Source organism: Anthonomus grandis, chromosome 13, assembly GCF_022605725.1.
Source record: "Anthonomus grandis grandis chromosome 13, icAntGran1.3, whole genome shotgun sequence".
NCBI lineage: Eukaryota > Metazoa > Arthropoda > Insecta > Coleoptera > Curculionidae > Anthonomus > Anthonomus grandis.
This window is the reverse complement of record NC_065558.1, coordinates 24,920,215-25,064,393: the sequence shown is the minus strand read 5'-3', so window position 1 is coordinate 25,064,393 and position 144,179 is coordinate 24,920,215. Positions and strand designations below refer to the sequence as shown.

Below are 144,179 nucleotides of genomic sequence, written 5' to 3'. Positions count from 1 at the left end.
GTCAATATATGGACCAAACGTTTCCAGGACAATGGATTGGAAGAAGAGGAGCTATTGAATGGCCTCCTCGTTCCCCGGACTTAAGCCCGTTAGATTTTTTTTATGGGGCCATTTAAAAACTAAAATTTATGCTAGTCAGCCAACATCGCTAGACCATTTGCGACAAAGAATAATTGATGAATGTCGTCAAATCACCCCAGAAATTTTGCAAAATGTACGGGAAAGGTTTGAACAAAGCCTGTATTATTGTATGGAAGTCGAAGGCCAACATTTTGAACATTTGATTGATTTTTTCTTTAAGCCCTTTATTTAAAATTATACTTTTTAACATTTTTTTGTAACTTTTATTAGCCCCTGTATCGACTAGGTAACTAGTAACGATTTAAAACTTTAGGGTTATAATCCATATAAAAATACCTTCAAAATAAGGTATCACTCGACCCCCCTGTTCCATATAAAATTTTGGGGGCCCTTGTCACCCCCGCTAGGGCTTTGCCCTCAGGGGGGCCAAACTAGCAAAAAAATGTTTCCCCCTTGAATCAAAAATTGACGGATCCGAGGATTTTTTCGCAAATGACAGATATGCTTTGGTTGGTTTCTGTTTGCTCTGTTTCGTTTTCAAATGGCCACCCTGTATATAAAACTAATATAGTATATTAGTTTAGCAGAAAATAAAATTTTAATTTAGGTTACAGCTAAACGGGTTGCTGTATTCAATATTCTTGTTGTTGAAAAAACTTAATGGCTGCAATTCTATAGAGCCCATTGCAAACATCACTTCTTAGACGTAGATTTTTTCCAAATATCATGAATGAGTAAAACATTATTGAAATCCGTTAACGAACAACTTTCTAGCTAACCTAGTTTGTTGGTTAGATACTAGTATGTAGGCCCTACATTAGAATGCATTGTTTTATCGATTAATTTTCATGGACGAAAAGGTATATTAACAATTTTAATTTAAATTAGCAAATTAGTTGAGTCAATTTTAAGCAGTTAAAGCACCCTGTATTTAAAGTCCTTTTAAAAGTTCCAGTTACACACAGAAACACGTCTGAAGAATGCCACCAGGACCACAAGCTAATAGTGAAATTTATTATACTTGATAAGCTTTGCCCCCTAAGCACCTTTTATCTATATGTTTATGGATCTCGGGAGTCAATCTGTAAAATTTATGATGATGATTTTCATAGACCATTGCCTCGATGATTCATGACGACGTATCTTTATTACGCATTATTATCAAATAAAAGTGTAAAATTCATAAATATGCAAATTATATTCAACATCGATGGCTGGTGTGAGAAAACATTTAAAAAAATTGATTTCATACTAATTTTAGAAGTGATTTGACTAAAAAATTATTGGATTTTATGACGATATCCAAACATAAAGACAAAAGAAAATATTTTTATTTATTATAATAATTAAAAATTGGCGATTTCAATATTCACACTTAAAATTAATTTCTTTACACAAATGATATCAAATATTTCTAAGCTTTTCGAGCTACGAATAATCAACCAAAGTTTTACGATCACCTTGGCGTATGACGAAAATAAAAGGAATCATCAAACTAACCTTGAGCTAAACAGGATATAATGAAGACGAACTTAGGCGCTTCACCGATTCTACATATTTTCATAGTAAGGCAGATTATTAGGAATTTATATTTGAAATTCGCTTTTTTGTATATTTGCTAGTTGTATGTGCGCAGCAATGTACTAATATACTGAATAGATCATTTAGTCAAAATATGATTACATCATCAATAAAAACTAATTGTAATAAAAGAAAACAAGTCTTGACTGTTTGCTCTTACAAAATTAAATTTTTTCTAAGGTGAAAAAACCCTTTCAAAGTAATATTTAAGGCAAAAAATCCATATAATTTCATGCGTAATTTTACTGCACTACTAGCAGTTGTTGTAATCTTTTATTATTCATTTATTTAACAAAATCCAGTAAATATCTGAAATAAAAGTAATTCGAGACCAGAAGTTTTACATATAAAATGTTTAATTAATACCGGTTGGGACATTTTGTATTTACATGTGTTGGCATCAAAAATTGCTTTGAAAATATTATTAAAAATTTAAATAAATAAGTTCTTTCCAGTCGTAATGTCTCTCTTTTTTATATTAAATTTTATAATTTGTACTGGCTCACTCAGAATATTTAAATCGATTTTAAAACATGGAAATTTTGCACCTCTATAAAGTACGATTATGAATGGCCTATAGCTTTACAACGCAGTTACTAAATATGGAGTTTTATTGTTATCACAAAACCAGGTCTATGGATTATTTATGATTTGCACAATAGGGTGATTTGTAATTAATAAGCATTCGAAAATTAGTTTAAGAGCTAATAGTTGCGTCTATAGATCTATCATAGATGCTTCCGGTAACACTCCCACCGTAGGAGTGGAGCCCAAATATATGCGTAAGCCTTCGTAAATCACCACACACAATCCATGAGAACTGTTCTTGCATATGTTTTAAAAAATGCCGATCCGAAATCGAGATGAGATTGTACCAAAGCAAAAAAGGCAGCCAAAAGGGTATTTGGATTTGCACTCTACAATACCCTACGGCCTACATACCGCTATTAGGAAGTTCAGTGACTGTTTAGCATTATATTTAATGTTTGAAATCCTGCAATATTATGCCCAAATATTTAGCATTTTGTTTAAATGAGATAACTGAATTATTAATTTTTATGGGAGATGGAACGACACTTTGCACTCTAGTGATCCACAAATGTATCCCTCCGTTTTAGGTCAAAATGATTCTTATATAAATATTGAATAGAAAGGTACTCAAGGGGGAGGATCCAAAATTCCATCCAACCCATTATTACTCCTACAATTGCAATAGTCGGTCTATAAATTACATTAAAGATATGATCACAGTATAACAATAAACCTATTGTTATAGTGTTAATAAAAAGTTTATTGTTATACTGTGATATGATCAGGCACTTCCATGTTTTGGAGCTTATTGTATATTTTGTTGATGTCAACATTATCATTTGGGGCTTGTATATCTAAAAATGCTGCGATGACTGATTAAGAGGATAAAAATGCATCATTAAAATGTGATAAATTAAATGCAATATTTTTGTATATGCCCTTTCTCTTATGGAAATCTGTCTGTCGATTTGAAAATTTCATATCATGTTTATTAAATCTGTATGCATCCAACAATAGGCAGTGCCTTATTCAAGCTATTTTGACCAAAATAAAAAGTAATTTACTAAAAAAAAGTGACTTTTATTAGCCGGTAGAAGGCCAAGGACGCAGTTGGTCATAAGCAGCAACAGTGCTCCGCCCTCCATCTTTATGTAGTGCATATCTGTCATTGGGTAGTACTGCACGAACAGTATATGGTATACTTTGACTTCAACTTCCCTCCGCCAGCTAGCTGTGAATCTTCCACGGTCACACGATCCCCAACAGTAACAATACGCATTAATGTCGCTCAACTTGACCATTGCCTCTTGGAGCAATGTGATGAATTTTCGCTCACTTAAAAAAGTTTCGAAACGTAATGGATGTAAATGCCGCTGCTCGGTCGGCAATTATTCTTTTCGGCGTTCCTAATTCTTTAAAAACAGATATTAGGGCACAATCAATCACCACTAAAATTTGAGTTGCTCCATTAAACTTAACTAGAGGGCCAGGATGCATGCAAGGCATCCAACATGGATGCTTTTATTATTTGGATTTATCTAATTAAAGTTTAAAATACTTTTTCTCAAACGGTCAAAAATTGATTTTAATCTTGAAATATGTTCTTCTAGAGAGGTGAAAAAATAATATCATTTAAATAAACTAAGCATATTTCATGCTAATGACCTCGAATTATATTAACCATTACGCCCTGGAAAGTTGCCGCTTTTTAACCTAAATGGCATACGTTTGAACTCGTAATGTCCACTTTCGGTACTAAAGGCTGTCGTAGAGATATCTGAACTACCGAGTTTGATTTAATGAATTCCATTCGCATGATCAAGGATAGTTAGTTATATAGTTGACTAGTATCTGGAATGTCGGTTATGTTAGGAAGAGGGTATTTATTGTCTATGGCTTTTTCATTTGGTTTTCTAAAATCGATTTCGTCTTTTCTTCTTAGAGTTTACCCATTTTTTTAAATCAGTATCGAATCAACTTGCAAGGGTAACTGTTCCGCTGCGCTTCACCCGATAAAACGTGTTCATTTTGGCTAGACAAATAATTAGCTACGTTTACAACGGGGATACCAAATATTTAATACTTGGATCAAATGACGTCACGAGGACTATTTTTTCGGTGTAAACGGCAGCGCACTAAAATTTGGTACGCGAGTTTGATGCTTCCCAAACAGGGTAGATTAAATTTAGTTTTTTTCGTTGTAAACACCTAGGACCTATTTTGAAGTACCAAAATGACAAGTTTGACATTTTATTGGATGTTACTGTTACCAAATATATTCAGAGCAATTTTATTTTAAAAGCTTAGGAGAGCGCCTTCGGCGTATGAGCCATCATCAGTGCTAACTAAAATGAGTTGGGTGTTATATGCGTAAAAAATATTATAGTTAAAGGTAAACGAATGGAATGTACTCACTTGTCAGTTAAGCCCAGAAGTTTACCATAGTGGGAACACATTTGATCTTATTAAAATTATACATAACATTTAGACACACTTAAGACTATACAAAACACTAAACAGGACGAACAGTATTTAAAAAGGGGAGAACGTTGATCTCCTTTGTATTTTAGAACAAAGGTAAAAACACAAAGTCACGGTCTCATCAAATCCATATAATCTTTTAAAAGCTACACGTGTTTCGCTCCTATCGGAGCATCATCAGACCTAGACCTACACAGATCACATTACAACTCAGTTGTAGTGTAGTGTTGTAGTTGTAGTCGGTTATAGTTTTTAGAGGTAACCTGTTGGAGAATTTTAGAATTAGACTTTGGACTGAATTTATGGTTATTAGATTTTATATGTTCACCAAATGCAGAAGAGGGTCTACAAGTTCGTCCCACATATGAACAATCACAAGAATCACACTGCAATCTTTAAATACCACTCTTTGATAATGTGTCAAGTTTATCCTTGGTACTGATCAAAATTGAACCCAAGTTGTTGTTAGTTTTATAAGAAATTTGTAACAATTAGAGGCAACCATTTTGTGTTGGTGAGGGTGATTGGAAACATTTGAAATTATGTGGTCTGTATGAGTGGGTATATTGAAAATTCTTTGATTTAAAATTAAAATTCTTTTTCTTTAGATTGTTTATGTATTGTTAAGTCTAAAACTAAAAAAAATTCAAATTATTATTTGTTTCTATTTCTAATGTGAAAGAAATCTTAGGATGTATTTGGTTTAGCTTGTTTAGGAGTAACTGAGCTCCTACTGTGTCACAATTCAAGAAACACAGACACATCATCAACAAATCTGTACTAATTGAAAATTTCTCTATTGTTATCAGTCATTATAAAAAATTAGTTCAAGTGATCCAATATGAAATCATTAAATATTTTAAAGTCAAGGTATAACAAAAAACTACCAATTATTAACCACCATACTAATGGTATTTTGAATTTGAGGATTAAGAAGACTTGAGGAATTTTTTGAGCCAAATAAAACAGCATATAAATCCACTTGAAGCTTTGAACATAATGGTTTATGATAATTGGGACTTATTATTAATTAATATTTTTTCTAATAAGGTTGATAGGAATTTAAGGGCAGATTTTGAATTATCATAGAATCAGGAAGTGTTGCCAAATTTAAAGGAATTCTTTAACTTTTTAGATAAAAGGGAAGATGCTTGCGAAGCTTCATCTCAAAATTATTTGAAGAAGGGTAGGTATTTCAGGTAAACATACAAGTTCATATGTGTCTACACAAGACATAAAAATTATTCAAATAATTATGACTGTTGTTTTTGTCATATTAAAAGTCATACTATTGTTCGATGCACTAAGTTTGCATCACAAAGTTTAGATCAAAAAGGGTATTTGTTCAGGAAAATGTTGTTTGTACAAGTAAAAAACTGTATAAGGAATAAATGTAAATTTTGTTCGGGAAGCATCATTATTTGTTGCACGAAAAGAAATATAAAAATAGAAAATTGTTAGGTAGATCCATAGGTCATGAACCAAATATTGTGTTGTCAAATTTAAGCGTTTTTCTTTTACTAATGTACATTCTGATATAAATGTAATTCTTCCAAAAGTTAGAAGAAATCTCAAATACTAGGACACTCGCTGGAAGATAAAATTGCTGAAAATATTTTTTCTAAAACTACCTATAGGGATACCGATGGGAAGTTTGTTTGACAAGGTGTTTCGTTCACTTGGCCAAGGACAATATCTCATTATTTAAATTGGCAGCAAAGTGTTTGATGGAACAAACATATGTGGATGATGTCCTGGGAGGGTCAAATTCTGAAAATTAGTTTTTGCATCTTCAAGTAGAATTGATTAATCTTCTAAAATCAGCATCTTTTGAATTACATAAGTGGGTTTTTGGTGCAAATTTCACATCAGTTGTCAAGGAAAGCTTAGTCCGAAACATGGAAATCCATGAGGATGAAAATGGTCTTGGGTATTTCATGGAAACCGATTTGTGACAGGTGTGGATTTTCTGTTAATTAAAATGTAGCTTCAACGAAACGAAATGTTTTGGCCAGTATAGCTAGTTTATTTGATCCTTTAGGATTTATTGGGCCAATCATAATTCTGGGAAAAATATTAATGCAAGATATCTGGAGAGCCAAGATTAACTGGGATAAGGTTTTACGCCCTAAATTAATAGATAAATGGGAGTCTTTTGTTAAAGATATTTCAAAATTAGTGGATCTTCAAATTCCAAGGTTATTATACGATTCAACCAAGGAGTTGGACTACGTTCGTAGCAAATAGGGTTTCGGAGATACAAGAGCTAAGTGGTTGTGCTGATTGGCAACATGTCTCTTCATCTGAAAATCCTGCAGATCACATTTCTCGGGGTTTGGAGCCCACTTTATTAAGGGAATGTACTTGTGGTGGAATGACTAATGTTCTTCTTGTATGAAAACTGGTTTTCTGTCTAAGCTTAAATCTAAATTTAATTTTGACGTAGGTAAAAATATTTTGGAACAAACGGTTGTTTCTTGTTGTTGAATGTTTAGATGTTGAACAAGATTTATTTCCTCGAAATTTTTAAGTTTTTCTAAACTTCAACGTTGCATATGTTTTAATATTCAAACATAATCTAAAGAATAGAGATGAGAAATTTAAAGGTTCAATAACTGTAGAGGACTTGGAATAATTCATTGGAATTTATCGTCAAGATCAATCAGATATTGTATTTTTTCGATGAAATGGCACAGATTAATTGTACTATTCCAATTAAGTCGACTAAATATCATTTAAAACGGGTTATAGGAACCATATGTTGACTTTTGAACAAATGAATACTTTGTTATGTCAAGTAGAAGCGAGATTAAATTCTCGACCACTTACTGCGCTGTACACTGATCCTAATGATTATTCATGTTTGACTCCAGGTCATTTTCTTATAGGCCCCCACTTACTTTTTTTACAGAAAAGGATTATGTAGGAATAGGTGACAATCGTCTTAAATGTTGGGAAATTCTTCAAAAATTAAGGGGATTATTTTGGAGTAGGTGGTCGGTGGAATATTTGAATAAATTGCAGCCAAGGCCTAAATGGATTCTAAGAAAAAAGAATATAAGTATAGGGGACTTAATTCTTTTAAAAGAGGATAATATACCTCTATTAAATTGTGGCACTAATTTGGAAGTGTATAAAGGAAAAGACAGTAATATTAGGTCTGCTAAAATTAAGACTCGACAATGTCCTCTACCCTTTTGTGGTAATCTTTCAGCCGGGGAAGAGGATGTTGGAGATTCCAAAACTTCTTGTTAACATTGGCAACCCTGCCGGTTAGATCGTGAAGATGCGCAAGCCGGTCGCGCTCGAAACGACTAGAAAACGTTTACAAATTCATATCGAATCAGCTTGCAAGGGTAAATGTTGCGCTAGGCTTCACCCGATAGAACCTATTCATTTTAGCTGAACAAATTAATGTAACTTTAAGTTTAAACCTAATTATTTTCCATAAATTAAATTATTTTATAAGATAACTGGTGGTGTGCCAAATAAATAGTTATTCAAGTAGCAAAAGGGTCTTTCACTAATATCAAATCGTCAAAATCGAAATACAAAATACAGTCTACGTCAAGGAAATCTCCACAATTCAAAGACCAGATAGAAGTGGGCGAAAAATTGGAGAAAAATTCAATCTTCGATTTTCCCGTTCATCTGTTATGTCGTATTTTGTTTGTAAAGGTGGACTCTATATTAAAAAACATAATTTTCTTAACGCGTCTTTAGCTCCTTTATTGAAATGGTCTAACCTGAAGTTCTTTACTGTTTAAAAATTGGATTAAGTCTACGTCCGTTTTTTCGATAAAATTTATATCAAAATTAAATTTAGTGGTCCTGTTTCAAAAGGTTCTTAAATTTTAATTTTAATTTTAATTGTAATTTTATTTAAATTCATTAGAGTGATTATAGCAAAGTTAACTTTAATATTGACTAAGGCTTTGGGCATTTCAAAATCTTATTGAAAAGAAAAATAGTTTAATATTTCTATATTAAACTATTTTTACTCAATTCAATATTATAACCATTTATAGATTATCTATAAGTGGATAGATAATCTATCCACTTATGCTTAATAGCATTCTAAATAATAACCCTTATAATTAAACTATTTTATATCATTATCGATACATAGATGATTGTATTTTACTGTGAAATGGTAGCAATCTCTAATTGATTTCATGTCTCACATAGGGTAGCCACCTTGAATAGCTATGTGAATAGACCTTTGGAGATTTCGATGTCGGCTGAAGGTAGAGAGAGGGAGTTGTCTATTATTAGACAAATAGCCGTTACACATAGCGTCAACCCTAAATTAGTGAATAAAATTAAAAATACAATTCTATTGCGTAATGCATCCAAAACCAATAACAATAAATGGTTTTAGAGAATCAACTGAAAACAAAAACTTTTATTTTTTTTTTAAATTACTATGGGTAAGAGACGACTAACATATATTTCTTTAAAATTTCCAAAATTTTAAAATACAAATACACTTTTAAAAGGTTTCTTTAAAAAACATACACTCGGCAACACAGTTAAAACAAAATGAACCTTCTCTATTTTATTTAAAATACAGGGGGTTGATGCCCCTGTTAATGTTGACATTGCTTTTAGAACTAAACATACCTTTGGTGGGCTTTTAGTTAATAATAAACATACAATAAGGAGTACAAAACCACGTCAACTGAGCTTTTAGATATACAAAGATGTTTTAACAAAGCAATCAACATCCAGATTGATTTCCCTGAAAACAATCTGATTCAAATATTAATTGACTAGTAATTGTCTAATGTTCTTTTAATCCTCTCACCTAATTTTTGCCTTTTGTTAAAATTTGCTTGCTTAAAATTCGTCAAACTTAAAATTGTGTCAAATTTGTTCCTATCTTTCCAACTGCTAGAGCCACCTGTTTTTTATTTATTGTAACAACAATCTCCAATTCAAATTATACTCGAGTACCGCTATCTGGCATTTCTGGGTCGCAATAAGAATTTAACTGTGAGTTTTTTAGAGATAAGATTTCTTTGATTGATTTTTATATAGTTTTATAAGTTTTAACTAGGTATCTCCACTTGTTCCTTTTGAAGGGAAATGACAATTTCTACGATTTTTAGATTGTTTTCATTAGACTGTGTTGTCGGGTGTATGTTTTTTAAAGAAACCTTTTGTATTTGTATGAAGTGTATTTGTATTTTAAAAAAAGAAATGTATGTTGTCTCTTAGCCATAGTATATATGGCAATTTTCGTTTTAACTAGTGTAAGTACCTAAGTTCTTGAATAATAATAAGTGAGCGTGCCTATTAGCACCTACTGCATTTACCCGATCCCTCTTTTTAAATTTTTATTCCTCGACCTGGTGATGCGATAAGTTGTGTAAGCGCGAAACAGGTCGGTACAAAAAATAAGAATTTTCTGCAGAAATAAGACTGTTTTTTACCTTCACCTTATAAACAAATCCCCAGAACATGGACATCACTCTACAAAATATTGATTCTCTCCATGTTAAGTTTTGTGATCAAAATTAAACCGGGAGTAGCTGACATAACTGCTCATACTTTTTTTCTTTGGGCAGCTTTGGGTAGTACAAGTCTGTTAGTAAGTTGTAAGTCGTACCTCCCATCAGACTGCACAAAGCTGCTATTTTTATAGCAGTGTCTGTAATTTGGTTTGCTGTGAAATACTGTTCCACCCTTTTGTGATATACAGTTCAATATTCAGCGGTTCCAAATTCTTCTATATGCCTAATGATAGGCGTCATTTTTCCTTTATCTGTTGCACACCGCTTGCCTGTTTTTAGAATTTTCTTTACCTCGTCGCCACTGCTATGTTTACCGCCAAATGAAACACATTCAGTTTTCTTATACGGTATCTATTACACAAAGTTTTGTACATTAGTTAAAGGTAATAAAAAGAGGAAGAAGAATTAATTGTACACATGAGATCGACAAGGACTTGCTCGCTCGTCACCGTCCGCCAGGTAAGAGAAAGAGAGAGAGACAGCGAGATAGAGAGAGAGAGAGAGAGAGAGAAAGAGATCCTCTCTTCTTGTCTTAACTTACGCGCAAATATAGTGGTGGGTGAGGCAATTTATATTTGAATACTAAGTGCATTGCGCATTCACCACAATGATATATACAGGGTGTTTTTTTTCATATTGCGGCAAAATTCAGAAGCGTGTGTGGCCAATTTTCTTTTCAAGAAATATTCAGGTCAAAGCCCGCAATGAATGTATGAAAATATAAAAATTTTTCATTGTGTATAAGAATTATTATTGCCGGTTTTGTTGGTTGGAATGATTAAATGTACCAAAATTATTATTGTGTGGCCGTAAAAATTGGTTATTATTGTGATATAATCTAATTTGTCGAGACTGATTATCTCTATAAAAATGATTTTGTGATTGAACATTTTGATAGGGGTTGTAGTTTGATTGATTGGGTTGTCTTACATGAGAAAACTTATTATCTTACGGATTGAAATATTGGTCGTTAAAGATTTTGTTGAGTATATATATTATTTCTTATTGGTGTGTCTCTTGATGTAAGTATACATTATCCTTGTGTATCTAAAGAGTTATTATAGTTATTGATCCATTAGAACAATATATAAAATTTTCTTCTTCTATTATGAATGTCATAGCTTGCTTTAAACTATTAAGTGTTCTTAATCGAATGGTAGTTTGTATAGAAGAAGGTAAACCTTTAATGAAAGGGCTAAATCTTAAAATTTGTTTTGCGTTGTGTTGCGCTGGTTTCCCAAAACCAAGTAATCAAGTAAAGACTTAACGATTTTTTTACTTGATTACTACAATCTATTTTTGTTCTAGAAACATTATTATTAAAGCTCTTTCAGAAAGCTTTCCCAAGATCGCTCTGAAAATGAAATTATTGAATTGATTCTCATTTCTACGGGCAAAATTTTTAATTAAGCTTTTGCAATTACGAATAAAGTGTAAATTAAAATCGATATTTAAAAACAATACAAATATAAATCACTTAAAAGTAATAGATAATTCAAATGGAAAAATAAACAATGTTACTCCCTTTATTATCATAATGATTTGCATTTTCTAAACTTTCTTCTTAAAAGAGCTTATGTCTAGCGCTCCTATGGGTTTTGACTCCCAGGATATGTATTCATTGCTTCTTCTTGACGAAACTGCCTCGATCGCTTAAATGTTGGTTTTTACAGCTTGTACAGGTAGCTTGTCCCAATTGACTGGTGAACTACGATACATACTGATCAGATGACCGCACTTGTAAAAACTGTTCGTTTTTTTTCCGTAAATCGCGCTGCGACAGAAACTTGGAAAAAATTCCACTATCGACTGCGCAAAATTTATAATTGATCACATAGTTATAAGTTCTTTAAAAAAAAAACTAAGTTTAATATAGAGGACGAATTTAATGTACAAAGGTTGATACAAGAAAGAGAAATAGTTTTAAAATTAGTTTAGGACATATTTATAATATTTAAAAGGCGATTAAATGTTTCAGAACCATGTAGAATCCTAATGTTTTACCAAATTTTTAAATTATATTATCATGTTAGCAATCTCTTGACACACAAGTAAGTGTTTCACACACAATAATTTTTGCTATACATTTCCCTATATTAAAACTTAAATAGTCAACCTTTCATCACCTACTTCTTATTATATGTATACAATCATTCCATCATTATTGCGAAATAGAAGTAGACGATATTCAGTTTGCAGACAGCATACGACTGGAAATCGAAAAACCTTCTACTGCCTAGAGAAATTTCTCCACCCTTAAGAAAGTTGTACAAGGGTGGCCAAATAAGAATGTAAAGTGATGTATTTTGGAAATTATTTTCAAACATCCAAAGGGGGCGTAACCTCTATCTGAAACATTTTAAGTGATTTTTAATTAAAATCTACCAAGTAAATGTTACGAGAAAATATATGCTTTTTAACGCTCAGCTTTACTCGAGTAATTTTTGCTTAACACTTTATGACGTATCTATTAAAATAAAGTGGTGGGGGTAATTAAATGTTTTTGTTTTAAATAAGCAGCTGTAACTCCTAAACGACTAAATGGATTTTAACAAACTTGGTCTCGTTGGGAAAAACATTTATTGCTCCATCAAATCCGTCTTATCTGTAATTTGTCTTGTTTTTAGTAATGCCGCTAAAGCGCGTTTTTTTATCTAATAACAGAAAATTGCACAACTTTTTAAAAAATTAAATGCAATATTACTTTTTTTTCATAAAAATTTAGTGAAATAATAGCTAAATAGGCCAGTGAAAAACCGTATCTCAAGATCTTATTCGTAGCCTGAAATATCGAAGAAAGAATCAAAACATAAAAATGATATTTTTTTATTTTTTTAAATATTTTATTTTCAAACAAATATATCAAAAACAATAATAACAAAGAAACCTTAAAGCACTTAAAAACACACGTTCTTAAGTGCTGTGAGGCAATTAAATATAAAATTATTTATTTAGAAAAAAATTACAATCCACTATATTAATTCGGGAGAATTCTATTTATTTTTTATATGACTAATATTTTATTCTATTACTATTACTAGTATACAGTAATTAATAAATACATAAATAAATAAATTAATAAATCTAATCATCTAAAACATTGTCAAATAAAAAATATCTCGTAATAAATTCTGTTGAACATCTTCCTACTGTCACTGCTTAAGACGTCAAATAATTTAGCTTAAACATTTTATAAAAATAAATCATTTACGGAAAAGAATCCAATACCTCCTCCAGTATCAACTCCTGCCCTTCCGGGTATTGCACCGGAACCATAGGAGCTTGCTGCCCATTTTTATTATCATTCTGAGTGACTCTATTGGTACTAATTACATTTCCAAAAATTGGTACCCTTTGCCCTAGCTGTTGCATCCATTGATTAAACCCATTCCCGACATTCTGAGTAAACTGATTAAATCCATTGCCCACGTTTTGTGTAAATTGCGAAACTCCACTGCCCACTTGTTGAGAAAGTTGCTGGATGTTGTTTGAAGCCTGTGATATGCTAGAGCCGATGGTCTGGAACATGTCTGGCACGTTAACCTGGATAGGAAGCCAAGGGGTCTGTTGGATCCATTGGCCTATGAAGTCGAATGGGCCTCTGGTTTGATATAGTGGGTTGCGTCTTAATTGTAAGGGGTAGTTTTGGGGATAGTAGAAGCTGGATGGTAGTGGAACTTGAATAGGCCTAAAAAGAAAAATGTACATATTACACACACATAAAAATGGTCTAGGAGACAAGGAAAAAAGCTGATTTATTTGTATACAAAACCATTTTTTTTTCGAAAAAAAGGTAAATTAAATTTATTATTTGTTGGACATTTATTTAAACATACGCTGGCGCTGTCTAAATAGTTTAAATTCTTTATGACATATTTGGTATAGTGAAAAAAAAATTCAATACAATGCTGCCAATAATTAAAATTTGCTGCCAGTGTCGTAAAATTTGGTTTAAATATACGTGAGTATATTTGGTTTAAATATATCTTCACACGTAAAATACAGTTATAAGCTGTTTGTATGATACAGGGTGGTATGAATATCCGCGGCGTCGCAGAAGCTGTAAATTCTATCAAGTCCACTATAAGAGGGTTGTGGCGGAGATTCGAAGAGACTGGTGATGTGAGAAAAAGTCATACTGGTCCAACAAGAGCAATTATATAATAACATAATAGCTTTATTCTCCTCCAGGCATTACAAAACCCCAATAATACTGCCAACCACCTAAGAAGTGAGCAAAATATTCATGGTATTAGTGTCAATGCTCTAATAAAAAAGATGTATATCATGTCAGACAGTCTTTGTGCCAGATGTCCCGTTAGAGTTCTAGTACTATCCCTGGAAATCGCGCAAGAAAATTAGAATGGACCGAAGAACTTCAAAATCAGCAAGGGTGAGATGAGCATGCATTGTTGTTACCATTTACTATTTTTTAAGGTTTGGTTTACGTCCTGATTTAGGAAGGTTAAGGGTGTGGCGAACATCTGGCAACGAGTCTCGCTTACAAAACATTTAAGAAGTTGACAGGTATCAAGGCTGTACTTTGATGATTTGTGATGGAGTTTTGATAGGTTTTCGGAAGATCTGGTTCCCATTGAATGTTTTTTAACCGCCGACGTATATTGCAACCAAATTCTGGAACTCACGCCATAGAGAAAATTTGGTGAAATCGTTAGAAACTTTTTGGAACAGCACAATATTCAAGTGTTGCCATGGCCTGCGCTATCCGCTGACTTAAATTCTGTCGAGCACGTTTGGGATATGTTGAAAAGGAGTGTTTTAAATTAAGCAAGTGTGTTCCAGACAAAGGAAGAGTTGCTGAACTGTATGTAAGAGCCAAAAGACATTGACAATAAAATAAGCATACTAAATAGATGACGAGCTGCTATTAACAACATAAGTGTTCATATACTTTATTAACTCGGAAATTTGTTTTGTATTTACTTTTGTTATTTTGAATTTTCGATATTTTACTTCTTTAAATTGATATATATTATTAATCCCCCGGTATACTAGGGCATGAATTTTTGTGTTTTTTATAAATTTAATTATAAAAATTATATTATCTAATTATATTATGTAATTTAAATTTATGTTCAGCAGTATCTTTAACTAGACCAGTTTGATATATACATCAAACTGGTCTAGTTAAAGATACTGCTGAACACAAATATATATTTATATACAATACAGTACTGACTTAGCAACGACGGGTCATACAATTTACATGTAGTTGCGCTTACAATAAACAAGTTACACCGGCAAAGGGGCGGCGGCTTGATTTTGTCTTTGTCGAGTCGGGATCTTTTTACTTTTTTTACTTCTACTTCTTTTTCTCAAATGCTGATGAGCTTGATATTCCGCCGCGAACTGTGTGAGGTATTTTAAAGTGAAATAAATTTAAGTGCCATAAATTGCAGACTACTTAAGCAATTTTTGATGAAGATCAGGTGAAATAGATAGAATTTTGCGAAGGAATGATGGAAAAAGCGAACATAAATCCTACGTTTATAGAAAATATTTTATTCACTGACGAGTCGTCTTTTCCTATTCATGATCGTTACAATCCATCTGTTACCGTCGGTTACTCAACAGAACATAAACTTGAGTATCACAAAAAGTACGCAATACCCTCAGAAGGTTAATGGGCGGTATGGACTAGTATTTTAAGGAAACCAAATTATAGAACCCTTTTTTATCGATGGCAATCTAAATACCTTATCCTTCTGAGGGACGAAATTATTCCTACACTTAGCAAACTGAATATTAATCTCAATAGAATTTGTTAAAGTCCAGTTCAGAGATCTATTAGAATCTTTGATGTGTCGCAGATGCCGCACTAACTAGTTCGTGCGCCTATATCATATTTATTGTCGCATGATATACATGTTTAAATGCCAAAATATTATATTGTTTATCTATGAAATCATTTTAAATATACGTAAAACCCCATGTTTTATACTATTTTTTATTTTTCTTTCGAAAATGCCAATTTTTAGAAAGAAAATAATACCACAAGAAAATAATATAAAAAAATTGACCGCGGACTAAAATCCAAATCAAATTTTACAAAATATTTTAAGCACTTCGAGCACTCACAGACTTGTTACCTCTTTTTAGCTAGTCTATTAAACAAAGATAAAACGCCTGCGTTCTGGCGATTCCTACTTTAGACTGTGCAAGTGATTGTGTATCTCTCTCTATCCCACTGATTTTGAGAATTACGGGGCCGTATCTAAATAAATTTTTGGGCTGTTTTTGTATTACTTTCGACGTGTTTTTAAAGCGATTTTTAAAGATGGGTCTATCGCCTTTAAAATAGTTGTTAGATGGGTCTATCACCTTTAATAGTTGGGAGAGGGGTCATGTGAGGTTATTATTATTTGATAGGTTTTGCCGGTTTTGCTTTTTCCGCGTTTGTGAAAGTGAGGAAAAGAAATTTAGAATTTGGCCTGTATTGGTCTAAATTTTTTGCAGTTTTTACTGTGAGGAAGTGTGTTTTTTTATTAGTGTTTGTGGATTTGTTTTGGTATTATACGTATACAACAGACCTTAAAATGTTTCGACCCTGGGAAAATAGGCAGGATAATTTGGCAAATGAACAGGAACGTGTTTGTGCGGGCTTATGGAGACCGTGGGTGCACAAGAAAGACAATAAGATTTGTGATGAAACCAATAGAGTGATCTGGACAGTGATTTAGACTTACATAGTTCTGATAGTTCATTTTCAAGTATTGAGGAAGCAAAAAGAATCAAGGGAAGTAGAAGCTACAGTAAAATCAAGCAATTTTAAAATGTAATTGTTTAAGTACAGACGCCAAACAAATTTATCTAAATTTCTATAACAATCTAACGAATTATTCTCACTTCACAAATGATTGTAGTGCTTTGCAAAAAACAGCGTTTTTAACAGGGGTTCCCTATAGTAAAATATGCCTGTAAAAAAAGGGATTAAAGACAGAATAAATAGGAAAGATGCAGGACAATCAAAGGGATTTGACACGGATATTGCCAAATTGCTAAGGAAAGGTGTGTATTCTAAATACAAAAACAATGAGGTTCTGACCATAGAGATGGTTAAGGACACCTTATCTTCAAGGAACAAACATTTCTCAGTCTCAACCTTGCGGAGATACCTGATAAAACTTGGATTTAAGCTTAAGATGGTTAACAAGAGAGCTGCTGTAATGGAATTATCAGGTGGTACAATATTTGAAGAAAATTAAAAAAATTTGAGAGGAAGAAAGATCCATATATTATTTAGCCAAAACATGGTATGATACATTTATGATTGATGTATGATTTCCATTCTCTGGGAAAAAGTCCCTTTTTTGCCATAGTAAGAAAACCATATTTTTATTAATTAAACAAGTTTAGTTTAGTCAGGTTTGTGGAGGAGAAGTTACGACTTCATCTCGACGCAGCGCGATCACTTCCCACCACTGATACGTCCATTTTGTACGGTATTGAATTGCCTATGACCGGTGCTTAGCCAGCCAGATCGGTATACAATAAACATGTATAAAATCTTGAAAAAGAAGAAATTAAACAAAAATTAAATATTTTTTTAACAAATTTTTTTAAGAATTTATTTTTCATTTTACGAATAAATGCAATTAATTATTTTATAGAATTAAAAAAAAATACATTATTTTTTTATTTAAAAAGCTAAATAGATTTTATTCTTATATTATATCATTTTCTTGATCTTGTCTCAGCCTATTTTGCAATTTTAAAATTCAAATATTAATATAGCAGTCCATCATGAAGTACATTGTGATGTACTTATACATTATGCTGTGAATTGTAAAGGCTGTCCAAATTATGACACTTGTACATTATCTCGGTTGCTATGGGAGATGAGCCTTGTCGTTTGCGATGTTACTTTCTTATAATCTTATATAAAGATGTCCTAGTTTTTAATTTACAGCGTAATTTTGAAAATCGATGATTTTAGGACTCTTTTTTTGTATCTCTGTTATTATTTAAAATTAAAAAAGTAAAAAACAGTTTTTATTGTTTTTTTTTCCACAGAACACGGATATGTTTTATTATTTATGTATGTGTTTTAGAATTTTTAGATAAGAAAATAAACTTTGAATTTCCTTTTGAGGTTTGTAACACACTTGCACATAAGGTAAGTGAGACCAGTATACTATCCCGGACCCACTTATCTGATGTGCAATATTTTCTAGTAGAATTATATAAGAGGAAAATAACCTCATTTACAAGGAGACCATCTCTCAAGTTCTTATGAGAAGTACACGAACCCCGGCCATATCTGGCAATCTATCATTATATGCTTGTGTGATATACCGTTAAACAAAGAATTAATTAGTCCACCAATTAGTGCTAAAATATACAGGGTTTTCTATTAAAAAAAAGTATAATATGTTATCACAAAATCCTTCATCTCTACAACAAAATAGATAACATAATCGTGTTCTACCAAAAAACCATATCAAGATAAGTTTTACTTTTTAAATATGTTTATAATAATAGAGTCACAATTAAATATAATAACAAGATAAAATATAAATAAGTAAAATCACTCTGTAGAATTAAAACTACGACCACTGTCAAATTTTTGACAAAAGCAAATTTCGTTTCATAAAAAAGTAGCCATGCAAAAACCGATAATTATTTTTAATATTAATAAAAAAAATTGTCAAATCATTCCACAATATTGTATATAAATGACCATTAATAATTGAAATAATTGAAAATAATAACACAACAATTTTGCCAACAAAATATACCACAAGAAAAAAGTACTAATAAAGTCAATGAAACAAAAAAAATTTCAACACAACACAAATATCGAAGCAGACAGTACCAAAAAATATAAATTATATTGTACCCCTATGATCAAAACTAGATTCAAATACGAATGCCACATCTGTTAAGAAATTCTCATAATAGGTGAAAAAAAATGGGGAAGCAAGACACCGTAATTAAATATTTGATTGCTGACCAATTAAAAAAATCGCGTATGCCGAGTGCTGGTAAGGTCCCACCCACTTTGACACCGAAATAGCGTCGTCTAGGCCATTGTTGCCACTTATTAGTTATTTAAAAACGTAATAAATTCCTTGGGTATTGTAATTAAAATTTTAATTTAACAAATAGACTATTGGTAGTATAAAATTATATGAAAATAAAAATAATAAAGTCTGACAATAGTGCAAATGCCATACATTTTTGTCTTCTGCATTTTTTAAATTCTTTCCGTTCACGTCTGTTCGCTGAGCGAACTATACAAGTATGTACCTACAAATAGAAATACAGGGAATGAGGAATGCGTACCAAAGTCATCCCCATTATAATCGGCCTTATCTCTAAGATCACATCACAAACAGTAAAAGAAGTACCAGAGGAAGTACAACTCCGACTTTCTACCAATGCAAATATAAATGTGTTTGGTACAGATCATATACTGTCCTGGCAAATTAATATTACCGATAGGAGATTAATGCATTAAAAAAGAGGTAGACTCATCTACTAAGGAATAAGAAACAAACGACTGTAGCCCCACCAAATATCGTCTCGACACTCGTACTATCCTACAGTCTTAGGCAAGGCGCAAATTGGGACACGTATAACACGTGTGAGGTGACATGACATGAGAGACACCACGTGGTGATCCGCATATTGGGACACGCGGGTTCAAGTATGTCAATGTATGTCATATTAATCAACGTATAAATATGTCAATGTCTGACTTTTGTGACAAACGAACGAAACAATTGTTTAATGAAATTAAGTTCTGAGTCGAAATGGGATGATGCTGAGGAGCAAATGTTGTGTTATTCTTTTATGAAGAAGACTAAATAAATTTATTCTATCAGGGAGAAAAAAATAGAGGACAATTTACAATTAGAACTATTAAATTTAAATCATTCATCCGATTCTTCAGTTTTGTCTTCATATAATTAGCATTTTTTCCCTTACCGACTCTATTAACTTTTTTTCTGTTATAACTGTTTTTCGCAAAAAAAATAAGGAAAACACTTGTTGTAAACAATAGTAACTAACATGCGGCACTATAAACTGTGTCTGAACTACAGCGGGACACGTCTTGCGCCTTGCCTTAGCGTGAGACATGCCCCGTAAAAGCTCCAGTTTGTGCAAGAGAAATCGATCTATTAATTACTAACTTTTGAAAGGAATAAAAATACCAAATAAATGGCTAAATCTTTACCTAGCTTTGCATATCCTTCTTAAAGGGCATTTCTTTTTTTAAATAAAATTAAAATTACTTTTCATTTCCTTGAGGAGTAATTATTAAATAGAACAATTAATATTGCACAAATTATACCTTCCCAAAACAATATTGGTTTTGCTGATTTGTCCCCCCTACATAAGTAGTAAAGTAGCTTAGACAAATGGTGGCGGGGACGCAACCTCCACTTTTAAACAAGTCACCCGCAATCTGGGATACAGTCTTTTCTTTGTCATACCTTAGCAGTTGGGTTGGGTTTCCTTTTCTAATGCATTAATTTTCTATCTGTAATATTAACTTGCCAGTATGGTAGTTCGAAAAATACTATGTACACAAAGCACAATATTATAATAAATTTATGCATTAACAGAAGTAATATCCTAGATAAGCCTCGTTATTACTCAAAAACAAGACCTAAAAGCTCTAAGTGGTATAAGGAACAAACATATTAATAGTGAAGTATATGTATATAGTACAAAATTAGTAAGATTTCATAGATTATATTGCTCCCAGAGATCCGAAATTTATATTGAAGTTACTCTTTCTCCTGCTGGTACTATAAACTATGTATAAATATTATTATTTGTAAAAACTGCACGAATTTAAGCAGTAACGGCTGGGTGAAGAAGCTTAATTTCATTGGGTTTTCAGTGAAGGACTTATGGGTGACTCCAGTGGGTGCAATAACTCTCAAGGAATTATTTTTACATTGTTCTGCTTACAGTTTCTTTATCTCTACCTGTGATGTTCATTAGATAAGCAGTTCTGTTATTCTTTGGGGTAAATATTATGCCTGGTCGATATGAAATGTGATATTTTAATATAATTTTGCTTCATCATTCTCTAGTATTATCATCGTGTGGTATTTAAAATAGGGTTGTTTTTCAGTTGTGAGTTGGTATTTCAGTGCAGGCTGTTGGTGGATGACTGGTAGTTTCCAAATAATAAAAAAGTGGACTGTATAAATAAAACGAAATTTAAAATTAAGTTTAGTGCCGACAAGCCTCGTAAACTCTACTACGTATTAGTTTCACTACTTGACGGTCTGCGGCTGTAGTGAGAATAATAGCAACGTTGTCACGTTGTAAAATGAATAATAATGTAAATTAAATTAATATGATGAACAAACAATGACTTTAGCTACTGTATTATGTCAAATTGTATATTTTGTCCGTGCATATAATTTACATCCGCTTAAACATTTTCTGAACGTATCTGTAAACTATATTATGTGTTTTTGTAGTTTGTTGTGGCGATGACCTGTCTCGTATTGACATAGTGAACTATTGGTATGTACCGTTTTCAACTGTCAGTACAGGATTCTACTGTGCTGATTTTACTGTAATTTGTCGTTCCGATTTTATACAGCGTGCTGTTTTGCTCCAAAAAAGGAACAGTTTTCAGCACTGTTTTCGCAACCACAACATAACCTATAAAACCAAATTACCTGTTTCTGTTTTGTTTTCCGGTACGGTGTTTTGCTTTATTAAAACCAGACCATATTTGTTGATAAAATAAATATGACTAAAAAAGCAAGATGATAAGAATAATAGACGCAGAAAATAATTTTGAATAGCACATTGAATTTACACCGGAAGAATACGAAAGAGCCCAAACACTCCAAACAGGCTAGTGCCAGTGCCTTGTATGAGAGCTTTTTAAGTTAAGACAACACTTCTGACAGTTTTGACATTCCCCCACTATTTTACTGTACCTACAGTAGCTTTTATCCTCAGTCAATCCAGTAAAGATTAATGACGTCACTGACGCATTTATGACGTCATTCAGTACTGAATCAGTAAACTGAAACAAATATCGGAACGACGTCCAGTAAATTCAGTACTGACAGTTGATTGAACGGTACATACCCATTATCAGGATGCAGGGGTTCTTTGGCTAGCAGCCATGGCTAAGTTTCTATCTATGTGCTATTGTGCAATATTATATTGTCTTTCGTGGGACTATTGTGAAAACTTGTGGGTTAATGCCGCTGCTTTTTTATTCCTCGTTTTCAGTTTTCTATTTTTTCATTCAGATTAAAACGGGTAAATTTCTTACATATCTGCTCTTACTACTGCTTGATGTAGTAAGCCGTTGTCTTTACTTTGGAATTAGTTCTGTAGGTTATTTATTCGTTTTTAATGTAGTTCTGTGATGTAAATGATTCATCTTCCATCCTGGTATCTCGGTATATGACTCTTTCTATACTGGATTTATGATGGTGCTTTTGGTCTTTTGTAAGCATTGTTTTATTTATCCGATTTGGTTTTCTGGGTCTGTCTTTATTTGTTTAAAAGTATGTTAAAAGTAGTATTACATATATATATGTACAGTGCATCTCAAAAGTTATGTCTAAATTCATATAAAATTCAGGGGTGTGTTCGAAAAAAAAACGCTCGGACCCGTCGATTTTTATTTAAAGTTGCGCATTTTTGTACGTGAAGTTTGTATATACAGGGTTGCTCAAAAATGAATTACGACCATCAACTTCATTTTTCAAATGAAAGCACCTTTTTTTATTTCATCTTTGAATTTCGCGTGGAACTCTCCCTATGTTTTATGCATCATGTCCTATACCTAAAGTCAACAGTTATCGAAAAAAAGATTACCAAACATTATTATTGAAGTTCACCTTACGAGTCACCTTATCTCTGAGAATTTTTATACAGAGCAAAATTCCATTCATTCGTGTTTTTTTATTGTTGGCTGGTGACCGTGTATTTTCATAGGAATGCACTGTATATGGCTTTTACTATATTCTTAGAGTTCTATGTAAAGCTATTTGTATTTATCGTGCTGTTGCATTATTTCTAAAAATACTATAACACGAAAAATAGGAAAAAAGATTTTTCTATTTTTTATAATTTATTTGATTATCCTATAGAGTGTAGAGAGACATGAAATTGGTAAATAGAGATTTTTGTATTCTTCCTGTACTTTTTGTATCCATGTTGTGTTCTTATTATGTTTTGCGGATTGGCTTGATAGGTTATCTGAAAGTTATTTCGTCTTTACATGGCTGAGTCATATCTATATTGTTAGGCAGTTATAAAATTTTCTTTTATTATTGTAGAACAGTGTTTTTGATGAAACGCAACATTTTATTTGGCATTTTATTTAATTTTTTCCGGTGATGTTGTTGGTTCGGAGTATCGGTGTTGTGGGTCGTTCTGTAACATTTGTACTGGTCCAACGTATACATCGCCTCTGATTTAGTGATTTGTAAGTAGAAGTCCATTATTTGTTATTTTTTACATTGTTATCATTATTATCTTGTATATGTATTTGCGGTTCTTCTGTTATAATTTCTTCTACTTTGTTTATACGTATTATTTCTTCAGATAATGAGCTGATAGTGATTAATTAAGGATTTCTTATTAGAGCGAGTTTTTTTGCTGCATCATCTTTCATATTTTAAATAATATTAGGCAGAATTCTGTTGTTCTTCAATATTACCTGTTTTTGATCTATTGGTCTTTGTTAAGGATATTATGATGTTGTCGGTATTTCTCAATGAAGAGAGCATATAAATCTTATCTAAATCTCATCTAAATTGACTCCAATTCTGTAGCGATATAGTAGCACAGTCAATGACAATAAAATGTTAAAATTTATTCATATTGACAGCGCACGTCATGCATTAATTGTATTTTTCTGCTTTGGTGGTTGCCGGCTTCTCCGACAAAACTCTTTTAGCTGTCCATTTATCATTTGTCGGTGGATATCATGCTCCAGTAAAGGGTTCTCGTTACTATGTTGATATTTTTTGAAACCCCTTTTTTACATATAGGTACCGAGCGATTGGCCTGATATATGGTCTATTTACTGTCGCGTCAGCCCTGCATCGTACTACTTTTCACGGGGTTGATAATCCATATCTCAACCAAGGCGCAGGGTTCGAAGTTCACCAATTAGTGGCTCGACCGATTTTTATTTTTGGTTTTAAGTGCTACAGGGTATATCAGAGACAGAAAAGAGCCTAAAGAGCATCTGATGCAGAAGTTGATATATTTTGAAGCATCACCTATCATTAATATTTCTTAATTCTTGTAAATATTCTCCAAACAGTCTCACCTATGTGCTTCTTACTACAGCTGCACGAAATATTATACAGGAAAAATATAACCCGGAAAATGTGGGAAATCTCTCGGATACAGGTAGAAAATAAAAAAATTATATGTAACTTTCCTACGGCCTCTTAAAGACACCTAGGGAAATCGTTTTTCTTGAATAACTTTTGAAGTATTTAATTAAAGGGGTAGTTAGAATTTAATAAAAATTTTACGTAATCAACACTACCTATGACCTCTTAAAACGAAGTTCTTAAAATACATTTACTTTGTTTATTTTACCAGGGGCGGACTAGGTTGTACATTATAATTTTGCTTGAATTTTTAACACCTTGTATGATAAAGACTCGGAAATATTAAATATGGATAGCTTAAACCTTAAACTAAAGATAATGCACTCCTCTTTATTATCGATAAAATGGACCGTTTTGGAGAAGAAAAAATTAAGGAACCACTGTTTCATTTTAATTAAAAGGAGCCATGATATGTTCTTTTTTTCAGCGATGCGACAGTTATTCAAACAACCGACAAGTTCCATTTTAAGTTGTTTAATCTAAAAAAATACAGGTTTTAAAAATGCAATGGTTCTTAAAAAAACAACCTAAAAAAGAATGTATGAATGTAATATATATCCTTTTTGGTTTTCTAAATATCTATCTTTCAAAACTTGCCATCGTACCAACGGTCCAATAAAAAAAATCAAACATATCCTAAATATTTATTGTTGTATAGATTTCCTTTCAATTTTAAAGTAATTTGAATCCACAATTTTTAGTGGCAAAAATTATTATTTCTTTTAACATTTTCAAAAAAGGGTGTTATTAATTTAACTTACTGAAAAATACAAATTAACTTATTGAAAAATACAAATTAATTAAAAGTATTACATTTACTAACCTACTATTCGCTATATCCACAGGGATCAACACAATATTCTTTTCTTCTCGTACTACCTGCGTATCTACACCTTTATTTAGCGGTGCTCCAGTTACGATTGATATAATAATTACTAGAGTACACACAACGGCACCACATACACTGCCGCCGCTCGATTGCATTTCTTTTGAACTTTAAACCGGTCGTCGGTACTCGAGACTATCAAACTAGGCGTTTAAAGAATGAAGAACGAGTCGTTGGGAAAGAAGAAAAAGTTTCTTTATTGACGGCTAAAAAGATTTTTTTCGGTTATTGGTGGGACATTTGTCCGAAGAAATTTGAAATTTGAATAGAGAGTTTTCGAAAGGCCTCACAGAAGAGTGAAAAAAAATAAAAAAATAAATAAATACATTTGAACTCTACCGGGTGGTGCGTCGCCGAGCGGAACACAGGAAAACCTATGTAAATTTTAAGGGGATAAATTATTGGCTTCCCTGTACATTTTATAAAAAAAATGTAAGATAACTTTTTGAAGAGACCAATCTGGCAAACCCTTGTGCAAAGTTTCAAAAAATTTTAATAAGCGAATCTTGAATTATTCAATTAAATGTAATTGCAAAATTAGCAATTTTTCGGTTCAGGTAAAACCAAACGGGCACCAGTAAAATGAATATTGTCATTGACGTGAAGAAAAGTGTCAATAAATCAGTGATAGTCAGTCGATATTAGAAAGCAAGTATGAATAATTATTCAATCGATGAAAAAATGAGATAAAAAAAATATTATAAACATTAAAAAATTATGTTCATACTTTTTTTTCATACAGAATTTTAAATAACAATTTGGTGAAACCAGCAAACATGCTGGTTTCACCTGAACCGAAAATTTGGTAATTTTTAAATTACATTTAATTAAATAATTTAAGATTCGCTTATTAAAATTTCATGAAACTTTGCGCGATGGTTTGCCAGATTGCTCTCTTCAAAAAGTTATCTTACATTTTCTCTGTAAAATGTACAGGGAAGCCAATAATTGACCCCTTAAAATTTACATGGGATTTCCTATGTTCCGGTGTTCTCGGCGACGCACCACCCCGGTATATATGATTAAAAATCTTAAGTTACACACATATATTATTTACAAATAGGATACTTTGTCAGCAATAAGCACTACCCAATCAACTTTTAACACAAAAGAATTGTGACTACATATGCATCTAGTAGATATTTATATTCCTCGCACTATTAAGTTTCGTGATAGCTTAAACTTTATCAACATTTTAAATAATATAATCCTGCAAAACATAAAGACTATGGCTGGTGTTGTCTTTAATGTATCAATATTAATGACCTTTCTTAAAAATGAGTGTGTCTGTTGTTGTTGTTGTTGATTTTTGTTATTTTTATAGATGCTTCCTTTGTGTTTCATAATTTTTTTTTTTATTTTGCCAAATAATTATTGCTTTAGTTTAGAATTGATAAGTAATTTTTATATATTTGGAACCTCTATTATAGAAGTTGTATTTCCACAAACAATATCAAATAAATAAAAAATTCAACAAAAAGGTGCATACCGTCTTTCAGAGACATAGTGATGATCTTACAGTCTTATGTAAAAAAAAACAATCTAGGCTTAGTTTTTGTTAACAAGGAGAACCAAAATGACAAAGTTAAATAATTATGATACGTGTAATTTCACATAAATGGGTCGCACTTACAGATAACTTTCTAGAGCGAAATATTCTCTATACATAATCAGATAAATATGTGATAATTCTCATTGCGCGAATATGCAAGTAAACTTAAAAGATCTTATGTTCGTATCATTTCCGTTTTTTCCCAGCAGATTCAACTTTTAACATCCATGGTTCTAACTATAAATGAGCTTAAATTGATTTTCCACACGTGGTTCGAGCTTTTGCAATTCCCACCTCATCTGTATAACTCAGCACGAGACATAGATATATCTCTTTCACAAACTTAAACTTAGGCCACCGTCCTTATAACAGTACCAAATTTTTAACTAACTTATTAGAAAAATTTTCCTCCTAGACATCTTCGCACTATAAAAGGTTTTTGGCATAAATCAAAAGTAAAATAGGCGGGGAAATAGAACGGATATTTAACCTTTGGCTCTCTTCAGATTTCCTATTTTAAACTTGTAGTTTAGGGTAAAGTGTTGGTTGTAGTTTTAATTTTCTTTCTAATTATAATAAACGAATATACTAACAAAGAAAACAAACAAGGATACTAACAAACATAATTATATTTGCTAGTATCTTTATGTCTTTGGATGGTTAGACGAAACATTGAGCACATTCCAATCTTAGCCTCAATATATTCAATTTTATTATATTAGTTGATGATTATTAAATTTATCTTTAATAGTTTGCCTATCCTTATCACATGTCATGGTCCAAATTATTGGTGGTGGTAAATAACGTAATTACCGATAAAAACGTTTATATTACAAAAAAAAATAGAAAGAACAAAAAAGATAGTAAGAACTTAAAAATAAAAATTGAGCAAGTGTTTTTGTAATTTAACTAATTTAATCACAATAGTGTCGAGTTTATTTATAATATACTTATTAAAGGATACATTGGCCTATTATTTTTGTAAGGATTATTTCGTTGCTATGAACATAATTCTATATAATCCTGAATAATTATAATAACTCATTTCGAAGAAATAAATATTGATCGTTTAAATCTTGGATACTTACTTTTAATATATAGACAATATCATCATTATTAGATTAAAAGTTTAGTTTGAAAACTTGAAATTGATTGTTTTATTTTAAAACTGTGAGGTCTAATAATAGATAATAATTTTAATGTAATGTAAATTAAGGTTTGCTTAATTATCTAACTAATTTAGCGAAATAGAGTGGATCTCCACGATAGGTTAAAAGTTTACGCTATCTACATTATCATTTACTAAAACTCCTTTAAGATATACTAAGGAATCCAAGCCTATAATTTTATGTACTTATTTATTTCTCACCTTAATGACAATTTTTTTTTGTATTCAAAAAGTGGGCCAGCCACTGTCAAAAAACTAGACCTTTTATGGTAGTTTCGTCATGTGTTCTGCAAATAATCAGCGCCTACATTTTGTGTTTGTCATTAGTATTTGTTGTTAATCTAGGCTAGGAAAATACGCTTATTTTACAATCTTTCAAAATATATTAACCAATAAAATAAATAATTTCAATTTTTTTTATTATTAATTTATGAGCCACTGTTATGACTTTCGCCAGTCATTTATTAACTATGAGCTCCTATTTGGAATATTAATGACCAACTTTATGGTAAAGTCCTGTTATATCCGGTTTTTCTTCGTCTAATGTTTTTTTTTGAACATGTAACGGTATGTTATTCAGAATATGTATATTAGAAAATACACTGATAAAAGTGAAGAATAATTAACTTATAAACAGATTCGTAGTTTTTATTTTTTTTCATGTGGCTCGTAATTTTTTTTGTAAAATCTTTCTCTTGTAAAATATATTGTTTTTTTTTTCTATTCTCTGACTTTTTACGCAAAGCCGATACACGCTTTTGATATGATTCTAAATACTCTAATAACTTAGGTGCTATGATCTCAACCAGATCTTTTTTTAAGATATTCACGTTTTTTTTTCATATAAATGAAATTAAATCAGAATTTTTTGCTGACTAATCCATATATTGTAACGGCTAAGATCAGCATTAGGTACATGTACAACCTTGCTTTTCATATCTAAAATAAATTCTAAGCTTATATTATTAGCAAGGAGACAATATATGTTTGAAGATGTATCACTGATGTGTTCATATACCAATCTTCGATAAACTATATACTAGGTTAGAGAAACCAGAAAATATTTTCTTGAATCATACCAAAAAGTGCTCACCTGATCGCCTCCTCGCTGATTTAATATATTAACATGATTAAAAAGAAGTCTGCTTATTTATTTTTTATTTATTACTAAATATTTAACATAACAGAAATATTGCTGCATTGATCAGAATGATACTTTAGTTGTCTTTCTTGAATTCAACTTCTAGTCGTGATACAGATGATTCCGTAAATTTACTTCGTTCTGACTCTATTATCTTCTACAAAATAATTTTATAGTTCTAGCAGTAAAAAATCCGATCATCTGTAACCACCTTTGGCTGACGCAATTCGATAAATTTAATGTCTAATCCAGGCATATTTAACATAAATAATTTTTCATTATCCTTTTCTTTTAGCAAACTACAGTAATTTAAATTTCTGTGAAACACATTCTAGCCTTTCGTAGTCTACCAAGCATATTAAAATTCTTCATTAATTCTATAAAAACTTTTCCTAATCGAACACCAAGAAAAACGTTAGCACATTTTATTTAAGTATTTTCAAAAATGTATGCATACCGTCTACGAACTAGAAGTATATTTTTAGGTTTCTAGTTATTACAATAAACATATTTATTTTATTTTTAAAGGAATACAGTATTGTTACTCTATAAAGCTATAACTTACCTTGTAACTAAAGTCCTTCGGTAACATCTCTTTCACCATTCATTCTATAATCTCTTAAATTTACCACATTGGGTATACCGTGAGTACCATAAGAGACAAATTTAGTCCCATTTTTGTTTATTTTATCTGTGATATTTGGTTCGACTTCATAGATAATATTTGGCCAACCAGGCTTTGCTTCAATGGGATTGCTTTTTTCTATTAAATTTGGAATAATTATTGTTGCTTTGGTGGTATTGGTTTTCTCAGAGTTTGTAACATCTGTAGACGTAATATTAACTCTGTCTATTTTAACTTTAATGATGTTTGGTATATCATCGATATTAGCAGATTCAACCTCTAATTTATTGCTTATTTTGTCAGAAATTTTATCAGGCTCAGATGTTATATTTTTTCGTAAATAAATTACATTGGGAAGTCCATATGACCCAGGTACTGATGATTCCATCATTTCAATTAGGCTAGAGGCGGTAACTTGCACAATTGAGTTATTCTTGCAAGCAGTTTTCTTATTATTACCACTTTTTCTGCTATAAATTATATTTGGTAATTCATAAGTAGAATAAAAACTTTCATCTTTATTTTTATTGATTGGTATACTTTTTTCAGTTGTTGTTTCCTTACAACCTAATAGTTCTGGCTTAGCTTCATCAGTAATTAATTCAAACAATTTTACAGTAGTGCTCGATACCTTAACAGTAGGTTGAGTAGATGCTAAACCAAAGAATTCTTCATCCTTAGGTGATAACGTATAAATTGGTTTGTCATGGGTTTGAGGTCTGCTCAGATCTTCGTAAATATAGTTGGACTGGGACGCCTGAATTTTTTGGACGAAATACTCCACGACTGGTGGAAATTTTTGGATTGACTCTTTTGGTGGAAAAAGTTGGGTAAAATTTTGAATAATTTCATCGGCCAATTGGGTCGCATTCTTGTCATTTACATAGACCGTAGGAAACGTAGGCAAGAAGGTTTGATTTGTTGCTTTAGTATTGTTTACACTAATTCTAAAAGGGAATTTTGGTAATTTTGGTTTAGAAACATTAAATAGGTTTGGAAAAACCGGAAAAGTCATGTCACTGAGTTTGGTTTTGTGATTAAATGGGTTTCTAAATTTTCGTAAATTCAGATGTGGTAAAAATGGTAGCCTTGTTGTACTTGTTATCAGATTATCCTTTGGCTGGTACACTGTTACACTATCATTAATATTCACAAATAAATTAATAACAATCACAAGCAATTCTTTTCTTGCCATGTTTTAATGCGAAAAAGACAGTGAAGACCGGATTAAATGATACGGAGTGCGTTGTGGAGAAACTGAAAAGAAAAGCAAGTTTGTGGAAGTGTGTTAAGCAATTATATCTGGGGGAATTATTTAAATAAATATGCAATGAAAGTACGTTTATATACGTTTTTTGGAAAGTAAATTTCACTTTTAAAATATGCGGATTTTAAACGTTATTTATTTTTTGTGATTGTGAATTTAATTGATTAAAATTTGAAATTTTTACAAAGGTAAGGTAGGTAATATATACCATAGTTTAATGCCATTTATTCTTAGTAAATACGTAAGCCAATTAATAAAACATCATTTTGCTGTGCCTGGCCAAATTATAAGCAATTCTTATACTAGCGCATTTGCTTCATGCATATGTTTTATTGCTTTTATTGTACTATTTAATATTTATTTTGGTTACGTTAAGGTTAGTTAGTAGGTTTAATTCCTATAATTCCAACGTTTCGGTTCCTAAATGCTAATCTTCAGGGCGCTAATATTTGGTTTTCACCGTTACTGTATTTAGGTGAAATTAAATGCTTTTTGATGAACAAAACTTATTAAATTACTTACTTACTTAAAGTTAACAACTTTAACATAAGCTGATTTCTCGTTTTTAATTTCTTCATCTTCCTCAAATTCAAGACCCCAGTCTGTTGACATTATCCTAGCCAGTCAGTAAACGAATGCATAGCGGTGCACACTGGCAACTTTCAACACTACAGCGTCTCATCATAAATAATGATTTGCATGACTCCACCTTTGGAGACGCTCGCTAGCACAGAACAGAAAATTATAGAGAAGTGATGTCGCATAAAAACTGATAGAAATTCTTCTCACAAACCAGCTAGCGCCCTCTTGCTTGGCAACGGAAACTGTTGTAACTAACTTGACAGTTTGACGTTCCTAATTGGACCAATTAAAATGGTAGAAAGGCGTGGCCAAATTAAGGCGGGAAATCAAATTGCATTTAATCTGACAATCTTATCATTTAATCATAATATCTAAAGCAGACACCTAATCAAAAAGGTTACTCATAGAGAAAAGGGTCTTTTTGATTAGGTGTACCATCAGATATTGATCTGAATACAAATAAAAGCTTTATTTTACATATCTAAATGAGTTAATTTACTGTATATATAATAATCAATTAACAATAGTGTAGGACATATCACCAATTGGACAAATGGAAATCAAACAATGTTTTTCTTTAATACATTTATTCTGGTGTTGGCGAAAAGAACTGTTCAGGCCTACTTGCCGAGCTCTAGGTCCCCCACCCTTACTACTAATACATTTATTATTTAATTTTCCTGAAAAAAAAACTTAAAATGATATACATAATATATAATAATTTATTATAACAGACATAAACTCATAGAATTAATCAAAAATTATTTAAAAGTATTTTGTTAGCACTGAACTACCCTAATTTTAAACAGATTAGAAGATGTCAAAATTTTTGTGCTAAAGGCATTCCCATTAGGGTAATAATATCCTCATTTTATTAAAACATAGATTCAATAGATAAATGATCATTATTTAATAAGTACTGTTTCTGTTTCCTGAAGAAAAATTAAACAGATTTTAAAATTATTTAAATTATAATTTAAGTAATAATTTTTAAAATTAATTAAAAATTCTATAGAGATTTAGAGTATTATCTAAAGAAACAATATATCCATCTACAAAACAAAATAAACTCTTCGAAAATGAAAACAACTTTTTAGTTTAAACATATCACTTACATTGTATATATTTGTTGGTCTCTTATAATAATAACAACATATCTTGGACTTATAATATCAATAAAAACTTAATTCAAGGACAGATATTTATATAAAATAAGAACAAACACAAGTTGTAAGAAAAACATTAATTCTGATCCATTCCGGGTGCTGAGTCTCTATACTCTGAGTATATAACTAGCCTCTATAGTATGACTCTCTCTTAGTCTCTATACCTATGTCTCGTATCGTGAACACAGAATGTGATGAACCATGGATGCACAGTGGTATGATTAGAGCATAAAATAAAATAAAAAAATTGGTAGTTCAAACCTTATAAATCAATTCGCTGTGGGAATTAATTGTAATGGGAACTGAAGGAAATTAAAAAATCTTTTATTGCTGTGTTTTTCAGAAGCATTTAAAATATACATACTCTTACATCAAGGAAATTTTCAGGAAAATTTTAATTAATTTTTAATTGTTGAATAGAAAATCAAAGGCCAGACATTTTGTAATATGTATTTATAATAATCAAGTTAAAAATTAAATACTCGAAAAGTGAAACTTCTTCGTTGAAACCAACTGAATTTGATTTTATTAAAGACTAAAGATTGACAATACAAAAACATATTAGTAATAAATAAAATCAGATTTTCTTACCAGAAACCTGGAATTGCTTGCTGCAAATCAATTAAAACATTACTCCCAATATTGAAAGAGAACTTTTTACAAAAAAAGTAATGAATTTAAAATAACAAATAGCAAACTCAACCCACGTTTGCATTCATTGAAATGAAAAACAAACTCAAATTGTATGGCAATGACAAATGATGTTCTAAGAAGAGGGAAGTGGCTGTGTTGCTCGAAGGACAATACAAATCAATCAAACCACATGTATTCAGAGCAATTTATATGTTAAAAGCTTAGCAGAGCGCTTTCGGCGTATGAGCCATCATCAGTGCTAATTGTCAGTTAAGCCCAGAAGTTTACCATAGTGGGAACACACGGCAAGCGTGGCGGCCAAAAGAAAAAGTAAACACATTGAAATGATCGCAGTATTAAGGCCTGGTTTCCTCGAACATTCGGTCGCAGAAAGCGGACAGTCCGTCGATCGCCGCGATTTGACGATTTTATCCAACCATGCATTTCAATTGGGATTGGTTTTCTCGGTTCCGCTCATCTGAACGGACGCATTCCTCTCCGCCGACCTGTGACGACTGGTCGGTTCATATCTGTCCAGTCTGATTACAGCGGAATCGCTCAGCTGCACTTAACAGTAATATTATAATAAAATATAAATATTAATAGTAATATTATAATTATAATTAGCATAATGAGTGAAACATTTTCACCTGAGGAGGATGAAGTCCTAATAGACTTGGTGAGGCAGCATCCACCATTATATAGTGTTGCCGGCAAAAGTTATAAGTATTTGGTCGGAAAAAACAACATTTGGAAGGAAATAGGTGCGAAAATGAATAAAAAGGGTAAGAATATAATATTATGTCATTTATTTTAAAAAAATATAATAATATACAGGGTTTAACATAATTTTATTCCGCTACTTTACTTTTAATAACGTGAAATAATATTTTCTTCTATGATTATTCCTCGAATTATTCCATTCTCTGCACCTTTGCGTTTTGCCATGGCACTGATCCATGTGGTCCAAAAAAATAAGTTTTGAAAGTATCTCTTACCGAAGCAGCATCTGTGGATGATCTTGCACATATGGGTGCTAATGGAATTAGATTTTCTTTTGGCAATAGAGGGATGAAATCTACATTTTTATCAGGAATTGGTATTTTTGCATTTCGTAGCATATTATGTAAGATACATGCCGAAATGATTAAGTCATCAGCAGCAGTAGGGTTAATAGCAATTGGAGTAAAGAATACTCTAAAATACTGACATAATATGCCGAAAGCATTTTCGGAAGTTCGCCTCCCCCGACTGAGTCTGTAATTGAACACAGCCTTTGATTGGTCATGAATAGAATCTTTTTGTGAATAAGGTTTCATTATATTAGTTGTTAACGAAAATGCGCTGTCTGCCAAAATAATGCAAGGTTGTAAAATTTCTGTTCCTGGAAGATGCATTGCAGGTGGTATGTTGAAATTACCATTATTAATATACTTTCCCATCATCGATTTTTCGAAAATACTTGCATCTCCTTCTCGCCCGTAGGAACCGACATCAATTGCGATGAACCTATATCTTGCATCTATTATAGCCAGCAATACAATAGAATGAAACTGCTTGTAGTTATAAAAAAGTGACCCTGCTGCCTTCGGACACTGTATTCGGACATGCTTTCCATCAATGGATCCGCAACAATTAGGAAAGTTCCACAATTCATTGTAATCTTGGGCATTTGCTCTCATGCGTTCTTCTGAGAGTTTTGGTATAAAAATTGGAAGCATGCGTTCCCTAATGCTGCGTAGCACTTCTCTAACAGAAACGCTAATTCAGCTGTGATGCTGCCGATATTGAAACGCTAGCGATCTGAAGGTCTCCCCTGTAGCTAGATACCTGAAAATAACAAATTAAGTATTGGTAAAAAAAATCGATGTACATTTCATATGCTTCGTGAGTAGATGTAGATGTTTGCGCTTGATTAAAAATTTACTGGTATTGATACCCTGTATATTATTTTATCCCCTATAACGTTTGTCAGCTATAGCTGTAACACGCTTTTATTTTTTAAAAGCTCTCTTCACACAGAAACGGCCATTTATATTTATAGCAACTTAAATTTTGCCAATAAAAATCGTGGTGCACTTCATTTTATCAATAGTTTAAATGAATTTTTAGAAAAAGTGTGCCAAATAAGGTGGAAAAATATCCGCGATTATTACCAAAAGAAGAAACGCGAGGTAATAAAAGCACAGAAAACTGGTTCAGCCAGGAACACAAATGTGGAAAACTTTGGTGCCAAGTACAAACATTTAAGCTTCCTGGACAATACCTCAATCGTAGAGAGAAAGTACGTATTAAATATACATTTTTGCACAATATTTTAGGGTCGTTTATTTTCAGATCAATTAGTAATATCAATGAAGAAAGTAACTCACAAAATCAGCAATCAGATAATATTTCCACTAAATCACAAGACGTTGGATGAATCACAAGCAGCTGTAAGTGATATAGAGGATTCTCAAGAGATGGTTAACTCCCAAGTCTCTCCGGTTACTGAGGTCTTTCCCAATACGCAAGAATCTCACGAGAACCAACCTACAGCAGTGGAAGAATCTTTCATATCCCCAACTACTACATCCCAACGCAAAAGAAAGTCTATACCAAAAGAACGAGGTGCTGCAGTAGTGGAAGAAATTAAGAAAGGCCGAATTGAAAGAACCAAGTTGATGAAAGAGTTGCTAGACTTAAGTAATAACAAAACAAAAGAGGATGACACCGCACTTTCAACGTTCTTTCGTAGTATTGCTTTAACAGTTGAACAACTTCCTCCAGACTTACAAACAACAGCAAAAATTAAGGTAATGCAAGTCATTTCTGAACTAGAGTTTCAACACCAGCAAAGAAGCATGATAAACCATGATTTCCGATCTGCTTCAACTAGTAGCCAATCAGGAACCTCAAGTGCAGCTTCCTACTTCCAAGCCTTTTCTCCCCAAAACAGTCCAATGGCAATGTTTCCACCGAATGAATCTGGTGACCTATATCAACATTTATGAATACTTTAAATAAATTCGTATATTATTAATATAATTACTTTTTTTTTTATAATTAAAAAAATTAGCTTTTTAGATAGAGAGTCTTAATACTCCTAAGTATATTATTTTACCTTTTAAGTAATTAAAATAAATAAAAAATATATAATAAGAAATTAGTAACAAAATATTCAGGTTGTCGATCCAGCGCGTTAAAACAAAAACTTACCTCAATGTAATGCAAAGCTTCTCTTCAGCAGAAATAGGGCATTTGATTCTATTGGTAGGTTTCTTGGAAATGTCGTCTTTAACAAAACTCAACACAAGCTCGAAAAGTTCTGTGGAAAGTCTAAAATACTCCCTAAATTTGGATTCATTTCCATAAAGCCTTCTCTGCACGGTGATATTAAAGGCGCCTTCCGTATTGCGAAACAAAAACAACTTATCCACTGGCCTATTGGAACCTTTGAGTGTTGCTAGTACCAGCTCCTCTTCCTATTCTTCTTCTAGCAATAACAGCGCAATCAATTTATTTGAGTTCATTTTTGTGGGTACGTATTTTTTTATTTGTTTTTGCTTTAAATACACACAGGACAGCGGGTTGCAGACACGAGGGAAATTATCATTTTCTAAATTCTAGCAAACCACCTCGGGCAGAAATCGCTATCCTCGGCGATCGACGGACTGTCCGCTTTTCGCGACCGAATGTTCGAGGAAACCAGGCCTTTAGAGAGACAGGTGAAGGTGCGTCAGACAATAATGCATGATCAAATGCTGAGATTATTCAATAATCTTGCTGTCTTAGGCACTAGTCAGCAGTTTAACCGCAAGCTATACAACGGTTCCACAAATCAATGACACCACCGTTGACAATTCTGCATCCATGGACCAACCTGTTAGTTCTGAGATAAATGTTTCTATTATAGCCACAATGATATGGAAAACGACTACCAGGAATTGTGCTACTGCAAGAGAAAAGTTAAAAGTGCACTTTCGAAGCTACCATCCTGCTTTCTCCCTTAGAGGTGTACAGGTGTTACAACTCCAGTGAAACAACTCCCATGGTTTTGGATAACATAAAAATTTAAATTATAAGGAGCGTTTTTAAACTATTAAAGCATATGCAATACAAATACATCAACATGCTCAAAATAAATAACTTTAATTTATCTCTTTTGCTTCTCCAGAAGACGCAATTTAATCCTTGAAAAGGTTAGGCGACATTTGTTTTACATTATGTGTGAAGACTATTCCACATTGGTATTACAAAATAGCTAAAAGATTTTTGAAAATTGGCTGATTTATGTAATCGAATATTAAAATCATCTTTATTTCTAGTAGAGTGAGTATGGTCACGAGCATTAAAGTGCCCTTAGATATGGTGGATCTCCACCTTTTATTACTCTGTATATGAACAAAAAATATGATATTTGCGTTTATTAAACATTAATAAAATTGAATTATTATTCAAATGTGGGGTAATGTGATGTCTGAAAGCTATATCAAATGAAAAACGCATGCATGAATTTTGTAATTTTTGAATAGATTTAGAGTTACCTAATGTAAGAGAATTGTAATAAAAGGATATCTCCATATTTGAAAATTGATAAAACAAGAGAATTGCATACCTAGATAATATTTAGTTTTTGGTGGAAATGCTTTTTTAAGTAGTTAATATTTTAGACGCATATTTGCCATACCAAGTTTTTATTTAATGTAAATTTGAAATGAGAGGGCATTATCAAAAAACATTTCAAATTCTTCGCTTCAGTAACAATTGGAAAAGAGGCGTCATTTATTTAAATATTAATAGTATCAGATAATTCTGTTACTTGATTTTTATTGTAACCTTTAAGAACAATCGACGATTTGTTTGCATTATGTCTTGAAAAAAGAAAGGTATATCTGAGAGTCATCAGCGTATTTGCTATATTTTGGCTTGTGTAAAGTGCTGCGTAGTGTGCACTGCAGATCCGCTACATAAACAGAGAAAAGAAGTGGCCCCAATACGGATGCATGGGATTTTCTTGCATAGGTAAAAAGTTGGATTTAATGGTATTAGCAAATTCTGTTTTTAAACAAACACAGCGCTCGGTTTTTAAGCTGAAATTTAAAAAAAAAATTAAATCCTCAGAAAATCCAAAATATATTAGTTTAGTTAAAGATATTTCATGATTAATAGTTTCAAAAGTCTTACTAATATCTAACAGTGCAACGCATGTTATTTCGTTTTTATCCGTATTAGTTCTAATATCATTGACGAGTTTTACAAGAAATGTGGTAGTACTGCATTTTTTTTCGAAAACCAGACTGACAATCAGGAATTGCGCTTATTGATTTAAAAAAATGGTTAATTGATTAGATATGTGTTGTTCTAATATTTCTGAAAATGCGGGTAAAATATTAATTGGTCTCAGATCCTTAATGTTTAGACTAGTTTAGAAGATTAGATATCTTAGGTAAAGGTATAATATTTGCTTGTTTCCATATCAGAATATACCTTTTCTAAGATACAAGTATTAATTATGTTTAAAAGAGAAAAAAGAGTTTAATATTACGCATAGAAATTGTATTTTCACCGGCTGAATTTGTTTTAATAGAATTTACAATTTCATCATATATTTTGTCTGTAAAATTTAATTTTATCGTGACAAGAAATATCAGCTTCATTGTTACAATTCGAAAAATAGTTATTAATTTTAGTTACATCAGCCAAGTGAGGGGGAACATCAGGTTTTGAGTCTTGAGTAATGTTAAGTCTTTTTGCGGTTGCCCAGAAATCCTTCCCTTTTTGTAAACTGACTGAATTGAAATATATGCAATTTTTTTCCGCACAATGGCGTGTTTGATATAATTTTGCAGTTCTCGATAATATCATAAACGTGAGTCTCTTATCGGCCAGATAATTATTATAAGCTTTGTCCCGCAATTTTATTAAAAATTTAAAATTAGGAGTAATCCATGGTCTATATTCTCTTTCAGTAGCTTTTTTTTGAATAAAGGCAGCATGTTTATTAACTAAATTTAAAATGTTGGAGTTAAATCATTCTAATTTCATATTAACATCTCTCATGTGATAAATATCGTCCCATGGCAAACAATATGTATCTAATTCAAGGGTGTTATAATGAAGATACGTATAGTTTCTATAGTCCAAATACCTTTCCCCTACTTCAACAATTAGGTCAATATCACTCTAAACTATGCAGTGATCAGACAAACAAATATTCTGAAATTGTTATTGCTTTGGTGGTTTTGGGAAAAAGTTACTATTTGATATAATTACATCCAGAAGACTGTTGGTCTGAGCATTAATATTTATCCATGTGGGGTCTGTAATGTGCTGATTTAAATTAAATGACTGGAGTAAAGTGTAAAATCTTGATCTAGAGTTACTCTGCTGTAGTCAATTATTATTTAGATCTCGTGTGAGAATTACGTGATTATAAAAGGGTACTGACAAATTTAAAAAGTGAAAGGGTTCTAAGTTATCCATGAATAAATTTATATCGTCGGAAAGTAGATAGAAGGAAAAAATATTGTTTTTTTTTATGCTGAATCTTAATGCCAATGATTTCACAAGCATTATTTATATTGTCAACTTCTATTTTCTGAAAATAGTATAAGTAGATATTATACTATACATTGTGTAACAAAAATGGTAATGTGGGCTTTACTGTTGTCATAGAAGGGAGGAGGGGGAATTACGATTTATCCAAGATCCTTGAAGACCTGGCAAGGAGGAGAATCCTAGCTTTCCTTTGTCAAAATAAGTTTAGATTTTAAGGCTAGGTAGCTTAAGGTCTGAGGAATTCACTGCAAAATCAAGAGCTGTAGGTTCCTTGAAATAAATCATAAAGTGATATGGTATAAATCACAAATAAATAAAATTTACCTAACATACTGACTCATGCATTAACACGTTGAATATGATCGGCCACTATAGTGGCCACAAAATTTTGTAAATATTTACCGCAGCCACTATAGTGGCCGGCAATTTAAAGCATTTTAAATGAATAGTAAATTTTAGCAGTACAAAATAGAAGGTTGCGTTTAGTTGGGTGGTACACAGAAAGGAGTGGGAAAATATCCCCACCACTATGGCCACTATATTGGCCATGTAATACGTAGAGGTATTAGGTTTGTTCTCACAGCAGTAAGAAACAAGTTTTCGACAAATAAACATGCGCAATAGAGTAAAATGCGTTCGCACAGAAACTTCTGATCGGTTTCAAATCAAAAGTTTGATGTTCTTACACAAATTTCTGATCGTCATCTGATAATCAGACTTGTTTTCGGATTTATTTCAAGCAAAGTGTCAGAGAATTCGTGTAGCCAGTCAACGCCAATCTTCGGAATATGAACATAACCTCTAAATGGTTGTTTGTATTTTGTCGTTTTGTATAGTCCTTGATATTCGTTTTGAAAAATTCTATTTTAAATTGTTGGATTAGTCTAAAAATGAGTCCATTAAGGAAATGAGTAATTTTAAATCGTCGGAAGAATCTGATCAGAATTTTGTTAATTCCGAGTTATGTTGATTCCGATACAGGCTTTGAAGAAGAAGAAGAAGATTTAATTGAAGAACGGGTAAGGCTCAAAAATCAAAACTATTTTGATGAAACTGTGTCCCAATTTAATAGAATAGAATTTCTCGACCATTTTAGAATGAATAAAAAAGTGAGGTTATTTTTCTTCTTCACTCAACCCGTATTTGATGTTCGCACAGACGGTTTCAAATCGATCAGAAGTTGTAATATTTTACACATGCGCATCAAGAATGGTTTGGAAACAGTTTCAAACTTGTAAGAAATTTGCAGTGAGAACAAACCTATTATGTAAATTAGTCGTTTGTTTACCACGTGCTGAATAGGTATTTTGTTTGGTTTAAGTTGTTTTTGACTGACAAACTCTTAAGAAATTATTATGGGTGATCAAAATGAACCAGGGTGAGTACGATTTACAATGATTTTAACAAAATAACTTAATTATTGTATTGTTAATTGTTGTGTTACCCCATAACCTCAAATATTCAGAGACACAAATTTTTAATATTTTGCTCATTTTTTTCATGCGGTTGGCATCTGGTGTATTATTGCATTATATAAAATTATATTTATTGTTTTAACCAGTTTATAATAGCTTCACTTGTAAGTTTCTATTTATGTAAGTGTGTAATAAATGTATAAAACGGGTATGTTATCTTGCTACTTTTTTACACGGTAATATTTATTACAGCCCCATGCAGCGGTATATATGTTGAAATACGTGACAGAAAAAGGCCTCTGAGACAGGATGAACTTGAAGAATTAGCAAATCATTCTGATGATAGTGTGAGCATCGAAGACCCCTTCAAGTGATGATTCAGTGGCAGATAAAAATTACTCTCCAGAAGGGGATCAAGTTGATTCTGACGACGAAGACGATTATTCTTCTAACAGCGGCATGACACCAGATGCCAGCGAAAGTGAGGCTGAAGTTGCTGAGAATAAAAGAAATCCTAATCAAGTCATTGAGGCGGATCCAGGGTGGGAAGATACCGACTTTGACCATGAAGTTGATTTTGACGGACAACCTGCTTTCAATATAAATTTACTGAAAGATTCAGCGCCTATAAAATATTTTGAAATTTTTTTTAATGATGATATCATGGAAACGGTTGCACAGAGACTAATCGCCGAGCAATTTTTTTTTTTTGATGCTAAGCCTCGAACAAGGAAAGAGCGTCGAGAGACCTGGAAGAACTTGACGATCGTCGAATTAAAAAAATTCCTTGGTTTGTGTCTGTTAGGTGGCACAGTAAAATTTTCCGCCCTGTTCAAGCAATGGAGTCAAGATTCGATATATTATCACCCAATCTTTGGAAAAACGATGGGTAAATCTCGCTTTCAACAAATTTTAAGAATGCTTAGATTTGTGAATCACGACACTGTTGACACGAATGATAAACTTCACAAAATCAAAAACCTTTTGGAAAAAGTTTTAGAAAACATTAAAAATGCTGTATGCCCTGATCAGCATTTATCCATAGATGAATCAATGATATTATGTCGAGGGCGTTTGGCATTCCGTCAATATATTTCTTCTTTAGATTTGTTCTAAATATAATAGTGTACACAGGAAAAGGAACTATCATAGCAGAAGAAGCAATCCACACTGAAGCTGTAGTATTCGAACTGTTGAAGGACTATCTTGATAAAGGTTACATTGTTTATCTAGGCAATTTTTATAATAGTGTTCCGTTAGCTGAAAAACTTTTACGCCGTAAAACATATGTTGTCGGAACTTTATCCTAGGAATCTTCTTAAGAGTAAGCTAAAAAAGGGCGAAGCTGTATGGAGAAGAAAAGGGAAAGTAGTTGTGACAAAATGGAAAGATAGACGTGATGTGCGTATGATAAGCAGTGTGCACAAACATGCATGGATGTTAGAATCTCAACAAAGTGCGGAGTAGCAAAGAAAAAATCAGCATGTGTACGAAGTTATAATAAGCATATGAGCGGAATTGATCACTCAGATCAAATGATGAGCTATTATTCAACTCCAAGAAAAACCATTAGATGGTACCGCAAGATTTTTTTTCATTTATTAGATGTTTCTGTATGGAATGCCTATTATCTATACAAGCAGTGGATTCATCCCAAATATAAATTTTTGCCCTTCAGGGAACTAATTATTAAAAGCCTAATTGGTGTTAAAGTGAATAAAAAAGCAGAAAAACGTGCCACAGCTGAAGTGGATTCTGATACAAATTCGTTCCATTATTTAGAACTTATACCAAAAGAAAACCAAAATTCAACGCCCACTAAACGTTGTCAACAATGTTCTAAAAATAACATAAGAAAAAGGACTAGATATCAATGCCCCAAGTGTGATACAAGTCCAGGCTTATGCATTCATCCTTGTTTCAAGACATGGCACACAAAATAATGTTAAAATATCTAACAAAATTTGTATTTGATTAGTATTTGTATTCCTATATTAAAAAAAAAACTGCTTAAAAATATATTTTTGTGTTATTAAATATATAAAAAGTCTTAGTTTATTTATGGCCAATATAGTGGCCATTGGTACCTCAGACTTACATTTTTTTGAAAATAGACCAGTGGCCACTATAGTGGCTCAAGGTCATAGGTGACCAGGTCACATTATTAATTCCTATTAGTCATTTCTGTCTAAGTTTCATGCTAATATGTCAATCCTTTGCCAAGTTATCAACTGCGGTACCGCAATATAGAACTGGTTAAAGCATTGTTAGTACCAACGTGTTGAAGTTGTATTTGGGTTGGGTTGGTCAAGGTTGCAAAGATTGGTGCGGTTGAGTTCTATTTGCGCGGCGCATGATGACTTAATTAGTGTTGTTTTTTGTGAATCGAGTGTTAGGCATCTTTGTTCTGGAGCCCTGTGAGCCTCTTTACACCAAAAAAATCCTAATACAAATTCTCTGTTTGTTCTGGAAATCTTCGTGCTAATTTACTCTCCTAACTTTACTTTTACTTTGCTCTCCTAACACCGCACACCTTACTCTTCAAATGAGAGATTTTCGTCTACTATACCTACTTCACATTTACCAGAAACTTTCTGATAGACTTCGTCTATGTGTAGACAAAGATGCTATTAGATGCGTTAGAAATACTGCTAATCTACTAAAGAGAAATGAATCGAATGATAAATGTGTAAAAATCATGAAACACAGATAAAAACACTCTAAAAATAAAGGTAAACAACACAAACGTTACCTTTCCGTCTTCTTATCATTAATTACAAGTACCACAATTTACAACATGACACTCGCAGCAGCGTCAGTCTAACCAATTGAAACATTAAATAATGCTGTATCTGATAATAAGCAAGAGAACATAGGGATAGCCGATCTAAGCTATTAGTAAGCATAAGTCAATCTGTCACTGGCGCTCAAATTGCCTAAAGAAAGAATTTTCTTTTTCTCTCGGAATTTGCTTTTGAGCTTGACACAAATCCAATTGTAAACTTCCTTAAGTCTAAAACTTGGACGAGGGATGTAGATGTGAGAAAATGTAACTAACTATCTCCAGGCAAGACTTTGGGCCATAGAGGCTATTGTAAATAATTTTTTAAAATTTCAAAAGAGAAATAGAGGCATAAATCGCAGAGCTCGGGTAACACAAAGCGCAACAACCGTAAAAATAAACCAGAAAACAAATTAAATCAAGGTATTTTACAAGTTATTTTACATCATAATATTTGTTTAATTTACCGTAAAATACAAACTCTGGAGATTATCGTCTTATTACATTGACTCTAAGCAGTGGGGAAAATTATAGAAAAACTGCGAAAAAAATATTTTTTCTTTTTCGGAAATGTTACGGCCTACACTAATATAATAACAATGCTTGCTAAAAACAATGATTTGTTAATTACCTGGAAAGTTCTTCAATCCTTCCAAAGGCCCAAGTAGGCTTTAGACTTTTAGAGAAACTTATTTCACAAAAGATGCTTTAATATCAGCTTTAATGGCTGTAATAAAATCTATTCAGCAAAAAAAGAACGCAATAGCCATATTCTAAAAGTAGTCATAGTCATTCATAGTCTAAAAGTAGGTGGTATTCCAGTTTCTAAAATAATTAATTATGGCGTCAAAACGGTTGGGAAACACTAGTTGTTACGAAGATGAGGTCATAGCCTAAAATTTAATTTAATTAAGTGAATCACCATTACAATTATTCCTTTTTTATGTACGTTCTTATTCCGCTATTGCAGGAATGCTGACTTGGCATTGTTATATACAGGGTGTTTTAATAGGAGCATAATGCCATGTTAAAAAAATATTGTAAAGATATGTTGACCTAACAGATAATATCTAAGAAATGGTCAGAAAATAAAATTAGAAAGAAAATGATTATTGGTCACTTTTTTTATTACCCACAAAAAAGCAATTATTCAGTGTAAGGATAACACTCGCACATTTCGAAATATAGCATACTTTAAAGTTTAAAAATATTCACATCATTAATTTTTAAAAACTAGATTTTATTAATTTTAAAAGACAAATACGTATTTATTCAAACAAACAATCAATATTTAAAATCGCAGACTCTGGAGTTTTTAGAGACCTTACAGGGAGAACTGGGGATAGTGAAGGAGTGCTGGACTGTCCTCTGCTGATGCTTCTTAAAGGGCTCGAAGGTCTGTGCACTTGAGGTAGACGTTCTGACCCTACCGATGGGCTTCTGCTTCGATTTATTTCATCTAAAGCTTTTCTTTGAACCTTGGCTGTGTACCTTATATACAAGTTTATGAGAGTAAAAACTGATAAGCTAGTCTAGAACTTACTTTGTTATAATTTGATTGACAATTTTCATTTCTTTGTCATTTAAAGGAGAAATAAATTTTCCTGGGTATTCCATTTTTATTTCTCTACAAAAAATATTTCGTGGGATATTTTTTATTTTTCTTATACAGGTATGTAAAAATTACCTCATATTTTTTTCATATTTTATAATGATCTTCTTAAGTTTTTCCAGATCTTTTGTCACAATTTCTATAAACTTCTGCATTTCTTCAAATTTTCTTTCTTCCAAAAGCTTTTGCTCTAATTTGGCTTCGTTTATAACTTCTTGGGGAATCGAGCCGTCTTTTTCTTGTAGGTTAGTTATAACTTCTCTTAGCTTTGAGTTTTCATGTTCTAAGACCGATATGTTGGTCTAAATAGTTATTTTTCTTTTAATATCGATAAATTCGATTGAAGAGCTTTTTTATTTTACCTGTAACTTATATTCCCGGTTAATATTTATTGTCCATGACTCCTCTCGCCTATTAATAAGGTCTTTTAGATATTTAATAGTATTTAGCAGATGTTCCATTTCTCCACTACAAAAAACTATATTACCTTAAGTTATTCCAGAAATAGATAACATTTTTCTTACGGTGATACAACAAAAAGTTCTTTATATTTTTTTGTCATAATATCGATTTGCCTCCTTAGCTCTTCAGTTTCAAGGCAGGAACTACACAAAGTTCCTTCCCAAGTCTGGACGCCTCGCTCTCTAATTTCAATCATTTTTCTTCCAGCAGCTTCATTATACTTCATGTTTATGTAAGCTTCTTTTAGTCTCATAAAGACTTCTTGATTGTCTTTCACAAACTGAAGTTTTTTCTCCAGTTTGATATTTTTCTTTTTTTCGGCAATTAGGCTAAAAGGTTATAGTTTAGGTATTAATATACAATAAAGCATTTTATATCTCACTTAACATTAATCCTATTATTTTCATTTTCTAGATGTTTAATTTTGTATTCGAATTCCTCAAGTTTTTTTTTTAAAGTTTTCAAGTCCTGCTCGTCCAGATCTAAAATATCGGTGCTTATTGATATTTCGCTGTTTCCAACATCAGAATAGTTTAAAGCGGATGATTTGGATATTTCTGAGGGCGCTGGAAGGACTTCGCCTAGAAATATATTTTAGATTGACTGTGTTACATTTACTTTGAATTATTTTTTTTACCTTCTGCGAGATTATTGTTATATGTTTCCATTAAATGTTCTGCATAATGAACCCTTTTGCCTACGCACAATGAATTTGAGGTCAGATTTTGCGATTCCATGATGAAAAATGAAAAATGTATTTTTTTAACAGGAATTTGACATTTCTCACCAAGATGATAGGTTGTCAAAGCAAAGGTAGTATAGGTATTCAAATCAATAAATAGGTATAAAAACTATTGCAAATGTTGTTATAAGTGCAACGAAAAATCTTCAAAACTTTAGGTTGATAGAACTGTTCTCAGTTTGCGTAGTTCTTTTGACGGAAAAACTGACCATACCTGTTCTTTTATTTTCCCAGTATATTTTTGTTAATTTTATCGTTACCAAATCGAATAAACTAATTAAAACCACTCCCGGTTTTTCAATAAACTTCCGAATTCTGTAAATAACAGAGATTAAGAATCAGATTATAGATCACAAGTTCTTAAGAATTAGTATTAAATAATTTTGGGAATGACTAATGTAACCGTAACCGGAAGTAAAGGAAAATCAAGCTAAATAAAATGGACAATGAGTATACTTTAAATTAGGAGGATAAGGAGAATAATCGAATAGTATAAAAATTTCAAACAACTGTGCAGCTTAAAAGTATAGGGTGCAATAGCTAGGCTAGATAGTTCAGGAGATGAGCAAAAGAAATGGGATACTATGGAGACAAAAACACAAGAAATGACTGTCACGAGGATGGACCAAGGGCTTAGTATGGCCAATAAATAATTTTTTTTATCTATGACATTTATCTTTGTAGTAGACAGAGGTATTACCCTTTTCAACACAAAATAATTTATGCGGGAAAGTAAGAGTGAGACCCTTTTCAAATCCGAAAAAGATTCTGAGTAAACAAAAGCGGGCGGAGAAAAATTATCAGAAAAAATCATAATAACAATCATAATAACAATGTTTCTTCTGGCATTGCCAGAAGAATACAAGTATTTCAGATCTGCTTAGGAGTGCCATCTGATAAACAAAATTTGGAAGAATTAACCTCTAGGTTGCTTATGGGAAAAAAATCATCAGAGGCAAGTATAGCGTTTTCAGGCAAAACGCCAGAAAAAATTTGAAAACACTGATTTAAAATGCAGTGTGCAAAAAGTAGACCATGTTGCTAAACACTGTTTATACAGAAAAAAGGGTAAACAGGCTAATAAAAAGGATGTTCACGTTGCAAAAGTAAAGTTCATTGTGATAAAAGAAAGGTCATAAAAGTGCTGGCTTATGAAAAATAAAGATGGATTAAATGAAAAGGCAAGGGAAAAAAATAACGAAAAATGGTCGGGTTTTTTGCAAATTGGGTGGATTTGTATATATATTTTTCACTAAGAGTGGCGGAAAGCCAAATTTTATCACGAAGTGGGTGTTATCACGCACTAAATCACTCACTATGGGACATGAATAGAATAACGTCATTAGAATAACCCTGTATTCGATTAGTTTTGACAACAAATTGGTTACAACTAAGGTGAGGTTAGGTGTGGTGTTGCCAGTTCTGTCGTCTACTGCGTTTTGTCCCTCTGCAGCTTCAGCCTTGTCCCCATGGTGGCTGACTCATGAGTGCCTTCTCTAAAGTGGCGAATTCACTCTATATTTTTTAGTCGCGTGAAATGTTAGGTATTATGCGTAAAATAAATTCACAAAAACTGTTTTTACCTTTTCTTGTAACTAAATCTGTTATTTTCGTGCAACAAACATACCAAAGACACCCATAATGTATTATTATTTTGGTAATTTTTAGATTTTGGTCCGAATTAAAAATAATATGATTTTGCAGTTTAGCGGCTTGTGTCAAATTTGGGATATTTTCACCGGTTTTCTTTTTTAAATAGCTTAATTTTATCTGGAAAAAATTAATAAAGTGGCGGAAGGTGTATTTTGCAAACAGTTTCTTTATAAACAATGTGAAGTACTCACAAATAGAGGTAAACTGATTTATTTAAATTTTTTGCTGTTTTTTTTTGCATAAATTAAATGACAGTCGCGATCTGTCAAATGGGTTGTCGACTCTGGGAGTGTGTGTGCAGTATTTTGGTTTGTTCCGTTTCTCTATCACCGCGAGGGGAACATAAGGCGCTGCGCACAGACATAGATTTATTTCCATAGACTCATACAAATAAGTATCGGATAATGTCAAAAAATAAAATTATAAAACCTAAACATACAACCTTTAAAAGGCCCTAGGAAAAAAACAATAAAAAATCTACAATTAACTAAAGACTAAGAATATAAGAAAACTACAGCTTTTAACAAACAAACAAATACGAATTATGGGAGTAAGGATGAGACGCTGCAATTTAAATATTCTGTTACCATATAAAAGGAATTTTTAAATAAAATTCCTTTCAATGAAGCTTTGAAATTATTAACCTTCTCAATTTTTTTTATTTCAATGGGAAGATTATTGTAGAATTTAATTGGTAAAACTACTGGGCTGTTTGCCACTTTCGTTAATTTATGTTTGGGTTAATCCAAATATAAGTTAACCCTGAGTTCATAGTGGGTACCTCTAGACAAAGAATAATCAGACAGGTTACGCTTTATATGCATGACCGAGTTGAAAATAAATAGACAAGGAAATGGCATAATTTTCAAGTCTGGAAAGAGTGTTCTAAAAGAAAATGTATAAGGCTTAAATAAAATAGTTCTAATTATTTTTTGGGCCGTAAGAACCTCACCACTTCTAGAACAGTTACCCCAACACATTATGCCATATGACAAACATGACTGGACATAACCATAGTATGAAAGAAGTATCAGGCCAATATCGATTTTATTACGTAACTGCCAGATAGGTATAAATTGATAATTTCTTTAAAACCATATCTACATGATAAGACCAACTAAGATGTTCATCGATTAATATTCCTTGACAACCTTATTTTGTTCTATGGTTTTGTTATGCATTTTACCAAGCAAGCTTTTATTCAAGTCGGTAAGACTAAAAAATATTAATTCAGTTTTTAACTCATTAAGCACTAGGCTGTTCCTGCTACTGATACTTATTATTCGGTCAACTACCCCGGTTGAACCTCTAGATAGTTCTTCTAAGTCACCACTCGACGTTGATATAACAACATTATCTGCAAATGCAGCTATATGGTTGCCAGGAAATTCGTCCAAGATGCTATCAAAAAAGATGCTGCGGGACCCCACTAACAACTGGTAGGATTGATTACATATCTTGTTAATCTGTAATTTCAGGAGGGGTCATTTCCATCGGCTCTGAAGAACTCTCTTGTTGTCCCTATCCATAAAGGAGGTGATAAGCATCTGATATCCAATTATCGAGGAATTTCATTCTTATCGGTGTTTTCGAGAAAAACAAGTTCAAGTTTTTGAAAAGTGTTTCTCTAAACGTTTGGAGTCTTTTCTACTCAAAGGAAATTTTTTTAGTAAATACCAATTTGGTTTCAGGACGGGTCGCTCTACACAAGATGCAATTTTGTCCCTATATTCATATGTTTTGTCTAATTTGAAATTAAATAATAAATGTGTAAGCCTATTTTTTTATTTAAAAAGGGCGTTTCATGTAATAAATATTAACCTAATGTTGGATAGATTTAATGACTGTGGTATGCGTGGTCTTGCCCATAAATGAATTAAATCCTACCGGACCGGTAGTTATCAAAAAACGATATTAATGAATGGAAATGATTCAGTTGCGCGAGTCCCTACCAGTTGTTAGTGGTGTCCCGCAGCATCTTTTTGATAGCATCTTAGACGAATTTCCTGGCAACCATATAGCTGCGTTTACAGATAATGTTGTTATATCAACGTCGAGTGGTGACTTAGAAGAACTATCTAGAGGTTCAACCGGGGAAGTTGACCGAATGATAAGTATCAGTAGCAGGAACAGCCTAGTCCTTAATGAGTTAAAAACTGAATTAATATTTTTTAGTCTTACCGATTTAAATAAAAGCTTGCTTGGTAAAATGCATAACAAAACCATAGAACAAAATAAGGTTGTCAAGGAATATTAATCGATGAACATCTTAGTTGGTCTTATCATGTAGATATGGTTTTAAAGAAATTATCAATTTATACCTATCTGGCAGTTACGTAATAAAATCGATATTGGCTTGATACTTCTTTCATACTATGGTTATGTCCAGTCATGTTTGTCATATGGCATAATGTGTTGGGGTAACTGTTCTAGAAGTGGTGAGGTTCTTACAGCCCAAAAAATAATTAGAACTATTTTATTTAAGCCTTATACATTTTCTCAATCAATCAATCAATCATATGCTTTATTGTCAAAAGATTACAAAATTTTGTAGACAAAGCTAATAACAAAAAACATATAAAAACAAAACAAAACATACAAAATAGAAATAAAAATTAAATATACAAACAAAATAAATACATGCAAAACTGTACAAAAACAATGTACCTGGTCAATATACATCATGATGTATAAAATGTCAATAAAAATAAACACAATAGTCAATAACAGTAAATTAATTAAATACAAAATGAAAGTGCAATTCATTTACTAAAGAAAAAAAAAACTAATATATTCTCTATTTTAAGACATAAAAAGAGCCAGTGTGTGTGTGATACCCAAAAAGTTATCCTAGAAAAAAATCCTCCACTGCGTACAAGGCTTTTTCCAGAAAGTATGCCTTCGAAGCATTATGAAATCGAGGAAAAGAAGTAATTAATTTAATTTCCAAAGGCAAATGATTATGCATCTTTTTGGCTCTGTATAGAATAGAACTTTTTACTAACTCGGACCGAGGGGTTTGCAGATAAAGATCATGCACTGCGTTGCGAAGTGAATAATTGTGAGACGGCCTACTTGGCATTTCTGACTTATGTTTGCGTACTAAGCAAATAGATTCCAATATTAATAAAGAGGGAAGAGTAAGTATCTTGTATTTATTAAAGATTTCTTGACAGTGAGCTCTGCTATTAAGTCCGTATTAAAGATGCGCTCAAATTGAGTCACACCGCATGTGCCCCAGAATGGAAGGGCGTAACGTAGATGTGACTCAAAAAGAGCATAATAAACTGTTCTTGATGTTTGAAAACTTAATTCCCTGGAAACTGATCTTAAGGCAAAACATGCTGAACTTAATTTTTTATATAAGGCATCAATATGCAAGTCCCATTTTAGGGAGTAGTCAACATTAAGTCCCAAGAACTTCACAGATTCAACAACGTCCAAACTGGTGTTGTTAAGTACAAAGGGTTGCATAGTAGTTTTATATGATAAGACTTTAGTTTTTGAGACATTTAGGCACAGAAGATTAGAATCGCACCACGATTTAATGGTAATTAAGTCATTAGAAATAGTAGCATGTAGTGCCCTAGCATCCGGATTGCTCCATGTAAAGCTAGTATCGTCAGCAAAAAGACAGATTTTGCCACTGATGTTAAGATTGGCCATGTCATTTACAAAAATCAGAAACAAAATAGGGCCCAGGAGTGAACCTTGAGGTACCCCACATTCTATTGGTTTGCAAGAAGACTTCGTCGTATCAACCTTTAAAAGCTGATTTCTGTAACTGAGATACGATTTAAACCACTCAAGGGGCGTTCCTCTGAACCCATAGTGATTCAATTTGTCAATTAAAATGTTATGGTTTACACAATCAAAAGCCTTGGAAAAATCACAAAAAATTGTTGCTGTTGAATGATTATTATTTTTACTGGTGTAAACACTATTAAAGAGAGAAAACATAGCATCATTTGTGCACTTGTTACTCAAGAATCCAAATTGGTGAGGAGTAAGAATTTTATACTTAAACAGAAACGATAAGAGCCTTTTTTTAACCAATCGTTTAATGATCTTTGATAAAGTGGGAAGGAGATCTTTTAGAACACTCTTTCCAGACTTGAAAATTATGCCATTTTCTTGTCTATTTATTTTTAACTCGGTCATGCATATAAAGCGTAACCTGTCTGATTATTCTTGGTCTAGAGGTACCCACTATGAACTCAGGGTTAAGTTAAATTTGGATTAACCCAAACATAAATTAAACAAAGTTTCAAACAGCCCAGTAGTTTTACCAATTAAATTATACCATAATTTTCCCATTGAAATAAAAAAAATTGAGAAGGTTAATAATTTCAAAGCTTCATTGAAAGGAATTTTATTAAAAAATTCCTTTTATATGGTAACAGAATATTTAAATTGCAGCGTCTCATCCTTACTCCCATAATTCGTATTTGTTTGTTTGTTAAAAGCTGTAGTTTTCTTATATTCTTAGTTTTTAGTTAATTGTAGATTTTTTATTGTTTTTTTCTTAGGGCCTTTTAAAGGTTGTATGTTTAGGTTTTATAATTTTATTTTTTGACATTATCCGATACTTATTTGTATGAGTCTATGGAAATAAATATTTGAGTATTGAGTATTGAGTATTGAAAATGGGAAGTGCATGTAGAGAGTGTTTGTAAGAGGCTTAGCAGCAGTATTTTTCTCTTGCGTAATCTGTGTGGGTATGTTTTGGTCTTCAGAGAAGGGCCATTAGGATTCTGTGTAGTATGGGCTATAGAGCGGACTGCTGAAACTCTTTCCCTCGGTTAGGAATATTGACACACCCTTGTCTATATATTTTAGAAAACCTTTCTTTACATCAAGACAAACGGAAATATAGTTACTCATCAGGACATACATACACATAACACCAGAAACAAGGCTAGCTGTGTTCCTATGTTTTGCCATTTGGGAAAGTGTCAGAGTAGACCTGACTTTATTGGTGTTAAGTTGCTTAATAAGCTACCTAGTTCTGAAAGGGAAAAAAATTGAAAAGAATTCAAATGCCTCATCGAAAGGTTTTTATTGAAAAATCCTTTTTATAGTGTACAAGAATTTTACTTATACTTACACACAGACATTTTATTTCCCAATCCATTTATTTTACCATAGTGCATCCCATGTAAATGTACTAAAGACAATAAAGTCATTATACCCATTTGTAGTTACGTCATCCAGGTGAGGAAAAACGTATGGCGTAGATATTTTTGCCAATCAATATTAGGTTAGAAACTTTACCATTGCCTTCAGAAATTAACAAATGATTTATTTTAGCAGCATATTATTATATTTTTATATTCGTGTATATACTTTCATTCCCAAAAAATTTAAAAAAATCTTGTAGTATTTATTGTATTATTAACAAACTTAACAATTAACAAATATTATTATAATTAATCATAAATAATGGGACATAAACAAGTCCGAAACGGAATTGCACTTCAAATTGAGAATGTGATAGAGCGAGCCGCAGATGCAACAAAATTGAGCACAACAACGATCGCAAATATAAAGAAGAATGGGATAAAATCAGATCAGGATTACGCTGCTCATATATTTTCCAAGCAAAAGACCGCAAAAACCAAATCTACAACATATTTGAAAAGTAGAATTCGGCACGAGCAGTAGACGTAACAAAACCGAGCTTACAAAAATTGTGAATAATGGTATAAAATTATTTTAACTCACTGGGAAAAATTTTAATAGTGACAATTTAATTTACTTGTTCATGAAAAAAATGCTGCTTGGAGGAATATGTTAACACATTAAAATGAAAATACCATTCCAAAAAATAAAACATACAAACTCAAAAAAAACACGCCATATTGCATTACCAAGTTAATGAAATTGCAACGATATGATTGAATACTTAAATGACGATCATAAAATAAAATTTGCTAGAACAAAAAAAGCTTAATCAATCTCGTCAGTATTGTTAGTCAGAACTAAAATCAGAGATATTGTCTTCGTCATCGTCGTCTTCGTCAGTCGTAATCACAAGTGGCAGAATGTCATAGGCATCACACACTTGTATTCAAAATTCAAATTCAAAAGCTTTTTATTTATCCCAAAATAAATTACACTTCATTTTTAAATATAACAATAATCTCGGTTGATGATAAATAAAGGACTACCCTGCGATTAATAAACCGATTCACAAGTCTGGAATTTTCAGAAATGTGTAGAGCGCCCCAAAAACTAAAACCTATAAAAAACTAAAACCTAAAGAAAAAAAAATCACTATTTATACTTAACAATAAAGTTAATAATTTTCAGTTTATGACAATAATTTTGGTATCCGGTCAAGCACAAGAACCCCCCATAGGTCACTAGGAGAATAGCACTAATAATTCATTATTATTTATAAATTGGACTGACAGAGAACGCACAGATCTAGCCACAAATAGTCAGATAATTTCAACATTTTCTCACATTTTCATTAAATTGTACGTTGCTCTTGCAAAAGTTTATTTTTAATGTGTTTTGAAAATGTAGATATTGCTAAATTTTTTTTTTCAATTGGAATATTGTTCCATATTTGAGGTGCAACAAAAGCAAAGGATTTTTGGAAATTTGCAGAACGGTGTTGCGGTACAAGAAAATTGCCAGTATAGCGAGTTTGGTGATAGTGATCTCTAGATATAAAAAGTTGATATAAATATGGCGGTTGCTTGGATTTTAAAACTCTATAAATAAAATTGGTTAAATGTAGCGTACGTCGATTAGCCATAGATAATATTGAGTGTTTATTTAAGTGTGGAGTAATATGATCTCTATACAAAATATTATATGAAAATCGCAAACACGCATTTTGCAACTTCTGAATAGATTTAGAAATTCTGTTAGTCAAAGAGCTGTGATAAAAGATGTCACCATAATCCAACAAAGATAAAACAAGAGAGTTACATAAATAGTATTTTGTTGTTGAGGGCAAAAATCTGTTTACTTGATATATTTTCTTCAATCTTAAATAGGCAATGCAAAGTTTCTTTTTTATATGCGTTTCGAAAGTTAATCTTGTGTCAAGGTAAACACCTAAATTCTTGACTTCTGTGACAACAGGCAACCTTTCATTATCTATCATAATATTTAAATGTTGATTAATATTTGCTATTCTGGCTTTGTTCTCTCCCAACAATATTACACATGATTTTGCAGCATTTAGCTTAAGATTATGATTATTTGCAAAACTTCGAATTTTTTTTAGGTCATCATTAAGATTTTTCTGAAAATGCTGCAATAGATCTTGATTAAATGAAATGTACAGTTGGGAATCATCAGCAAACTGTTGCATTTTGGAATTTATAACCTCTTTGTTCATATCTGCAACGTATAATGAAAACAATAATGGCCCTAATATCGACCCCTGTGGGACGCCCGTTGTCACCGGTATGTAATCAGATTTAATTTTGTTGGGCCCATTATAAAGAAGTGTACTCTGAACACGCCCGACTAGATAAGATTCAAAGAATTTTACAGCTTCCTGAGAAAAACCAAAATGGTGAAGCTTAGCCAACAACATCCGGTGACACAGTGTGTCAAAGGCCTTACTGAAGTCTAATAGGCAGAGGCACGTGATTTCTTTCCGATCCTGATCAAGCCTTACATCATTCACCAAGTTAATTAGGCAGGTACTAGTGCTAAAATTTTTTCTAAATCCAGATTGGCTAGGCGGAATTATTTTTTTAGATTCGACAAATGAAACAATCTGTTGATAAATGTGCTTCTCCAAAATTTTTGATATAGCCGGCAAAATACTTATGGGTCGAAGACCTTTAAAGTCTCCTGGATTTGAAACTTTTGGTAATGGTAAAATAATAGACTTTTTCCATAAGTCCGGATAACTATTTTCTAGAATACAAGTATTAATAATATTTATTAAAGCATATTTACAATAAGGAAAGCATAATTTAATATCTCTTATTGATATCTCGTCTTCGCCTGTGGCATTAGTGCTAATAGAATTTAAAATTTGGATTAATGCTTCTTCGTCTATCAGACCAAACCTTAACTCCTCGGTAAATGATTGATGCCTATTTTGTTTATAAAAATTAACCTTTTCATCTGAGGTAGTATATGTACTTGAATTAGAATTTACAAAATAATTATTTATTGCAGATGGATCTGGAAATAGCTGAAAAATGTCATTGGTATTTCTAGTTTTGGTCAGATTTAACTTTTCAGCAGATTTCCAAAAATCCCTCCCAGACTTTGTAGAAAGAGATTGAAAGTAAGCTATTTTCTCACGGGCTATGGCATGTTTAGTCGTATTTCGAAGTTCCCTATAGTATTGCAGTTTGGCGTCGGTTCCATGCTGTAGATATTTCTTGTGGGCCTTATCTCTTAATTTCATTAGCGACTTAATGTTATTCGTAATCCATGGTGTATATGGCCTCTCCTGGATTCTTTTTTGTTTCAAGGGAGCATGCTTGTTAAGCAAAAACATGATAAACGAATTAAAAATATTTAATTTATTATTAATATTAGTTATATAATAAATAATATCCCAATTTAGTGCTCGAGCGTCCCTCTCAAAGTCACTCACTGTAATATCGTTATAATTTCTAAAAGAAACAAATTTTTGAAATGGCTTGTTTGAAATCAAATTAAAGCATGCAAAAGTTAAACAGTGATCAGATACACTTTCTGAAATAGGTACCACCTCACAACTTTCAGGGATGAATGTTTTACTTGTTATAATTAGATCTAATAAACTCGAGTTATCTCCAGTGTGACTAAACCGAGTAGGGTTTTTAACATATTGCTCCAAATCATAATTTTGAAGCAATTTGACAAAATCATTTTTTGGTGTAGTTTGGTTTAGAAAATTAATGTTATAGTCTCCGACAAAAATTGGATAGTCACAAAAGGGTACGGTAAGACTTAAAATGTCCTCAAAGCTGTCTAAAAAGTTATTAATGTTTGCAGTTGGTGGTTTGTATATTGTGGTGAAAATAACAGATTTCTTACCTATGTTAATTTTTATGCTTAAATACTCACAAGATTCTGAATTAACTTGAAATTGAAGTATTTCATATTTTAAATGACTTTTTAGGTAAACACCTACTCCTTCACCCCGGCCAACTCTATCCTTTCGAACAAATTTGTAGCCATTAAGTTTAAATGAAGTTTCGTCATGTGAAGGTGTCAGCCAAGTCTCAGTTATTCCTAATATCTCAAACTGATGTTGATGTACATAGTGTGAGAATTCATCGAATCCTGTATTAAGAGAGCGTACATTCAAATGTGAAATTTTAAATAGATTTTGACCAGAACTAGCGCACGACCCCATGTCATCCATTATCATTTAAAATATAATTCTCCCAATAACCACCAGCCGGAGCCCCTATACTGGACCAAAATAGATGCCTTTTATTATTTATACTTAACATTAAAATACAAACTAAAAACCTACAATCAAAATTTAAAGGTGATTTTTTTATCACAGTTATAAAATGATGTATATCATGCATTTATACTAATATGCCCTTAAAGAAGTTGATCCACTAATTAAAAAAAAAATGATGAAGAAAGCTGAATAAAAAGCTCATTATAGTATTATCTCAAAATATAGTTTAATATAAAAAAAAAATAAATTTACCCACAGAAAGGGAATATGTGGCATTAGCGCAAAATCATAAGATATAGGTACAGTCTTATTAAAAAAATAATAATAAAAAAATACATGTTAGATACACAATACGTAATACCCACTTCCCAAAGCCAGCCACAAATCATACACTAAATATATGTACATATTACTTACACTTAATTTTCTAAATTTCTAGATTTCTTAAATTTCTAAAAACTTACTTTAATAGATTTTATTAAAAAAAAAATATATACATATATATGCATATGTAGGCTTATATACTGTGTACATACGCCAGATATGCTGTGTAGAAATGAAGGGCTACTTAACTTTGCTTCCCTTCCAAATAAGTCTTCAAGTTTTTTCTTAGCCAATACAAAAGGAAGGAACCCATTCATTTATACGTAAATCTAGGCAGCAATTTTGATTCTTTAGCTAAATAATAATTATTATTCGGAGTCACTAACCTGTCTGTCAGTTTGTGTATTGGAGGGCAGCTTACCGATTACGTCATTTAGTTTATCCATTGATGTAATAACCAACTTAGCACCCTCATTTAACACATACACTCGACCCCCCATAGTGTAACACGAACTTGGGAAGTATTTTTTGCACTCTTTAAAAATTTGTAAATTATCGACGGTAAGTAATTCAGACAGCCTCCCAAGCCTTTTCAATTAGCTTTTCTGTATGAAAAACATATTTTTGCCAATGATCTATAGAAATTTCGTTTATTACCCTTTCCCATGTAGTCAGAGCTTCTGAAGGCGACCCCTTAAAATTGGAAATATATTGATCATATTTTCGTTTACATTCCGACCATACCATTTTAATTGCATTAAACTGGCAATGATATGGTGGCAGTCGCAAAATTTTGTGTCCTAAAGCTTTAACATATTCATCAAGGAAGTATTTTTTTTCACTAGGGCAGTTTCTGCGTGCAATACTCCATATTTTATCATTCATGGCCTTTTCTGGAAAGCCAATATTCTTTTTCTTCAACCACTCGGTCAGTCTCTGCTTTGTCCGGGAAAAAGATTTTTTCGGGATTTCTTCTAATAAACCAGAATGGTAACTTGCATTGTCCATGATTATAAATGAGTTTGGGGGAAGATTTGGAACGAGCTGAGTTTTAAACTAGTTTTCGAAGTTTTTCCCGTTCATATTGTCATGATAATCTCCCGTCTTTAATCCACTCTTGAATATTAAATTTGCACCCTTGATGAAGCCATCTTTGGTTCCGGCGTGGACCACGATATAACAATGACCTTAAAAATAAAAGATAATTCAATTATCTTCTTTTAGAAATCATTCTTCCAGAACATAAATTTAATATAATTAATAAGTAATGTTCCATGCACATACGAGTAGGGTATGGAGTTAAATTCCCTCATATTGTCTTAGAGAGAAATTCTATGAAACTATGAAACAGATGAAATTATGAAGTTAGAGGGACCTTACAAGAGCAATAGTTTTTATTGAAAAAAAAATCTAAAAAGATAACTAGATAATTTTGACCTTCACTGTTTTTCCTTGAATCCGTGTGCTTGGTGTCATCTTCCAGCTACTACGAAATGATCCCTTGCTAAAAATCCACGTCTCGTCAATGAAAACTGGAGTAAAACCTTCCGGACCTACATTTCTATTTTTGATATACTCCCTTAAAAAATTGATTCTTTTATGAACAATATTTGGCAAGTCCATCAAATATTTTCTGTTATTTGATTTTTTCCACTTGAAGCCTATACTATTGATCCATCTTCTTAAAGAGTCAATGGAAAACTCAAAATATTCAATTTCTTCCCTGAACTTTTCTCTTATTGTTGCCAATATTACATATTCTTTTCTGGCGTACATAGAATAAACTGTGTCCCGAATTCTATGTTTCAAATATGTTGTAATTTTGATTTTTGCTGTCTTTTGCTTGGAAGATATACGGGCTGCGTAATCCTGATCTGATTTTATCCCATTCTTCTTTACATTTGCGATCGTTGTTGTGCTCAATTTTGTTGCATCTGCGGCTCGCTCTATCACATTCTCAATTTGAAGTGCAATTCCGTTTCGGACTTGTTCCTTTTCCAGTTGAAAAAAAGCCAATATATTTAAAATCATCAGCTGCGATTGTTCATTATACCTATTATATCTTTTTTTAGGCAATATCTAACACTTTTCGAAATAACTTTCAAGAACAACTTGACAAACCAATATTTTTGATTGACAGTGACGGATATTTCACATAACCTAGTATATAAAAGATGAATTGTAAGAAATATGCCGAATAAGGATCACGTCTCGGATCACGTGCATATAGCCTGGCTTGGTACCGTCGTCATCGTGGTCCAGGTCAACGGTATATTATGAAAGGGAATATCGATCTCAGCATAATTTGGGAAAAGGAAATACACGCGGGCATTGAAGGGAAAGACAGATTGGCTTTGACTATTGAAAGTTTAAGGCGATCCCGGTGACTTTTATATTTTGTTTGCTTTTGTTCATTTATTTTTAAATCTTAAATTCTAATTAAAATAGTTATTTTTTTTTAAAGTTGCGTTCTATTTTTCTATGTTTCTGACAGAATAATCATCAGACACCAATTTTTTTCAAAAGTTTGTTGTCGCCGCTATTTGGAATATGCTAAACAAAGATAAACAAAAATGACGTCATTACAAATGGGTATAATTTCGACTTTACTTACCTTATTTGCGAGTTGGTTAACATTTTATTTTAGAAGTGATCTTAAAAAAGAACCATGAACAAGCTAATGTAAGATCTATGGTTAGAGAAGAGTAGGTTCGTGGAAATGGCCAGTGAAGGAAGATAGCTATACTATTTCAAAGATGATATAAAAGCAAGAATCAGCAACCCGGTGCAAAAAAATAGTAGAGGGCATTACAGTATGCCGGAAATGGCTAATTTTGAATAAAATGTAATGCCTTATATTTTATAATCAAAAATGCAATAAAAATTTAAATTTTTTCTAAGTGTCCATTACTGCCTCCAAATAATGTCCATTACTTAGTCAATTATGCCTATTACCCCAGCATTTGTCATTACTTTAATTTTTATTTTTTAATTGAAATCCTTAATAAAAGTTACTAATAATACTGTATCCTCCAGTTAGTATACTAATAACTGTATCACCTGCTGTATTAACGCAGCTGATATCTAAATTCATATCTCCATAGAAAGAAATTAAATTTAAAAAATCTCTCCTTAGTGTCCATTACTCCCTCAACTACCCTATATAAAGAATGTAGCAAAATGTACAAATTATATTTCATGAGTCTTCACTTAAACAGTCCATTACCAAAAATACATTTATTACACTCTACAACTGGCATTGACTTTTTGCCGAATAAGTGATATTTTTATGAGAGATTTGATAATATTGAAATTTTAAGATTCTTTTTATTGATACGTGGCGGCAACATCGCATTTCTAACCTCTCATGCCGCGTGAGGTGATTTTAGTACAATACGGTATTACATCAGCCAAGGCAAAACACTAGTAAATTACCCGGTTTATCCCATAAAAGTGGTGACGTAGGGGCGATCGACTCATCTCTACTCTATTAATCCTGCAAAATAGGTAAGTAAAACCTAGTTAAATTAAATTTAGAAGTGTGTTAGATCGTTAAATAGGTTATTCGTATTATATATTAGATAAAAACAATTTTTAGCCTATTTTCTTTATGTTATTCTTCATATTTTTAGTGATTTATAAAAAAATATGTGTGGAATATGGGCCGTTTTTGGATCTGAAACCAACCTTCACACGGTGTGCGCTCATGCCTTTAGTAAAATTGAACACAGGGGTCCAGATGCTTGGAGGGTTGAATATGACAAACAATTAAAGGTATGTAAGAGGGATTTTAAACTTATAAGCTTTTTAAATACTTTTTACTAGAATTTTTATGATACACCATAGGCACTTTTTTCTTAGGATTAATTTTTCTTCATATTACTTAAGCCTACTAATGCAAAATGATTTTCTTTCTATAAAGTCATTTTTTCATTTATTTTGTTTCTGCTTAGATATGTGATGAGAATGATTTAAGACCAAAAGATTATTAGATCTCTTAATATTTTTAGGAAGCTTACCAAAATCTATCATATTAAAAAAAGAAATTATATGAACCATTTTTTAACAAAAATAAATGGAAGGTATGGATAACAATATTCCTTTGGTCCTATTTACTTTTGAACAAAAATATCAAATATACTATGGGACTGTCAGTGGATATTAAGTTTTATATTGATTTTTTTTTGTTTCTACAGATTAAATAAATAAAATAATATAAAAAAACACCCAGGGCTGAGTTGATAAACCAGCCCCTAATTTTGAAATTTCAAATGCACAGTGATTATACCTTTTTTATTGTGGTTTAAATATTTAATATAAACAATTAATGCCTTGAAATAAAGTATGTAATTAGTTAAAGATTTTTATTATTAGCATAAACATTGAACAATAGAAAATTCACATTCAAGAAATTGATTTATATATAGTTTATTTAGTCAAACACTAATACAAGTTATACAACAAAGTTAGTTAGACCGCAAACATATGTATACAGGGTGTCATTGAAATGGTGTAAAAAAATTCGGGGGGTGATAGTACTCCTAAAAATTTTAAAAAAAGTTCCTATAACTATAGGGCGGAAAATGCATATTAAGGGAGTTAGGGGCACTGAAAGGGTAAATTTAAAAAACGGTTTTTTGAAATTGTAGGCTTAAAAAACGAGATAAAATTTCGAAAAAAAATCCTCTGCCATAAATTTTGACCCAAAATCAAATGGTGATACTGAAAAATAATTTGGAAAATCGGAAAGGGTAGTTTTTGCAAGGGTAGGGGGTTAATTCGTGAATAACTTTTTTTAGGCAAAAAGTTTGCTCTGATGGGTTGCTAACTGGTTAAACAACATAAACCTATGAAAGTTATGGGGTTTCAAAAGTAAACACGTAGTTATTAAATAATTAATTGAAAAATCTAAATTTTATGATTTCTAAAACATCTTATTGCTTTAAAAAACGAAATAAACCAATTACCAAAATTCCTTATTCATAAGTTTATGTTGTTTAACCAGTTAGCAGCCCATCAGAGCAAACTTTTTGCCTTCAATTTTCTCGAAAACCATCGTTCTGGGCGATGTGCAACAAGAGTACCTTTTTTGTAGGAAAAAGTATGTAGTTTTTAAAAAATGAACCCACGTTGCAAAGAAAATAACCTAAAAAAAGTTATTCACGAATTACCCCCTACCCCTGCAAAAACTACCCTTTCCGATTTTCCAAATTATTTTTCAGTATCACCATTTGATTTTGGGTCAAAATTTATGGCAGAGGATTTTTTTTCGAAATTTTATCTCGTTTTTTAAGCCTACGATTTCAAAAAACCGTTTTTTAAATTTACCCTTTCAGTGCCCCTAACTCCCTTAATATGCATTTTCCACCCTATAGTTATAGGAACTTTTTTTAAAATTTTTAGGAGTACTATCACCCCCCGAATTTTTTTACACCATTTCAATGACACCCTGTATTATACTAACACAAACCAGACAAACTAACATGCAATTTTTTTAGAAATAAGTGACTTATTATATTAAATTTATGATTAAATAATTTTTACAAGCCCTTTTAAAAAACTTTATACTTTCAATTGTTTTGATTTCTGCTGGCAACATATTGTATTCATTTAGACCATCAAAAAGTAATAATTTTTGAGCACATTCTTGAGAAACTCTAGGTATACAAAAATTACTTCTCGATTGCATGTTATGATCATGTATTTTGGGAGATGTTAACCTTTAAATCATTTAAATTACACCAGTCATAAACCTATTTTAAAATATTATTAAATTTAAGTTTAAGCTCATGTGTGCTTAATGTAGTAAAATAAGATAAGCATCATCTGCAAAAAGATATGTCCTGCATTCTTTAACATAATTTATTAAATCACTAATATATACCTAATACAAATAGCAATGGTCCTAATACACTACCTGGTGGAACACCATATTTATTTATTAACAGTTCTGATAAAACATCATTAATTTTTAATACCTGTTTTCTATCTTTTAAATACATATTAAACAACTCCAAAACAACCCCCTCTAAACCCATACTTTTTAATTTTGTTATTAATCTCTTTCTATTGATGGTTTCAAATGCTCTTCTTAAATCCAGAAAAATGGCACCAGTAGCTAGATTATAGTCTATATTTTTATTCCAATCAACCAACATCTCCTGAATAGCAGTTTTGCAGTTAATCTTTTCTGTAAAGCCACATTGAAAGTCACTGATTATGTGATTATCATTAAAATAGTTAATAAGCTGTGTATACATCACTTTTTCCATTATTTTTAGGTCATTAACTAAACTAGATTTATTTACTTTTGGTATCCGAATAACTGTTGATAATTTTAGTAGTTCAGGGATTTCACCAGTTTCAAGGGAACAATTTATTAAATTAAGAAGTGGTTGTTTAATATTCTCAAAAGTATTCTTAAGTAGGTTGTTATTAATTTCATCAGGACTTGTTTTATTCACCATGCTAAACAAAATTTATTGAAGTTCTGTATAACTAATTAAACTAAAATGAAAAATCTACAGTCCAAATTACAATCCTGGTTTACTATGTCCTCTGGAAAATTTGTTCTGTCTACATTTAATAGAATTTCATTTATACTGTCTATAAAGTAGTGATTCAATTTGTTGGGTAAATTATTTTCCATATCAATAATTTTGTTATTAATTTCCAGTTTCTGTAAATTCATCACTTACTTATTTTTTGGTATAAATTTTTGCAAAGTTTTCCACATCTCTTTTGGACTTCCTCTATTTCCATATATTTTATCTTCATAGTACTTAATACTTAACATAGCCTCTTTTCATCCCTTAATATTTTTACTGCAAAATTTCTTTTTTCTTTGTAATTATTGAAGTTTTTAGAAGTTTTATTTTTTTTATATGCCTAATTTATAACTTACATCCCTATTTCTAGTATCAGCTTCCACAACATCAATCAAACTTTATATCTAGGATAAATTTTAACTAACGTAACAGAGCTATATCATCTATTGTATTTATTATATTTATGATACTAATAATTTCATTATACTTTTCATTCATATTAGCATGATCAAAATTAAAATTTGCGCTGTTCCAGTAGGTTGTTTATACTGATAAAATCAACATACGTTCCTCTACTTTGCAAGATTTTTGGCTCTCTTGAATATACATTGTTGTGCAAGTTTTTACAAGTTTTTAGTATCCAGTATCTCACTAAGAATGCCTCTTGACTGTACACCATTGCTTGAGGCATCACCAAGGTGTCGTTTTTCGTTCCTCACATCTTTGTCCTGCATATTACTTATTACCTACTAATCCACTTGGCGTTCTGGATAATTATTGATATAAAAGTAAATTAACTGTTTCCTTTTTATATTTTATTGGAATAGTCATAATCAAGACAGTATTAATATGATGTTTTAAAAATAAGTTAGCTAAGGGCTTATTTTTCTCATTTCTCACAATTTTTACCAATATCTTTGGTTTGCCTAAGAATATCAAGTTGTGATTTTCACCAAAATTTATGCTTTAAAACTTAAAAAAAAACGCGTAATGTATCAAGTTGTAAGACAGCGCTCCCTAGTATCTACTGTCAATATATATTAAAAAATCCTCTATTAAATGAGACCTTACTCATTTGATTCTGAATATCTAATTTGGAGATAATAATACAAGACTCCAAGGGTTGTGGCAAAACTCCATGTAGCTGGATGGATTTGGTCATTGTCTTCTGGAGGGGTCTTGATAATTCTTAACCTTACTCTTAACTTAAAGTTCTTCTAACAGAATATAAAAATTTGCAACTAACTTAACTTCACTCTAGTAAATTAATGTGTTTTATTGTAGATGTCACAATCTGTATTAATTATAAAATTTTTAATCTTTGTACCTATTTGGAATTTTTTGTTTGTATACAGTTAGAGTTTGTTTACGTGTATGTCTGTGTATCGTCCTATTTTTGGTAAGGGAAAACCTTATTTTTTATTGTAATTTTATTTTAAATTAATAATTTTTTAAGGTCTGATGATGCCTCAACCGGGTGAAACATATGTAACCGTTATTTAAATTATATAGATGCTGTAGATTTTGAGAGTTTTTCGTTCCTGCTTTTGATATTATACCAGCATCTTAGAGAGAAAATGGATGACTTTTTTAATTTACTTGATAATTCTTGCCTGGTCTCGAAGTGCTTTTATTAAGATCGGATCGATAGAGTCGAGCTGGATCGTTTCAATAGGTAACTGGAATTCAATGTTAGCAAAGGATATTTCTGGTACTTGGAAGGGTACATAGTCCAGGATTGTTTCTTCATTACAAAATTGGGATCCTAGGATTTCGACTCCACATTTATATGGTATTAACACCAGACTGGGTCTAGTTGCAAGGAAGATTCTTTTTGAATCACAGAGCATCTGAATTTCTATTTTTGAGGTAGTTGGGATTACCAATACAAATTCATTGGTAATGGCTTGTACAATAGGAGTAGACACATTGACTTTGAGGAGCTTACAGGGTGAGTTCTCAGCTTTCTGGACTGATCCAGAAATTGCAGAATGGCTGAACAGCTCTGAAGCTGTTGAGCAAGTCGCTTTTAGTGGTACTAAATTGTTCTGGCAAACGTATTGACCAATACGTTTCTTACGTTTCTTCGACCAACCGAGGCTGTCCAAGCCTTCTTGTTGATATTGGCGCGAGTATGGCTTAAGTATAAGGTATGGTAGTTTAAGAAAAATGATTGGAATCTTTATGGGAATGGTGAACAAGTGGTAGATATTAAAATTTTCTCTTATAAATAAAGGAAAATGTATGGCAAATATAATTTTGTCTTTCCAGAACTTTACTTGTAATCCTGCAATTTGATAATAATTTAAATCTATAAACTTTATAACTTTTTCTTCACCATAAAGAGTAATTAAAATAGTAATTATCTGTTCCAATTGACTAGCTAAAATTACTGCACTATGAAGCATATTGAGCTTTGGAAACATTATTGCATTTTCTAGGTTGTCTAAAAACGTTATAAAACTTTGACAATTTATTTTCAATTGATTGTGATAGTGCTATTCTAATTAAGTCTTTTGTTAATGATATTTTCATGTTAACCTCCTTCTTATAAGAGTTTTGAGAAAGCTTAAGTGCATTTATTGCTTGTTCATATTTTTCTCCATTGTCTGCACCTAAACTACCAAAAAGCCATTTTAATGCTTTTCCTAATATTGAAGAAGTAGTCCATACTTGCAGTGGAGTTAATAAGTCAAAAGGTAACTAAAATTGTTTCTGTCATCCTCCACTAAATTTATTTGAAAATCATCTATCCTACATGTTTCGGACATATAAGATGTCCATCCTCAGGGATATACAATGAGGGTTTTCGTCACAACATATAACCAGCTATCGTGCTACTGGCAAGGTCAAAAGTTAAAATCTCAACAATAAATAAAAGGGCATATTAAGATGCATGAGAAGGGACTAAGCAGGGTCTATACAAACATTAAAATCACATAAATCTGTAATCACATAAGTTGATCTAGGGAATAACCATACTATAAAACAATAATAATAAGTAAATAAATAGATATTGTTTACAAAATGAAAATATTTACCATAAAACCATTTTCTTAAATCAATTTAATATGCTTGATTGGAACTTTTTTATATTTATAAAGATATATTCTTTGGCCATTTGATTAAATTTTTTGTTTTTTATTTTTTTAATTTCCGTTGGCAACAAATTGTACAATTTGGGTCCCAAGCAGTCTATAAACTTTAAATTTATGCTTCTCATGTTTAATGGAAGAGTAACGCAATTAAGAGCATTATTTCTGGTGAATTGTGAGTGACTAGTAATTCTTTTAGATATATCAGAGGTATGAAGAAATGAATATACATTTATTTATTTTTTTTTAGCAGAACAGCCCAACAGTATAAACCATTAACAGAGCTAAAGGTTACAATAATGTTTTAATAATTTTTAAGATATAGTAAAAACATACATAAACCAATATATTCTCCGCAACATGACAGTATAAACTATATTTCAATAATTTATATTAATAATCCCAAACTTATATAAAAATAACCAAGCACAAATTATTAACCCTAAAAAAGAATATATATTTGTATAACTAAATCTCAATAACCGAGAATTGGTAATTCATCTTGGCTGACTCTACATTCAACACTACAATACACTAAATCTAGCAGCCTATTATACTAATTTAACATATTACTTTAACTCAAAAAATTAGAAAAAATTAATTAACATAGGTGCTCTTTCTATCCCGCTGGCCTTGATTACTTACATAATTGGGCACATTGAAATCGCCAATTATTAAAAAGTTGCCAGTTATGTCTAATTGTAATAGCATATCAAAAAATCTTTCAAACTTCTCATCGGTTATTTTGGAGGTATATATAATACAAGCTCAAACAGTGGTTTATAATAAAGTAAAGATATACACAGAATAAAATCTATATAAGAAAAACTGTTAGAGATATGACTAGTGTCTATTGTTGAGCACACTATTGGGTTTTTGATAGGCAGAAGGAAACCGCCTCCACGCGATAAAATGACCTGTACTTTTCCTGATCTTTTCGGCGTACCTCGTATTCCGCTGGAAATAATTCAGAACTGTCGACCTCCCCACGTGGCCATGTTTCTGTTAATGCGACAATATCGTACTCGCAATCGCTTATTGAAGAAAATAATGTATCGATTTTGGAATTTAAGTCGCGCACATTTTTATAACGTGATGGACTGTTATTCTCGAACATGTTGGATTGTTTTAGTTTTTTGAACGAAAGTTGTATCTATAAGTTATAGTGTTTGTAGTTTTCGTTTCAGGAACTGACGTTTTTCCCTTCGATGAACGTTGTTTCAATGGGTTGACTACCAAGATTGTCTTACTGGCAACTGGTGGGGCATTAGGCAGTGCAGTTTCAAGTGGTGGTAGGTCAGGGCTTGATTCAGATGGTTCATGATTTTGTGGCACAAGCTTTTGCAGATCTTCCAGGCGCCATGTTTTATTATCAATTATTAGACAGTCCTTTTTCAACTTAACGGAGCACGCTTGGTTTTTGGCAGATTTCTTATAAAATAGGAGCTTTTTCTTTAAATTAAGTGGTTCTTTAGGTAGGTCTTCTGAGATCGCATACTCAGTGTTTTTTAGTTTATACACCGCTTTTAACATGGAACGAGCGGCAGAGTTCGTTACAAACTTAATTAATATTGGTCTTACTCTATTACTATTTTCAGATCTTCCAATCTGAAAGGCCTCATCAATGTCATGGGATATAATATTAATATGTAGCATAGTCTGTGCAAATTCCGATAATATGGCATTAAGAACTTCATGAATAGTTTCCTTAATGCCAAACGGGACAAGGTTTCTGAACCGGAACGAATCTGATATTTTAATTGCTGAACTCTTTCTCTGAGTGCTTTATTCTCCTTCTCGAGTTTTTTAACAGCTTGCATATTTTCGTTTAGTTTGGTGCCAAGTTTTTGTATTATTTCAGCTTTCATAGACTGCATATTTTGGGTTAGTAAAGCTAATAGCTGCTTATTTGTTAGATCTTCCATTTTGCACAATTAACGGGAATATAGTTCCAACACAGGTAAAAAAATTCGCTACTGTAGAACTGTGTTTGCAGTCAATTTTATAATTAGGTTTAATTAAAATAACAGTTTATACACCTACAGGGAGAGTGGTCAAGAAACTGTTTACCCGCATGTATTAACAGCAATTTATTCGACTTCATAAAACAGTCCACTCAGTCCTAAGAGACAGCTTGTTAAACTCTGAGCACACAATTCACGTGCGATGATACATTTAGATTATGCTGAATATACAGACGTTCTACATTGATTATATTTTCATTATGTAAAAGTTCAGTATGATGCATTTTATTTTTTTATAAATGACCTTTAAAACATAATTTTGTACTACATTCAAATGCTGCAATGTACTTTTGTAGGTACCGCCCCATGCTATGATGTAGTATGTTATTACAGCTTCAACTAAGGACTTATAAATGAGAATACAAAGTTTAGTGCTTAAAATTTCTCTTAGTATGTAAACTTTTTGGATCAAATTCTTCCTGCAAGATGATTAATGTGTTCTGTCCATTTGAGGTGTTGATCAATTATGACTCCTAAATATTTAGTTTTCTTTTTTTCAAAGATCTCTTCATTATTAATATCATCCAATAAAATTTGATTAAAAAGTCGTCTATTTGAATTGGTCAAAGAAAAGGCTATCTAATTAGTTTTGTCCATATTCAAAGTTAATTTTTGAGTACACAACCAGTTTTTTACATGCTTAAATCCATCACACAAAGCCTCTCTAGCCTCCTGCCATGTTTTGCCATTAAAGATTCAAGCAGTATCATCAGCAATTTGACCTGACAACGGTATTTTTAGAAGAGAATTTAGGTATATCTTAAACAATATAGGTCCCGGTATTGTTCCTTGAGGAACTCCGATGGATACATATAATGGGATCACTATAGGTATTATCTATTTTAAGGACCTGCACTCTCTCTTTTCAAAATTTTTCAAGCTTAAGTGCTATACCTCTAATACCATAATGATTTAAAATTTGAAGATTTATATGCGGTATCTTTGATACGATAGGCCTTCGCCAGATCAATGAAAAGTGCAATACTTTTTTTACCAGTATTTAAATTTTTTGTTACTTCTGAAGTTAATTTATATACTGCATGTGATGTATTCAGGCCCTCTGTAAATCCATACTGATTTACCGAGAATATGCCAAGTGAGTTCAGAAATGTTGTTAAGAGGTCTTTAATACATTTTTCTAAAATTTTTGCAAATTATTTATAAGGCTTATTGGGCAATAATTCTTAATTTTATTAGTTAAACCTTTTTTATATTTTTTGGAGTTAGCACAGATTGTTTAAAGTAAACTAGTATATGGCCACTTGTGAAAATCAAATTTATAAAATGGCTTAAAGGAGTTAAAATGAATTTATTTGTTAATTTGATTATAGTAATAGAAATTTGGTCTAAACCTGGTGATGAGTTATTTTTTAAAGTACCTATGTGTTTAATAATCTTGTTTTGGTTTACTGCGGTCAAATACATGGAAGAATTTGAAGACTGAATTATTTGGGAAATTTGAAATTTCGTGTGTATACCTATATTTATAAAATAATTATTGCAGAAATCAGCCATATCTTTGTCCTTTTCAAAAGCTTCATTGTTCTTGTTATTAATTTTAGGAGTAGGCGAGCTTTTTTGTTATTAACATCATTTATTATCTGATAATTTTTTTAAATATTATTCCTATTTTTTAAAACTTGAGTTTTATAGTAGTCAAATTTAAATTTCTTAATTAAATCATTTACATAATTTCTATATTGTTTGTATTCTGTTTGTAATTCTTGGGTATTGTTTTTTTTTTAAATTCCTTTTTCGTATTGGAATAATTAATTCTGTTGAAATCCATTCTTTTATTTTGTGGACTTTTTTGGGACTTCACCTCTGAATTTCAAATGAATTTAAGTGCTTGTTAAACTGGGTGATAAACCTCTGACATTTCCACCTTATTTGATTGTAATATATCTGACCAGTCAGTGTTTTTTGTCTTATTAAGTAATTTTTTATAATCTACTATGTGATGTATTTTGTTAACATTTTTTTTTTCTGTTTTTGGTTCCACTAGTTTGTGATCAGTTATTTGGGTGTCCAATACAAATGATTTTATTGATATAACAGGGTGTCGCATGACGAATAGACGCGATTGATATCTTGAAAACTAGTTTTTCAAACATTTTGAAAATTTGGCAACATGCCAATCCATATCCGGTATAACGTTTCCGGTTATACCGGAAGTAGGTGTCCACTTCGTTAATTTAAATATGTTCTATTTAAATATATATTTCCCTATATATCTATATATCTATATATATATTTCAATTTTCGAGATATCGATCGCATCTATTCGTCGTGAGACATTCTGTATTATTGTAATTTTTATTATAGTTTGTTTTACTAAAAAAATGGTCAATACATGTTTTTGTTAAATCTGTTTCTCTTGTTGGAATGCCAATGAATTGCTGCAACCCATATGAATTTAGCAATGAGATATAGCTATTTACATTTACTTTATCTCGCTCTTGTGAGTTGTATAAATTAACATTGATATCAGCAGCGATAATTTCCTACTTTTGGTTTAGATTATTTGCACAAAAAGTATCTAAATCATCAAGCGATTGAGAGACAGGAATAAGAGGGGATTTGTATATGGCATTTAGACCAAAGAATGCATTGTTGATGGAAAAAACATACCTGATTGTTGCTCCAGAAGCTGTAATTTTATAGTGGTTATTAGATTTTATATAGACCAACACCCCATCATTTCTGTTGTAATTGCCCTTATTATAAAATATTTAGTAGTCAGGAATATTATAATAATCTATGTTTGCTAAATTAAAGGTTTTCATAAATATCATATCACAATAGTAAAGACGAAAATTATCAATGAGCGTAAAATTTTGATCAAAATTTTGTTTAATACTTATGTTAAGATGAAGAACATTTAATAATTTGTTTTTTATTTTTTGAGGTAGTTGATTAAAATCTACTAATTCACTCAACTGTTCTTGTGTATCTGCTGCAATTTGTTCCAGAACCTTTGCTTCGTTATTTGGCAACATGGTGGATTTGGATATATATTTGTGAATATTAAATACTATTTTGGCTGTTATCAGTCTTTGGAGATTTGTGAATCAGTTTCTGATCTTATCCGGACTGGTTGGCTTGTACTAGTTTTTCTTATATAAATTTTTTCATTAAAACTATATACAGAATAAAGATTCTTACTTCTTTTGATTTCCCTGGTTTTTTTTTATATAATAGTTGGGCCTGGGATGTCAAGTCCTCATTGAAAAATATTTTTCCTGTTCCCTGAAGATTACTTGTCCTGGAATTAATTCCCTTAAGTTCTCTATTTTTTTTTTAAAACGCTGATTTTTGAAGATTGATTCTAATATAGGAGCAGTGTCTTGCTTACTCAGTCGATAGCATTCCTGAATGGTATTGGATGGTATGTTCAGCTGTACCAATTTAAAAATCTTCTCAACGATTTTTTCAGTTCTTAATTCAGTTTGATTTTCTACTCCATTTATGATAAAATTCTTTACTTTTTCCTCTTGTAGATTCATCTTGTTTTCCAATATTTCAACTTTTTTCTTTAACTCCTCTTTTTTCTCCTCGGTTCATTTTATGTCTGCTGACATATTCTCTTCTTGAGAGAAAATCTCACTCTAGTGGTGAGCTGCATTACAGTTTTCACAATGTACAGTCTCTAAAACCCTTTTTGCTATAATTACAAAATTTGTCCGACATATCCTCACTTCTGGTTTTATCGATTTTTATTATTTTTTACAAGAAAATTTAAGAAAATATTAAAAGGCTCCAACAGAAGGATGAATTCTGTATTTACTTTTATTTTAAAAGTGGGGATTGCTGTGATATTATGGGATCTTGTCAACCGATGTTTTGAACCAAATAATTATAAATTCAATCTCAAAAAGAGGTCAGAAGAAATGGGAGTAATGGGTTTTCAATAGGATTTAATTAGTAAGTATTTAGAAAGTAATTTTTAGGGAAGGTTTTAGGCTTGTGAATTAAAGCTTTATGAATGAATTTCTCTTTTTGTGTTATTACTTTGTTACCTATATCTTGTTTTACATAGTCAATTCTTTTACGGGGTTTGTCTTTGGTTCTTAAGCCTACTTTTTCAGCTATATATATTTTCTTTCCAGGGTTTAATTCTGGTGGTATTTTGTGATTGTTGTTTTGCTTTTCATTTAATTTGATTTTTGTATTGACTGACTGATTATAAATTTGTTCATGAATAATTTTTTAATCTTTCTTTTCGATTATTAACATATTATTTGATAATAATTTCGTCTGTCAAGTCAAAGGGATGTAAAGCATTTAAACGTCCGTTTATTATGTCAAAGGTTTTTTCTTTTGTTACGCTGTGTACAGAACAATTGTATTCCATAACGATTCCATAAAGCATGAGTTGTGTTGTTGTCGCCTTTCGGTGTTTTAACTTGAAGACTCGAATGGAATTAATAAGGGTCGAATGTAAACGTTCCACAGGGCTATTACTATTAGTTGCCTGGTGTGGTATAGTGGATTTTGATATTATTTTACAAAAATCTTTCATAAGGGATGTTTTAAATTCAGCACCATTGTCACAAGTGATTAATTGGAGTATTTTATGATGTCATATATCGATATTTATTAGTTATAAATATATTCTATAGTCTAAAACAGTTATTGCATTATTGGTCAGTGGGTCCAGTGGATATGCTTGTGCATGTTTTGAAAATACATCGATTATTGTTAAAAATGTAATATTGCGTATTTGAAAAGTATAGTCTATTTAAAATGAATTCGAACGGCGCTAAAATTGGGAAACGGTCAAGAATCCCCAAGAGAACAGTGATTTTTGAGTTTTTTTATAAACATTTTAATTACTAAGTATAATGAATAATAATAAATATAATAAGTTTATAAATCCTCGTATAAATCATTTGAATTATATTATCCATACATCGCTTACTTTTACTGAATATAACTAGTTTTTATCTATACAGGGTACCTATTCAAATTTAAGTTCAATATGTTATAACAAAACTACTAAAAAAAGTATATAAAATATTAGCTAAATAATAAAACATGCGTAACATTACAGGCAATAACTATCCTAAACTAGAGTGATTTATGGCCATATGCACTGTTGTCTTTAAGATCCGCTTTAGGCTTAAGCCACTGATTTTACATGTAAAATCGAAGGCTTAAGCCCTAAAGCGGAGCTTAAATACCACGGTGCATATGTCCATTAAAATTGTAATAAATACATATAACCAATTAATGGATTTTTAAAATATTTTAAGAAATAATAGCTCTCTATTTTTTGCACGCCTATGCTTTATAAAGAAGATGCCGCTTATTCATTGTGATTTGGTTTTTTTTGCTGTTCGAATTCATTTTAAATAGACTATATCTATGTGGATTGATTCTAAACGTTCTTTTGGAGTTGTGGTCAATAAATTTTATAATTTTAGAGGGTGACGATCGTATTTTTCCTGTTGATAAATGTCGCAATTATTAATATATTCAGTTAGATCATTTTTTTATGATAGGCCAGTAATGCATTCTCTTTAGAGACATTAAGCATTCATTAATACCTTTATGACATGGTGGTTTTTATGGTGGACATGATTTTTTTGACAGTTTTTTGAGTTTCATTGACATGATTTTTCATGGTGGTTTTCCATTAAGTTTCTTTGATGTTGAGTATCGAGAATATCATTTAAAAAGATATTAGATATCACTAATTTATAACAATGGTGTCGGAAGGAGTTCAATAAAATAGTAGCTATTTTATTTTCGAAATTATTAATTTCAGTTTGTTTAATAAATAAACAATGTACAGGGTGTCCCATTTCGGGTACTTTTTCGAGATATCTCCATTATTTTTAGAGATAAAGAGTTGCGGTTTTCGCGACACTGTACTACTTTTCCGTAAAACTAAAGATGCCGTCAGCAAAATTTTCATAGCCCTTTTAGTTTTGAGATACAGGGCATTTTTGAAAATTTTGAATTTTGGGACCTCCATCGTATCTCCGTTATCTTTAAAGTTTTTGTAATAGTAAAAACTCATTCTTATAGATCTTTTTCCGTAGAATTCAGTGGTGTAGATATATTTTTTTTCATTAATAATTTTTGAGTTATAATCCTTTAAAAATTTATCTTTTTTTTTAACGGAACACCCTGTATATTTATAGTAAATAATATTAGCCTTTTTTTAAATTTTTACCTTTTCAAAAATATATAATAGTATGGACTTATTTTCCAAAATATGCAAATAAATAACAATTTTCTAAATTTAAATTATCAAATTCATAATTTAATGGGAGGCCATGGCTATTTATAACAAGAAACAAAAAAATGACAAATAAATAAATGTCAACTATCTTTGGGTTTTGATTGACATTTCTCTGTTTTTGATTGAGATAAGCTCTAAAACCCATTTATTTTCGTTATTTGTGAATTTGCCAAAAAAATTGCAGCATTTGAAAATTAGGAAAAATATGATATGCTTGTATGTTTTATACTGTTTTTCAAGTTTCGGAACTATATTTCCATAGGTAAGTTAGAAGCCGTTATGTGACTACCTACCAATTTCTAATGTTGTAATTTTATGCTTGGTAGATATCCACAGAGAAGGCAACCGTTTTTTTTAGTATATTTGCTTGATCTTTTATTTAGCCGCGTCCTAAAGCATACAATAAAGAAAATAGGGAAGAAAAAGAAATAGATGTTTTAGGTTATATTTCTATATATCTTCATAGCGACACCTTCGAGCTCATGCAGAAAAATCGAAAAAGAAATTGGAGTGGCAAAAACTGACGCACAACTAGATGTACCTAGACATACTTAAGGAAGTTATTCCAGAACTTCTGGAAAATATCGCTCTAGCCCAATATAACACTGTCTACCTACAAAAAGATGGTGCCCCAAGCCATACTCTGGGCTAGTATGGGCATTTCTTGAAAATAACTTTGCTCAGAGATGGATAGGTACCAACGGACTTGTTAGATGGCCTCCACAGTCCACCGAACTCTCGATTTTAGATGGGGGTATATACAAGATCAAGTGTATAAAAGACAATGCAATAATCTAATAGAACTTCAAGACGCAATTCATTTAGCATTTCAAAATCTGAGAAGGAGACAAATTATTATTTTGAATGCTATTCAAAGGGTTACAAAGATGTGCCAATTTTGTATCAAAGAAGATGGTGGTCATTTTGAACATCTCTTGTAAAAATGTTGTTTTGTTACATTGTTTTTTTGTTATATGGTTGTTTTCTTATAGTGTTTATTAAATTTATATACTTGTTTTTTATGTTGTTATGTTTTATGTTTATGTTTTGTATGTAAAATAAGAATGATGTACTTCGTCGTTATTATTAATTTGCAACTTTTTATTTATCTATTGTTATTCATGGCCTATTAAGTTATGCATTTAATTTAAAAAATTGTTAATTATAAGTAAGTAATTCCATACTGTTATATATTTTTGAAAAGGTAAAAAAAAGGCCAATATTATGAACTATAAATATACAGGGTGTTCCGTTTAAAAAAAAGTTTGGGTTATAACTCAAAAACTATTAATCTATCAAGACAAATCTATTAAGATTCTAGGAAAAAATCTATAGGAATAAGTTTTTACTTTTACAGAAACCTTAAAAATAACGGAGATACGAGGGGGGTCCCAAAATGCAAAAATTTCAAAACTCTGTATCTTAAAAAATAAAAAGGCTATGAAAATTTTGTTAACATTATTTTTAGTTTTACGAAAAAGTAGCACAGTGTCGCGAAAACCGCAACTCTCTATCTCTAAAAATAACGGAGATATCCCGCAAAAGCACCCAAAATGGGACACCCTGTACAGCTTTGGGGTTTATGTATTCTTTAAAGAAATAAATTATTTAATTTTCATAGTTCCCAGTTAAGGTTAAATGGGATTTTTATTTCCAAAATTAGTGGTTTTAAAAGCATGATATTTTTTATTGAAGCGATGGGTTGTTAAAATGTGGCTTGTATAGATGTTAAAACAATTTTCGGTAAAAGATATGTTTAGAATTGGGTCATCTGATGCAGAGAATTTGTTGAATGCAGCGATTTGAATATTTTGTAAAATTTTGATTTTACTTTTTTTCTGGAGGATTACTACTGGAGGATTGTTAAAGATGAATAAAATACTTCGGTTAGTTGGCCTAATTCTTGTAATGTAACATTTTCGTTACAAAGGTATTGATCTATGTTATTGCAAATATCTCCAGAGCTGCCAATTATTGAATCATTTTCCATCATATGGATTTCTATTCTGGATAGGGCATCGGCGTTGGTGTTTATGGATCCTTTTTCATACTGTAGTTCGTGATTTAGATGAGTGTCTTATTTGGGATTTTATGTACTCATCAATTCTTCAAAAGTTTGGCGCCTATTAAAACTGATAGTGCTAGTTACTAATTTATACTTTTAACAGAATAAAAGTATTTTTAAACTAAAACTAATAAATGACTAGATATAACTTATAAAGTTCTGCTAATATGATTAAAAATATGAAATCTTTCAAATTCAAAAATTATAAATTCTCATACATCTTTTATTTCAAGACAATGAAATAAATTAATAATTAACTTAAAACTACTTTCCATTTGCTTAAGGAGAGAGGAAAGGGATCTGAGGGAATTGGGCACTTACTCAAGGTGAATCTCCTCGTCAGCCTCTTCTCTGTGCTTTGATTGCCAAATGATATGTCGACTGTTCTTCTTCCTGTGGTAGACCCTGAAGTGGTTGACTTATAGCTTCGTTTGGAGCTAAAGAGTTGAAACTCACGGTTGTAGTGACTACGGCGTCCCGATGACGTGAATACAGGATCACACAAACTGCACCAATCCTGCCCGACTGCGTCAGTTATGTTTCTTATTGTGCGAAGCACGTTTAAAAAAATTATTTTTTTTTGACAATAAGTACAAGCAGCAAGTATGATACAACAAAGATTAAGGCATAAGGCCGTTACATGATAATATATAGACTAAATTCGCAAATACAGCGAAAGATAATACAAAGCAACGTTAACATTACAGTAAGCAAATATATATATACAGAGTGGTCAATATTGTGGTCATAACTCAAAACAGTCTTGGTTTTTTGCCCCAGTCATACTAGATTAGATTTCGATGTCGAATCGTTTAAAAGGATCTGTGAAATTGTGCACTGGTTAGAAAATTTAATCTGCAATGTTTTACGTTCTTCAAGAAAGGCTATAAATAACTAGATATCCTGCGTTATAAATATTTGCAGATTCTTCCAAAGTTATTTCTGCGGCACTTTCATATTTTGTGTTAATATTCTCGTAATTACTAATAAAAAGTGTCAATCATTTGTGTCATGTTCGTAATTTGATAACTTTGGTGATCGCATTTGTACCGGCATACTTTCTTTTCCAACCGAATAATTTTTATGTTTATGTCTTTTGTTCTTGAACTGTTAATAACGTTTCCTCCGTAAATCGATTTTTTTGTAAGACTGAAGCCTTCAGATTTGTATAAGTTTTGTTGGATTGAGTCGGATTGAGTTTTGTTGGGCGTTAAAACTTAAACTTCGTCGCTTCCAATAATCATGTAGGTGTAATTTATATAAGCGGCTCTATCTTTTACGCGATGTATTTTTAAGTCTGTCAATCATTTTCTGTAAAATGTCTTTTATAAATATTATCTTTTTAACGTACATTTTTAAATTTTAAATAGGGTTATATATATATACACATTTACAAAAACGTTGATGCCTCACTTTTTTTGATACAACGTAAGAGAAATTAAATATTTTGCGCGCTATGAGTAAGTTTTAACAGTAAGTAGTAAAAATTTAACAGTTGCATCAAGTAACCATGGTAAAATAATTTTTATCGTGTTTTATTTTTTTAGGTTCTCTACACAAATATTCGAAATCAGTAAACATGTTTTTTTCGCGATTATTTTAATAGCACCATAATGGGAACAATTATCTTTTAGACATAGATTTTTTCAATTATTTTGATGTAACCTTAATAGAATCCGCTAATAGAAACTAACTAAAATAACTAAATTTTAGGTAAATTAAAAAAAGCTACACCTAACAAGCGAATCTTTCATTATGGTGGCACTTGAAAAAACGATTAAACACGAAAATTACATGTTTGCCCTTTTTGTAAATCCGTGTAAAGTAGATAAAAAACAAAACACAATTCAAATAATTTCTGCATGGTTGCTTGACCCAAATTTACCATTTTCAATTAAACTTTTTCGTTTCGACGTTATGTGTCAAAAATGAAGTGGGAAATCATTGCTTTTAGAATATCAAATTCTATCAAAATTTGTAAACATAAAATTAGAAAATTAAAGCAATTGGTAACCGAAAGGACCAATTGGAACCTGGTAAACCGAAAGATTTTTTTTTCTTAGAAATAAACAGATTTGGTTTTTATTTTATTTTTTAAAAGAATACGGAAAAAATATAAATAAAAAACACACATCTTCGCAATTATATTTTACTTATTTTATTGGGTTGTGTTCTATTGGAATCTCATATGCTAAAATATTGAAAAGAAGAAGAAAATAGACTTATTCACCTATTTAGATGAAAAAAACTAGGGCCAAAGCTATTAACTCTATTTAATTGAATTTTTATGGTAAAATAATAAAAACCGTTGAAAATTAGATAAGGGAAAATTTAAGGAAATCCACATTTTATTATTGTTGTGTCTAATTTATTTTTTTGAATAGTTATTAAATAAATATTTCGTATTAATTTAATCTATATAAAATTTCTCAAATTGCTCTACTGTAAAATAAAAAAAAATTTCTGAGGTTAATACAGTTGTTTGAATATGGTTGAATAAAGTTGAATAAATACAGGTGTTTGACTATGAATACAGTTTGGCTCCCAGGTGCAGATATGTATATATATTTATAGCTTAACTCTTTCTAATTATGTTTAAGAAATTAAACATGAAAGTGGTATAAGAAACTTATTTTTTTTAAATTTATACATTACCGACATATTTAAAAAAACTTTTAAATTTGATTTGATTTCCAATTTACCTACTCCCTAAAACCTAAACGGCACATGAGCAAGTCGTGTCGTAGACTTGACCCTGCAGATAAAATGTTGTTTAATAAATTGATTCATTTACTTCCGCATAATTCTCCAAAATTGACAATGTGCACAAAATACCGATGGGGCGAAAATTGCGAAAACATCTAAATCTTACCGCTAGATAGGAAGAAAGTGAGCCTCATTTGTGGCCTTCCCGCTTTACAGATTTAAATTATCTGAATTATTATATCTAGGGGTAACTCAAGAAATCATTTATAAAGGGGGTTCCGGAAAATCTCTCGGATTTAGATAGAAAATAAAAAAATAATGTGGAACTTTCCTATAAAAAAAAATCCTATAGGCCCTCCCTACGAAGATACGGCCCCTTAAAGACGCCGCTGAAAATCGTTTTTTCTTGAATAACTTTTGAAATACTTGCTATAATTTAATAAAAAATTTACGTTATTAAAACGGAGTCCTTAAAACACATTTACCTTGTTTATTTTTCCAGAGGCGGACTAGGTTGTGAATGTGATGAACTGTTTTGCAGAAAAAAATAATTAAGGAATCACTGTTTTATTTTAATTAAAAAGAACCATGATATGTTCTTTTTTTAACGATGCGACAATTCTTCAAACAATAGAGAAGTTCCACTTTAACATTTTTCGGGTACACTACCCTACCACCTCGAAAACGTGAAAACATTGGATAATAACAACATGATGATTTAAAAAATAAGCCTGGGATATTTCAGCGTATTAGGGACTCAATGGTGCAGAATAGAAATATCTACATTTTATCGCAAACCAGAAAGAACGCACAATAAAATGTCCGTGTGTATGTGATTAAATATTTATTTCTAGTTTAGTTGTAATTTTCAATCAATATTCGCCCATCCCGTTGAGCTGCATACAGGATGCATACTTCTTTTTTCATATTTTCTTTACATTTTGTCAATTAGTGACCCTCTTCCTCTTCAAAATAAGCTATTTAGATTTAGCTTTTAAGATTTTCACATTTGTTAAAAGAATATTTATTTTTTTATATGTAGAACTGTTGTGTGGGTTTCCACAGACTGACCATTGTAGATTGTACTTATGGTATGCAACCAATGAGGCTTCACCAGTATCCTCATAGGATGCTTACTTGTAATGGAGAACTCTATAACTGTAAGGAGGTAAATATTTATAGTCTTTTCCAAAAATTTCAAAGTATATCTTAAATATATATTTTTAGCTTAAAACAGAGCACGACTTCAACTATGAAACCTTCAGTGATGTAGAGTGTATCTTTCATCTATATGAGAAATTCGGAATTGAAAAGTGCATCAGAAGCCTAGATGGCGTATTTGCTTTTTGTATTGTGGATATCCCAAAAAGAAAAATATTTTTGGGAAGAGATCCTTATGGGGTACGACCTCTTTTTAGAATTATCAGTGAAAATGGGGTACTGGGTATTTGTTCTGAAGCTAAAGGTAACTTATTATATATTTCTTTATTTGCAACCAACATAGAGTACGTTATAAGGGATAATTAACAGTAATAGTAGTATAAATACAACAGAAAAGTTAAGACTATTGAAAAGACAAAAAAATCATTCACCTAATATAAGAACTGAAAGAAGAAATTCAAATAAGAGTTACCTCAAAGGGCATTCTCTGATTTGTTTTTGATAGTGGTAGACAATGGTAATGTAGAAACAGGTAGTCGGATTGACATTGTCTTTGTTTTTGTACAACACTACGTTTTCAGAGGGTAAACTGCTGAGTTTAGACTTAATAACGGTCGGAGATACTTACCGACCCAAACGTCGTGTTGTACAAAAACAAAGACAATGTCAGTTCGACTACCTGTTTCCGCATTCTCTGACTTCTGGGATAATAATTAATCAATCTAAAGTTAATCAATCTAACTCCAAAAATTTCCAAAATTTAATTGCTTCAAGACTTTTATAGAGATAATGTCTTCATTCCTAATAGTTATTTTTGATCTTGAAGCAGAAGATCTTTTGCGAAGTTAGTATAACTCAAACATTGAAGGCATCCATATTTTGAAAGTGGTGTAGAAAAAAATCGACAAATTTCATACAAATATTCGGTAGTATTATTATAAGTTTTTCAATTATTACAGAATATCTAAAAAATCATTTGGCGAATTATTAACTGTATTAAAACAAGATATTTAATGTAATAATTGGGTGAAAATGACTAAAAACGCGTGTTACAACCGGAACGTGTATCGCGATACATTAAAGTACGTGTGTTGGCTAAAGACCATCCCGTCGTCCGTTGCTAGCGCAGCAAGCTGCGTTGCTCTTCCGTCGATGCGGTGCTAACGCATCGTGTATCGCCTCCTATTTAAACCTATGTTTTGTCTGTCATACCAATGCGGTACCGCTGCTTTTTTCCGCATCCGTTGAAACCGGATCGTATATACCCGTACTTATAGCACCCGGGTTGTATTTAAAGGGCTTAACGATAGTATATTTAGGCCAAAGTTCAGACTCAAATATTGTATTTAATCTCAACGAGCAATGTAATGTTCCGGGTTATTATTTAACTATAATAAAACGTCGGTAATAACACTAACTGCTTATTTATTTAATAACTTAATAAATTCCTTATTTTACTTATTTTATTTAAACTGAAAGATACTATATTCTTTTCCCCTACAAACAAAAAAATACATATTCATTTAACCTTAAATTTATAATATAATTATAACTCTGTATCTATAGATATAATTCACCCTTTTCATTAAAAGCGAAATCTTTCTATAGGTTTAATTAATTATTCTCTTGGGACGCGCCATAATTTCACTTTCTCCACTAATATTGACTTTTTGATCACTATTAGAGTCTAGACATGTATCCTCTGAATTTTCCACACAAAAATCCTCACCAACACCTATATTTTTTGAAATTTATTTTATTTTTATCTTTACCTATATTTTTTGAAATTCAGGATTCTCTAAATTGCACCTTTTTAATTTGGTTTAAATGACGTTTCCACTTAATATTACCTAAGGTTGAAATGTTTACAATATATATATTCTTTCCCACTTGTTGTATAATACAACCTTTTATCCAGGTGGGCTTTGTTAAACAACGAAAATCCCTAACAAAAACTTGTTCATTGATTGAAAATACAACAGAACGCTCTCCTCCATGATAACTTTTTTATTTAGCTTGATTACTTAATACTTTGTTTCTGACTTCAGTAATATTTTGGTTTTTGCTACTTTTAGTATTATTTGTTAAGTTATTAGGGAGTAAAGCATCAAATCTTGTTCTGATCCTCCTGTTAAACATGAGAAAAGAAGGAGGTACTCCGGTCGTGCAATGTGGAGTGTTACGAAAATGAAATAAAAAATTACATAATGATTTATTTATTTATTTATACCTAACTTTTATTTCCAAATGAGTTTTTTAGAGATGCCTTTACCTGTTTTCACTGCATTTCCAGCTGCTCCATTTGAGGAGGGATGATTTGGTGAAGATGTTAAGTGTTGAACATTATTCTTATTTTAAAACTCGAAAAATTCTTTAGAACCATATGTTTTGGCATTATCTGACACCAAAAATTGAGGTAATCCAAATCGTGAAAAGACTGAGCGTAGAATTTCGATAGTTGATTTTGCTGTTAAATGATTAATAGGAAAAACTTCTAACCATTTCGAATAGGCATCTATAATTACAAAAAAATATTTATTCATAAATGAGCCGCTCAGAGGAAAAGTGGTATATGTCAGTATTTTTTAATTTTTGAGTTATACCATTAATTATGTTTCTACTGGTCTAAGATACTCAGTCGAAAACTGGTATAAGTCAAAATTTTAACTTAACTAAGATAAGAGCTTCCTAACGTTATTCCTCTTAACATAATGGATTCGTTCGCTGGAATAGTGGTATAAGTCAAGGCACCACGCTGTTCCGATGTCGCGCCAGGTCCTATTAAACTCGCTTTTTCTTGTTTAGTCAGGTTTTTTTAGTGTTATGGTACGTAGTGTGTAGATCAGTTACTGTAGCTAAGAAAAAATATATGATAGAACTTCTTCAGTCGATTCCCTCGATTCAGCATCAGTTCTTCCTGGACTTACTGACAAAAGAAGATGCTGTTGACAGTGGTCCATTATCCGATTCTGATGAAGATTAATTTGTTTAATAACTTGTTCTTACTCTCCTTACTGTAAGTTTAGTATGTAAGATAAGTAGTAGTAATGTTTTGCTCTTCAAGCTCTATATTTTTTGAACACTTTTATCAGTAATAGATATCATAGTAAACATACTACAGCTATTATTTTTCTTTGGTTCATCAGTTTTGTAAAATTTGGTTAACTTTTACGAGGAAAAGTGATATAACTCTCCAAGTTATACCACTTTTCCGCTATATTTTTGAAAAAAACTTACTGGAAGAATGACATTGGTCGGCAAAAATGTTATTAATGGGCGCAATCAGTAAAAATGTTTACCATATGAAATTTTAGTACAGGGTTATTATAAATATGTACAAAAAAGTAAAGAATATGTTACTGTGATTTTTTAATTCATCCAGATGCAAAATATCAATTTCTTAAATTTCTACTTTAAGGGAGTTAGACCACTTTTCCGCTGAACGGCTCAAATAGCCCCATGAAATCATTGTGTACACGCTCCCATACCCGAGATGGCCAATATGTGTAGTAAGTCCAGGCCACCAAAAATACGACCGTGCTAAGCTTTACATTTTCACCACCCCTTGATGTGACATAGGTAGTTGATTTAAAATATGCTCGCGGATTTCGGTTGGAATGATTATGCGGTTGTTCCACAAAAGACAATTATCCTCTACACTTTTTACATTTCTTATGCGATAATAAGATCTTAAACTGTTTATTATCTTAGATGGCCATTTATTATTCTTTACACAATTTTTTATTTCTAAAATTTGGGGATCTGTTCGCGATGCGCTTTTAACTATTTCGAAATTTAATGGAAATTCTGGATTATTTGAAAAATAATAAATAAAATGAATATCCACATCCTCCCACTTTTCAATGTTTTCGACAGGCAAATTTGATCTGCTAAATTATCACCTGACTTTACAAATTGAATGTCATACTGATAATTTGCTAAAATAACAGCCCACCTCCGTAAGCGATTTGCTGAAAATTGGGGTGTATTTTTTTGCAGATGAAAAATTGTAGTAAGCGCTTTCGAATCAGTCATAATAGTAAATTTACGGCTTACTTATAAGTATTTATTAAATTTGCATAATTAAACTCTTTTTCCACCTGATTATATTTTTTTCTGTCGCGGATAACGACTAACTTTAGAGGTAAACTAGGCCTATAATGCACTAATATTGGAGCAGCAGTCATACGTTTTTTTATTGCAGAAAATGCATCACAACATTCATTGGTCCAATTCCATTTTAAATCATCTTTAAGAAGCTGGTAAAGTGGGAACAGCACTGTTGCCAATTTCGGAACAAAAGTGCCATAATAATTTATTAGTCCCAAAAGTGATTTTAATTGGGTTACATTTGTTGGAATGGGTGCATTTATAATATCATCAATCATTTCTTTACACGTCGTAAGACCATCTTTATTGATATTAAATCCTAGATATAAAACTTGTTTCATAAAAAACCTGCATTTTTCCAAGCAAATTTTTAGACCTGCCCTATCCAATATTTTTAAAACAGTATCTAAACGTTTCAGATGTTCCAAACGATCTTTTTCCGTAATTAAAATGTCGTCGTTAAACACAACTACCCCCTTTATGCCTTCAAAAAGAGATTCCATGATTTTCTGAAATTTTGAGGGAATACTTGCTATATTAAATGGTGCTCTATTAAATTGGTACAGCCTTTTATGTGTCGAAATCGTGGTTAGATTTTTTGAACTGCTATCTAAGCAAATTTGCTGATATGCGGTAGATAAATCCAACTTAGCGAATTCCACCCCCCCTTGTAATTTCACAAAAAGTTCATTGATTTGTGGCAGTGGGTACTGATCAGTCTCAATAACTGGATTAATTGTGACTTTAAAATCACCACAAACTCTCACGGAGCCATCTTTTTTAAGCACCGGTACAATTGGTGTTCCCCATTCATTATAATCTACTTTAAATATAACCCCCAACGATTCCAAACGATTCAGTTCCTATTCTACTTTCTCTTTCATTACAAACGGTAAGGGGCGAGCTCTAAAAAATTTGGGGGATACATCTTGATTTTTTAATTTGATTGATATAATACCCCTAGTAAAAGTTCCAATTCCAGTAGAAAACACGTTAGAATATTGCTTTATTAACTTATTAATATCAAATGGCACATCAATAAAATTTAAATTAGAAAGTTTTAAATTAAAAACATTAAAAAAATCACGTCCTAACAGAGGTGGTCCAGCTGCGTTTCTAATTATATAAAAAACCAAATCATGTCCCTGACTATCATACAACACATTGCATTTAATAAAACCTAAAGGGATAATTTGATCTCCATTATAGAGGTTAAAAACATGATTAGTTTTTTGTACAATCCTATTACTAAAATTTTCTAAGTATATTTTTTCCGAAATAATGCTAAAACTTGCTCCTGTGTCCAAATTAAAAGTAATTTTTTTATTATCGTCAAGTAATTCAATTAAAATGGGATTATGTTTAAAATCCAGATTATATAAAGAATATTCTTTAGATTCCAAATAATTTTGACCGCTTCGAGTAACGCTTGGCTTTTTATAATTTTTTTTATTTCTTTTAAGGTGACACATAGGAGCTAAATGCCATTTCTTTTCACAAATATGGCAAAAACACTCTCTAAAAGAACAAAATTCTGATTTGTGATTTTTACGTCCACAAACTAAGCACTAATGTTGATTAGCTTTGTTAATTCCCTCACTCGAATTTTGAGTCATCGCAAGTTTAGTAGAATGTTAAAAGGACTTACCTGGCCTGTTTCCAGTAAAATGCAATTCTGCCTCTTGTTTCATATAACTTGTACCTGGATTATCGTGCACCATAAAAGGTTGTGCAGCTGACTTAGCCGCTGCTATATTTATACTCTCCTCTAGCGTTGTCGACTTCTTCTCTTCGAGTAAGCGATCTTGAGTTGCACCATGATCATATCCAATGATAAAAAGATCCCTTAACACGACTTTTAAAACACTTGCCTCGAAATCACACACTGAAGCTAAATTTCGAAGTTTGGCTGCCCACTCTTTAGCACTTTCAGTCACTAATTTTCGAGCGGTATAAAATTTATAACGTCATGTGAATACTGAGACATTTAGCTTAAAATGTACGGTCATAAGGTCTATGAGAGATGTATATGATTTCTTCTTGGGCTCCTCGGGAATGCATAAGTCAAAGACTAATTTGTAAGTCTCCTCACTTAATATTATATAATATTTAACAAGATTGCACTTTTTCGAGCCTCATCTCTAATATCATTAGCTACAAAATAATTTTCTATTCTTTTTCTGAAAATCGACCAATCCGAACTTGCCGGATCAAATTCGCGTAAATGACCTACATTTTCTGTCGCCATAGTTTAAATTATTGTAATTTTTGCGCTAACGCACTCAAGTACTGCCCGTGGAATTCCAAACATTTTTCTTTGTAAATGTTTATTTTAAAACACTAAGTTTTTTAAAGAAAAATAACAAACAGTGAAAAATTTCGTCGCCACAGTATTGTTCCGGGTTATTATTTAACTATAATAAAACACCGGTAATAACACTAACTGCTTTTTATTTAATAACTTAATAAATTCTTTTTTACGTTTACCATAAACGTTTTGTTAAACTCATGACCCGAGTACAACTGATCTCGTTAGTAAGAATCTGCCGCATTTTTTCGCTACAATGTGCGGTATGTCGTAGTAAATAAGCTAGCTGGACGCATTACTTTTATTTTATTTAAACTGAAAGATACTACAGATTTTAAAATAAGATGTTTTAGATTATTTTTCGAATTTTTTAACATATTAAAAATTTATTAAATCAAAGGAGAACAAAAAATTTATTGTTCAACAAGATGATGCTTAAGCTTAAAGCAGTAGTTTCAGACCTAAGTCTTGATATAAAGATTGATTGACAATTCGAATCAGAATCATAGAAAAGCTATCAAAGCTGCAGTATTTATTAGGCTGCTTTGCAAAAAAAAATAAGACTACTAACTCTCGAGGCTCTAAAAAAGCTTCATTTATTTTCCGAAATTTAATCAGCATAGAATTACGGAACTTTTCTATAATTTATTTTGAGATTTGGGAGTCGAGTCACCGCAATAATTTTACTACAAAATGTTTCTGAAGAAATTTCTCGTATTTTAAAAATAATAATAAACTTTACTAAATTTATTATGTTTTTTCATAGAGTTATAAAAATATACCATATCAGTGAAAGAAAGCAATGCTATGTTTTACAAAAAAATGCAATTTTTGTAATAACTTGGACTAGATTTTTTTAAAATCCTATATAACTAACTGTACACAAACCTATATATAACATAGCTTTTGCCATTGGCTTTAATTTAAATATACACATTTTTCTTTTCTATTTTTAGTTTAAAAAAAATAACTATTGTATTGGCCCAGTATATTTTAAGCAAAACAACAAATAAAATTTGGTATGTAAGCAAATTTTTTGACATTCAGTTGTTTTCTCTTATTTTCTGTTTAACGTTGATTTTACAAGTTGTAATGTGGTACCTTGTGTATTTTTACATAATTTTTTTGCATATTTATACTTTTTTGTTCTAATAATTATTTAAAATGAAGCTGCCATGGAAAAATTATTCTACATTTTTTTCAAATATTTCGGTGTAGGTTTTATTAAAATTCTTAAAAAAATTATTTCCCGGAAAGAATATATTTAAATCAGAAGCATTTTATGACATAAGTCACAACCTAAATGCAATACTTTTTGTTCAAAAGTATTTTTAAAAACAATTTGAAGATTTGAAATATCCTCGAAATAAATCAAATAAGTTAAAGAGATATAGTATATTATTATAGTTACTGACAAATTTATCCATTTCTCACTTAAATTTCCCCTTAATTATTTTCATTCTGTGTATTTCTTTCTGTGATTTTAGAAAAGATTACACCAAAACATTTACAAAAAAATCTACATATGAAAAGTTATGTTCCCATTAAGGTGTCATTTGAGAAAATGGATTAAACCCCAAAAATACATTTGAAACATTTGAATTTGTTTAACAATGGGCGTTTAAGTAAAAAACCTACATACATACCTTATATTTGTTTGGCTTAAAATCCAACGTAGGTATTAATTGTTCCCTTTATCCTGGGCCTCTTGGTGTATAATTATTTTAGTAATCCCCTATTTTTCTAAAAATCAAGATACACAAAAATTTATCTTTAAGACTATCAAGAATACAGAAGCATGCATAGAAATGTGTCACCCACTGTAGGACACTATACCAAAATATTTTAGAAAATATGTAAATATGTTGATTATCTTTTTAATTTCTGCGAAAATTTTCAAAAAATTATTGTGATGAGACATTTCAATCATGTAGTATAGGAAAAACTGAGGAAAACATACATTCCTAAAAAACTACATCTGTTTTTGAAACATATTTATATTATGTTTCTCATGTTAATTTTAAGCAAGTAGAATATATTTTAAAAAGAAAATAAGTTAAAAAAAGGCAGGACAAAAGTAGACTTAAACCAAAATTATATTAAAAACGCAATTATTTTTTCCTTTTTGGAATTTCATTGAGATTTTAAAATTTAAATAAGAGGGAAGAATAAATGAGCGAGTATAAATGCACGCCCACAGTTTAATTAGAAGTGCCTTTTATTATTAGCACTAAATTTTAAGATTTCTTGATTTCTTTGATGTATGGATGGCTATTTATTATCTTTTGATTTAGTGTTTTTATGTGTTTTTGCATCTTGGCTGCTTAAGCTTAGTTTTGTATCTAATTGAAAATAACGGATATAAATTTTTTATCTATTAAAATAAAAGGTTTCAATCCCATTATCCCAAAAATTTTAAGTAGATTTTTTTAAAAGAAGTCTTTCATATTTTTATACGTCTTACGATTGTATAGAAATTATAAAAAAATCATAAAAAGAAGCCGACAAACCGAAACAGGAGAAAAAATTAAATCGCTATGCCGGGTGACACAGAAAATTAAAAAATAATCATATCAAATTATTGGAAAAAAGAAACCGCATTTCAAAAGTGGTTGTTCCCAATAATGTGCTATTTAAAAAAATAAATGAAATGCCAAAATTAATGGTTTGGACATTTTAAATAGGCAGGTAAAAGATTTAAGTCAAAAAATGCAATGAACACTATTTTTCCGTGATTACTTGATTAAAGATTAAAACTTTTAAGCCATTCATGGCACTTTATTTTAAAATTTAAAAAATTGTTTCGATAAATATAAATCAAAAAGTGGCAAATGGAAGTATCATTCTTCTCAGAATATTATTTTCTATCGAGATACGTAATAATATACCCAGTGTCTCATTTAAAATGAGAAAGTTGCTGTCACTTCCGGTTTAACAGGAAGTGACGAAAAACAACTAATTATGTCAAAAGATCCTCTTATAAAAATTCCATCAATGTACTAAAAGTTTATCTTAAAAAGTAAAAAAGTTATTAAGTGTTCCTTTTTTTCTGGGTCACCCGGATTCAAAACCAAACACCATTGATTCAAAAAATCAATTAAATTACAGAAACGTGAACCGTTTACAATTCTAGGAGAGTAAATAACTCCTTAAATGAATATAAGACAATAAAAAAAAATTAAGAGGCAGACCATCTACAACCAGCAGTTTACCTTTTACATCTCTAGTGCCTTTGTGACTTATAGATGGTGAATGAATTTGAAATCAGACAAAAATATAATTGAAGATGTAGATGGGTTTAACGTAGAGGAACTATATATTAATGTTAATGTAAAGCAGTTGCCAAAGTTAATTAAATTTTGTATTTTTCTTTCATTATTATTTAATATAAAAAAATTGTGGAAACTTCTTTTAACTTTTTTTATATTTTGCACAAAATCTGCCTTAAATGTGGAATTTTGTATAGTAAGGGAGTGCTTCTAATATCGGTGCAAATTGTATGTATGTATTTAAGTTTGTATGCGATCGATACAGAATGTATTATTTTAAAAAAAATTAATTAACGAATATCTCAATATTATTGACTTAAGGCTTGGCAGGTTTTTGCATAACATGGCCCAATTAGAGCTACGGCTGTCTGTCGTCGAAATTAATTGTTATTTTTATTTAGTTGGAAAAAAAACTTTAATTTAAATGTGTTAAAATTGGTAATGTATATTTTTTTAAAGCTTCAGTAATATTAATTAAAATATATTTTGAAATTTCGAAAGTCTAAATCGAGAACACGAATTTTGTGGTCGCTAAGTCATAGATCTCAAAGTTTAATACTCACTGAACTTATACTCCTATTTCTTAAAAAAAAAATCGTTGTAAAGTCTAAATGCATTAGACGCATGCATGTATATATTTAAATTTTAAAGAATTTAGGTTACCCTAAACAATATCTACATTTAAGCTAGGAAATAGACAATTTCTTATCGCAGTCGAAAACTAAAAAAAATATTTGTAGATGGCAGTTCGTAAATATTAGCAATCAATAACGACAATCAAAATTCTCAATCGGCTTTATCTGTTAGTTACACATTATTTTCATGCTTCATATTCAAATTTTTCATATTTTAGGGTTAACAGCTCTTGTAACCGATTTAAATGGTTCTAAAAAAACTTTAGAACCATTTCCGCCAGGAACGTTTGAAGAGTTTGACATTTTAGAAAAGGGTACAGTAAAACTGGTCAGAAGTGAGCGATATTTTAATCCTGGGGATAGGCCATTTTTTAATACTTTTGTACCGTGGCAAGGTAAACCCGTCATATAAAATGGGCGATTCAATTACCTACATATCTAATGCTTTTTGGTTATAGATCTGCCACAGTACAAGCACGAAGAAAATATAAAAAAACTTTTGACTATGGCTGTTAGAAAACGGTTAATGGCAGATAGAAGAATAGGTTGTCTTCTCTCAGGTGGGCTGGATTCTTCCTTAGTGGCTGCCATATTAGTTAAAGAAACAAAAAAGATTAATCTACCATACAAAATTCAAGTAATTACTTTAGTTTAATGCCATCTTTTTAACTCTTTTACATAAACTGTTTCAGTCATTTGCAATAGGAATGGATGGTAGTCCAGATCTCGAAAAAGCTAAACAAGTGGCTAAATACTTAGATACTGACCATCATGAAGTTATTTTTACAGAAGAGGATGTGAAAAATGTGCTGGATGATGTCATTTATTCACTGGAAACCCCTGACATTACAACTATAAGAGCTTCAGTTCCTATGTACTTGCTATCAAAGTATATTTTAGAAAATACTGACACCACTGTGGTGTTTAGTGGAGAAGGTTCGGATGAAGTCTCTCAAGGGTAAGATGTAAATATTAATATTCTATGTTTGCATAAATTTGATTTTATATGTGCTTTTAGGTACATATACTTTAGAGATGCTCCAAACCCTCAGGCTGCTCATGAGGAAAGCTTAAGACTTTTAAGAGAAATCTATATGTTTGATGGTTTGAGGGCTGATAGGACAATGGCTGCCCAAAGGTAATACGCGATACTGAATAATCAAATTGATTACACGTTCATTTTTAGTTTAGAACTTCGAGTACCATTTTTGGATCTTCAATTTTCTCATTATTACTTGAGTATTGATCCTGAATTGAGACAACCCAAGGACGGAATAGAGAAATTCTTACTAAGAAACGCCTTTGAGAATACAGATATTTTACCACATGATATATTATGGAGGCCTAAAGAAGCTTTTAGGTATGTTTTATGCAATTTCTTCGAAATATAGCCAATAAGGACGTTTCTCGGCTATATTTCGGCAAGGTTTTAAAACTCATAACTATGGCAATCGGTCATACTATGCAGTACTTTTTTATTATTGTATTTGTTATTCTTTTTTTATGTCGAATGATCGAACGTCTTTCATTGTGAATGCATCTGTCAACTTTTAAAAAAACGTTAACTTTATATACATAAATAAACATTATGCCAATTAATCTTTTCAATTAATCAGCCTCTTAATCTTAGCACAGACCTCATTTTTACCATGCTGAAGCCTTATGAGTGCGTAAAATAAAATAGCAGTTTTAAAATTTTGATATTGCGGTACTGTTTTATCATAAGGCTGTGGCGTTAACTTTACAGTGTTACTATTTTGCCAAACTTGATTATAACTATTAAAAAAGAGGGCGCCACTTAGTTTTTTTTTTATAAATAAAAGAAAACTAAGAAAAACACTTGGTATATAGGTTTCAATTAACAATTAAATGACCCTGGATAAAGTAGATTTAAAGAGGCAAAAAAAAATATGTTAACAATACAACCAAATTATATTTACATCAAAGATATGTATACACCTCATGTTCTAATCTGTTAAATGTTAATAATTTATTATAAATTAAAATATGAATAATGTTGATGTGATTAAAATAAGTTTGACAAAAGTAACATTTAAATTATGATTTCACTACTAGGTAGATTTCAGCACTTGAAAAATAAATTGCAAATATTAAAATTTTTACTATATATTCGTATTACGCAGGGGAAAGTTCATGAACCTTTTTACCTAAGGCATATTAGCCTTAACCGAGTTATATCTACTTAACTACCAAAAAAGGTACTGAAAAATACTGAACAAAAAATAACTAAAATTATAGATAAGAAATTGACGTATTAAATTATGATATTGATTAAATATTTGTAGCAATAAATTGAAATTAAAGGTATATTAATAAAAATTTAAATATGTGAGACAAATCTATGGTTAATTAATATTTAAATAAATGGAATAAACTGGCCTGTATATTCCTCCAAGAAATGAATGGCTGGCCTTCAAAATCGAGGCTGTAAATGTATGCCATTTGTAGCTTAGCTATCTGGACTAGGAATATCTAATACTAGCTCTAGTTCTGGTCCCAGCTCCACCGCTTTCAGCAATTTCCCGAGGAAATCAAAAGCCTGCAGCCATCAACAATTGAAGAAGAATAAAGAGGAAAACGGAAAAGTAAAACCCTAAAACAACGGTTGCCATTGTATTCACTGTCGATAAAAATGAATGGCGTTCAAAATTTGACACACTCACCTTGCTAAGTTTCATCATCTATCCATCAAAATCTCGGGCATCCTGCACCAGAATTATGAAATAAACAGTTCCCTAAAAGAACAAGATTAAGGACTATAAATTATAAACCATATTGGCCACTTCCTGCTTCACAACTTCGGAAATAAAAAAACTGGCCTTTTACGTGTGCTTCTACCTGCAACACGGGAACAAGTCCTTGAAAAATGGATGCAGTACCGACTAAATAAGCAACGACCCCACCTCTCGCCTGAGCTGTCAATGTCAATCCAATCAGAGAAAACATTAATTAAGACCAACCAGAAGAGTGACGGACCGTCAACAGAAAGCACGAATAATAAAACCAGGAGAGTGATGCGTTACAGTAGTAATGTGTCATTGACAGTGTGAATTTAAAGAAATATCGATAAAAGAAGTTGACTGAAATTATTAATATAATTATTGAAATTAATGAAACATCAATGGAGCGTTAGTGAACATAAGAAATAGAAAAGTAAAACGCTACAAGGCGTTCAGAAGAAAAATGCTAAAAAAATTATTAATTTTTGAGTGGCTACAATTTAAACTTTATGCTTTAATATAAACGCACTCTTTTTATTCACTGTTTTAATTAGCCACTCTTATGGTTTGTCTTAGTCGATATAAGTAAAGTTTGTTTTATGTAGAAAAAAATACTTGGCAAAATATTATTTCGCCATCTTTATTCACTATACCTTCAGGGCCATATATACATATAGAGCATGCTGGAAAAGGCATATATGTATATATCTTTATGTATACAGGTAGTCATTTTCCACTAAAAATACGGAAAAAAGTTTCTATTACAATGACTTTTTGCAATTTTCACATTTTTTTAAAAATTAAGCAACCAAACTACGACTTTTTAAACTTTGTATTAAATACCTATATAGTACTGTTTGTCAGAAACAAATTAATATATGTACATTATATAGCTTTTTATTATCAAGAGTCTTTTCCATCCTATGCATTTGTGAATAAACCTCAAACCTACTGTTTTTAAACTTATTCTTAGTTACCCTAAACTAAAGTCAGGCCTACCTTTTATGAATTTCTTATTATATATTCTTATAATAAATCTTTTTAGTTTCTTAGACCTTTTTAAAATTCGTTTTTTTTTATAGGAGATACTTAATTGCTTAGAAAGAAAGAAAGAAAGAAAATGTGCTATATTATGTAAGAATAATCTTGTGTACAAGCATCCTACAAGCTAAAAAAACAAAACAAAAATACAATTTCAAAAATTGACAAAACAATGAACAAAATTAAGCACAAGAAGACAAAACTTTTTGAACATACTTGAATTAAAGATAAATAAATAAAACAATCAATTACTACTAAACCTATCATTAAAAAAGTCATCCAGGTTATAATATGCCTTAGTATTGACTAAGCGTCTTTAATTCTCTTTTAAATTTCTTAACATCCGATATATGTCTAACACATAGAGGAACAAGATTGTAAATTTTTTTACTAATGTAAATTAATGAGTTTTTGGTAAGGGAAGACGTAGGAATAGATAGGGGAACATCATTTACACGACGAGTCAAATGGCCAGTGTCAGAGGGTAGTTTGGGAATTTTGTGAATAAGAGCAGCTGTTTCTAAGATAAAGAGTGAAAAAAGAGATTTTTTCAGAAATAAAGAGGGGTTTGCAAGAATCTCTTAACTTAGCAGAACACAGGTATCTAACTGCTTTTTTTTGAATAACAAAGACAATGTTAAGTAGCCCCTTATTGGTTAAACCCCAAAAAGGCAAGCCATACCGAATATGAGATTCAATAAGTGAAAAGTACACTGAACGTGCAACCACCCCTCCCAGCTCTTGTTTTGCCATTCTTACTGCAAAACATCCAGAAGATAATTTCCCAGCTAAATGTAAAATATGATCTTCAAACCGAAGGCGACCATCAATGGTAATTCCTAGGAACTTGCAGCACTCTTTATTCTGCAAGAGGAAATTTTCGTCAAACATCAGACCCTGAACATCGCACTTAAACCCCATAATAGACGTCTTTCTTACATTAAACACGAGCCTGTTGGAATCACACCACCCTGATAAAATCTGAAGGTCTTAAAGGATACAAGTCTTAATATAATCTGAATTTTTATGGCTCCATAGTATGGTGGTATCATCAGCAAACTGAACCACCTTGCCCTGCAGTTTCAATGAACTTAAGTCATCCACATAAAGTAAAAATAACAGTGGTCCCAACACTGGGGAACGCCGCATTTTAGGGATCTAGAAGCAGACAAACGCCCAGACACTGTAACCTTCTGAGTACGATTTGATAGATAGGACTCAAGCCATCGCAACGCTACGCCCCTAAAACCATATTTATCGAGCTTAGATAATAGTATTCCATGATCCACACAGTCAAATGCTTTGGATAGATCACAAAACACTGCCGCCAATGACTCTCCAGAATTCAAGGACACATAGACGCTCTCCAAAAAGCTAAAAACAGCATCACGAGTCCCTTTACCGGCTTGAAATCCAAACTGATTTGCAGACAAAATGCCATTAAGATGTAAAAAGGACAAAATTCTGCTTTTTGCAAGTTTTTCATCTATCTTAGAGAGGGTAAACAAAATAGAAATGGGACGGAAATTACAAGGCTGATCCAAATCATATAATATAATATAATACATGTATATAATAGTTTAATTAAGGTTAAAAGCTGATTACACAACTTAATACTATGCAAATATTCTTTATCAGTTTTTCTAAGTTTTTGGTTGATCCTCTTTTTTCACAGACTGATAATATATAACATCAATACACATGCAATAAATAATTGTCGTCAAAGAACTTGAAAGTTAATTGTTGAATATGCATCTTTGTATTTTCTGACAAATCCTTTCTTCAATTCAAAACGTTTAAAATAATTCTTTAACACTGAATATGTAAGTTTTTAAACTTGCTGGCTGTATATTATGACACCAATTGAAAGTAATTATTCTCGTAAACAAAAAAGGTCTTGTGAACTAATAGCCTGATAACCGAAAATAACCGAATTATAAACACTTTACTTTTAGTCTAGTACCTCGTGGATGGAACAGGTAACCTGCTGTGGGATATACATAAATAGCTTGTTACGTATCAATCTATTCACTATGTAAATACGGTGAATGTAGTCTGCCAGTCGTATCATACAATATTTTCCTAAAAAAAAGCTATGTAAAAAGTATATACAGATTTTTTAGATGACGAGATGAAGTCGACTTTAAACGTCCAACAATAAATAGTTAATTTAATTGGAAAATCTCGGAAAAAAGCTATCGGAAATTAGCAACACGTAGACCGCATATACAGGGTGTCAATTTATAAACTTCCCATCCCTATTATCTCGAAACGGGTAAGATTTTTATAAAATCGCTAAGACACGTCTGTACAGCTGACAGACTGTATTGTCTGTATACTATAGTTTTATTACTCACTATGGCTTTCTTATACAGGGTATTCCTTAAAGACGTGCTAATATTTAAGGGGGTGATTCCTTGACCCATTTTAAGAAAAAAAGTTTCTATGAACATGTATCTTAAACCTCTTAACTTTTGAGATACAGGGTGTTAAAAGTTAAAAAAAAACAGTTTTTTAATCATAACTTAAACAATATTGTAGCCATTTTTATGAAATTTTGTACACGTATTCTATGCATCAAGGCGCATTTTTTGATGTGCAAAAAAATATCTTCTTTGCAGGGGCGTCCCTACAGGTCTTCTATTGAATATTTTTAGTGAAAAAAATACTACGCCACTGCTTTTTATTAAAATAAAAATTATTTTTAAAATCCTCAATCACTTGTTAGCAAATTTGATCTCCTAGTTTTTTTCGTCCAACGTATGGTTTACTTAAAAAAAAAATAAAAACAATTCTACTTCCCTAAAAATCTGATGCAGTATGAAAATGTTTGTTCGTCGATTGCAATAATCAAATATATGCAATAAAGTAAATTAATGGATCAGATTTATTACAAGAAGTATGAAAAGTTGAAAAATTTAAATAATTTAAGAAATACTCATGTTTTTAATGCGTTTAAAAAGTAAATGGGAGTAAAGAAATGCCGTAACGCGTCTTTATTTAACGCAAATGAAGTCGCGGAGTCGCCCATGCATGTTTCTTATTGCTCGATTGCTCGTTGCTATGGGCAACGAGCTGTGATTTTAAATGTAAAATTTTTCTTTATCTAGTTATGCATGAATTAATGACGTTTTTATACATAAACATCGATGATGGCAATAGCTGTTGTCTTAAAAAGTAAGTTGTTGGTGTTAAATACCATTATGTTTTTTTTCTTTTTTGAGCAAAAAAACGAGTTTTATTTAATTTTATGCTTAAATGAACGACTAGAATATATTTTATCTTATATATCCCCCATAAAAAGAAATCTAAGCTATTGAGATTGGGGGATCTTGCTGGCCATTGTTGTGGTCCTCCGCGACCGATCCATCCATTCGGATAAACGGTATTTAAATGTTTTGGGACAATTAAACTAAAATGAATAGGGGCATCATCCTGTATGTATCACATTCGATTTCTTAACAGAAGTGGCACATCTTCAAGAAGCTCAGGCAGTTCTTCTTCGAGAACCTGTAAATACGACCGACCATCAAGGCGTCCTGGTAGAAAAAATGGGCCTAATAATTCCTACCGAAAATTGGTGTTGAAAATATTATGGCATAGGGATTTTCTTCTGCCCACGAATGACTGTTGTGAAAATTTTGAATAGTGTTCCGAGAAAAATTTGCGTAGTCTGTGAACAAAATCTGTGACTTAAACTGCGGATTTAGTATAATATTCTGCAGATACCACTGACAAAAGTTCACTCGTTGCGGAAAATCTTCGGGAAGTAATGCCTGTACTCATAAAATATGGTATGGGTATAATAAAAAATCAACCAAAATGCGCGAAACAATTTGATGACAAATATGCAGAGTTCTAGCGATCTTCCTCGTACTCGTCTCAGGGCGTTCTTCGATTGCTTGTAGCACCGCGTTCTCAATTTCAGGGGTTCTGACAGTTCAAGGTCTATCTTCCGGAGTAGCTTTCTTGAAACAACCAGTTTCCCTAAGTCGACGATGAAAATATGAAAAGATACGGCTATCTGGTAGGACACGATTCCGATACCTTTCCTGATAAATACGTTTGGCTTCTTTTGCGTTACCATCGGCGAGGCCATATACGAAATGTATTTCTGCCATTTCTTTATAGGTATAATTTGCCATTACTAATATTCAGAAAAATAGCGTGAACAATTTGACATTTAAAATCACAGCTTTAGGAGCATCATCCTTTCTTTCTATTTATTTTAGAGCCCTGAAGATGAATTAAATTCAATTCGACAAGTTGGCGAGAAACAAATAGTTTTCTTTAACAATTGATCAATACACCTACAAAATACCATTTCCTTCTAACTAACGTATGCACTGCAGTTGACACTTCTTGAGGATTTTGCCGTATCTCATTGTAGGTTTGCTGAATCAGAATTAGATCTTCCCTTGTTAATATAATATTTGCGTAAACTTTACCTTTAATAGTATCCCATATGTCATAGTATAGCGGATTAAGATCAGCACGTCTCGTAAAAAAGGAATCATCCATCCAAAGAATCTTATTAAAAAGTTTGGATTTTCTTCCATCGCACTTAAAAGCCACTGGCAAAATATTATTCTTTTTTCCACATCATCGAGATGTAAATTCAGAACCGGCTGTAGGAAATACGTATGTCTGTGATCATCATGTAGTGTTCGTAGTATTTTAGACTTAGATATCTGGTGATGCTGAGCTGCTTTGCGAGAGCTAACCAAGGATTGTTATTATCAAAAGTGCGAAGTATACGATTATTTAAACTATTATTTCGACGGTTTCTCTTCTTTTCTTTTTGTTCATTGTTACCACGCAGGCCAAAGTTTCGAAAATTCTGATGAGTTTTAATAAAAACGCGAGAATCCGGAATTCTTCTATTAAGGTAGCATCTACAATATTCACGAACTACCGCTTCCGCATTTCCATTACAAGGTCCGTAACAAAAATGAATATCTGCGTATTACTTGTTAGAAAACAACATTGTTTAGATTAATACCTAAATAGAGAAAATATTAATCGCAATGTTAATAATAATTATATTGAAAATAAATGACCTTTGAATGTTTTTTTGAAACACATTCAACAGTCACATTTCAAAATTAAAAAAAAAATAGGTCCAATTGCCTGATGAATTAATTTTTTTAAAGCAAATTACGTATTAAAAATATAAGTAATAAAAAAAATATAGTAATTTGTTGTTGTAAACTAAGTGAGGAGCACTGGTAATCATTTTTATTTAAAATAAAATCAGTGACGTACAATTTCTTTCAATAAAATTGTGCGCACGTCTGGTGAAAGTAAAATAATAATTTTTGCGTAAAAATTTATATTTTTATTAACTAAATCTGCCAAATTTTACTTAAATATCTAAAGTAATTTTGAAAATATAATAAAATTTAAATATTTTAATTAACAAAAACAAAATGCTTCGTTACAAAAACACCCTGGATTTCAGATTTATTCAGATGAATAGCTAAACACAAAAATTTCTTTATAAATTTAAATTTCCTTGTTTTTGTTATTTTCCTTAGAAATACTTTATAAAACTTTTAAATTATGTTAAAAATTAATAATCAAAATAAGTTTAGTTAGCTCTTGTTAACCTTCCAACATATAAACATTTCACCTTTAATTTTTTTTATTAACTTTTGTTGCTTGGCTCACCGATAGACTACGATCGATACGCAATAGTAAGAGTTTTGTTATCGATATAAAAGTTCCCACACTATCCATGGCATCCTTTATTAAAAGAGAAGTGTTTATAATTCGTATATTTTTAACGTCAGTTTAAAAGGGGATATGAAAGTTTTATCGAGAAAATTAACGATTTGTCTTATTTATATCTGTCATGTGACCTTTTGTATTTAATAAAATAAATTGCTTTTGATTGGTGTTATACTATAAAGAGGATCTTACAAATAATAGTTTTTGAACGCTAAATAAACAAAAAAGCGATGTTTAAACATTATGTTAATCGGCGGAAAAAAGCGCAAATTTACTCATTATCTTTAATCTTTGTATCTTATGTATTATGCAATGTAGGAGAAAAAAAGAAATGGTGCCGACTTAATTTCAGACATCGAAGAATCAGGATACTTATTTTTTATACTTATTATTTACACATAAATACTTTTTAATGAAATTTTGAAATTTTCTTTTTTTCGTACAACAATAATTTTTCCTAATTCATTCGATCAATTTCAATTTTCAAAAAATTTTAATATCAAATATTTTAGTCAATCAGTCCTTCAGGAGCAGAATTATTTAAGGTTTGCGAATTTTATCAAATTATTAGAAAAATCTGTTTCAAAACTATTCTTGTAAACTGAACATCATTAATCAATAATTAGTTAAACATCAGGCAGTCAGTGCATTTTATTCCATAAAGTATTAAAATTGATGGTAAATGAACAACATTCATGATCCATCCTTAAGTTAAAACGTTGATATATCAATATATTATTGAATATTTGAGAAAATGCGTAACCTTATGGATGAAAATGTGCCCAACAATTGGATGGCGACACCGCTCTCGACACGCTCACATGAGCCCGAGAATTTTGTCAAAGGAGTGTGCGAACAGTTACTGCCTGTCTGATTTGCATAATTCGCCCTGAAAACTCGGGCGGTTTGAGTTAATATCTATTGTTAATGTGTTATTGTTTTTAACAGGTATATTTCGAAAGGTTATTATTAAAGGTTTTTTAACCCAGATATGCCCAAGAAAATTTTCTGTTTAAATTTAAGTGAATTTCTGGCAAGTTCACTTGCTAATAGAATATTATAACCTAAAAAAATGTTTAATTCCCATAAATATGGTATCCTATAACTATAAGTTGGTAAATAATGGACGTCCTATTAAAATGACAGTGGGCATATATAAATACATGAGATAAATTACCTAGTAGCGGGTAACCTGGTCTCAAGGGAGTACACCATAGTAATTTGAAGCCATATGTACTAGACACTCAGAAATCAAAATTGCCACGATTTATCATGAGGTCTTGATCAGACGCCAACTGGCAATTTGCAAGCAGATTTTTTCTTATAGTGTCCGTACCCTCCCTTCTCAGTTAGTGCTTCAATTAGAGGTAGAATTGTAAAAAATATATCAAAATAAATATTGTAAGGTAGTAAGTTTTGAAAGTAAAACATCGGTGTACTCTAATACATTAGAAGGCCCCAGCCCTAAGTTTTTGTAACAATCCTTGATTTCGGATTTGGCACCTTGATATGGTTCATACCACGTTATATATCCACTAGCAGAAGCACCGACGCATAGTTTATATACATATCTCGACGACTTGCCTCTAATACACTGTTTACAGCTATGCTTTCCGCAGTAAGACACAAACTCTCAAACACTTCGTTGACACAATGAAACTCATCAATTAGGGTAAAGTCAAGAAATCGATTGTTCATTTTATTACAAAAAATTCGAACCTTAGCAAATCTATCGTCCTTATCCAAATTTTCTCTGGAAAAATCTGGAAAATTTTCCCAAAACATTCTGCGTCGTGAAGTTGAAGTGTAACCACTTATCAGTAGTATTCCAAAAAAACTTTGATTTCCTCTGCTGTGATATCGGATCTTCTATTTTTGCTTGCGGCGTAGGTATTACTGCAATCAATAAACATGTCTATTCTTAGAACATTGAAAGGCTGGAATTAGTATTGCCGTGGAACTATGATGGGCCGTTTGTTTGCTTGAAAACATCTCTGATGCAATGATGCCAAATGCTTATGTAGAAATGGCAAAAAAACGATATCAAAATAGTATTATTTTGACAGACGCAAAATAATACTATTCATAAAATATGATAAGATATTCTATAAAGAAGTCAACATTCTAAGTTAAATAAATGTAGATAACGTCCCTATATCAGAAAAAAAGGCAACAACATCGCCACACCGTTCGCATTGTAGATACCACCGAAACAAGTAATCTTTACCAGTGACGTCGTCAAAAAATATTTACATGATAAACATTTATTATTAATAAATTATGCTTTAAATTATAAACAATATTACCGTTTTGAACCCTTTATGCGTTTTTTAACGTACTTCATTAGAGTAAAGGTACTTATCTAATAAAAAGCATTTTTATGGAAATTAAATATTTTATATTTAATGTCTATATAAAGTGTCTGTTATTTTTTTATCGAAATAGTTTTCGAATAACTGAAGTGGGGAGAGGTTATTGGAGGCACGTGGGATATCGGCCACTCAACGTCAAGACGTGAATTCATCAATCATATCGCCGTCGAGATTTTTCCTTTAAGTCATCATAATGCTTCTTTGACAATATATCTTTACGTAGCTCGGACAATGGGAACGTTATCTAACGTTGTCCTCGTCATCTTCTAATAACGAAAGAAGATCAGCAGGCGTATCTCGCCTAGAAAAATGTTGCGCATTAGCCCATTGTCCTTTCAAAAGGACAACTTTATTTACACCCACGTAAAACTCATACAACCAGCGAAAATGCAACATAACCTTATTTCAATTATCCACCGATATAAATTAACTAATTTTACCGATATATGTGGTCATTTTGACTTATTTTTTAATTAAAAAACTTATCTTGTTATCTTAGTCATAGTGATAATCCATGATCACTTTTTAAGAACCAAATTTTAGATAAAAACCTCAAAAAAATCCAGTAACTTCACTAACACACACTTGGCAACTTTGAAGTGGACTGTAATTAATTCAGAAGCCGGATCTTGATATTTATTCTGAATGATTAGTAGTGAGGGATACTAATCATTTAATGAATGTAAAAAAATAAATTGTAAAGTATTCAATGGTAAGAAGAAACTCTGACTTACCACTATTGCAGGAGAGGTGTCAGGGAAAAAAGCACTATATCTCTGTACCGGTACTGTCCGATCTATATACTGTACTGCACTGCCAACAGAAGTAGAATCTATTACTTTAGGTACGCTTTTAACAAAATATTCATTTAATTTATTACAAAAAGTTTCATCCAGTATTTTGTCGTCACCCTTAAGACTACCATTAATATTTAGCATTTGAAGTGTTTTGCAAAAGCCTTTGGGATCCGTTCCAATTTTATCAAATTTTCGGTTCAGGTAAAACCAAACGGGCACCAGTAAAATGAATATTGTCCCTGACGTGAGGCAAAGTGTCAATAAGTATGAATTATTCAATATTCGAAGACTTTCAAACTTCAAGACTTCGAAAGAGACTATCAAGGGTTTGCGCACTAGAAGATAAATCTAGAACTCTTTTTTTTGTGATTTTTATCACTGCACACTTCGTCGTGCTCTCATAATTTCCAAAAAAAATTTCACCGAAAATATGGGAAAAATATATACAATTTAAACTAATTTACATTACATAAACTCTTAATACAAAGTCTGATTCAAGTAAATTATTAAAAAAATCAACCACCTCATCGTAATCATAAATAGATTCCATAGTATGCCAGCTAATATCAAATAAAGCCCTCAAAAATTCCTGAAAGTTAAACTGGGAATAATCTATGTATGTTTAATAATATATCTCTCGTTTAGTTTTGGGTAAATTTAATTCAGTGAAAACCAGCAGTGATCCGACATATCTAAAACACAGAAAAAAGAAAGAAGAAGAAAATCAATTAATCTAACAATATCATAACGCTCCCAATCAACCACATCCGCAAATGCATCAAAGTTAGAAGTTAAGATGGTAGAACACAATGAACGTACATCATATTTATTATTACCGAATTTATTATTGTTGTGTTCCATAAGGTATACTTCTCATGCTAAAGAAAAATACAATAAAAATAACGGTAATAATGTAATAACATTAGTAAAAAAAAGTAAAAATGTTGTTCAGAAGCCTAACTTATTAGTATTTTAACATTATAATTAAATTTCACACATTTAACTAATCTTAGTTTAAACCATAATACATAAATTAATTTAAATATTCATATTATTTTAATTGGGGCTCTTTTAATCATAGCTAAAGCCAAATTCCCCATAATACTCTTGATAATTTTAACATACATAAGAATTGGAACCAAAATAAATACCGAAGTACATACCTGCAGAAGAAAATAATATAATAGACATTTTGCGCAGCTAGCAATACGTTAGTTTATACTATGTTTCTTGTGGGATTTATTATCCCAGTAATAAATTTTAAAGGAGTTGATCCATACATTATTATTCTCATGCTTGTTTTTAGCCTCACATAGGTAATTGTTGATATCAGCGTTCGGTTAGATCCTCAAACATCGGTAACTGGCTTATTTTTTAAGTGTTTTTTGAGCTTAAAAAACATCATTACGTTTAAAACTACTTATGAAATAATTGGCTTAACCTTTACTTGATCATTACCAGGTAATTAAAAAACATCTAAATCGTTTTGAGAACAATTGATTCTAAGGTTAGTTTGGATAAAGCGGAAAGCTCCTACAAAAAGATCCTCTCCGTCAGAAATTGTATTGATTAATTATAATAAAACCTAAACTTTGATAAAGTGTAAAACTTATAAAACAGTTATTACAGTATCACAGACTACTCACAGACAGCACGCATAAATGAGACGGAAATATGACATATTGTATACTGTATCCACTGACATGATTTAATGTAAAACGCACAAAATGATAATTTAAACCTGAATGATAGCAAAATAGTAATTATTTGACACTATTAATATGTAAAAAAATAACACCTCTGTGCCAGTGACGGAGCGAAAAATTTAAAAATGTTTTTTGATAATTCCCTCATTTCAAATGCACATTTAACAAAAACTTGTTATAGCATAAACTACTTAATAACAATTTTATTATTCTCAATGCAATCCTATTACAACAAATATTTCTCTATTTAATAATTACAAAATATATGCATGTGTTTTTCATTTGATATAATTTTAAGAAACCACAGCACTCTATATTTAAATAATAATTCGATTTTATGTTTAATAAATGTCAATATCACATTTTTTTGTTTTGTGTACAAGGTAATAAAGAGCAGAAATCCAGCATATCTAAGAGCACTTTTTAATGGTCGTGACTATATTTATTTTACTCAAAATAATTTTTATTGTATTCGATTACATAAAACAGCAATTCCTTAAAATCTTTTTTTTATTTTGGAATACAAATGTGCAGTTGTCTCCCTTTATTTATATGTAAAATAAACGTCGTCGAACCGTTTCAAAAGGTATAACAAATTGCTTCTTCTGGAGAAGCAAAAAGGATAAAGTACATTTTGTTTATTTAAGCATTTTTATATGTTAGTTTAAGTTCTAGTTATGTTTATTTTAATATTTTCCCCTATAGTATCTAGTTTCTAAAAGTTTAACTTATTTGAGGGTTCCATGGTATCCCCATATTAGGTTATTTTATTTTAAATCCTGGTAAAGTCCAGTGCAACGATATATTAGAATGGTCACCCGTCAAAACACCAGCATTCCACCTGCCAAACAATGTCATCCACCTTCTATTTACATTGTTTGACAAGTAAAATGCTGGTGTTTTGACGGGCGACCATTCTAATATATCATTGCACTTGACTTTAGTTTAAATTTTCTAGATTTTGTATACTTGCTTGTTTGGACTGTCAGTATTCTTTTGATATTATTGGTCTTTATGGGCAAAAACAATGTAGAGACTTTTAAACATTTCCAAATAGTTCAATGGGTCTTTAAAAGGGACCAGTCTTTCGGACAAGTTTTGTTATTTACCTTAGCAAAAATTAAACAACAATCGACGCGTGTCAGGTTGAAGTTTTGTAATTTGACGTCAATAAAAAGAGTGTGTTCCTGTTATTAAAGTGTATTCCTTCTTATTTAAATATATTTCAGACAGAAGTGTCATCCTTAATTACGTTTTGTTATAATATATTATGTCAAAATTAAATTTTATGTTAACTTCTAATATTTTATATTATTGTAAAGTAAAATATATAACCGCTACCTTATTTTGGCTTGTATGTAAACAACTCTTGTGGAATAATTATATGGTCGGTTGGTAGTTCTACTTTATCATAATTTTTTTATTATTATGTACCTCTATATTTTAAAGACAAATACAATTCTTGGAGATTGAATTTGCTAGACTCATCTCAAATTGGATCTTGTGGTATATTGTTCAAACTTTGTTTATATTAGTTCAGATTAAGTTTTGTATTTTGCTTAAATGCTTTAAGAATCTTAATCTTTTTGATTAAAATTATTTTACAAAAAAAATTCTTCACAAATAAATAAACTTTTAATTTAATTATTTTAATGGTAAATGAATCTTTTAAGATTTTTATTTCTTTATTTTTAGTGATGGCGTGGCATCAAAAAAGAAATCCCTTTTTGTGATCCTCCAAGAAATAGCCGCCAAACGTATACAAGAGCCATTCGATAAAGATGACGCAGCCAAAAAATATCCTCATTGCAGCCCTGTCTCAACAGAAGCCTTGTACTATAGAGAGGTTTTTGAAAAAAGTTATCCCAACTTGGCAGAAAAGTTTCTGCCATACTATTGGATGCCGCGATGGGTCGAGGGAGTAAAAGACCCTTCTGCTCGATTTATTAAGCATTATAATGCTGGAGAATCTTAAATTTGCACTTTTGTTATATATACATTTTTAATTATTTTTATTAAATTTTTCTTAACGTTTTTTTTAACTTATTTTGAGTTTGACCAACAATTATTTGTATTGCGTGCATTTCTCGTGCAGACGAAAGACCTATTGTATCTGTGTCGCAACCAATAAGTTTCTCCAAGACATTCTATGAAAGGTAAAATAACATGTGTTTATATAAAAATTGGTGGCCCAATCTACAATGAATAAAACCGACAGGTAAGTCGTTATTGACGCCGTAAACTAATTATTTTTTTATTTCCCTTTGCGAGTGTGCATACATGCAGATCTTTCAAAAAGCCATTGTATAAAAAAAAAACTAGTTGCGTCATCTGTTTTTTTTTTTTTTTTAAGAAGTTATAAAGCAAGTTTGGCCACCGACTACATCGCCTTAATATGTACTTATTCCTAAAAAATATGTCATCATTACGCGAAAGAGTATCATCCTCTAATAGCAACCATTAATTTTGTTATGCTTTTGACTTTCTGGAGAAAAGACTTTTCCATTGTTATAAACAACCAAAAGTTTAAAAAATTTAGGTTTGGTAGTCGTACTATTTATCAACTTCGAGTGCTTTGCAAATTCTTGCGTAGGCGCCATGATACGCTTCTATCAATTACAGCATTTTGAAGTTCTTGAAAACCATTTATCCTCAAAAAGAAGCTGGAAGTATGATCATTTTCTACCTTTCATTACTTCGAAAGTTCACGATCTTCTATTTATACTCGTCGAACAACTTCATTTCTTATCTGGTATGCCCATGATATTCTTAGTATTTTCCTCAGGCGCCACATCTCGAATGCTTCCAATTTATTCATGGAACCTGCCTTTTATCTCCAGTACGTACAAACGTTGTGTACGGTGTAAATACGTTTTACACCATACAAAAGATCTGACAAAACATAATATTTTAGGATTCTGTATCTTAGTTTGAAGTTTCGATTTTTATTTGTGAGAATTTTTTTGAGTTTTAGGAAGGTTATTCTTCATTGTTCTATTCTACATCTAATCTCTTGTTTGGGTCCCAATTTTGGTTTAACAGATACTTAAATTCGGTCACTTGCTCAATATTCTTCTCATTTTCCTGAATTCTGATATGTGGAATATCAGTCACAGGACCATAAACTTTGTTTTTTAATATTAATTTTCAAACAGTTTATAAATATAAATATTTCAATTCAACACGATTTTTATTCGGCTGAGAATATTTTATCACATTCGTAGATATAGTCGAAATTATACCCATTTGTAGTTACTTCATCCAGGTGAGAAAAAACGTATGGCATAGATATTTTTGCCAATCAATATTAGGTTAGAAACTTTACCATCGCCTTCAGAAATTAATAGCCTGCTATGTATTTTTATACGTTCAGAAATTAACAAATTATTTATTTTAGCAGCATTTTATTATATTTTTATATTCGTGTATATACTTTCATTCCCAAAAAATTTAAAAAAATCTTGTAGTATTTATTGTATTATTAACAAACTTAACAATTAACAAATATTATAATTAATTATAAATAATGGGACATAAACAACAAGTCCGAAACGGAATTGCACTTCAAATTGAGAATGTGATACAGCGAGCCGCAGATGCAACAAAATTGAGCACAACAACGATCGCAAATATAAAGAAGAATGGGATAAAATCAGATCAGGATTACGCTGCTCATATATTTTCCAAGCAAAAGACCGCAAAAACCAAATCTACAACATATTTGAAAAGTAGAATTCGGCACGAGCAGTAGACGTAACAAAACCAAGCTTACAAAAGCGAATAATGGTATAAAATTATTTTAACTCACTGGGAAAAATTTAAATAGTGACAATTTAATTTACTTGTTCATGAAAAAAAATGTTGCTTGAAGGAATATGTTAACACATTAAAATGAAAATACCATTCCAAAAAATAAAACATACAAACTCAAAAAAAAACGCGCCATATTGCATTACGAAGTTAATGAAATTGCAATGATATGATTGAATACTTAAACGACGATCATAAAATAAAATTTGCTAGAACAAAAAAAGCTTAATCATCAATCTCGTTAGTATTGTCAGAGTCAGAACTGAAATCAGAGATATTGTCTTCGTCATCGTCGTCTTCGTCAGTCGTAATCACAAGTGGCAGAATGTCATAGGCATCACACACTTGTATTGCCTCCCAAGCCTTTTCAATTACCTTTTCTGTATGAAAAACATATTTTTGCCAATGATCTATAGAAATTTCGTTTATTACCCTTTCCCATGTAGTCAGAACTTTTGAAGGTGACCCTTTAAAATTGGAAATATATTGATCATATTTTCGTTTACATTCCGACCATACCATTTCAATTGCATTAAACTGGCAATGACATAGTGGCAGTCGCAAAATTTTGTGTCTTAAAGGTTTAACATATTCATCATGGAAGTACTTTTTTTCACTAGGGCAGTTACTGCGTGCAAAACTCCATATTTTATCTTTCATGACTTTTTCTGGAAAGCCAATATTATTTTTCTTCAACCATTCGGTCAGTCTCTGCTTTGTCCAAGATTTTCTCGGGATTTCTTCTAATAAACCAGAATGGTAACTTGCATTGTCCATGATTATAAATGACTTTGGGGGAAGATTTGGAACCAGCTGAGTTTTAAACCAGTTTTCGAAGTTTTTCCTGTTCATATTGTCATGATAATCTCCCATCTTTAATCCATTCTTGAATATTAAATTTGCACCCTTGATGAAGCCATATTTGGTTCCGGCGTGGACCACGATATAACGATGACCTTAAAAATAAAAGATAATTCAATTCTCTTCTTTTAGAAATCATTCTTCCAGAACATAAATTTAATATAATTAATAAGTTTTCCATGCACATACGAGTAGTGTATGGAGTTAAATTATATACTATTGATCCATCTTCTTAAGGAGTCAATGGAAAACTTAAAATATTCAATTTCTTCTCTGAAATTTTCTCTTATTGTTGCCAATATTACATATTCTTTTCTGGCATACATAGAATAAATTGTGTCCCGAATTCTATGTTTCAAATATGTTGTAATTTTGGTTTTTGCTGTCTTTTGCTTTGAAGATATACGGGCTGAGTAATACTGATCTGATTTTATCCCATTCTTCTTTATATTTGCGATCGTTGTTGTGCTCAAATTTGTTGCATCTGCGGCTCGCTGTATCACATTCTCAATTTGAAGTGCAATTCCGTTTCGGACTTGTTCCTTTTCCAGTTGAAAAAAAGCCAATATATTTAAAATCATCAGCTGCGATTGTTCATTATACCTATTATATCTTTTTTTATGCATTATCTAACACTTTTTGAAATAACTTTCAAGAACAAGTTGACAAACCAATATTTTTGATTGAGAGTGACGGATATTTCACATAACCTAGTATATAAAAGATGAATAATCATCAAACACCAATTTTTTTCAAAAGTTTGTTGTCGCCGCTGTTTGGAATATGCTAAACAAAGATAAACAAAAATGACGTCATTACAAATGGGTATAATTTCGACTTTATAAGATTTTTATTATAAAAGGAAAAGGTAAATGACGAAATACTGCCCTACTATATACATAAATAAATTACAAATATCACAAACTTAATCTCAATTCAAGTATGTTTTTCTTAAAATTGCATATGCATTTAAGAATCCGCTTAAAACATAATGGTTTTATTCGCGAACGCTAGCAACACTTAATAGATGGCGCTTTTAAGGTGTAGAATTCAAAGGTCAGCTGTTTTTGGTCAAATATTTTTTAGGCGGGACCAAAAGGACCAACTGTTTTTTTTGCACGACTGTTTTACCTTTTTAATGATTTTATTATTCTAAGAGATCTGAAGGAATAATATTTAGAATTAAAAAAAGAAAGAAGAAATATAAAAGAAATATATAAAGAATAATCTTAAATAGAAAAGTTAAGATTATTCACGTATATTCTCTGATGAAGATGCCGATCTAATCACTAATATTTGAATCCAAATAGATTATTTTCATTGATATAGGTATTAAAATATTCCTCTTTACTTTACTTTATGTTTTTCCAAGATGAAATACTAACCATTTTCAAAAGAATTATACTTTACAAATAAGTATTAACTTGCAAAAATTCTAGCAGATATTCTAAATTAATTAAGGTTAGTCTTCAAGGGTATGTAACATTTTTAAACAACAATTTCGTGGACAAAACAACATATTAATTTTATAAAAAGAGACTGTAATCAAATGTTTTTAGAAACATAATCTTATAACTTAACTCTTATAAAGTCACTGAGAGTAATTTGTTTTATAACAAAGTTTTTGTTCAACTAATATCACTTTTATAAAATGAATGTTATAGATATGCTTTAAAAAAGTTATAAAGCAATTAAAAAACAAATTTTGCCTAACACAATATATTTATGTATAAGATTGTTTTGTAAATGCTTTAAACCAAATTACTTATTGCATTATAAAAATATTTTATTAAACTACTACCATAGTTATCTATAAAACTTTGTTATGAAATAAGGTTCTTTCTAATACAGAATTGTTTTTATTAAAGTCATTAAGTAATACTTTATTGTTCAATACGTTCTTAATATAACTCATATAAAATAATTATGTTTAGGAGTAGGCTTTGTGTGCTACTGTGCTGCGGGAAGTTCTTAAGGTACGATCTTAAGAGGTCATGTATCATCGTATATGAAGACATAATTTCTTTGGTCCTTTTAACAATTTTGTACCGAGGTTTGTGTACTCAATGTTCCTTCTCTTGTTCTGAAAATAAATTCTCTATTTTTAAACTCAAACGGAGTGCTGCCGATAGCTTCTTCACATTTTTTAAAGATTTTCGTATGCAGAGTTCTCAGAAAGAGCTTCAAGAAATGGCTCATAAGAAATTGCATATAAACCGGTAATCTTAGCATGTTTTTGTATTATTTGATTTTGGTAAAGTACATCAAAGCCAGTCCTCTGGAATATGTCCCGTGTCATGTCATATTGGAAAAAATCTTTATATTCTATTGCGACCGTTGGGCTTCACCGCGCGTCCGATTTCTCTATACTCGGTCCTGTCAGCTCTTTTAATGTAATCGTTAAGTTATTTGGTCGGTTGTCATTGAAAAGCTTAATTGCATATTTTCGATATTACGTCTGTATCCACTACCATTACATTATTTTTATCTCTAATAATAATCTGTGCTGTTTCTTTTTTATATATACCAGCCATTTCTTTCAGTTTTTTTTGTGTTAGTTGAAAGTATCATTAAGACAACAGATGTTCAACAGACAACAGGTTCATCACATGGTTCAGTAACCATTGTTATTTCGAATTTTGCCTATTCTTCGTTCTTCCATTAGCTCTAAAATCAATATTATTATTTTACTATCATAAATTATATTTTAAGAGTATTGTATATAGCCATGTATTATCTAATATTACGTACCTAAAAAAAGCTTTCTGTATAAATGTTGATTTTTATTTTATTTTTTTTGATTTAAGTCCAACATATTGAATTCGCTCTGAGGATGGAAATATATTTTGCGAAACGTCGGCAAATTGAAATAGGCTTGTACTTTTATTTTATTGATCCCTAAACCCAACAATATTCCAATGTTATATTTATTAATTTGTTTGCCTCATAATTAGTTATTGTGCATAATAGGAGAGATAGATGAAAATTTTAACAAAAATAAATGCTTATACTAAAAACTAAAAATCTTTTACAAAACACTACATTTTAAGTATACTGGATCCTAAAACTACAGTGGAAACAGTTTCTCTGTTGCCGCTATGGATTCCATCTTCGTCTCGCACTGAAGCATATGGATACTAAAACAGATTTAAAAACATACAGGAGTAGCAGAAATTATTTTTAAATTTAATTAATAATAATAAATTTACAATATTTTTTTGTAAATTTATTATTATTAATTGATGTAAATAAAATGATGGATGTAAAATAGCCTTTTTTCCTCTAGTGAATTAGAAAAGAAGTAGTCTTGCCTCTCTAGGACAGAATAAGTGTGGCAGTAACTATAAAAAACAAAATTTTAAACTTTTTTTTTTTACCATAGCAAAAAGGGGGTTTTTCCCAGAGAATGGAGGAAGAGGCAGATTTTATTAGGTCGCTGAAGGACAAATAGGGGCAGTAAGCAAAAAAAAAATTTTAACTTGTTTAATTAATAAAAATATGGTTTACTTACTTTTGCAAAAAAGGGACTTTTCCCAGAGAATGGAGGAAGAAGCAGTCTTTATTGTGTCTCTGAAGAATAGGGACAGTAAGCTGTAAAAAAAATTTTTAACTTGTTTAAGTATTAAAAATAGGGTTTTCTTACCATATGGTACAATAACTAGTTTAGCCACAGATCTTCAATTTCTGCATTAAAATCAGATTCATCATTATCCAAATTTATAATGAAACGGTCCCCGCATTCAAAATAATCTGGTGTAAATTACGATATTCCTCTTCATATCTAATAATTTTTTCCTCAGACATCACTTTTAAATTTATACCTTCCTCCTTAATCAAATTTATAACTTTTATCAAATTTTGGATACTTATTTTTCCTGCGAATTCTCCTTATTAGTTGTCCCCAAATCAACTCGATAGGAATAGATATACAATAATACGGAAGTCTGAGCACAGTATGGCCATACTTTCTATAATACTATACAATACTATAATATAGCTATGTTATCTACTACCACCGTCTATAGATTACAAATAAATACAGTTGTAATCTATAGACGGTGCTACTACATACTGCTTTTCCCATGATTTGGTATTTATAACTTCCAATAATTGTTTCTTTTTATAAGATTTATGAAAATAGAGTCTATGTTTTAATAAAAATGTCTCGATTCCCAATGTATGTGAAAGTGTGTTTGGGATTTTTTCAGAAAGCCTTAAATGATACGATGCATTATCCATAACAATCGCACTGTTTTCCTTTTAATTTGGAATTAATGTTTTCTTAAACCAGGTTTCAAATATATATGCATACGTGTTTTTTATGCTAGTCCACATTGCACTCTTCTTTTTGCCACACAATTTCTGTCCATCTTTCACCCAACCTTCTTTTGAACATCAACTTCATGTGTACCATACCATGTTTCGTCTAAAGAATATATGGATCTTTCTTCTAAAATTTTTAAATTTTCTCCAAATAATCTATATGCCACCCGGCAATTCGAGTACTTTCCATTACAGCAGCCCTTTTGTTAACCATCTTAAACTTAAATCCAAGTTTTATCAGGTATCTCTGCAAGGTTGAGACCGAGAAATGTTTGGCCCTTGCCGATAAGGTGTCCTTAACCATCTTTATGGTCAGAACTTCATTGTTTTTGTATTTAGAATACACAACGTCCCTTAGCAATTTGGCAATATCAGTGTCAAGTTCCTTTGATTGTCCTGCATCTTTCCTTTTCCTATCTTAATCCAATTTAAAATAACGTTTAAACCCTTGCTTCTTCCTCTGCTTCCTCAACACTAAAAAATTAACAATCAAAACTATCGTAGTCTAAATCACTGTCCAGATCACTCCTATAGTTTTCATTACAAATGTTATTGTTTGTCTTGTGCATTCCATTTCTTGGTCTCCATTAGCCCACACAAACACTTTCCTCTTCATTTGCCAAAATTTCCTGCCTATTTTCCCAGGGTCGAAACATTTTAAGGTCTTTAGGTATAATACCAAAACAAATCCACAAACATAAATAAAAAAAAAACACTGCAAAAAATTTAGACGAATACGGTCCAAATTCTAAATTCTTCACTTTCATAAACGTGTAAAAAGCAAAACCCATCAAATAATAATAACCTCACATGACTCCTCTCCCAACTGTTAAAGGTGATAGACCCATCCTTAAAGAATTATTTTAAAGCGCATAGACTCATCCTTAAAGACCTCTTTACAAACACGACGAAAGTAATGCAAAAAGAGCCCAAAGATTTATCTGGGTACGGCCCCGTAATCCTCAAAATCAGTTGGATAGAGAGAGATACACAATCACTTACACAGCCATAAGTAGGAATCGCCAGAACGCAGATGTTTTATCTTTGTTTGATAGACTGGCTAAAAAGAGGTGAGAAGTCTGTAAGTGTTTAAAATGTTTTGTAAAATGCTTCGATTTTAGTCCGCAAACAATTTTTTTATATTATTTTTCTTTGTAGAAATGGACATTTTCGGAAGAAAAATAAAAAATAGTGTAAAACATGGAGTTTTACGTATATTTCAAATAATTTCATATTCATTCGATAAATTATATAACATTTTGCCATTTAAACATGAATATCATGCGACAAAAAATACGACAGTGGCGCATGCACTACTTAGTGCGGCATCTGCGACACATCATAGATCTCTGAGCTGGACTTTACAATGCTTTACTAAGGTAAATAGGTAAACAAACTGCCAGATGAAAATAAGTTAATTTGGTAATGCAAAGCGTGGTTGAGATACCTCGTACGTCCTTATGCCAAATTGAAGCCACAACAGGTGGTGCGCTGTCAACGGCGATAAATGACAACGTCATAAATATCATCTCTTTACTACCTATTTAATCATAAAAATAACGTTTATTGGTCAAATCAAAATCCACGGCAAGTTCGCCAATTTATATTGTCGGTATCCACGAGATTGGAGCTTTTTGTCCATTCACGTGTGTGCTCCTCGTCACATAATGTACATATTATTAGAGAAGGTTTAAATAACGACTTTCCCAAAAAGGGAGAGGCAACATTATTATTATTATTAAAAAACCCGTACATAAAAACCATGTCGGCATACTCCTGGTTAGAGCATTTTTAGGATAATAGATTTGTCAGAAAGCAGAAAAAATGAATAAGTGTGGTACTCGACGCATCGACACGTGTTTCTGCCGAATGGCTTCTTCAGAGCGGGATAACTAAAAAATTAAAGGAAAACAAAAAAAATCAAAGGGATATTGAACAAAAGGGAACAGCCGATCTGTGTAATCAGCTCTAGTACCTCTTATTCTATAGAAAAGTAGAGTATCCACAGTTGTGCAAAATAAATCAAAAGAAAGACATTTAAAACGGGTACTTCAATTTAACGGCGAAGAGCGCCCAGAAGAGTGCGCGGCTTACAGTCTGACGCGCCTCCAAGTGCAACCAATAGGTGGCAGCGACGCGACTACCTTTAAACAAGTCCCTCGTACTCCCGCGTATGCGTGGGTAAAAATCACGACCAATAAGGTATCTCGCGTTAAATTTGCGGGATAGTACGAGCGTTGAAACGATATTTGGTGGAGAACAGTCTTTTCTTCGTCATAAAAGACAAAAAAAGATTCTATTCCGAAAAGCAAAAAAAAAACACTTTTTTAGGAACTTTGGTGCCATCTACTTTTTGTACTGTTCATCGCAGCAAGTCGACTCAATGAGAAAATTTGCAGAAAATAATTTTGCCCCAACAATTTTGTCCTTTTTTCCAAAAACCCACCATTCTCCAGATAAAAGGAATACATTTTTTGGAGTTTACTTTGAAAGGAGTTTACTTTACGATTCAACCTCACATTTTTCAAGTTAAGCTTTTTAAATGCTGCTCTAACTATTTCCGCAAAATATTTTCTACGGGAATTTTTTTCGCCAAAACAGCCTTTTTTTAACAGATTGACCGTACTATATTCTATTTTATAATTTTTATTGATTTAAGTGCCTTACTCGGAATACATGAATGCCAGACCTTAGTCCTAACATTTATGTCGGAATATTTACCGACCATCTAGTTATTAAAGCGGTTCGGCTCGGATTCGAAGAGGGAATTCTGGATTTCATTATTATTATTACCTTTTGATAATTAAAAAATTAAATTTGACACGTGTCAAACAAGAAACGAAAAAAGACATAATTTCACATTTCTCTTTTAAACCATGGGGTATGGCAGAGGTATAGACATAGGTATTGTCTTGAAAGTTATTGAGTTAGTAAGTGCTTCAGTATAGTAAACTGTGCATTTCTGTCGAATAACCAACCTGCTTCTTTTTTTCTTATATTTATAGCTTGTACTTATAGTTGCAATAGTGCTCTTTTACATAGAAGAGGATTATTACATGGATGTCTTAAGTAGTTATCGAAAAATGGGCATGGCTGTACACGATTCCTTATGTATCTGTTGTAGTGCCTATGTGATACTTTTAGGCACAATTATACTGCTCCATTTTATCAAAGGAATTGATCAAGATGAAAAGTTTATGGGATACTTATGTGCAACTGGAGCTATATTATTGGTTGCGTGTAAGTATTGCAAACATAATATGGTTTAAAACTAATTTTAAATTTATTTTAGCTGGGGTTTGTGTATGTATAAAGTCAGATCAGCATTCTGACTTATTGATCAGCGGAATCGTAGGAATCGTCGGGGCTGTTTTTTTACTTGTTGATTGTTTAAAAGACTTTAAAGTTTTTTAGTGGGGTTTTAACCGGTAAAATGTATTGAAATTAATATCAATATACTTACTTACGCCATTTGTTTTTTACTAGTTGTTGGTAGATATAATTTACCCAAGTAAGTATATAAAAAAGTTAAAACATTTTTTATAAGATTGAAGTATAATTTTTTTCTCTAGATAATATACTTAGGAGTGATAACACAGCTAAAACAAGTTAAGCTGAAATTTACCTTCACACAAAGTTCTTCAATATAAAGGGTGTCCGAAAAAAGGAGGCCAATCCGCCGGCCACATATAGGGTGGATCAAAATAATGCGACTTTCGTTATGCCATTTTTTAATTGGGCGCTCGCTATTCAATGTACAGGGCGTCAAAATGAGAAATATAAAATCGTTTTTTTAAAGTAAGTCGAGTGTTTCATAAGAATAATATAGGGAGAGATCATTCGACAAATCTCAGGAAAAGATCATTAAGTTTGAAGAAGAATATAGAAGGTTATACCATATCAATAAATATTTAAATGGATTAGACGGGCTTATCATACATGTAAATTGCCAATCAGACTACTAAGAAGAACTTTCAGAAAACCTATATTGAAAAAACGTTGTTTGATAAGGATACTATTAAATGAAGAAGAACTTCTTAATTTCTAGCTTCTTATACATTATAGGCGATTAAATTGTCACATCTAGCATTTTCCTACCATCTACGAACAACAATAGTACAGTCAATAACATCAAAAAGGTACTAAATTGGAATAAAACAGTTGACCTGTCGATGGATGCGTGATCAAGTGTTTTTAGCTAAAAAAGGCTTAAAACGCTCTCAGATTTTAATAACAAAATGGTTGCATGCGGCAAATCTGAATTTAGTTAAAAAAGCTCATGAGGCATTTGGTTCAGCTGCATGTACATTCGACGGTCTTGTGTACGTAGGTACTTTAGAAGAAAAAGAGTGCAGAAAAAAGAATACAGGCAGCTGATGTGTCACCGACCGGAACCACGAATAGTTGACCAGTATATATAATAACGGGCCCAAAACGCTACCTTGAGGCACTGCCACTGTGACAGCAAGTTTATCAGATACTCTATCATCAAGTATAACCCTTTGCTTATGGTTAGATAAAAAAGATACGACCAATGCTAAAGCTGAATTACCAAGTCCGATATATTCCAATATTCCCAATAACATCTCATGGTTTACCATGTCAAAATCCTTTATGAAGTCTAGGAGTACCATAACTCTAGCCTGATTTTTGTCAAGGGCCTTAAATATATCGTCAGTTACTTGTGACAGAGCAGTGGTACAACTATAATCTCTACGAAATCCAGATTGATTCTCAAGTAACAGAATGTCTTGGTTCAAATATTTCAATATTTGGCTTTCCACAATCTTCTCCAGTACCTTTGAGAATACTGGAAGAATGGATATAGAACGACTTTGATTAAACTCCGTTCGATTTTTTATTTTAGGAGAAGGTATGGCACTGGCTTCTTTCCATTGATTAGGGAAATACCTTTTTTCCAAATATACATTTATAATATGAGTTAGCGCATCGAGAATAGCAGGGCAACATAGTATAATAAGACTAATTTTAGATAGTCAGCTCCAAATGCTTTACTTTTTATTCTGTTTAAGATACTTATAAAAGTATCTTGTATTATTAACTTAAATTGAAACTTGTTTAATGTTTAAAGAACCTGATAAACTCCTCATTTCTACTAGATATTTGCACTGTTATTGTTATTGTTTATGCTGGTGAAAAATTTATTTAAGTTATCCGCATTTTATAAGGATATAGGCAATTGTTTATTTTTTTATGAGAAATGTTATTTTTTTTAGTTCTTTCCAGGCTTCTTTGCTAGTACAGTTCTCGAATCTGTAGGTCAAATAGATTTTATTTTCTGCTCTAATTGCACTGGTAGTAAAATTTCGGTATTGTTTATAACTATTCCAGTCTCCTTGTTCTTTCCAATTTCTGAATTTATTTAAGGCCCTGTTACGAAGCCTCTGCATAAGTCTGATGTTGGGAGTAATCCAAGGACTATAAGCTTTATTTTTATCAGTTAAGGTTCTCAAAGGTGCGTGCAAGTTCATATCCTGAAATACAGATTGAACCAAAAAATCCACCTTGTCATTTATATCTTCCATATGTTATTCATTAAACGCCCAATTTTCATTGTTAGAAAAGATTAAATCCATTAAGGACATGGTTGTATTTGATACTCTCGTGGGGTCAGATATTAGTTGTTGAAGACTATACACCTCAATAATTTTGCACAAAGGCATCTTCATATTAAAAGTTTATGTTAAAATTGCTTATTAATAAAATTAATTCATATATAGTCAAATAATTAGTCATAACGTTTTTAAGGTTAAAGTAAAATAGGTTTAAGTCCCCTAGGACTTAAACAGGGACCCCAACTTAGTTAGGGGGTCGATATAAATTTATATATTAAAATCCTTCCCCTCCCTATTTTAAGTTCAACCCAAATATGTTCTATAAAATCATTTGTTTCCCTTAAAAGAACACGAAATGAATACTCGACTGTAGGTTAAGCGCAACACCACCACCTCTTTCCATACGGTCCTGTCTAACAAGATTGTAGTTTTGCAATTCAATAACTTCATCAGCAATATTCCTGTGCAGCCAGGTCTCAGAAACTCCAATTAAATCATATCGAAAATCAGCAACATGGTCTTGAAAAATATAAAATTATTTAAAATCGATCTGGCATTGATATGTGTGCATGAAAACATTATTTAAAACATTAGCCTACTCCACTTCTTAATGCTTATACTATTGTATTCAAACTTAATATTTTAATAAGAGAAATGCATTTAAAAAAATCCTTCTGTTAAAGAAGTAATTAACCAATGCTGGGAATTCTAAAATAATATGTGACAAGATTAACCACTTACAATTACACTATGTTTACAGTTTTCTGTTGCTCACGATAAAAAACCATAAGATCCGAAAAAATCTGAAAGTACCATATTAATATAAACAGAAACTAAAAAGAAATTTAGACGCCACGAATATTATGACCTAATTAATAAAATATTATAATTGTTCAAGAGCTAATTACAGTACCTTATTTACTCTTTAACTGTTTGCCGAGTTGAACGTTTACCTTGTGGCTCAAAATGGAAGTCAGTGGTCGCTTATTAGAGTTAGGTGCCGGTACAGGAATGGTAACTGACTTTGATGTTCTTACTGGTTTTGACAACGTCGTCCTCGTCAGAAACTCTATTGGCCTGCTTTCCTTTAGCCAGGGTTAATTCAAGATTTTTCGCCTTTAGCTGGTCAGCTACAGTATATTTTTTGCCATCCACGTACAGCTTGTTGTTCTTGATATAAGCTCTGTGATTACTCTCTCTTGCCTTTTTTCGGTATTCACGTAAGATCTTACTGTTTTAATATTCCTGTGGTGTTAATTCAGGAGATATGTAGATGTTAGTGCCCTTTAGCTCTCTGCAATTTTTCAGTACATCCAACTTAAGTTTATAATTAACAAACTCCACTAGAAGTGACTGTTGTTTTCCCTCTTCTGCCTTTAGAGATCTTAACCTAAAGATCTAAACCTTAAGAGATCTCTGATCTCGTTAATGCGACAGTGGACCTTCAGTTTGTTGTTGACGATATCCAAAAATTTCAAATATCTTCAGTTTCGTTGACTAATTCTTCCAAACCATAAACAACAATATTATATTTTTTGTCCTTTTTTCTACCTGTTCCAATTTGACTTTTAGTTGTTTATTTTCTTTTTTTAAGTATGAAGTTTTCAGACCTTAGTTTAGTGAGCTCTTGCAAAATCTTGGTCTTAACAACTTAAAAACTCCAATTTCCTCTTTGCTCTCCTTCCTAATCTGAAGATTCCCCTCTTGAACTCCCTCGTTTTGTCTTACGATGTCCTGAATTAAATTATGTAAATTCTGATTTGTTACTGCGACATCCATATCTGATCGCCCCTGTATTTTGTATTGGTTCAAGCTTAAGCAGCCTTTAACGTAACTAAGTACTCGCAGACGAACTCACAGACACCAAAAACTTATTTTTATGTTTACTTTAAGTAGTTTAGAATTTCCAAAATAGTAGGAGCAATTTCAGGTAATAATTTTAAACTCAATGGTAACTAGCAACTCTCTTGTATACCGTTTCCCCGCATTTCTTTAATTACATATTAGTTTAAATTAATTACCTTCTTTCTATTTTTTTGCCAAAACTCCATCAGTTCAATTTAAAAAAAATTATAATGGCTATATCGTTTTTGCTTGTTATCGCTATAGTGATATATCGTTTTTGTTTAATGGTACATTTTAGTTTTGTCAAATTTGTTAAGTTCTTTTATTAAAAAAAGCCAATAAAAAAAGAAAAAATTTAAATAAAATAAGACATGAAATTATTAGGGATTCATTCATTCAACTTCATTTACATAATATTAATAAATAAAGTACAGGTTGCCACATGACAGAACTTTTATTAAATATTGTTTTTTAAGTTGTTTAATATTGGCATCAGTTATACGCCCTAGGGTTTGATTCCATGTCAAAAAACCCACTATTCATTATTTTTTATTATTATTTTTTATTTAATTTGTTTACATTTTATTGTTGACAAGAATTGATGAGAATATGAATCATTCTCATCAATAACTTATGTCAAAATTATGAAACATGTTTCTTGAGAACATCAAATGCTTCCGATGTAAAACCAGGACTTGCAGTTATATTTGTAAACCACTTACCAATCATGCTTTGATGTGGTAAACAAGTATCAAACGTTTGTCTCACATAATCGTAACCCTTTGGTGAAAAAAAACTTAATATTAAGGCAAATCTTCGTAAATCTGGGGAATATTTTTTTCTTTTTCCAGATTGAGGTTTTAATAATTCTTTTGTAATTTTCGGCATTCTTTCTAATATTAATACATTTTCAGCGAAAACTAATTTTCTTGACTTTGTTTCATTTAGTTATTTTTTTTTTAAAGAAAAAAATTTTTTTCTTATATCTTTTAATTAATTTTTGTCAAATTAAATTAATTGTAACGAAAAAGTATAAGAAACGATAATTTTAGATTTTTTCATGGCTAACTAGATGGTGTTCTAGATTTTCAAAATTCTTATTGTAACCTAAGATATGGGTCATCATAAGGGTAAGCACTCCTGAATCTGGGTTTACACAATTTTTGGGACGGAAAATTTCAAAAGCACTTAAAAAAAAACCCAAAAAAAATTACTTAGAATTTTTTTGAATATTTTTCGTATTACTGTAGTCAATGTTCCAAACAATTGATTTTCTTCAAGCAATTTGCGCGGGCTGTAGCTATGACGCAGAGCATTTTAGGAGCACATTTGTTTAGGGATAAAAGTCTTTTTGACTTAAACAAAATTCGCTCTTAATTATTTGCACCGAAATTTAGAACACCCTGTATAATTTTTTTCTTAAACAACGCAGCTAGATATGTACCAAGAAAGTTGAAGAAATCTAAAAGTTGTATTTCTGCTTAATACAAAATTAAATTATATAAAAGACTTGAAAAGTCATTGGTGGACATTTTCTATTTTAAAAAAATATTTAAGGTGTCCCCTGGGAGACCACTGGTCTTGATAAATTCAAGTTAGTTGATTCTAAATAAGTTGCTTTCTAGCATAAATAAGACTGCCAAATTTAAAACAAAAATGGCCACGCTATAATTAGGATTTTCAAGACAAGCGATTATTTAAACTCTACATTTGGAAGAAGAAGCATTTTTGGGTTAATATAGGGTGATTATTTAACAATGAGACAGTCAATTTTGGGCACCCCTGGTCATTTACGATAAAACGATTTTAACGGAAATATTTTTTTCCAGTTTTACTCCTCCTCCCCCTCATAAGTCTGTGCGAACCTTTAACTACGGTGAGACTCATCCCTAAAATCTTAAATAGAAATAAGTTATTTTGAAGGTATTCTTATCTAGATTATTTATATATCTATACTCTTATTATATATATTATACTCTTTTTTAATGATTTTTTTATTTTTAGCAGCTAAAAAATTGTATTACGCAGCACAATTTTTTTTTAAATCTTTTACCATGATTGATGAAAGCTTTTTCACCTTCATTTAACTCTTAAATATAGATATAAACTTTCTCAGTATCTCATGTTTTAAATGGCTGCTTACAAATACTACTAATTTATGTGGAGATTTTATTCAAAGGGCAATCTATTAAATTTTGAAAAATTAACAACCTTAAATTTTTAATAACAAAATAATAAACTACGTCCAGTTATTTAAAATACATGAGAAATGTGTAGTGCATCAATGAGCATCACAACTCCAGCTACCATTGCCAAAATACCTCCGACTAGTTGTAGAGTATGGATTTTATAATCTATATGGTAAAGAATTACACCAATTCCAGCTAAAAGCAAAAACCTAATATAAATTATTCAAATTGAAAACATAAAAAAGGTTTTACCTCCAACAGTCCACAAAAATCCACAAATTAACGCAATCAGGTGAAGCTTTTCCTCAACATCAGCTTTAAATATAAGAGCAAAAAGAAAAAAAAATGCAATTATAAAAATATAAGTTGAAACCGAGTAGGCAAGGGAGTTTGATACAAGGCTTATTCTCAAGGCAAGGTGGCTATCTGTTGTGCTTGCAATATTAAGGCCGAGGGCTACGGCGCAACAAAGCTATATAAAAAATTAGACAATTTATTATTTGTTTAAAAAAGTGCTACCTATATACCCAAGCGGCAATTCTCATTATTAGGCAAATGTCTACGTTTCCCTGTCCAGACCCCATTTCTTGGTATCAAAAATAATATACCAAATTATTCTAATATTGTGATGGCTTTATGACGGAAACTAATTTTAGGCTTTAGGGTTAAACTATATTGTTTAAATGAGCATGTTCCAAATTTATAAATAACTTTACTCTTTTAGACTATCTTGGATTTCAAATAAAGTTCTCTACAGAATTTTGCTCGGGAATCCTTGGTTAATGTAAGTGTTCTTAATTTAATATTTTTAGTTTTACGTGTTCCAATAGTAACATTTTTTATAAGATGTTTTCAGAAGTCGACGAAATTAGCCTCGACAAACTTACCTTTAAATATGTACCTTTTTGTCAAAGATATTACAATATTATTTTAACTTTAGATTTATGGGATGATTATTTTATTTGGATTTAAGATTTTTATTTAAGATATTTATGATGTAAGGATATTGTTTCTTTTTAGAATAAAATATCAATAAACTATTTATATATGAATCAAATTAACAAACGATAGATCGCTTAGTTAACCTGGAACTAACTTAAAATTTTAAGTAATATTATCAAAATGTGCATTCATTGACCTGGATATTTAATTATTAATTATTAATAATTTTCCTTTACATTTTGTAGAACAAGTCTATACTAAGTTGCGAGAGAAAATTTTAGAATATGTCAATACCATTTCATCAGAACCTCTTTTGGAAATACGTATTACTTTTATGATAGGTTAACTTACAATTACTGATTACGTTAACTAGTCAAAGAAGGAGGTCTGTTGCAATATTTAAAGAAATAAGAATTTTAAGTTTATTTTTGTATAGTTTTTTCTACTTTTATCAGAGTTTATATTTTATTTTCAATAAATTATTATGCAATACATAATTAACATTTTGAGATTATGATTTTATATAAATAAATAAAAACGACTATTATTAACCTTTATAACCTTTAAGTTACAAAAAAATAGGATACTGAAGTATAATGGAAATAAAGAAAAAAGTTTGTGTAAACTTAAAGGGCAAAGTCTAGCACGCTATTCTCACTGAACCCATTTAAGGTTGACCTAAGATGAAATATTTTAATACTTAAATACGCGCTATACATATGTTGTATAACTATTTTTCAACAAAACAAAAATAATACCCTGTCGGTTCATCACTGACCCATGTTAGCAATAGACAAATGACCTCCCTCAGTCGCAGCAAAAGCATCGAAGGCACCCCGCGCCCACCGCGGGTCATCACCCAGCATTTCCTTGCCTGTTCATACTTGTCTGTCCACTAAAAACTGCGGAAATCGGCTCATGCAGACTATGCATGGAAGAAGACGAGATTGCTGAGCACATCCTATGCAGATGTCCGGCATAAAAGAGAATCGGAAAGAAGACGGAAGACATTAAGAATGCTTCCCTCAATCAAATTATCGAACTTTTAAAGAGGGTGGACTTGATTGGCGAAGTATAAAAACCTAGGAGTAAGCCACAATAGACCTAAGGGTGCAATGAAGGGACACGAGGTAATGTGTATATGAGCAATTAATTATGATAGATTCCAGTTCAGTACAAAAAAACATTTATTCCATTAAATCTAATGCTTCTTGCTATGACAATTTGACACTTTTCATAATAAAACTTATCCTTTCTGCTACCCTACCTCATTTGACATAGTTAATTCTTACCTTTAAACTTTAAACCTTTCCAGAGGACTGGAAAAAGTCCATAGTTCTTCCTATTCCAAAGGCCAGAAAAGTAACTACTGTGAATGACCTTCGTCCTATAAGCCTTTTACCTGTGATATCTAAGAATTCTCGAAACAACTGTGTACACGCAAGTATTAAATTATCTAAATCTTAATAATTTACTTCCAATTAATCAGTCAGGTTTTAAAACTGGTCATAGTACTACTGCTGTTTTGAAATTAACTGATAACATAATAACGGCATTAGACAAAGACATTGCGGTTTTCCAAGTCTCCCTGGACCACTCTAGGGCTTTGGATCTAATAGACCATGATTTATTGCACTGTTTCTCGCACAATGCCTAAATGTGGGTTCCAGGGTTATGATTATTAGCCTTTATTAGGGCACGCAAAGAAAACGCAGCTTTATATCGTTAAACCCAGCTTTAGTATTGAAAGATAAATCAATGTCATAATTGACAACTAATTTAATCTATAACCTCAATTCAAAAAAAAAAAAATACAAAGACAGTAATGCTCTAATACTTAAGTTATAGTTATGAAATTTAAAATTATGAGAAAGAAAATAAAGTAAAATTTAGCACTTAATACTTATTCAATTGTACATCTGACAATACCTCGCATATACGTATATACTCAGTTCCCAATTTCAAATCAAATCAGTGATGGTGGTTATATAAACAATTTTACTAAATTGAATTTAAAATCTGTGATCATTTCTACATATTAATTAAAAAAAAAATAATCTATAAATTGCGACGAACCGATAAATGAATACCTGAAGAACCAAGCCAAAAAGAAAAAGGGGCTACCTGAAATTCTGAGTTTCTCCGACTGGTAGCAGGGCCCACCTGATCTGAATGGGGCTCCTTTGTTGGCAGCTATACGTTTGGGTCAAAAGAGGCAGCAGCAGATCGAGCAGTTAGGATGCTTCCAGAATGTCTAGCAGGTAGTGGAGGGCAATCGGTATTAGGTGTAGCCGATTGGAAGGAATGCAGGTTCCGGAGGTGATGATCCAAGCGACTTGATGTGGTAACACGTGGAGTAGCAAGTGAGGTGGAAGCAGTAACAATAAAAATGCAGCAAAAGCAGAAGCAGAGGATAAGCAGAAGGTACAGGAAGGCCTAAAAATGGGGACCACACATGAGGTTCGACATGGCTGTCAATTTTATGGCATTTTTGTGTGGGTAAGTAAGTTAAATTTTATAAAATTGCTCTCTGAAAAGTTGGATGCATTGATGTTCTTTTGAGTTAAACCGAAAAGCATGCAAATAAGAAATTAATTAGATGAAAAAAATAGGAAAATGACTTAGGCATGTAACATGTGCTAACTTACCGAAGATGGAATGTGGCCTTTTCTGGGGTTTATTTAACACAACAAAAACAAGGAGCCCTATAAACTCTTAGGCCTACTTAGAAAATCAGCAATTAAGCTATCCTAGCACATACTAGTAACTACAAAAAAAAAATTAGGCCAAGATAGGGTCTACCTTTTCACATCCGCATTAAGCGAAACTATCTGTCATACTCTAGAACCAGATAAAGAATGAATCTATTAAAAATAGGATTGTCAGTTCCCTCCAAATTTTAAGGAATGCATTTATCTGTCAAGTACCTAGGTGTTGACATGCTGGGTTTAACTACTGGGTACTATCTGGTACCAACACTGGTTTAAGTAATTTGCAACTATGGAGCAATCTATAACTTGAGGCCATGGTTTAGCAACAATAATTTACAAAAAAAAAACTGACAGACCAGATTGACATTAACATTCTTATCACTATTGATCCTTATGATTTGAACAAAATAAACAATTAGTTAATAAGTGCTCAGTATTCATTAAAATCTAAAATAGGCCAAATTGACCTGCAAGGTAAAATCAATGCAAAATCAATGGCAGTTCCCAATTCTATTCAATCAACAAAACAATGAAACAATATCCCATATTATTATTTACTTTCCTCATCCAATAATGGTTTTCCTTGCGTTTCAGATCGGGTATGTTAGGAGGGACCATCTTAACGGTATCATATCTGTGTAGTATGTATATTTATGTATGATTTTTAAATAAATTATTTTATGAAACTATGGTTGCGATTTACTTTATCTTGGTAAAAAAAATTAATAAATCAATTAATATATCTGTTGGAGATTAAACCTGTAACACACCCCTCCTTCCTGAAAAGGAAGTTTACCTGAAACTTGCAATGGAAATTCAATCCCTAATAAAGAAAAACTAATCTAACTAAATAACTAATAAAAGAAATCCTAACTTGAAAATACTTAATATAATACAACATTATAAGAACCCTCAAAATAACTACAAAGAAACGAATCTATTATAATAATTAATTTACGCTGACTTATAACTTAGATACTAACATTAGATTTGATCTTGAACGTTATTATCAGGTGGATGTGCCTTTAAATCTTTAGCATGCCAAACTCCACGACAACGGCCTGTCAAGTCCGAAACTTCGTAGGACCATGGAGAGAGAATTTTGCTGATCTTGTAGGGCCCAAGATATTTAGGCGCGAACTTTGAAGTAAAGTTTTTGGCAGCATTAGAGATAACATAATTTCTCTGCCATACCTCCTGACCAAGTTGAAAACGCTCATCGCGATGCCGTAAGTTATAACGCCTACTACGTTGCTCGCAAGCCCTCTTCAGTCTTTTCTGAACATCGAAAAATACCTTTTCCAATGTTTTCGATCGCAAAGTTGGATCGGAATCATTAGGGTTAGATGGAGAAATTAAAGTCGGGGTGGGACACAGAAATCGAAGTTCTCTACCAAAAATTACAAAGTTTGGGGTTAGACCCGTAACTTCGTGTCTTGCTGATCGGATTGCACAACCTGCCTTAGCCAAAATTAGATCCCACGTCCTATGATCCTCATCAACATAGCTTGAGATGATGGTTTTTAGAACACGGTGGACACGCTCTACAGGGTTAGCCTGCGGGTGGTAATTAGCAGTATAACGTATTTGGATACCATACTCTTGCATTTTATTTTGGAAAGCCCCACTACGAAACTGAGGTCCATTGTCGGCAATGATTCTATCAGGGATTCCGTAAACCAAAAGTACATGGTCCTCGAGCCATTTTAATATACTGCTGGCGGTAGCCACTCGTAAAGGAAAGAAGAGAGGATACTTACTGAACAAATCATATACTGACAATACGAAGGAATATCCAGAACGAGAACGAGGCAAGGGACCCACAAGGTCTACACTGAGGATTTGCCAAGGTCTAGTCAGGGTTGGTTGTGGACTAAGAAGGTGGCCAGAAGAGACTTTTTGAAGAGGTTTAGTCCTTAAGCAAGTGTGACATCGGGCAATATACCTAGCTACGTCACACTTCATATTTGGCCAGTAATATTTCTGTGAAATACGGGAAAGAGTCTTAAACACTCCAAGATGACCACAGGTGGGAGGATCGTGATGTGCCTTTATGACATCAGATCGTTGATTTTGTGGTACAATCTGCAACCAAGCATCGTCAGGATTATCTAAAGCGGGGTATTTTGACTTAGTGCGCTTATAGAGCTTATTATTAGAAATCCACCATAGTGGGTACTTAGATGGTTGCTCTTTAACGCGTTTTAGCATGCTGGAATACCACTTGTCGATCAGGAAAGAAGAATCGTTCGTTGACATGTCATTCAAAGGTGCTACCTCATCTACCACTGGTACCGAACGAGATAATGCATCGGGGACGATGTTGTCTTTACCCTTACGATGAACTATGTCAAAATCGTACTGTTGTAGCCTTACAGCCCATCGAGCAATGCGACCAACAGGATCTTTGATTGAATTAAGCCACTTCAGACTATAGTGGTCAGTTACCACTGTAAAATGGCTACCTTCCACATATGGTCTGAGTTTTTCGATGGCGAAAATGACAGCCAAACATTCCTTTTCTGTCGTGCTATACCGACGCTCGTTTTTGGTAAGAGACCTACTTAGGAAACAAATAGCGTGCTCTTCGTCACCTTGAACCTGATAAAGGACAGCTCCAAGTCCAAAATCGGAAGCGTCACATTGGATAATAAAAGGAAGATCAAAATCTGGACATGATAAAACCGGTGCGCTGACCAGTTTCTCTTTAATAGTATTAAAAGCATTTTCACATTCAGGACTCCATACAAACTTTACGTTCTTCATGGTCAATGAGGTCAAGGGAGATACTATCGTGGAAAAATTAGGGACAAACCTCCGATACCAAGATGCGAGTCCAACAATTCTTCTAATATCAGTAACAGTCTTGGGGGTTGGTATACGCAGAATAGCCTCAATCTTATCGGGGTCCACTAGTAGACCGGAAGAATTAACAATGTACCCTAAATATTTTAACTCGGGTTTACAAAAGGTACACTTCTCTCTGTTAAGAGTTAGACCTGCCTTAACGATCCTCTGTATGACCTCACGTAAAACACGAATATGTTCCTCGAACGACGGGGTGGAAATGATTACGTCGTCAAGATAGACGAAGACGTATGGCTCCAAGTCAACACCAATAACAGAATCGATCAGTCTTTGCCACACTGCAGGGGCATTAGTCAACCCAAAGGGCATACGGGTAAATTGGAAAAGTCCTCTAGTAGGGACTGTAAATGCAGTAAGAGGGCGAGATTCTGGTGCAATAGGTATTTGCCAATACGCGGACTTAATATCCAACGTACTAAGGAACTTGGCATCTCTTAATTTATCTAAAGTGGCAGAAACAAAAGGTATGGGATAACTGTCTTTGATGGTCACACGATTTAAAGCGCGATAATCGACACAAAAACGCCATTCGCCAGTTTTTTTCTTAACCATTACTATTGGAGATGACCAGGGTGAAATAGATGGTTCCACAATACCATTGGCAATCATTTGTTCCAATTCAGTATTGACATCCTTTTGAAGGGCACGGGAAAGAGGATAATAGCGCTGTTTGATAGGTGCTGAATTTGTCCTGATTTCTAGCTTGACCAAATTAGTACAACCCAATGTTGAACTCATGTTGGAAAAGACATCCTCGATAAGTCGGTCGAGAGTTTCTTTTTGTGTTGGAGTCAGAGTATCAACGGATTGAATTGCGGCAGTTTCGTGACAGTAGTATGGAGCAACATCTTTGAAATGCCATTCCCCAGTGTTAAGGTCAGGTATGATCCCCATACGAGTCCAAAAATCAATACCTAAGATCAAGGAATGGGGTAGGGAGGGGACAACCAAAACATCCATAAGGACTACGCGAGTGCGAAGCCTCATAGGTAAGGTCACAATTCCTTTTATTGAACATTGTTGTCCATTGGCTACAGTGCACTCAGTGGCCCCAGATTGTTTAAGGGTGCAATAAGTAGACAAAACAGACCATCCGGCAGAACCAATAATAGTTCGAGATGCTCCACTATCAAGTAAACCTAATAGTGATTTTCCAAAAATGTCTATGTGCAGATAAGGACGTTCATCACCTTTGGCATGTGCCAAGACGAAATCAAGGACGGCGGAAGTACGAACATGTTTGGATAGACTAATAGCCGATTGTGATTCAAAAGATAGGCAAGAGGGACGGCCTATGCTCTTGCCGATGCCTCGTTTTTTGAGCATGTTGGACAAGTCTTTGCACTAACGTCTCTCTTTCCGCATCGGAAACAAAAGAACGTTTTGGGCTTAGAACATTTACGAAAACGATGTCCGCTGTCACCGCAATTCCAGCAGGTTACAACAGAAGAAACTGCATCTATAGAAGTTGAATAAGCCGAATGATTATTAGGAATAATCGGCTTAACACCACTAGACTCTGAATAAGACTCAATTGACGCTACGTGATGACTGGGTTTTCTGTAGGCAAGTTCAGGTTCTAATAGCTGTCTAATGTTTGTGGGGGGTGGGACAAATCTCTGCACTCTGGCTTCGGTCTCTTCAATTGCTCGACTTAACCTAGTCAACTCGTGAAGATCATGGATTTCATGGGTAGCAAGCCTACTTTGAATATAAGGAAGTAAATTTCGACGAATAAGGTTAAGTTTGACTGATTCGGAGGGACTTTCTGAAAGTTTTCGAAATAGACTCTCCATTGCGACAATAAACGTAAGGACGCGTTCTTGTGATCCTTGGGTGCGCCTACGTATTTCATCCCACAAACCATATTCATAGTCATAAGGCCGAAAGGAATCTTTCAATTTAGTTACTAAATCATCCCAACTGGCAAATTTATTGGTACGATACCAAAGAAGGGCATCGCCAGTAAACAACTCTGGTGCAGACCGGAGTAACTGCTCCTTAAGTACACCTCGAGATAAACGTATTTCCTCAACTCTCTCTAGAAAGTCGTTAACACTAGTCTGTCCATTAAACTTAATATTCCATCGAAACACATCATGTGTATGGTATGAGGGATGCGATAGTTGTCTCGGCTCACGCCCGTAAGTTCGATTCGATGTGTCCGTCGGAGAAAAATTTACTTCTTCCAAATGACGAACTAAGTCGTTGATTGGTATGGACTGGGACAAGTTGTCTCCATGAGCAGTGGAGTTTGCTGGAGGAGATGCATGAACCACGGGGGGTCCAAAACGAACCTGTGATTGACGACTCATTGATTGAGACTCATTTGCTGAACTCACTGGATAACAGTTAATTTGACTTACAGGAGGTTGTGATATAGGATTCGAAGATATTGAGGACTTTGCATTAAGTTCATTTCCGGAAGACTGAAAGACTCTGGATCCGTCGCGCTGCATGAAACGACCATAGGAAGGTCTTGACTCAGATGTACTTGACGTTCTCTGCTGAGGATTAAAATAAGGACAACTGCTTTGAGCAAACTCCAATAAATCCTGGAGTGGAAGTCTAGACTGTTGTGTCAAGGACGGATTGGAAGTAGTCCCATAGGGTACTGCATCGCTATGAGATTCAATCTGAGGCAACTCCCTATTAATAGCTGAATGTGCAAAGGACGTAGAAGTACCAGACTGGAAATTATTCAAATGGATCGACTGCTCTGCAACCTCGCATTGTGAAGTCGATGCGGCAGCAACATTGGAATTAACACGTTCCGCTTCAAGTTGTCCGTTCAAGTCTTCAATAGGTGTAGATTCCTCATCACTCAAAACAATTAAGTCATTTGAAACTACTAAGTTGTCTCCTGTATTTAAGGATTCATGGGATTCGTGAGATGGAGTGGCTCCTGTTACGGTAATAGCTGGTGGTTTGTTGGCATAAGAGCAAGAAGGCATGATACCTTGAGAAGCAAGATTAAGATCACCAAAAAGTTTAGTGCATGAACTTACAATCTCATTTTTTAAAACCGACTCTACTTCTGACACAGCATGGACTCGATTGATACGCTGGTACAAATGCAACAAGAAGGTATTAATCCGTTTGGATTCTCCATCACAATAATCCTTTCCGAGAGTCTTAATATCCCGTTCAATAGATATTAATTTACTGCGACAAAGGCAAAGCTCACTATCTGTGTCGAAGGCAGTGGAACTAGGAGGATCAATGTGTTTCTCTCGTTCCAACCGCAAGGACTCACGAAGACTGGTCCGTTTTTGAGCGAAAGAACCGGTTAATGGGAGACCTCGAATGTGTAACTCATATTTTAGTTCCTCACCACCTAGATAATTAACATCCATTTCAAATGTCAAAATAGAGGGACAAAAAAATATATATATTTATAGATATATTATATATAATTTAATAACGTTAATTAAATAAATAAGCTAAAAAAAAAATTAAAAGGAAAATATGATTAAGTATCCAAAGGACACCCCCACCCTTTCCTAAGAAAAAAAAAATAAAAAAAAAAGGAATCAAAGTCCAACAGCAAATACACTACGTATAAGAGCAGTTAAGACTATAGTCATATTTATCATTCAGACCTACTAATAAGAAGTAAGAATAGTCAGGTACTTCAAAAAAAAAAAATAAATAAATAAATTTAAAAAAAAACAAAAGAAGTCTTAAAAATCAATCAAAGGTAATACCAGTAAATAAGCTTATTATACACACTTACTACAGTACTGCGCATGAACAGATTTAAAAAAAAATCAAAGAAAAAATATTAAAAAAAAAACAAAATATTTAAAAACTTTTCGATTATGTTAATCACTCATAATTACTTCAACAAATAGATGTTCGCATTAAAAAAATTACATAATCAAAGTTCCAACAATTTATCTAAAGCAAATCAAACTATAATAAAAGAAAATGAAAAAGAAAATATATATCTCTATGATACTTTATAAAGTACTACTTCTTCTCGACAATACCTCTATTCAAGAATTAAAAAAAAATGTTTTTCCTTTTCTTCCCTTTTCTTTCTTTTTCCTTTCCCTTTCTTTTTTTACCTTCACACCACCCTGTAATCCTATAACACTTGAATCATTTATCCTTCCCTACAACACCTGAAGATATTTCCTTGGTTTTTGGTAATTGGTCACCAACCTAAATAAAATTTGATAATTCTCTTTTTTTTTTTAAAATGAGAAGAAACACTGAACTGATGAAAACGTCAAAAAAATAAGAATGGTAAAGTCAACCTTCTAAAACAACTAATCAAAATTAACTGCTAATGTTTAATATAATCAAAAGATACTAGAAAAAAAAAATTGGTAAAGCATGAACTGACACGTTGGGCGCCAAATTTATTGCACTGTTTCTCGCACAATGCCTAAATGTGGGTTCCAGGGTTATGATTATTAGCCTTTATTAGGGCACGCAAAGAAAACGCAGCTTTATATCGTTAAACCCAGCTTTAGTATTGAAAGATAAATCAATGTCATAATTGACAACTAATTTAATCTATAACCTCAATTCAAAAAAAAAAAATACAAAGACAGTAATGCTCTAATACTTAAGTTATAGTTATGAAATTTAAAATTATGAGAAAGAAAATAAAGTAAAATTTAGCACTTAATACTTATTCAATTGTACATCTGACAATACCTCGCATATACGTATATACTCAGTTCCCAATTTCAAATCAAATCAGTGATGGTGGTTATATAAACAATTTTACTAAATTGAATTTAAAATCTGTGATCATTTCTACATATTAATTAAAAAAAAAATAATCTATAAATTGCGACGAACCGATAAATGAATACCTGAAGAACCAAGCCAAAAAGAAAAAGGGGCTACCTGAAATTCTGAGTTTCTCCGACTGGTAGCAGGGCCCACCTGATCTGAATGGGGCTCCTTTGTTGGCAGCTATACGTTTGGGTCAAAAGAGGCAGCAGCAGATCGAGCAGTTAGGATGCTTCCAGAATGTCTAGCAGGTAGTGGAGGGCAATCGGTATTAGGTGTAGCCGATTGGAAGGAATGCAGGTTCCGGAGGTGATGATCCAAGCGACTTGATGTGGTAACACGTGGAGTAGCAAGTGAGGTGGAAGCAGTAACAATAAAAATGCAGCAAAAGCAGAAGCAGAGGATAAGCAGAAGGTACAGGAAGGCCTAAAAATGGGGACCACACATGAGGTTCGACATGGCTGTCAATTTTATGGCATTTTTGTGTGGGTAAGTAAGTTAAATTTTATAAAATTGCTCTCTGAAAAGTTGGATGCATTGATGTTCTTTTGAGTTAAACCGAAAAGCATGCAAATAAGAAATTAATTAGATGAAAAAAATAGGAAAATGACTTAGGCATGTAACATGTGCTAACTTACCGAAGATGGAATGTGGCCTTTTCTGGGGTTTATTTAACACAACAAAAACAAGGAGCCCTATAAACTCTTAGGCCTACTTAGAAAATCAGCAATTAAGCTATCCTAGCACATACTAGTAACTACAAAAAAAAAATTAGGCCAAGATAGGGTCTACCTTTTCACATCCGCATTAAGCGAAACTATCTGTCATACTCTAGAACCAGATAAAGAATGAATCTATTAAAAATAGGATTGTCAGTTCCCTCCAAATTTTAAGGAATGCATTTATCTGTCAAGTACCTAGGTGTTGACATGCTGGGTTTAACTACTGGGTACTATCTGGTACCAACACTGGTTTAAGTAATTTGCAACTATGGAGCAATCTATAACTTGAGGCCATGGTTTAGCAACAATAATTTACAAAAAAAAAAACTGACAGACCAGATTGACATTAACATTCTTATCACTATTGATCCTTATGATTTGAACAAAATAAACAATTAGTTAATAAGTGCTCAGTATTCATTAAAATCTAAAATAGGCCAAATTGACCTGCAAGGTAAAATCAATGCAAAATCAATGGCAGTTCCCAATTCTATTCAATCAACAAAACAATGAAACAATATCCCATATTATTATTTACTTTCCTCATCCAATAATGGTTTTCCTTGCGTTTCAGATCGGGTATGTTAGGAGGGACCATCTTAACGGTATCATATCTGTGTAGTATGTATATTTATGTATGATTTTTAAATAAATTATTTTATGAAACTATGGTTGCGATTTACTTTATCTTGGTAAAAAAAATTAATAAATCAATTAATATATCTGTTGGAGATTAAACCTGTAACAGATTTACTGCGTGCTAAACTAAAATACCTAGGGGTTTGATGAAATCTCTGTTTCCTTTTTTCAGGTGTAACCTGGACGATAGACAGCAGTGCATACAACTTGGTAACCAATTTTCTTCTGCTGAGACTTTAATATCTGGTGTACCACAAGGGTCTATAAATGAACCACTTTTGCTTCTTATATACGTTTTTGACATATTGCAGGTACCAAATTCATTAAAGTTCTCTTTGCTAACAGATTTATTTTCGACTTTAAGATTAAGAAAAAAACTTTATAAATATCTAGTTTTGCCAAATTTTGTATTAGTGTCATATACACTACACAGTACACTGTCCCTGTTTAGATTTAGTTACAAAAAATCGAGTGAAAGTTATACAAAATAACTGTTGTCGCTTCATATTTGGTCTGAGGAGATATGATTATGTCTCAGCAGAATTTAAACAACTTAATTGGTTAAATATGTCGGGTGTGGTAAGGCATCGTCATGCTACTTTTCAAAGGAGGTTGTTAATATCAACTATTCCCAGATATTTCAGAGACAAGTTAGTTTTTCGAGTTTTGCATTCATAACGGTGCACTTTGTTATGGAAATCACCTTAATAATACAGTATCTTTATATAATTAATTAGATACCTATTTTTGAAATATCAGTTGAAAAGTTTTTAGGTTTCAGTTTAAAAGTTATTTGCTTAATTTGCAAAATACTTAGTATCATTATGAGTCATGTAAACTTTTTACTTTTTCTTTGATTTAGAATAAGAATGGTAAACTGTAAGAGCAGCCAAGGCTAAACTTCATGATTAATAAAAGACAATTTATTATTATTATATGGCTTAATATTTTTATCTTTTCTAATGTTTCATGTTTTACCACTCTAAATACTTTGTAGCATATATTTAACTTATTAATTACTTATTGGCATATCAACATTAAATAAAATTAGTACTTACATACTATGCTCGAATTATTTGAGAATCCGAACTAATTCATAATAAAATGCGAATTGACGCAAGTATAGATAGCAACTATCTTTAAATTCCTGAAAACCTATTACAAATCGCAAAGTAGTCCGCAGCAAGCAAACGATCTCATGCAACAACGGCCTAAAATCGAACGAGATATCACATATTATGGATTTAAGTGCGATATATATTATTAGTGCAAAGAAGTATTATAATAATTATGCAATTTTATAGTGGAAGTAGTGGAAGAAAAAAATAATATTCATCACATTCTGGAATTAATAGGATATTAAATAATAAAAAAATATATTTTTACTAAAAGTACTATTCTTATTCCTGCCTTAAAGCTAGGGCAGGATCTTAAACCAAAAAATAGAGGTCATAAACCCAGAAATTAACCTCGGCTACTCTTATTTAGGGGGCCATATTTTTCTAAGCTGGCAGTCAGCATGTGCCGCTAAATTGGTTCGTGCGTTTTTACGAGCGGATTTTTACGGCTTAGGGTCTTGCTCTAAACGTTTGGTTGCACCTTGAAAATGTACCTTATTTACCTTTTGTACATGACTAAATTCGGTAAGAGGACTTGAATCAAATTACATATTAAAGCTAAACATAAGTCTAAACATGGCCTAGATCTGAGTGGAGATATTGATTGAAGCAGAGAGCTCGGGCGATGTCCATTCTATATAGCAACCGCGCGTCTAAATTATGCGTGAGCTGAGTATATGCGTGGCAGGCGCGTCAAGGGGTGAGGGTGACGTGGGATGGAGTAGTGGGACGGGGGAGTCTTGGACGCCCGCAGGACTTCGTGTTCTCGGCATTCGCTACCCCGCGGTTTCTTGCTTTGGTCCATTTTACAAAATATAAGGGCTGGACTGGGGCCTGTGAAATATTCAATTTTATCCTTGTGGAGAATAGATCTACTTATATACAAGAAAATTTGCATAAATTATAATAGAATGAAGGGCAGGTGATGAAACTAACGCCTTCTTTACAACTGTTTTATATAACAGCTTTGTTGCACAAAAAGAAGTATATAATGATCTTTTAAGGAAAAATAAAAAATGACCAACAAAAGCTTTTTCAATTTCACCACCAACAAAAATTATAACGTTTCGGGTATTATGTTCCTAGGATCTTTTTTTCTTGTTTTAATCATCGAAGTAGCATTTCGTCGAATTATTAAAAAAACTATATTTATGTATTTTAATGCTTTTACTATTCATTTAGGTGTGAATTAAAATATTCCATGCACAAAAATAGTCTGATTAGTTTAAAATCTGATTTATTGCATCCATTCACACTACTAGAAACATTTATTTACACTATTATATATATATTTCGATTTAAAAGTCGCGCTATGTCGCTGTCCGAGTCCGTCTTTTAAAATTAGGGACTCTCATGGCTTGACGTTTGGAGAATACTTGGCAACGTTTTCTGCAAGTTGGCTTTATCTCTTTCATTTGCAAAGTACTGTCGATGATAGTGATTCTTAAGAAATGAGCATATTTCTCCTTTTCCTGCTATTGTTTGCAGTTCTCTGAACAGGATGTTCTTAATAGGACATCTAAATTTCCATGGATTATTTTTGCTCGGTGTTTAGTGTCAAAGTTAAACTACTATAACCTTTCTATCTTGCCACTTGACCCTCCGGATTTTTAAACCAAAGGAGCTATTTTAAAGCTGCACGGTCAGTTTGCAGCAAGAATTTTCTCTCACAGAGGTACATGTAGTGCTCCATCGGTTTGACAAGAGCTAACAACTCTCGGTGGGTGATGCAATAGTAACGCTCTGGCTTGAACAGCATCTTACTTAAATAGCCAATGATTTTTTCTTCTTGGCCATCTTGGATTTGGGACGGCACGGCTCCTCTGCTCACATTGCTAGCGTCGCGTCGGTGTTTAGTATACGATTTCTGGACTGTATAATCTGTCAAGAAGGCGATAGTTTAGGATAAATGCGTTTGTCAGAGCCTCTTCGAAAGTTTGCTGATAATCTTGTGATCATTCGAATTTTCATACTTCTTCGGCCAGCCTGGTCAATATTTTGCGATGTTGGCAAATCCTTCCACATAGCGTCGGTAGTAAGTGCATAATTACAAAAAGCTGCGTAGCTTCTTAAGCTAAGTTCTCTGTAAGCTGCTTATGATTAGCTTTGAGAGCTATCCAATCTTCGACAGTTAGATATGTTAGGTTAAACCTTTGCCTTGTCAACCGAAACTCACAAAGAAACTTATAGCCTTAGAAAGACACTTCCTTTAGGTTTGTCATGTGGTTCTCAAAAGATTTTTCATCAAGGCAAATCAAATTTCCTCACCAGAAATTATTAGTGACTAATTAAAAATTTTATTTAGTCTAATAGCCATAAATTTATCACTAAAAAGTGGCAATACACCTAAAGTGTCACACGAGCCCAATAGGGGTTGCAAGATATTAAATAAGGCGAGTAAAACAAAACTTGCATATATAAGTTGTATACTTATATGTTGCATACAAAACATTATATAAGTTGAAACATTATATAGCTTGTATACAAAACATTATGTAAGTTGTCCAATTGGTAATATATAAAGTCTATTGCAAAGAAAATTTAAATCTAAAACAAGTTAGGACAGTTTATTAAATCTATAAAGCCAACAACAAGACTTAATTAAAAAAGACATGAAGTTTTAAAAGCTTACTTGAATACGGCTTATGCTAATAAAAAGATATTTTATTTTTAATAGAACTTGTACCACGCAGTCGGCTTCTTCTTACCCTTCAACGAGTTATTCACAAACATATATGCAAAAATTAAATATAATCAATTAACACTAACTACCTGTATTCAAATCAGGAAATAATAAATATTTAAATGTGTATAATTGAAAATTAATAGATGAAACGACCACACAACTCCAATTATTAAATCAGTAACCACATTAAGGAAATCCTGAAAATATATTTGATTAGCATATGTATTAATAGTAAAAAAATAAAATAAGTGGTTATGAAATAATAACTGCGCGATTAATGCGAGTAGATGGCTATTATTGTAAATGAAAATAATAATGTAAATGGTCAAAGGTACTTAGGTGTATAGCCAACACCCTTCCAGATTTCCAGGTGACCCTAAGTTATAGGTCACAACTGCAGGCTCCAACCTTCACAGTAAGTTCAAGCTCCAGCAATATTCCAGAGGAAACCATTACAGTCGCACCATCAGACAAATCAAAAACGATGAAGATTAGGCTAAAATGCCTATCCACAAAACAAGATTAATTAGGAATTCTTGAGTGAGGACTCCTTTAAAAATTCTTGGTAGAACACATATAGATTTCAACAGGATTCCTCAAGAAAAACCCTAAAAGAAATGAGAGCTTCCGTTTAGAAGGAACTCGCGCTTCCCATAAAAAAACTAATTGTTGCTTACCTCTATACCAGAGTGTACAAAATTAAAAATACCAAGTTGCCAGTGAATAACACTCTTTTCCCAATTTTACCCGGCACGTGCAAAGTTTTAATGGTTAAAAGGGTTAAGGGTAAAAATCAGGAAACTAAATCAACGAACTAACGCCCCAATAGATTTTTATTTAAACGACTAATTTGGCCAAACTGGTGAGCCTGCTCGTTTCAATCTTTACAGAGTCTAACTACTCCAACTCAAAATCCAACAATAAGTCTGACACAGAAAACTCACCAGTTGAACGGGGATCAAAATATACTTAAAACCGAAAATTCAAGGTAAATCACAACATACGCACCGTTGAATTAATTTCTAAGAAGGTCGACCTTAAATTTGTGAGTAAATTTGTAACTAAAAATAGTATAACTGGAATTTCTGACACAGATTACATCAGTCACAATAAAATAATTATAAAATTGTGCAGATGATATCTAAAAGCTTAACAAAAGGTAGCTAATTTAATAAAAACCTGAAAATTATGGAAATAGGAAAAGGTAAATAATTTTAATATAATTATTTTTTTAAAAAGTACAATTCCCTAAAACCTTGAGATTTTGTAAAAGAAGGAAAACTGTGAATTATAAAGTGAAAACTGTGTAGTACTGTAACTAGATACCTGAAAATGTTTATTTGTTAATAGTCTAAAAAGATTGTTTTTATTTTGGTAAATATTGTTTTTATTTTGGCGAGGGTCAAAATTAAAAGTATTTTTTTGCTATTTTTAAACTGTAACAACGGCAACGTACTGTGAAAGCCGTTTTTTCCTAACTCAACTTGCCAGTATCCACTTTTTAGATCTAGCGTGGAAAAGATTTTCGATCCAGCCAGGGTATTCAAATCGTCATCAATACGAGGAAGGACACGTTATTAAGCTGCGATAATCTACGCAGAATCTATCATTGAATAATAGATGGTTCTATGACGCTATCCTTGACCATACTCTCAACAATATTATCAGCTTCCTCCATCTTGGTCAGGCGAGATGTCTGCCGGATGGGAAGGGGCATTTTCTGTATTAATTTTGTGCTGGACTATCTGAATTCTCCCTTTTTTCCAGCATTAAAAATATCTCGATATCTATAGAACAAAAGCCTCAGCTTCCTCTTTTGATGTGTCATTAGACCGGCAACTCAAAACCATACCAGCTCTAATTCTTTCGGAATGGCTCCATAGTTAGTTTTCACAGTAGCAAATTGACATTGTATTATTAAAACTGCAGAGGAACTTCTTTAAAAATACATGATAATGATTGACATTACCCTCACAGGAATACTTGCTCCATCAGGTACAAGCGCCCTTCACACTGCTATCGAGGCCTCATCAGAAAGCCACGTCACCAACATGTAAGTAAGTAAGATTCGAACACTGTAATTCCTCTCAA

General features: G+C 31.8%; 4 protein-coding genes and 3 long non-coding RNA genes across 11 annotated transcripts; 4 read left to right on the top strand and 3 right to left on the bottom strand.

Moving 5' to 3' along the window:
- Positions 1 to 13,099: 13,099 nt before the first annotated feature.
- On the bottom strand, positions 13,100 to 31,883 carry LOC126744064 (uncharacterized). 4 transcript variants are annotated; one of them, XM_050451403.1, is made up of 2 exons: positions 31,722 to 31,883; positions 13,100 to 13,878 (listed from the first exon to the last, which is right to left on the bottom strand). In XM_050451403.1, the coding sequence occupies exons 1-2, from the start codon at positions 31,805 to 31,807 to the stop codon at positions 13,398 to 13,400; spliced, it is 567 nt and encodes a 188-aa protein (XP_050307360.1). In that variant the 5' UTR covers positions 31,808 to 31,883; the 3' UTR covers positions 13,100 to 13,397. The 4 variants fall into 4 exon arrangements, with proteins under 4 accessions (XP_050307360.1, XP_050307361.1, XP_050307359.1 ...); XM_050451404.1 differs by having other exon boundaries at positions 31,718 to 31,872; XM_050451402.1 differs by lacking the exon at positions 31,722 to 31,883 and adding an exon at positions 25,380 to 25,604 and having other exon boundaries at positions 13,103 to 13,878.
- Positions 31,884 to 35,326: 3,443 nt separating this feature from the next.
- Positions 35,327 to 36,603, top strand: LOC126743853 (uncharacterized). Its single transcript, XR_007663010.1, has 2 exons — positions 35,327 to 35,860; positions 35,914 to 36,603. It is a non-coding gene; the product is annotated as an uncharacterized LOC126743853 (long non-coding RNA).
- An 8,929-nt stretch (positions 36,604 to 45,532) lies between these two features.
- Positions 45,533 to 47,349, bottom strand: LOC126743852 (centrosomal protein of 83 kDa-like). Its single transcript, XM_050451084.1, has 7 exons — positions 47,025 to 47,349; positions 46,770 to 46,968; positions 46,450 to 46,716; positions 46,288 to 46,393; positions 46,001 to 46,227; positions 45,857 to 45,940; positions 45,533 to 45,804 (listed from the first exon to the last, which is right to left on the bottom strand). Exons 1-7 carry the CDS (start codon positions 47,122 to 47,124, stop codon positions 45,582 to 45,584), a joined length of 1,206 nt encoding a protein of 401 aa, XP_050307041.1. The 5' UTR covers positions 47,125 to 47,349; the 3' UTR covers positions 45,533 to 45,581.
- A 14,487-nt stretch (positions 47,350 to 61,836) lies between these two features.
- LOC126743719 (asparagine synthetase [glutamine-hydrolyzing]) lies at positions 61,837 to 109,083 on the top strand. Its single transcript, XM_050450933.1, has 10 exons — positions 61,837 to 61,998; positions 62,124 to 62,265; positions 82,222 to 82,347; positions 82,407 to 82,644; positions 92,881 to 93,057; positions 93,121 to 93,299; positions 93,355 to 93,620; positions 93,681 to 93,800; positions 93,849 to 94,022; positions 108,745 to 109,083. The coding sequence occupies exons 2-10, from the start codon at positions 62,140 to 62,142 to the stop codon at positions 109,022 to 109,024; spliced, it is 1,686 nt and encodes a 561-aa protein (XP_050306890.1). The 5' UTR covers positions 61,837 to 61,998; positions 62,124 to 62,139; the 3' UTR covers positions 109,025 to 109,083.
- Positions 109,084 to 118,818: 9,735 nt separating this feature from the next.
- Positions 118,819 to 119,514, top strand: LOC126743948 (uncharacterized). Its single transcript, XM_050451232.1, has 3 exons — positions 118,819 to 118,973; positions 119,049 to 119,283; positions 119,336 to 119,514. Exons 1-3 carry the CDS (start codon positions 118,920 to 118,922, stop codon positions 119,455 to 119,457), a joined length of 411 nt encoding a protein of 136 aa, XP_050307189.1. The 5' UTR covers positions 118,819 to 118,919; the 3' UTR covers positions 119,458 to 119,514.
- Positions 119,515 to 125,619: 6,105 nt separating this feature from the next.
- Positions 125,620 to 126,324, bottom strand: LOC126743994 (uncharacterized). The gene is made up of 3 exons (XR_007663035.1): positions 126,181 to 126,324; positions 125,906 to 126,125; positions 125,620 to 125,848 (listed from the first exon to the last, which is right to left on the bottom strand). It is a non-coding gene; the product is annotated as an uncharacterized LOC126743994 (long non-coding RNA).
- Positions 126,325 to 128,952: 2,628 nt separating this feature from the next.
- On the top strand, positions 128,953 to 138,314 carry LOC126743927 (uncharacterized). Of its 2 annotated transcripts, none has more exons than XR_007663024.1 (2): positions 128,953 to 129,094; positions 138,220 to 138,314. It is a non-coding gene; the product is annotated as an uncharacterized LOC126743927 (long non-coding RNA). The 2 variants fall into 2 exon arrangements; XR_007663023.1 differs by lacking the exon at positions 128,953 to 129,094 and adding an exon at positions 137,271 to 137,412.
- Positions 138,315 to 144,179: the final 5,865 nt, after the last annotated feature.

Excerpts from the sequence above, each read along its gene's own strand:
- LOC126744064 (XM_050451400.1), bottom strand. The coding sequence starts at position 31,123 with ATGGCAAGAAAAGAATTGCTTGTGATTGTTATTAATTTATTTGTGAAT.
- LOC126743852 (XM_050451084.1), bottom strand. The coding sequence starts at position 47,124 with ATGGAATCGCAAAATCTGACCTCAAATTCATTGTGCGTAGGCAAAAGG. Across the intron at positions 46,228-46,287 it reads ACCGGGAATATAAGTTACAG|ACCAACATATCGGTCTTAGA; the intron begins GTAAAATAAAAA and ends ATAACTATTTAG. Across the intron at positions 45,805-45,856 it reads GTCAATCAAATTATAACAAA|GTACACAGCCAAGGTTCAAA; the intron begins GTAAGTTCTAGA and ends CTTGTATATAAG.
- LOC126743719 (XM_050450933.1), top strand. The coding sequence starts at position 62,140 with ATGTGTGGAATATGGGCCGTTTTTGGATCTGAAACCAACCTTCACACG. Across the intron at positions 62,266-82,221 it reads AATATGACAAACAATTAAAG|AACTGTTGTGTGGGTTTCCA; the intron begins GTATGTAAGAGG and ends TTTTATATGTAG. Across the intron at positions 82,645-92,880 it reads TATTTGTTCTGAAGCTAAAG|GGTTAACAGCTCTTGTAACC; the intron begins GTAACTTATTAT and ends TTCATATTTTAG.
- LOC126743948 (XM_050451232.1), top strand. The coding sequence starts at position 118,920 with ATGGGGTATGGCAGAGGTATAGACATAGGTATTGTCTTGAAAGTTATT. Across the intron at positions 118,974-119,048 it reads TCTTGAAAGTTATTGAGTTA|CTTGTACTTATAGTTGCAAT; the intron begins GTAAGTGCTTCA and ends TTATATTTATAG. Across the intron at positions 119,284-119,335 it reads AGCTATATTATTGGTTGCGT|CTGGGGTTTGTGTATGTATA; the intron begins GTAAGTATTGCA and ends AATTTATTTTAG.